Below are 144,179 nucleotides of genomic sequence, written 5' to 3' on the forward strand. Positions count from 1 at the left end.
GCATGTGACAACCATCTCCTGTATTCTTTGTATATCTGGGCTGTGGAGTAAGGTGGGAAGACTGAAGCCTTTTCTAACAAAGAAGAACATCCAAGCCAAAACCTATATCAAGTCTGCCAAAAGTCTGATGGAGAACGTGTTATGGTCTCATGAGACCAAGGTTGAACATAATTCCCAAAGCTATGTTTGGCACAAAGCCAACACTGCGCATCACCAGAAGAGCACCATTCCAGTAGTGAAGGGTATTATTGTATCTTGACGCCACCGGAAGCTAGAGGTTTGACAGGAGGAATGCGTCTCTCATACCTAGCTCCCGATTTGGCTCAAGAAGCTATGGTCCTGGAAGGAGGTAAACTGCATGGGGAAGCTCCGTAGTAAGTCCGTGAGGAGGGCTTGGTGTCTGTTAGCCGCCGCTCAGCTTCAGTGCTGTTACAGCAGCTAAGCGGCTGTCCCCCGGCCTCCCAACTGTCGTCGTCCTTCCGCTGTCTGTGGGCCGATGTTGGCTACCTGCTCTCCTAATGCAGTGTGCGGGGGGCACATGTCAGAAAGTCTCGCCCTCCGCTGCTGCCTCCCTGCTGTACGGCCCAGCGCTGTGTCCTCGCTGATGCCAACCGGGGGGTGGGGGGGAGCACCTTCAGCAGCAAGGGCGGTTCATGGGCCTATGGCCTCCCTCATGCCCACCCCGCCCTAAGCTGTAACACAGAGCGGGGTGCATTATTCTGGGCGGCCGGCGGGGGAGGGGTTTCACCTGTCCTGGATTGCAGTGGAGAGCCTTGTTCTGGCCGCTCGATGGGGAGGGGTTTCACCTGGGCCAATGTGTGCCTCGAGAAGGAATGGAGGTGAAGCCCTCCCTGGATTGCAGCCTCAGCATGAGCTTACTGGGCTGCCAGAACCTGCAGCTCATCCAGCTATGCAGCCAATCAGGTACAGGGGGCGTCACCCCCCTGTCAATCTTGATTCCACCAGTTCTTCCTGGTGGCATCAAGATACCATAATACCGTAGTGAAGATGGTGGAGACAGCATTATACTTTGGGGCTGGTTTTCTGCTGCTGGGGCTTTAGTCAAGGTGGAGGGAAATATGAACAGTTCCAAATATCAGTCCATTTTGGCATAAGATTGTCAGGTCTCTTCTAAAAAGCTGATGTGTACAAACACCAGCCCTGATTGGTGAGGATCTCATGCAGCAGACCCTGGTCAATCTACTATTGATGACCTATCCTAAGGATAGACCATTAGTAGTTTACAACTGGACAACCCCTTTAAAAGTACAGTGCCTATAATAAAGTGCATGTAACACATATATCAATATGGCATTACAAGGCATAGCACTGGTTACCAGTTACCTCTACTGCCATACCAGAAGCCAAGGAATACATTTTGTTCTACACCTAAACTAGGCTATCATACTGCATAACTAAAATTTATCAACATGACCTACCTTAACCCCTTCCCACCACAAAATGTAACCTTACGTCATGTGGATCTCTTCATATCCCGTGGCATCGGAAGCCGGCTGTTATTGATAGCCGGCCTCCCGCTGCAACAGCGGAGGTGCATTGGGACAGCGACCCCCTCTGTTAACACCTTATGCGCCACGATCTATGTAGATCACAGCATGTAAAGGGGTCACAGAGGGAGCGCGCTCCCTCTATGACGTCATCAGGCCCTGCCAGTTTAATTGGGGACGGTCGACGGGTTGCCATGGCAACAGGATGCCAGCTACAGGCGTCCTGCTTTGCCATTGCCTACGATTGCTATAACCAGCTAAAAAAGGCATTGCAGAACAGAAGTCCTGCAATGTATTACGATAGCGATCATAGCTGCTATGGAACACGTCCCCTTCAGAGACCTAAAGCAAAAAAATAGTGTACAAAGAAAAAACATTAAAAAAAATGAAACAAACCTTTTTTGCCCATTTTCCCCTATTTATATGAAAAAAGTTAAAAATTTAAGAAAAACCCCATGCGGTATCATTGTGTACGTAACGACCTGTGATATAATTTGAGCACACTAATTATCCTGCGCAGCAAAAAACGTAAAAAAAGGAGGAAAAATGCTTATTTTAGTCATTTTACCTCCCAAAAAGCTCAATAAAAGCGATCAAAAAAGCCATATGTACCCAAGAATAGTAAAAATAAAAGCTGCAGCTTGTGATGCAAAAAACAAGCTTCGACCATGGAAAAATAAAGTTATGCGGCTTTGAATGCAACTATGCAAAAAGAATTATAATTTCCAAAAGAAAAGGGTTTTTGATGTACAAAAGTGAAAAAAACTATTTTGGTATTTTTGTAATCGATTTTATGCTCTTTGATTGATTCTATTAAAAAAACAATGGCAGAATTGGTGCGTTTTCTCGCCCTGCTCTCAAAAAAATAATAATAAAAGTTTTACAATACATTATATGCACCCAAAAATGGTACCAATAAAAAATATAGTTCACCACGCCAAAAAAGGCAGAAAAATAAAGTTATGGCTCTTGAAAAGTGGAAATAAAAAAAATCTCCAAAAAATCGTTGCATCCTTAAGCCCAAAATAGGCCATGTCCTAAAGGGGTTAATAGCAACCAGCCATACAGTACAATGTCCAAATAATACGAACATGTATGTTGGTCAGGAAGGGTATGGTTTTCCCATTGGTGGAAAGCAGCTAGTGAGGAAACTTCTAAACACATGCACTCTCTTGTGGGAAATTATCTTTATTTATATAGTGTTTAATAATTCAGAAATACAATACACAAAATAAAACATAACATGCAGTATTAGTAGCTTGAACAATAGAGGTGAGGGCCCCGCTTGCAAGAGCTTATAGACTTTAAAGAAATAGGGTGACAGGAGGTTCAAAAGCTTGTTCTGTACAAATGCCCTTATCTACTCTCGGCTTGATTAGTGCAAGATAATACACTAAACTTCCCCTTCGCAATCCATCCTTTATGCAGCAGCCAAGCTTATCTTTTTGTCCAGCTGCTATACTCATGCTTCCTCCCTGTGCCAATCACTGCACTGGCTGCCTGTCAAAATGTATGCAACTGTGAAGATGGAAAAATGCCTCTACAGCGCCACCTATTGGAAGGCAATTGTCTTGCAAGTTGATGTTAGGTCATTGAACAAGCCTTGTAACAATGACTAGGAATATAAGCCTAAACATGTTAAAAAGTTTGCAATTGACTTGCAGGAATGCTGCCTTCCACTAGGTGGCACTGTGCATTGTTCCATCTTCCCATTTACAACATATATGCATGCACACACAAAAACATTCACTACATCCACAGATGCACACACATGCTGTACACATTTGATGTATACATACGCACGTAGTCACTAAATACAGGCATCACATACAAAAGTATGTACGCTGTCACTTAAAGGGGTATTCCAAGACTTTTAAAAATTTTCTCTATTGATGACCAAAAGGCCATCAATAGATGATCGTTGGGGGCCCACCAATCAGCTGATTCCTTGGGTCACTGTCATTGTGGTCAGCACAGTGGCCTAGGTTGATATTGCAGGCCCAGCTCCCACTGAATTCAATGGGAGCTGCACTTGCAATACCAACCCAGGCCACTGTGCTATGGTCAGTGCTTTCTGCTTCAAAAGCCGACAGCAGTGACAGCAGCCCCGCGGGCTGTAAATTCCCACTAATCACAAGAAAAAAGTCCTGGAATATCCTTTTATAAACTTTTTTTCCCATGATCCAATGAGCGGACATGAACGTTCATAAGATCGTCCAGTTATGTGAAGTTGCATCGATCAGCCAATGAACAAGCAAAAGCCGAAATTTTCTTCTTGATTCTTCCCCATATATATGTATACCTGGCAATCATGATTTTTGCTACCATTGCCACTAAATTGTGGTTTCTGCTGTGATTTTACAGAAAATTTTTTTGCCAGATTTTGCAGTAATAAATTGCCATTTGACCTCATCATATGAATGAGTCCTATAAACGAAATATGTATTCTGAACAATTTGTACCCTGTATTTCTAACATTATTGGGGTACAGCCTGCTTTAGAAACCTCGAGCCACCAGTGATAGCCAATGGCTGCACAATCGTACCACCACTATCAGCTACCATGGATGGGCGGGTGATTCAGCCGCTTGCGGTTACCGCTTCAAGTGACCGTACCCATAAAGGTTACAGACAACTTTGGGGGTTGGCAATTTTTTTTCTCTTAAATGCTTGCATTTTGGGCCATCAATCATTTTTTGAAGTAGGGTTTAATTAAACATTTTACACCATTTGTCTGCTGCAGCTTCTACCTGTCATGGCATATAGACACTGCAGTCTAAGTCTCAATAGGATAACCATCAGTGTGGCTGGACTGGCATATAATACTATGTAACACACTTTTTGTCCTTGGCAAGTGAATGTTATTTCCTGATTTCTTATGTCTAAAAAGTTTAGAAAATGGCCATTATACCTTCCAAAGTTTGCTTTTGTGCTCAGGAGAATGAGTTTTATATTTTGCATATCCCCATATACGTAACAAATTATTTTTATAAACAGACAACATCTGCATCAAAAGTAATGTTTATTTATACTTCCAAACAAAGACAATATTTAGAAATGTGTGGTTTTTCTAGATTTACGATTGCACTGCACACCACTTTCCTGAATTAGTCCCCATATGTAGTCTCCCATCATGCTCTTGTTGTACTGTCCTTGGTATCGACGTTCAAAGGCCATAATATCTTGGTGGAAGCGTTCGCCATGCTCCTCGCAGTATTCTCCCATGTTCAGCTTGAAGTGATCCAAGTGAGCATCAAGGATATGGAGTTTTAGAGACATCCTGCAACCCATCTTGCCATAGTTCCTAACTAGGGATGAGCGAGCGTACTCGGAAAAGCACTACTCGCTCGAGTAATGTGCTTTATCCGAGTATCGCTGTGCTCGGGTCTGAAGATTCGGGTGCCGGCACGGAGCGGGGAGCTGCAGGGGAGAGCGGGGAGGAACGGAGGTAAGATCTTTCTCTCCCTCTCTCCCGCCCGCTCTCCCCTGCTCCCCGCTGCGACTCACCTGTCAGCCGCAGCGGCACCCGAATCTTCAGGGACGAGCACAGCGATACTCGGATAAAGCACATTACTCGAGCGAGTAGTGCTTTTCCGAGTACGCTCGCTCATCTCTATTCCTAACCACACTGTCAACCAGTGTCACATAGTTGTGGGCCTTGTGATTCCCAAGGAAACCTTTAACTGCTGCCACAAAGCTGTTCCAAGCTGCATTTTCCTTTCTGGTCTACTTCTTTGGGAATTCAGTGCACTTGATGAGCTTCTTTACCTGTTGTCCAATGAAAACCCCGACCTTTGGCCTCAGAAAGAGGTCTTCTAGGTGTTTGAAGGCTGCTGAGTCAGTGTCGAGAGCTTTGACAAACTGTTTCATAAGCCCCAATTTGATTGGCAGCTCTCTCACTATTCACAGTAATAAGCAGACAGTTTTCAATCAATGACTTGAGTGCGGAGTGAGTGTGGCTAGCCTGCGGTTCAGGAATATCCAGGACTACCTCTGTGTCTGGCTGCTACTAATAAAATGCAAGTTTCTCCCAAACTACTGCACAGATACCTGGACTTTTTAGCCCTTATCTCTTCTCTCTGGCGAGTTCTTTTCAGCTAATTTATGGGAACAACAAAGATAAACTGTTGTGGTCATAAATTATCTGATAAATCGTGCAGGAGAAGAGAGAACAGAAGGAAACTAAACCATCATTCCAGCGTCACTGACAGAAGTATTGAGACCGACAATGAAGTTTACTATATACAGTGATCTGGTATTAGTGTATCTTGACACCACTGGAAGCTAGGGGCTTGACAGGGGGAACGCTTCTCTCACACCCCTAGCTCCCGATTGGCGGAAGATTTTAAGGTCCTAGAAGCACAGTGAGCCTTACTATGTTAGCCATTGCCGGTGTGCTGCACCCGATGTGTCCCTGTCACAGACCCTGCGCTCTGGCTTGTCTTCTGCATCCCCCGCTTGGAGCACAAGGTGATCGCTCAACGTTTGAGTGATCACCTTGCAAAAAGCACACAATTGTCACTCAAAAATCACTCAAAAGATTTTTTTGCGATAATCGTTGTGTCTAAACCAGCCTTTAGGCTGCATTCAGACGAACGTATATCGGCTCGGTTTTCATGCCGAGCCGATATACATTGTCCTCGTGTGCAGGGGGGGGGGGGAGGATGGAAGAGCCAGGAGCAGGAACTGAGCTCCCGCCCCCTCTCTGCCTCCTCTCCGCCCCTCTGCACTATTTGCAATGGGAGAGGCGGGCCGGGGGTGGGGCTAAGTTCCAAGAATTAGCCCCACCCACGCCCCGCCTCTCCCCATTGCAAATAGTGCAGAGGGGCGTAGAGAAGGCAGAGAGGGGGTGGGAGCTCAGTTCCTGCTCCTGGCTCTTCCCCCCCCCCCTGCAGATGAGGACAACGTATATCGGCTCGGCGTGAAAACCGAGCCGATATACGTTCGTCTGAATGCAGCCCCAAGGTGCATTTACACCCAAAGTTGATCGCTCAAAATTTGTCAAAAACTGACAGTTCTGAGCGATTATTTTGCATAGGTACTAATGGGCTAAATCAGTCCTTTATTACTTCATTTGCATGTATTTAGAGAACAGTGGGTGGTCTGTTCTCTAAATACATTGCTATTGTTCTCCAGTGGCACAGCGGCTGTTAAAGAATGCCCGCAGAGATCACAGCGTGTGGTCTGTCTTATCCTATTGTCCTGAGGGACGAGGATATTATGCGGACCTGAAGTCAGGGATAGACGAAAAGTGCACGATGTGCGCACATTTACACTCAAGGATTATCGCTCAAAAGATGGATTTGAGCAATAATCGTTGTGTGTAAAAGGTCCTTTAGAGCTCCTTCAGACGACCGTATTATGTGCGCAACTTTTACACTTGTAATATGTAGTGAAGAGAACCCATTGATTTCAATGGGTTTGTTCACGAGCGCACTTTTTCATACGATATTTAGCAGCATGTCCTATTTTGGTGCGCATTACCCATCACAATAAGGCATTGAAGGGAATGGGCAGCACAAATATGCAGGAAATCTACGTATTTGCGCAGTGAATACATGGGCCCTTCTGCGTATTATACTGCGCGCCCAAATATACACTACAATTGCATGCACAAAATCCCGCAGGAGCTGGCGAAATACACAGGAGTGAGCGATTTTCGGTCACATAAATACACGTATTAATGCGACTGAAATGCACTTACGGCTACGTGAATGCGCCATTAGCCTTTCTTCACATTATCACTGTGGGTTCAATTTTCCTGCTTTGTTATCTGATCAGGAAAATTAAATTCAGTGACGAACAGATCCGCCTCATGACGGAGCCGAGGAGCACCGAACACGCCCCATTGACTATAATGGGATCCGTTTGGTTTCCGTGTGGCATTTTCCAGGATGAAATAATGCGCCATGTTATTATTCTCTCTGGGGTTTTAGTGGAATTTAGCAAATTTAGTGGAAAATCTCCCGGCGCTACCTCTGATGCAGGTGTGAACGAAGCCTTACATGTGCATGAAGCTGAGCGGTCGATACAACTATTCCACAAATCACTGTATTCCTTTGGACCTGCAACTCCCACACTCCAAAATGTCTATATTGGACAGCAGCACAAAGGAAAAGGGGATAGGTAACCCATAGCAACCAGAGTCCCAAGACTTTAGCAGCTGGGATTTGATAGGTTGCTATGACAACCCCTGCCCTTTCCTACCTCTCTCTGGTTCTCTTTTGCGCCTCTCGCCTACAACCCTGGAAGGAAACGCCCTCCTCCAGTGCAAGCTGCAAGTACAAACCGCTGCGGGCAGCCATCTTTGAGACTGGCAATTGGACGGCGGTTTCAAACATGTGAAATCATTCCGTTATATTACTGTAACATACGTATATTACCGGTGAACGGTATTCTATATGTACACGACACCTAAATGTATAAGCACGTGAATTGGGTTTATGTCGCTATACTTTTCCCATACTAAAGATGGCCGCCAGACATCAGCGTGGGGAGCCGCTGCCCACACTCTAGTGTTTTCTGCGACCACCTCCTCCTCCTCGGTTTCTGCGTCACTTCCTCTCTCCAACCGGCGTCTCGAGTGGCAGCGTGTTCTCGCTATTATACGGCCTAAGCATGGTGAGTTGTGCCCGCTGCGGGCTCTCCGGGCTCATACGTGTGCCCGAGATCAGCCGCTGCCTACTCGAGCACGTGGTGGCCGGGCCTGGCAACCGGGCCGTACTAGTATAGTGTGCCCGGTCCCACCCATCACTGACCGTGCCGTCAGATAACGTAGTGATGATCAGGCTGCAGCCCGTAGAAGAGCCTGAATGGCTGATAACAGGGAGTAATAGGTCACTGCACTCTGCAGACATGTTTAGCTGTACACATACCTGCAGAAGACTATGGGGTACATAAGCCCTGCTCACATGGGGGTCTACACTCCATTGGGATTCAGGTCTGTAGCTCACACACTGGGAGGATTAAAATGTCTCAACAAAGGAGTTGCCATGTCAGTTCTTGATGACTAATGTCGGGCTCGCACCAGCGGGTGGGATTCTGCATGCAGGAGACCTGCAGCGGATTCCGGCAGTGAGGCCGACCGGTGATGCAGCACTTGACTGTATTGCGGATGACCGCAGAGGCTTGCAGGCGGTTACGCACAGCACAGGGTTTTTTTGTTTGTATTTCTGTGTCTATCGCTTAGCGATGATTCGGGTAACCGCAGCCTATATGCAATGTTAATTGCGTATGGACTGCAATGGAGGCTGTCCGCATGGATTACGCAGTGAAATAGAGCATGCTGCGCAATTCGTATCAGCGAGTGTGAAGGAAAAATCGAAAATACATGCCTTTCAGTGCCCGAGTCTTACCGTGGAAAGTCTGTGCGGACAGCGATCGTGAAATCTGCAGTTTGAATCCGGTCATGTGACTCAAGTACGGTGGGTGCAGATTTGCGCTATTGAAAGGGGCTAAATCCAGGCCAGAATCCAACGCTCAGAGAACGGTTATTGTCACAGATTATTGTAGAAGACTAGGTTGCAAAAATCTGATTGTGAGTGCAAAATAGGAAATGACCTTAAAGGGGTGTTCCCAAAATGTATTTATCACCTACCTATGGATCAGTGGGGGCACACTGCTAAGAACCCACCAAATCCTGAGAAATGGGGGTCTTGCTTCTCTTGCCACATATAGATTGACAGCGCATGACAGCGTGCGTGAGAGCTTAGGATTGCATTAACACACTGCTCCACACTAGGCCCCCCCCCCCCCCGCAGCGTTTTATGAGCCTGGCCTTACTGCAGCGAGGGGGAGACAGGGCTACAGACCCCTGTTCTCAGGGTAGCAGATAGCTATTCGATTTGCTTTTCGTGTTTTTGAAACCGCACTGAAATCAATGGCGAAAAAACCTAACCTGTTTTCAGTTTCTCTTCTCCAAAAATGGAGCAGAGAGACAGAAACCCTGAACTGACCCTAACGCTGGCGTGACAGCAGCCTAATTCTGACCCTTTCCCAATAAAACTATATATACAATCTGCTCCATAACATATCTGTAGTTTGGACAGCGTTTTCCAGCTGACAGTTTTTTCCCTCTTAAAAACAGCCTAAGGCCCCCTGCACATGGGCGGAAATTCCGCATTAGATAACGCGATCCTAGGCAGACGGCCGCGATTTGTCCGCGTGAAATCACACGCGGAAAACAAATCGCGGCATGCTCTATTTCTGAGCGGGTCTCGCAGAGGCCCGCACAAATGGCAGTGGTGACTGGCCGGCTCTTCTCGGCACATAGCAGAGAATGAAGACGCTGGGAGTGGGTGAGCCGCAGGCCTCTGCAGGGGCACGAGTCCGCATTCTGCTGCCTGCAGACCCAGCCGTCTGCAGGCAGCCTAAAGGAACCTGTCGCCAGGACTGAGCACCACAAACCACGGTTACGGTGCTCGTAAGGCCTGCAGTCCAGGGAGGTATTTCTTATACTTACCTGGCCCCCAATCCGGCGCGGCTTGCTGGCTGCACGCTGTGCATGCACTCCCATAGCAGTCAGTGTAGCCGTACAGCCTACTGGTGGCCCCTTCAGTAAATACATGCCAGCTCTAACGCCATAAACTGTTTTCTAGTTGTTTTTTTTTTAACTCTATGTGCATTAGTTTTCCTGCAATGTTAGTGAAGCTGTGTAGCGCAGCATGATTCCTCAACCAATGACTCTGGCACATATATACTAATGGTTGGTCTTCACCGCTTGCAGGCTTCCCTCTCACTAGCACCGGTGAACATCTTCAAGGCAGGAGCTGATGAAGAAAGAGCCGAAACTGCCCGCCTGGTAAGTGTCATGTTCTACCAATTCATATCCAGAGTGCCTTATGTATGTAGAGATGAGGCTAAAGACCTCTATCAGCACATAGGGCAACATACAGATCCTATTGACTCTGCCCTGAAATCTCTATACTGTAGAAAGGGAAGCTCCCTGTTATTTATGTGCAGATTTGCTGGGTTCCATTTATATGAAAAATATTCATAAGTGACTAAAATGCAGCAAGTAGAATGCACCTCTAGAGTGAAAAGGCATCCCAGCCATTGTGTAGGGCAGTGGCCCCCAACCAGTGCCCTGCGACCCCCTGCTGTGTGGTTGACAATAGGAGCTCTGCGTTATAGTTGAGAAAGACACAGGTCCATCAGATCCAATACTAGACTACTGTGCGAAGCAACAACCTTTGAGGCAGATGTAGATTGCCCCATATTAGAGGGGAAATTCCTTCCTCCAAATATATATCAATTGGAATAAATCCCTGCATCAACAACCCACCTCCAGAACTTGTAATACTATGTTTTTTTTTTGTTTTTTTTTAGAAAGGCACCCAGACCCTTCTTGCATTTGGTCAGTGAATCGGCCATCACAATGCCTTGTAGTGGGAAGTTTCATAGTCTTACTACTCTTACAGTAAAGAATCCCCCTTTATGATGGTTAAACTCTCCTCTAAATGTATAGGATGCCCCTTATCATGGTTATAGGCCAAGGTGTAAAAAGACCAATAGAAGGACTTCTGTACTGTCCATTGATTTATTTGTACACTGTAATTAGATTGCACTTAAGTTGTCACTTTCTTTTCAAATGGAATAAGGGCTCATTCACATCAGCATTCGGGAGTTCGTTTTCCTGCCCCAATCGGGGAGCACCCTCCGGCCGACCGGTTGTGTCTTATGACAGAATCGAACTGACCCCCATTGACTATAATGAGGGTTTATTTGATTTCTGGTCAGCAGTCTAGTATTATGTTGGAATTTATAGGACAAAATAGCACAACCTGCTGCGCTGTTCTGTCCCGTTTTCTATCAGAAATCAGCGATAAAGGTTGTGACTAGAGATGAGCGAACGTACTCGTTTCGAGTAATTACTCGGACGAGTACCGCCATTTTCGAGTACGTCAGTACTCGGATGAAAAGATTCAGGGGGCGCCGGGGGGGAGGGAGAGGCGTGGCGGCGCGGGGGGTAGCAGCGGGGAACAGGGGGGAGCCCTCTCTCTCTCCCTCTCCCCCCCACTCCCCACTGCTAACCCCCGTGCCGCCACGGCACCCCCCGAATTTTTTCGCCCGAGTACGGAAGTACTCGAAAATCGCGGTACTCGGGCGAAAAAGGGGCGTGGCCGAGCACGTTCGCTCATCTCTAGTTGTGACCACAACCTCTGTCGCTGGTGTGAACGAGCTTGAATTCAGTGTTTGATAACCAGCTTGGTAGTGAAATCCACTTATTTCCTCAGTTACTTTGTTCACCCTCCTCTGCCCCTGCTCTACCTCAGCGGTGCCCTCTTCATACACAGGTGCCCTCATGCACTGGCAGTTTACGTTATTGCAGACATATCCTAACCACAAAACAGGGTAAATTACATAGTAGAATACTAGTGTTACATTTTAATTAGCAAATGTTTTCAAATTCACCACTTGTTTTCTCTACATTTATTACATCTTTTCTCTTGTGGCTCCTGACCGTCACTAAAAGTAGGATGAGGGTACTAAGGGAGCCTAGGCTCTCAATCCGTGATGTGTGTACCCCAAGAGGCGTACACTGTGTTCGGGGCTTCATATATGTTGTGCTGCACAATGTATGATCCTTTTAGAATTGTAGTACATTATGGTTTGTACTACTCACAGCCGCGTGCTAGACTGATGGGATCCAGCCACGTGGCTGAGCAGCACCATGGTAGTTTTATATGAAATGTTTGTTTGTTTTAGTCCTCCTTCGTTGGGGCCATTGCAATTGGAGACTTGGTGAAAAGCACCCTGGGACCAAAAGGAATGGTAAGAATTTTTAATCTTTGACTTGCATATGGTGTAATGAGAAGCTGTCATCAGACCAGTCTGATATTTCACCCTTTCTGAAGCGTTAGAAGTTCTGCTTCTACTACTAGGTCAACAAAGTATCGAAAACAATATCTGGAGAGGAGACGAGATGTCCCAAGCTTAGTGAAGTCTGCACTGCGTTATGTTGGCAATATTCAATCTCCTGTGCTTTGCTGGGTATTAGGCCTCATGTCCACGGGCAAATTCGGATTTAAAATCCGCAGCGTTTTTCCTGCACGCGGATCCGCGCTCCATAGGGATGCATTAGACACCCGCAGGTAGTTAAATACCTGCGGATGTCATTTTTCGCTGCAGGCGCGGGTCCCGCGTGCAGGAAAAAATCCGGACTTGCTCCATTTTCGTGCGGGTCTCCCGCAGGCTTCTATTGAGGCCTATGGAAGCCGTCCGGATCCGCGGGAGACCCGCGCCTGAATTAAACTCACCTGCTCCAGGCGATGCAGGTCTTCCTTCCTTCCTTCCGGCCGACCGGAAGATCCGGCTGCGACGGAAGGAAGACACACACTGACCGCTGCGGGTAAGTTTATTCTGATTTTTTTTTTAGCATCATGTCCGCGGGGCAGGAGGGACCTGCTACGGATTCTCCGTGGAGAATCCATAGCGGGCCTCATTTTTCCCCGTGGACATGAGGCCTTAGTGCTGTGCAGATGTGGGCAATTCCAAAATCCCTGCAAATGAAGCTCAAGTCTGCTTGTAAAGCGAGTGATTCATATGAGCAATTGCTATTTATGCCTATTTCTATTATCATTAGTCCAGAGTTTACACAATAAGGGACTTATAGGGAAACCCTGAAAAGTAAGTTAGTTGAGATAAAAGGGGGTGTCCGAGTTATGGTACCTAGGGGGTCCCCTATGGTGTAAAATAACAAAACAGCTGATACTTTGGTTTTGGTCCCCCTGCCTTTTGGCTCTGGTTCCCCTGCTAATGTCATCTTTAGAGGCTACAGTTGGCCTAAGACGTCTATGGACAAGCTGCTTCAGCCAATGATGGTGCTCAGTGTTTAATGCTGAACGCTGTCATGGCTGCTGCGGCAGGTTTATGGCACATCACAGACTGACTGCAGCCTGTAAGCAACTATACAAGCAGGGAAGCAGTGAATATCACCTTTTTTGTAATTTTAAACCATGGAGGCCCCCTTAGGCCTCATGTCAACGGGGAAAAGAAGAATTAAAATCCGCAGCGGATCACCCGCATGCGGATCCGCGTCCCATAGGGATGCATTGACCACCCGCGGGTAGGTAAATACCCGCGGATGGTCAATAAAAGTGAATTTAAAAAATTCTGGAGCATGAAAAAAAATGGACCATGCTCCATTTAGGTGCGGGTCTCCCGCGGGGACGGCTCCCACAGGCTTCTATTGAAGCCTATGGTAGCCGTCCAGGTCCGCAGGAGACCCGCGCTTGAATTAAACTCACCTGGTCCGGGCGAAGCAGATCTTCCTTCCTTCGCGGCAGGATCTTCTTTCTTCGGCCCGGCGGATGTGCCCGGAGCCAGCGTGCCGAGCACATCCGCCGGGCCGAAGAAAGAAGATCCGACCGCGAAGAAGGGAAGACACGCATGGCCCGCAGCAGGTGAGTTTATTCTGATTTTACTGCCTTATGTCCGCGGGGCAGGAGGGACCCGCTACGGATTCTCCATGGAGAATCCGTAGCAGCCCTGATTTTCCCCGTGGACATGAGGCTTTAGTCTGCTCTTTACATAACTTGAACAACCCCGTTTAACTATTTTTTGCATTTTAAAGAGTTGGGGCCTTTTTACACAGAACAATTATTGCTCAGTTAATAGTTGGATTGTGCGAGACTGAATGCTCATTGTTCAGCATAAATATGGCCAACAATTTTACGATGGAACGACAATTCATTCACATCCCTTTCGGCCCCCTGTCCACGGCTGAAGCAGAATATCGCTAGTGATATTCTGTTGCGAAGGGAGGCGCACTGACAGGTCTCCGCGATAAGCCTATCTAATAGATAGGCTCACTGCAGAGAATTTTTTTCGCTGCAGTTTGAATCCTGAGAGCGGAGAATCTCTGATTCTCTGCTCGTGGACATTGGTCTGCCCTTTCCATAGTTCTCCTATGAAGAGCATATCATGCGAGGTCCGCGGGCGATTTATTTAGTGTAAAAGCACTGGAGCAATTATCTTTGGGACAATTGTGAGGTACTTACAGGGGTTTTCCAGGCAGCACTCGCAGGGGTCGGCACGGAAGCCACTGCTCCGACCCCTGTGTAGCAGCCAGCAGTCGTAATTGAAGGCACAGCTCTCATTGTAACTGCAGGCGTGGCTCCTACTGATTTCAGTCACAGCTCCCATTGATTTCAGTGAGCGCCTGCAATTTTGAGTGCCGGCCACTACACGGATTGGAGCAGCGGCTTCCATCCTGACCCCGGTGAATCCTGGCGGGCGCTGCCTGGAAGACCCCTTTAAGCGCTTACCAGTGCCATGTAAAACCACCCTTAGTTGCCATAAGAAATACTTGCGTGTTTGATAGAGAAACTCTTGTCATTTGCTGATCAAGTGTTGTTGCTCGTGTGAACAGGACAAGATCCTCCTAAGTGGTGGCAGAGACAGCAATGTTACTGTAACCAATGATGGTGCAACCATTCTAAAGTCCATTGGAATTGACAATCCTGCTGCCCAAGTATTAGTAGGTAAGTAAGAAACTGTCCGTTTACACAGTGGTAGTCCTTTCATAAATCCGTAATAATGCCTCAACACCTAGACTCAAGTTTGTACTTGACCTAAACTAGATTCCCATATGGATCATTGATAGTTTGTTTGGTTCTGTAGGGGTAATAGGGATGCAAGAAAATGACCTTAAAGACCGTTTATGAATTTGCTGGTGCTAAATTTATTTTCCTCCAATTGTCTGGGTGCTAATATGTCCCAGATTTATATTTGTGCTTTTTTGTCCCTTATGATGTGTAATTTGCATTATTCTTGTATTGTGTTTAAACTTCAGTAAAACGAGTTTAAAAAATAAAAAATTTCCTGTTTGCCTTCCTTTTAGATATGTCCAAAGTCCAGGATGATGAAGTTGGTGATGGAACAACCTCCGTGACAGTGTTGGCTGCGGAGTTGCTTAGAGTAAGATATGTATATTATTTTTAAAACAGAGAGAATATAAGTATTTATTGATCCATTTATAGAGCTTCAGATCAGAATAAGATATATAAAGTAATTTGTTCCTGTCCCCAGTGCGGTGTACAATGTCATTTCATTACTTTCACCTCTTGATGACATGCACATGATCTTTGTGCAGCTCATTCCCATTTAGGTTAATGGCATTAAGATGTAGTACCAGGCACAGCCATTATCCAATGTATAGCACTGTGCTTGGTATGCAAGAAAGAGGTTGCAGTACAGTGGCCCCTTCAAATAGCTTAGGGGTTTGGGGTGTCGGGAGACTACCTCCCACAGACTTACTATTGATAGCCCGCTCCACACAATGCAGATGCTGGCTGTTTCTTACAGCCAAATCCCGCCCGCTGCTGTTAAGCCTTTAATTCACCCAATCGATGTTCAGAGGTCTTGAACAGCTGCTTACGATGAGAATGTGGGGTGCCATTCTGTTGCCATTGCAACCAGCTGCCTTGATTGCCTGTCAGACCAAGGTATAATGTAATACTGTGAAACTAAAAGAATGTAAAGATAAATTTTAAAACCTTTTAGTAGTAATTAAAAAAATAAAAGGTATTAAAAGTAAAAAAAAAAAACTTTCCATATTTTAAAATGGAAAAAAGCATATTCTGTATCGCTTCGTCTATAAAAGTCCAATCTATTTAAATAATACATTTTTTACCCCGCACGGTGAACGTAGTAAAAAAAAAAATGCTGCATTTTTTTTTTGTCTCCAAGAAAAAATGTTATAAAAAGCGATCAAATAGTCATATGTTCTCCAAAATGGTACTAATAGAAACTACAGGACTTACCGGTAAAACAAAAATGAACTCTCGCACAACTGTTGATGGAAAAATACAAAAATGATGGCGGTCAGAAGATGGCAGCAGAAAATGTTGTTTTTTTTCCAAATATATTTTTAAAGTAGTACAGCAAAAAAAAAAGGGCTATATAAACCGTACTGACACACAATAAAGTTATCATGTCCTTGCTACCGTGTACACTGTAGAGACTAGGTCAACAGGGTCACAGTGCAAGTCAAAGCTTGCCACAGTCACGAGTCACAAAAATCAAACCTTGGAGGCATAAGAGCCCTTTGAGTGGCTAATAACATAACTTACACCATATGAATGCAGTAATAATTTTTTTTTTTCCTGCCTATTTCAGGAAGCTGAACTTTTGATTGCCAAGAAGATTCATCCACAGACTATTATTTCTGGTTGGAGACAAGCAACTAATGCTGCCAGGGAAGCACTTTTTAAAACCACGTCGGATCATGGGTGAGTTATCAAATGTATCTAAACACTTATTGTATGTTTACTAAATGTACACATTTACAGGGAAAGCAGGGATGCAGTTTTAAAGCTTTATTTAGGCCCAATGCCCACGGATGGATTATCGTTGTGCAAATCGCGGCCAGACAACCGCCGTGATTTCCGTGGCAATAACCTTCCATAGACATGCCATGTTAAACGATTCTCCCGTGCCCACAAGCGGAAATCGACTGCGAATTCTTTTTTCTTTTTTTCTTTTTGTTTTCCCGCTTGCGAGGGAGAATCACAACAGGTTCTAATTTGTGCGGCAAACCGCATGGGCGGTTTCCATTGCAGTCAATGGAAGCCGTCCGTTTTGCGATACTTCTGCTGTGAGCACAGCGGGAAATAACGTCACCGCCGGCACGTCATACGCTGCACTGCGCATGCTCGCCAACAGAGGCTCTCTCCGTGGATCCGGAGAGGGGAGTATAGGGTCTCTGGGGGGCACTGGCCTCCGGAATCCGAGCGGGCTGTGGGCATGAGGCCTAAGTGACTACCCCAAAAATGATGTAAGTGAGCTGAATACAATAATAAGTACAATATTTACTGTTAACTCTGAAGGGCTATTTTCTGTAAACTATCATGGCTTCCAGTCATATATAACATTAGGGTACTTTTTATTCTATACAAGTATCTTATTTGAGAAGCACGCAAATTTGCCTCCATTTTTCATGTTTAATAGTTTTAAGCATAGCTTTTATCTGCAGTACCCTAATGCTTACCTGCTATTCTCACCACTGACAAGTAGGAACAATCTGATAAAGGCCTCCGGCACACTAGCCGTGAGTACAAGTTGTGCCCAGGAGACTGGTTCAACTCGCATCGGACAGCACACGCCAATCACAGATATTTTGTACATGTGTATATGATCTTTGTATATCTTTTCATATTCTTATTGTGAAAAACTCGCAGGTCAAATGTTGCCTGCACTGTGCAAATTCCACTTTGATACTGTGAAGACCTGCTCATGATTAGACCACAGAGAAACCACATCCCTAGTCTGATCGTGCCATCATCATACGTGCTTCTCACCTTTCCTCTTACTACTTATAGGGGTTTTCCAGGCAGCACCCGCTTTCAGTGCCAGGGTCAGAATGGAAGCCGTTGCTCCAACCCCTGTATAGTGGTTGGCGCTCGTAATTGCAGGCGCAGCTCGCCTTTTAACAGACAGTAGAAGAGGGGCAGATATGGTGTATATATACAACTGATCAGTGTTTTTCCAGTCCTCAGGGACCCCAACAGATCATGTTTTCAGGATATCCTATGGTAAGAACACCTGTGGTAAAGTCTGAGGCACCGACAATAATTACATCACATGTGCAACACAGAGGAAATCCTGAGAATATGACCTGTTGGCGGTCCCTGAGGACTGGAGTTGGAAAACGCTGATTTAGATGCTTTAAAGCATTAAAAAAATATCAGAATGCGTGCAATTAAATGTTCATATAAAGTAACAGACGGTTTGTCTTTTTCAAATGTTTCCACAGTAACGATAAAGAGAAGTTTGAGGCTGATCTCTTGAATATTGCCAGAACAACCTTGTCTTCTAAGCTCCTGACTCACCATAAAGATCATTTTGCAAAACTTGCTGTGGAAGCTGTACTTAGGCTGAAGGGTTCTGGAAATCTGGAAGCTATCCATGTCATTAAGAAGTTAGGAGGCAGTCTAACAGACTCTTACTTGGATGAAGGTATCATATCTGTTTGCCTGAACATGTAGAATATAGTAACATCGATCAATACACTGTCCTTTTTCTTAAAGAGGGCTTCTACTTAAAATACTATTGATGACTTATGCTCAGGCTAGGTCCTCAATAGTTGATCAGTTAGGATCGACGCTCAGGATCTCTGCCAATCGGGTGCCCAGTGTCAGCACCGCAATACTAATTGATTGGAGTGGAAACTGCTTCTCCAACGTCTTTGTAGTGGCCACACTTCGAACTCCAGGCACAGTTCCCATTGATTTTAAAGAGAGCTGCATCAGCCGCTACAGAGGGGTCAGAGCAATACCGTTTTGACCCCTATGTATTGCAGGGCAGAGTGCAGACGCCCAATCAGCTGCTTTCTCTATGGACTGCGGTGGACCACAACTGATCAACTATTCATGACCTATCCAGAGCATAGGTTATCAATAGCATTTTGCCTGGAAATCGCCTCAAGGATATTGCCAATGACCTAGACTTGATTAAATATAATTATTTCTATGGGAAAAACTGATCGTTGGGGATCAACCACTGCGACCTTCCAGTGATCATGAGAACAATGGTCCCCTCTGTAAATGAAGCAGTAGTATGCATGTGAGACCACTTTTTTTTTTTTTTATCTGCCCCCTGTGAGGTTTTAATTTCTGACTAACTATTCAAGTGAACTTCCACTTCTGATTACTACACTGACAGCAGTAGCATCATTTCTTGGTTTTAGATACTACCTGAATGTGATAGTGTTACCTTATTACCCAGTAGTTATATTGGACCAACAGATATTAAAGCACTTTGCAAAAAATATTCTTGTCTTTTTCTGTCCTAAATGTGAGCCATATTTTTTAATAATTTAAAAAAATATACAGCAGATGACTAAAATGTAACATCAATATTTTTCCCACAACCCACCTCCCATCCCCCAAACTAAAGGGGGGGGGGGGAGGAAAAACACACAAACACTTTCTTCAATTTTAGAAAATGTCCTGCTTTTCCCTTCGGAACCGACTTAATATTTTTTTAATGTTCTTTAAAGTCCGGCCAGCATGCCCAGATCTCATTTTGCATAAATCCTATTTTCCCCATCGCCCATAGTCTAAATTCCCTCTTTTCTAAGTGCTGGTGCCCATGGCTGTTAAATCTCTGTACAAAACCAAGCTATAAAAACTGCCATAGAGATACTTGAGCCTTTTGCTGTATCTTCTTATACTTTCAGTTTCATATGGAGGGTTTTTCTCTGTGAGGTTGCATACAGGTTCTGTGCATTGGGCTATGAGTGTGCGGGTTTATGAGAAAACAACCTGAATATATGTTGGCTTTTAGGTTTCTTGTTGGACAAGAAAATTGGAGTAAACCAACCAAAACGTATTGAAAATGCAAAAATACTTATTGCAAATACGGGAATGGACACTGACAAAATTAAGGTTAGTCTTTATATTCTTTATTAATCCTATTCGCCATTTAATTTATGTTCTTGCTCCTAACAAATTCTAAATTATGCAGGTTTTTGGCTCAAGGGTGCGTGTGGACTCTACTGCGAAAGTGGCTGAAATCGAATTGGCAGAGAAAGAGAAGATGAAGGAGAAAGTAGAGCGCATTCTGAAACATGGGATCAACTGTTTTATTAACAGGTAGGGACTTTTTATGATGTGTGTCTAAAAGTGACACAAAAATTAACTGAAGGAGATCTTAAAGGACTTTTCTAAGTTACACAAAAATATGGGTGAATGCAGGAAATCTAAGAAAACCACAAAAAAGAATGTAGTATGAATCCCCTGCCACTTCCAGTGCTTTGGTCCTTCTCATTGGCTTTGTTTAGATAGCTGCAACAGTGAGGTGTTCATATACCTACAGGACTTCTGCAGCCAATCAGTGGTCTTAGGAGTGTTGTGCCATATACTGTCAAGGCCAGTGATTGGCTGTCGTGTGTTTTGCATGGTTATGTCACCACTGCAGCTGTGTATACAAAGCGCCGCATCGGATCAACCCAATGAGTAATATCTTCTGTTTTTTGCAATCCCACATCTTTATAACCCATCTTAAAATGGTTGTCCAAGTCATATAAAGTGCGGCACCACTTGGCTAACAGCATATATCAGGAACTTAAGGGGGTTTTCCATCACGTACGTTTTCTGGCCTACAACTTTTATGGCGATTGGTGCATCCTGGGTGGTGGTCCATAACGCGTTTGCTTTCCAGGTCTCTGATGCTGCTCTTGGTCACAGGATTCTGCATGCCGCAGTACCCTGATCGCATAAGAGGAACTTTTGCCCATCCCCTAAGGACTGCCTTTAAACGTCCCAAGGTCTTTGCTGTGTTCCCAGTGACACAGCTGAAAAAAAAAATAGGATTTCTTTTTTGTTACTCACCGTAAATTCCTTTCCTCGGATGTTTCTTGGGGACTTGGCACCCACCCATTGCTCAGGGTAATCGTCTATTTTCCTGTTCTGTGCTTCCCCCTTCACTTCTTTATTTGTATGCGGTTTTCAGGTTCTATATTGAGTTAGCCTGTGGGCTTTTCCTCTCCCCCTGCTTGTATACAAACTGATTTAGCTGAATGGCTACAGAAGGGTTACAGCTGATGGGAGCAGTCAACTCTTCCTTTACTTTAGTGTCGGCCTCCTCTGTTGCCCCCCCACTTCTGCTCTGCCAATAGTGCACATAGATATAACAGCTGTAAACTCATTATTCTTGACCCCACTTCAAACGGCTGTATCTCTGGTTATATCAAGATTCTTGGTTTTCAAGTTACACCAAAAACATGTTGGTAGCAGTGCTTGAAGTGGAGCTGCAGCTTTGTGAAGTAGAACAAGCTATGTTCATCCAAAGCTGCAATGTCTTTTTCGTGCAGAATGAGCTTCGTTCGGGTTAACTGTAGGGGCAATAATATAGGCTACTGATGAAGAGTAGAAAGTCATTGGAAATTCTCATTACAGACAACCTTCTTTCCAAATAACGACCCTTCCACCCATCGACACATCGGCTTCATCTTTTGGGGCAGTTGGCTATTTAAAATACAATCTTGAGAACAATTAGTTGGTATAGTCGATTTTGTGAGTTTTTGCAACCCTTTCTCTTTTTTTCCTCAGACAACTGATTTATAACTACCCTGAGCAGCTGTTTGCTACCGCTGGAGTAATGGCAATAGAACATGCTGATTTTGTTGGAGTTGAGCGTTTGGCCCTTGTTACAGGTATTTTTCTCCTAGAGTTTACATTCATGTAAGCATAATTATCTCTACATAATTTAATCAATCTAAAGGATAATAACTTTGGTAGAAGTTGGTGGCGTTTTTTTTATCTGTTCCCCTCCTGGGATATAATACATGCACCGTTTGAAAGCGGTCAACAAATTAATTTTCATTTGATCCTTATGCTGTCTGTCCCTCTGAGTTCTAGTAGTGGGTAAAGGTGTGTGATGTCACTCATGATGCAGAAATAACTCCAATCAAATGTAAGGATTGCCACATGAAATTTCCTCTCTCTCCAGGTGGAGAGATCGCATCTACTTTTGATCATCCTGAGTTGGTGAAGCTTGGAAGCTGTAAACTTATTGAAGAAGTAATGATTGGGGAAGATAAGTTGATTCACTTCTCAGGTGTTGCCATGGGTAAGTTATATAAATCCTCCTTTTTTCATGGTGACTTTTGTTTGTGAGTGTTTACATCCTAATTTATAAAGCAGCAAAATGTAAACTTAATGTGACCAAATTCCAGGAATTTTCTAGTGCCCTTCTGGTCTGATTTATATTATATTGGAATATAGCTTTTAAAGGGGTTGTCCAGGTTTAAAATTTGCTCTATCCCCAGTGTAAGGAATGTGTCTCGTCGGTGGGGGTTGACTGCTGGGAGCCCCAGAAATCACAAGGGTCCCGTGTGTCCCACTCTCGTGTAAGAGTGCAGAGGCAGCCGAGCTTGTGTTCTTCCACTCTATTTTAAATTCTATGGATGGACAGAGATGGCTGATTATACAGCGCTTGGCTATCTGCAGCAGTCCCATAGAGATGAATGGTGCATAAGTTCGGCCGTAGCTCCGTTCATACAGGGGGAAACCGGATCCTTGTGATTGGTGGAGGACTTTGGCGTGGGACCCCTTGTCCATCAACGTGGCACCCTTACTGAATCCTTCTGCTTCTACCTCGTCTATGTACACTACACTTGGTTTCACTAATGATCTGGCTTGGTTTTCTTTGACATTCTAGGAGAAGCTTGCACAATTGTTCTTCGTGGTGCAACACAGCAGATTTTGGATGAAGCCGAGAGGTCCCTTCATGATGCACTCTGTGTTTTAGCTCAGACTGTGAAAGACACCAGAACAGTTTATGGAGGAGGTACTGGAATATATTTTTTTTTCTTTCTCCTCTGCATATTCTTCATTTTTCTAAAGTTAACTGTTGTTATCCATACTTTAGGTTGCTCTGAGATGTTGATGGCCAATGCTGTATCCGATTTGGCAAAAAGAACACCGGGGAAAGAGTCTGTGGCAATGGAGTCTTTCGCCAAAGCTCTACAAATGGCAAGTTAAATAAGTGTAGTTAATGGGAGTAGGAATTGTTCTTACCATTTTTGTGCGAAAACATATCTTGCTTCTTGATATCTGGGATAAGAGCGAATGTACATTTGTGAATATACAACATTAATACTATCATTAGTCCCTATACAGATAGCATTTGTTGACGGCACTTCGCCCATTTGCACTTTTAGCAGTTGGACACAAAGATGGTCAGTCCCCCCTGCCTTAGGTATTCATCCCCTGAAAAATGGAACAAACCAGGAGAAAATTAGCCTATATGTTCCCTGCAGGATTCCTACAAGCATCCAATCACCATCTGGACCGCTTTACTTTCATCATATCTTTCATTTCTAACTTTAGCGTGCCTTTAAAACTTCAAGATTGATTACAATTAGCTAAATTCTGTTACCTCAGGTGTAATTTTTCTCATGGAACGATAAAAAAAACTCAGCAATAAGTGTGACCTTGTCAGAGTATATGAATGTGCACGTTGGGCAACTCGTGTCTGTTTAGAGTTACATGAAAGCTTTATACAAGGTTTTAATGTATTGTTCTGATTTAGTTATGAATGTAGTGCTGGGTCTTGTGGCCAAATATATTTATTTATTGTATCTATGTTTATATTAGCTTCCAACCATTATAGCAGACAATGCTGGCTATGACAGTGCTGACCTGGTATCCCAGCTCAGAGCAGCCCACTGCGAAGGAAAGTCAAACTACGGGCTCGGTATGTACTGACATATTGAAACCATATCCCTTATGAAATAATTCAGTGTATCTTTAATGGTCTTAAGAATAAAATTGAAAAAAGAAATGTATGGAGGAAGCCTGATAAGGGCATTTAGATTATGATTTATTGCTTGTTTTTTCTGCTTATCAGATATGCGAAACGGTATTATAGGAGATATGATGGAGTTGGGTATCACTGAGAGCTTCCAGGTGAAGAGACAAGTCCTGCTGAGTGCAGCTGAAGCCGCCGAAGTCATCCTGCGTGTAGACAACATTATTAAAGCTGCACCACGGTAACTTACATGTTATGGTTTTAAAGGAAACCTGTCCCCTAAGCTGCCCTGCCTGCCATCAGCACAGTATAGCGACACATGCTGATTTAAGCAGTCTGTCACACATCCCAATAGGTTTCAAATATGCAGGCTTTCTGGCTGAGGGTCCATTAATTAAAACTCCGTTGCACTGTGTATTCTTTTTTTTTGGCTTGGACTTGAACATTTGTGCAACCTGACCACCCATTTGTTTTTCTTTCATAAAGCGCTTTCACACAGAAGTACTTTGGTTAGTGTTTTGCATCAGTATTTGTAACCCAAACCAAGGAATGGAACTCAAACAGGAAAAATAACACCTAGTTTTGGCTTACAAATACTGATATAAAATACTGACCAAAATATGCAAGTATGAAAGTGGCTTGAGGGTATACTGTGTGTGTGTATATAATATATATCCCAGAAATATACACCACCAGTACAGAAATCCATGTATTTTGTATGTAAATGTCATTCACAGAACACTGATATCACATATGTGCTTTAATGCCTATATAAATTCATTTATAGCTGTCAAGACCACTCAATTCAATTATGGATCAGTGCATAAAGAATTTACATACTATTCTATAATATATTACTATGTAAATATATTTTAGCTGATAACGTTTTATTAAAAGATGGTTTTCCTTAAACACATTCCCACCCACGGTTATCAAAGTTTACATGTATACAATGTACTTTTGTACCAAAACTTCAGTTTTTGTGTACAGATGTACTGTCCCACAATTCAAATTGTCAATCTTGACCTTGTTGGTTCTATGAATTCATATAGCCACCAGGGGGAGCATGTGCTGTCCCTTTGAACATGTATCCAGTTAGTCTTCTGTGAATGTTTAGATATAAAATAGATTTCTGTGCTGGTGGAGTATATTGCAGATTTCTTTTTATTTAGAACAATACAGTGATGCTTTTGGCTTAAGAGTTTAATTTGTTCTGTGACGGAGCTCTTAACCCAAAACACTCTCTTATGTCAAATCAATTTTCCCCATTGAAGTGAATTGAAACACCATTAATCCGTTCCGGACCTCCCAGCAAGAGGGAAATGGTATTCCCCAATACTTTAAACAAAACTAAGCCATAACTACACTACATGTGAAAAAACAAACATTAGTACTCCCCTACCGCTGTCGTTCCGGACCTCGTGCGGGTCTCCGTCGCTGCTGCAACCTGTTGTGTCCCCCTTCACGCCGACAGAGCATTTCTTCCTGGAAGCGGAGCTTGAATTCCCTGCCTCCAGCAAGCTAATGCTCTGATTGGTTAACCCAGCGCTGGCTTTCATTGGCTGACACGGCGCTGGATTAATAAATCACAGCCATTCACGCTCTGTTGGCGTGGAGGACGCAGCAGCCTGTAGCAGCGCCGCAGGCCATCGCAAGGACCGGAACACCAGCAGTAAGGAAGTATTAGCACACTTTGGTGTGGCTCATGAATATTCATACTGTATATTCGCTGTTCTCCCCTCTTTATTACCAGATTCTGATTGACATGTCTCTCCGTATGCACAGTAAGGGTGGTGTCACACGGGACGGAAATCTCGCAGAAATCTCGTGGAATGACTGCACCGAAAAACCGCGGGATCTTCAAAACCCGTGGCCTTTAGCCGTGGGGGTTTTGAAGCTGCCAGCATTTGAGAGGAGAGATGCTGCTGAGGAAATGAAAAAAAAAATTGACATGCCGCGGAATTGAATTTCGTGCTGCATGTCCGTTTCCGTGCGGCTTGGACGTAACTAATTGGCCGCAGCGCGTGGATGAGATTTTTGTAAAATCTCGTCCACTTTGCTGGCTAATGCCGGGATTAGGAGCAATGGGCGGAATTGTCGTGCAATTCCATCTGGTGTGGACCCAGCCTAATATAGAGAGACCTGTCCAAGAAGAAGGGTGCGGTGAGCAGTTTATATATGAATGTCACTATTACTACTGCAGCCACTATGGGGGTCACTATTACTATACTGCCTTACAATTACAATTGGCCTTTTGAAGGCAGCCATAAGGCTGATGTGGCCTTCGATGAGAATGAGTTTGACACCCCTTGAATAAGCAAAATATTAAAGTCCTGAAGTTTACTAGCAAGTGGCATCTGCTAATCGAAAGCAATGTGTTTTGTTGTTGTTTCTTATACAGTATTGTCTTTAAATGTTTCTGATGTCTGATTTGCTTTGTCTTCCTAACTTTGTGTTTCCTAAGTTGACTTCTGTGGGTTTTTTTTCCTCATCCTATAGGAAACGTGTTCCTGATCATCACCCCTGTTAAACATTTCCTCTGACACCAGATTGTGAAGCGGACTGCACTTGGGTGAACCAGGCAGAGGAAGACTTATATGATTGTCATCTTGGCACTTGAGGATTACATCCACTCTGGTGGCTTATTTATTGTCATAAGGCAACTTTTCTTTTTCTTACCTAAAATATGTACTTTCAATATAGAGCACTGAAAAATAAAAACTTTCATGTGAATTCATTGCTTGTTAGGGTGTAATAACTTTACAAAGATAAATAATACAGGCTTTCAGTGTGGCTAAATTTGAAAACGTAACACTTTTTATACCACTGAAGATCACATTGTAACATGACTTTGATACTGTTTTTTTTTTCATTTACATATAACTAAGCAGACCCCAAAGGTTGGGTGCACACTAGCTAGAAGAGTGAGTAGCACCCGAGAGACTCAGGCACAACTCGCACCAGACAGCGTGCACACTAGTCACAAACATTGGCTTGTCCTATTTCTTGTTCGTGGAGCAGACTGGAATAGCACAGGGCATGAGTTTTTTTTTGTCGTCATTGGTCCATATGGGGAAAAAAAAGAATGTGCATATCCTCATAGGCTGTATTAGAGACATGCGCTGTCCGTAGAATTAAACAGCCCCAAAACACGCTTGTGTGCCAGAGGCCTAAAGCAAACAAAATTGATTCATGCCACATCAGCATTGATAGTGTGTGTATTTGGTGCATCGAATAACTCAGACATGTGTAATTCAGAAGTTGCTTATATGAATATTACAGAGACAAGATATGTCAGGAAATAACAGGCACATGGCGCAACTTTCCAAGTGGGAACGTTTAGACAAGGCGTGAAGGATCAAGTCGTCTTTAATTAATTGTAAAAGTAATAAGCCAACATAAAATGCGCTTCAAGGTGGAAAGCCGCCTCTTCATTCAGAAAGGGCTTACAATTAAAAAAGTGTGAATAGGTTAGAGAGGGGAAACAAAACAAAAACCAAATTATGTTACAAAGAAAGTATGTAGGAAACCTTGCTTGGTAGAAAATGCGACTCCCGGAGCTCTGCTTTAGGTGACCACATTCTACCGGAATTATATGAACACACTAAAAACGCGCCCCGAATTCCCCAGGACTGACAGATTACTCCGACCAGACCACGTATTTTCCAAAACCTCATCTTCATATGATAACCTGCCCACCATCACTAGATGTACACCTGACTGGCAGCACCTCCATATAGCTTGTTGAGCCAATCCTACAGCCTCAGGCACCACTATAGGGTTTACATTCTGCAATAGTCCTGAGTCATGGGAATGCCTTCTACAACCTTTTTAACCCTTGTGTGGTACCATGGGATCTAATTGAACCTCCAGCCTTCTTCTTTGCAGTTTTGCTCTTTGAAGCTGATACCATACAAGTGTTAATCCCTTCATGTAATCAAATAAAGCTTTATTCCTTCCTAGTTTGCATATTGTATGTTGAGCTTCCAGCAGTCTGAGGAAGGTGTTTTTGCCTCAAAACCTTTAATTGCTTATATTAATAAAGAGAAGTCAAGTTTTATTCTTTGTTCCGATTCACATTCACTATTGTAATGTTGCCACCATCCCAGCTTTTTGTTTCGTGAACCCTGCACAAATGTGGAAAGAGACATTGAATTTGTCACATACCATTTCTGTTGAACTTGGCTGATCAGAAACTAAAATCCAGAATGCACAGAGTCTAAATCGCTGCTTGACCTACTCGCAGAACTACATTCAATTGTGTGCTCAACTGCTGGGCACTTCATTAAGAATCCATCCTTTTATGTTCGTCACGTGTTCTTTATGCATCTCCTAAATCTATCAGCCTCAGTCTGTAATTGTAATGGTGATCTTGTATTGGGAACATCACATCCAGAGAGTCACATATATAAGGCATGCATCCATTTTTATGGTATCTGACATTGCCACACAGTGTTCACACCACATAAGAAAATGTGTTTAATTGTTCTTTATAGTAGTGTGAACTGTATGAGTTTAGAGCACACATCGCCTGGACTTCTGCAGGACAGGATAGGCATAAATTGGTGGAGTCTAAGGCCACCTACACAGGGACGAGCGCAATATTGGGCCAAGAAACTTGGAACGATATCACACTTATCAATCTGCGTTTTAGCCGCGATTGTGAGGCAATTTTCGTGCAAAAGCCACCTTGCATTGGTGCAATAGCAGAACAGCAGGGTTTCCCATTGATTTCAGTGGGAAACCTTGCATGCACATCATACAGCATACGAGAGCTATGCAATGTCTTTAAGGTACATATACGACGCTTAGTCCTTGGCTTCTATCTCGGCCAATAGCAGAAGTACAGCGCGGGATAAAAGCCTCTGCTCCTGCAATCAAGCAGGTCAGGTCCTCAGCTGTTAGTCATAGCTGATGACCCAGACTAGAAGGGAGAGACTGGTTTTAACTGCTTTTGCCTGCTTTCCTAGCTCAGTAAGCACTATGTACTAAAAAGTGAAAGTATTCCACTACCGTCTTTCCCCCAAAATAAGACACTGTCTTGCATAAATTTTTGGCCTCAAAAAAGGCGGTGTCTTATTATACTTACCTAGCAGATGGCGTTTGGGTCCCTCGTGCTGGTCCCCTGGCACTGCTGCAGGCGCCGTGTCCTGCTGCACGCCAACAGAGTAGTTATTCCTGGTAGCGGGGCTTGAATACTCCACCTCCAGCAAGCTAGTGCTCTGGTTAATCAAGCACCACGTCGGCAAATGAGAGTCGGCGCTCGATTAACCAATCACAGCCACTCATTCTATGAATGCCCCAACTACAGTGGAAAAGTAGGACATTTAAAAAAAAATGTAATGCTCCTTAATGTTAATGTTCTGGTCCTTAAGGGGTTGAATAGATGTAGGTTGATGATTGAACAATTATCTAATGCAGCCATACATGTTGGTTTTTAAAATGGTTTAAACTGGCTATATATTGTCAATGATGCTGAGCCAAAGTACAAATGATTTTCTTTTTTTTTTACTATTTCACTTGATGACTGTCACGTCAGCTAAAACAAACCTACACTTCGATGCAGAGTGATAAAGTAAACTCTCCACTAAATGTCACCAGTCTAACCCAGGAAGAAGTGCAGAGCCATCTTAAAAAAAATTAAAATGGACAAATTGCTGGGTCTAATGGCATACACCTTTTAGGTTTTAAGGGAGTTAAGCAATGTGATATACAGACCCTTATATTTAAGAACTCTACAGTGATGGGGTCTGTTCCATTGGATTGGCCCACAACAAATGTGCTGATATTCAAAAAGGGGTCAAAAAGTGAACCCAGAACTTACAAGCTGGTAAGTCTTACTTTTATTGTGGGTAAAATGTTTGAAAGGTGTCTAAGAGATGCTATCCTGGAGTATTTCAAGGAAAATGGCTGTATAACTCCATATCAGCATGGGTTTATGTGAGATCGATTCTGTCAAACCATCCTGATCCGCTTCTATGAGAAGTTCTAGACTGGACCGGGGAGAGTCATTGGATCTTGTGTATCTGGACTTTTACAAAGTGAGTGATACTGTGTTGCATAAAAGGTTGGTATGTAAAATAAGAATGTTTGGTCTGAAGGAGAATGTGTGTAAGGGGGTAAGTAACTAGCTCAGTGATAGAAAGCAGAGGGTGGTTAGTGGTACATACTCTGCTTGGGTCACTGTTACTAGTGGGGTACACAGATGTCGGTTTTGGTCCCTTTTTACTATATTAATGACCTGGTAGAAGGATTGCACAGTAAATTATCAACAGTTGTAGATGATACAAAACTATGTAAAGAGATGAACACGAGAGAATGCAAGACTGTTGCAAGAGGATCTGGATCAGTTGGCTTGGACAGAAAAGTGGCAGATGAGACTTAACACTGATAAATGTGAGGTTATGTACATGCACAGAGGAAATACAAGTCACCATTACAAACTACATGGGAAACCACTGGGTAACACTGCCATGGAAAAGGACTTGGGGATTTTAGATAACTGTAAGCCTTACTGGAGCAACCAATGTCGGACAGCTTCTGCCAAGGCAAATTGGATCATGGGGTGCATCAAAAGAGGTCTAGGGGCACATGATGAGAACATTGTTCGTTCTCTTTACAAGTAACTGGTCAGACATAGAATACTGTATACCTTTATGGTCACCTTTACTCAAGAAGGACATATCAGAGTTTGAGTCGGTACAAAAGTGAGCAACTAAAGTAATAAATGGAATGGGTGGACTACAATATCCAGAAAGGTTATCAAAATGGGGGTTGATTAGTTTAGAAAAAAAGACTGCTGAGTGGCCCTACAGGAGGGCTAATGACCCTGGCTGGATTTCCACCGCGTTACATTGCAGCTATTAGGTTCTATTGAACCTAATAGCTGAATGTTTACGCTGCGGAATTCTGCAGCGTGAAATAAACCGCGGCATGTCCTATTTGCCGCAGGAATACGTGCGGCCAGCTTCCATTGTAGTCAATAGAAGCCGGCTGTCACGCTATACTTCCTTTATCATTACAGCGGGAGTATCGCATGAATACGCCACCGCGCCATGCGCTGTACTGCGCATCGGCACGTCAGGTGGGATGCGCACAGTGGATCCAGGAGGTGAGTATTGGGTCCTTTGGGTGGCGCCGTGACGGACTCCCCTGCGATATTCCACAGACTGAGTCCATGACGGCCATGGGCATGAGCCCTATTGCAAATACAGGGCAATGATTAGGGATGAGCGAGCATACTCGGAAAAGCACTACTCGCTCGAGTAATGTGCTTTATCCGAGTATCGCAGTGCTCGTCCCTGAAGATTCGGGTGCCGCTGCGGCTGACAGGTGAGTCGCAGGGGAGAGCGGGCGGGAGAGAAGGAGAGAAAGATCTCCCCTCCGTTCCTCCCCGCTCTCCCCTGCAGCTCCCCGCTCCGTGCCGGCACCCGAATCTTCAGGGACGAGCACAGCGATACTCGGATAAAGCAAATTACTCGAGCGAGTAGTGCTTTTCTGAGTATGCTTGCTCATCCCTAGCAATGATGTATTGTAATGGCAGCCAGGACCTAACAAATGCCCCTAAGCTTACATTGTCAAATTCACTTAAAGAGCCACTCTGACAAAAACACATTTTCCATCCCTGCACCCCTCACCTGATTGCCTGTCACACTCTTGGAGGCCACCTATTTATTTATGCCGTCACTTCCATGCAGTGCAGCCGCCTGTCTGCTAATCAGGCACCATCTGCATATGACATTTTTTGGGTTTCACTTCCACATCAATCCCATGATGCATCAGCAAACTATTAACTACAGGCTATATAATTTCTACCTGCTCAGGGGACATCATTACCTTCTATATTCATCTGAATAAACTACAGACCATAAGTATAAGGTCAGGAGGATGATCTGTGATTTCTTCATGTGTTCATCCTCAGCAATTGTGATATGAGCGTTTACCCCCCCCCCCCCCCATCCCCTCTCTAGTTTCTGTGATAAAGTTCATGTAACAGCATCACACAGACTGAGAAATTGACTAGTTTCAGACAGCAAAACCCCAAGTACATATGAGTTGGTCAGAACTGAGATCACATGACCATCTGATAAGAAAGAGGCTAGGAGTTTTAGATGGGAAGGAATAACTAACCAATGTAATAGTAGCTCACATATATGAACCGAGGGAATAGCCACATAATGAATGAAAAAATTGGCAAACAGACCGCCTGTCAGTGTATTACTGACCGACCGTGCGTCTTCAGCATACTGCATTTATTAAAACATTAAAATAAAATACTTTGCCTGAGCTGTTCCAGTTCTCTGGAATGCATTACCCCAGATGATCACAATTTTAAACATGCCCTAAAAACCCACCTCTTTAGGGCAGCCTACCACATTCTTTAATCTAACCCCTCTCCATTTATCCCATTTCTACACTCCCCGAAACCGTGACCAGAGAATTCCCCACACACCCCATACACCCTGATGCTCTTGATATTTCTAGATATGTAGATATTGGCAGGTGATATAAAAGATGGCTGAACCATTGTTCAAACCAAGGACTTTTACCTCTTGTGTCACCCCTATGTCTTCCTGGATTGTAAGACCATGCAAGCAGGGTCTTCACATCTCAAATTGTTTATTTGATATTTTATGTAAAGTCTGATTTTGATGCTTGTTTCACTTTAGCTTCATCTGTGGTTCTCTCCCCTTCCCCCTATATCCACATGCACTTTGCTTTTTAGTGCTTTTATGTATTTATATAGTTTACTTATAATTATAGAACAATACTGACACATTTTTACATTATACTTGATTACTGAGTGTGGTATGTTTGCACTCACATAGGCACTTTATAAAATGTTAATTATTGTCAGTCTGGTGGTCTGATGAATTTACCATTGTTGATATACATGGGGTGGACAAAAATATGGAAACGCCGTACGAAATACATGCCTTAAGTTACATGGGATTATAAATTATATTTCAATAAGACATGTAGAGTATGATTTTAAGTGAAGTTAATATAACAGAGATGCTGCCGGGCAGATATTCGCATCTGCCCAAGCAACAAGTTTCCATTGGTAAGGGTTTTTAGCCACTCAGCTGCTATTAACAGCTGCTTCCCAAAACCACCCAGAGCAGGGCAAGAGGTGAAGTAAACAAAAATTTGTTGGGAAAGTTCTTAGCCAAGCAAGGGACAAAAGGGCAGTTCAATGCTAATGATTAAAAACCCACACATTTCATATGGTGCTTCCATATTTTTGTCCACCCCCTGTATATATAGTGAGGTTTGGTGAGTAAGGCCGCCTGCAGACGAGCGGAAATCCCGCCGCGGGATTTCCCGCGGGATTTCCGCCGCTGAAAGTCTGCATAGGAGTGCATTACAATACGCACTCCTATGCAGACGGCCGCGGTTTGGCCGCGCGAAATCTCGCGCGGCAAACAAACCGCGGCATGTTCTAATTTTCTGCGGGGCACGCACTCACCTGGCCGCCGGCTCCGGTCTGCGCATGCGCCGGCTGCGCGGCAGCCGGCACATCAAAGAGCCGGGGCCGCCAGGCGCGGGTGAGTACGCGCTCGTCCCTGCAGGCTCTGGGGTCGGATCGCGCGGCGAGATTTCTCGCTGCCGGATCCGACCCGCTCGTCTGCAGGCGGCCTTACTCATTTTATCTGTATGTATTGATTCTTCTTTTTAACCTAATGCTTTATTTAGATTAATAAATATATCTATTTCATGTTGATATTTGAATGTATTTAGTATTTATGGGGTCCAGCACTGTTTTTTGTAGATATTGGATGTTCATTAGTTTTGTGCTTGCAGACTTAATATTGTTTGAAGTGGTCTCCTTTATTGGTGTAATTACATACCGAAGACTGTGAAAATTATTTTGCACAAGGTAAATCAACCAATAGGTGGAATAAAGTTAGACAAAGGTGTCTGAAGATATCAAAGTTATCATCCAGCCTGAACCACTGTGATAAATCTCTTGCATTGTGCCTGATTTACGTTTATATTGTCTATTAGACAGGATTAGTAGATCTGCCTCATGGTATTTAAGGCTGGACATTCATTTTAAAGCTGAAAGGGAAAACATTTCAAAATTCTGAAGGTTGTGTTCTGAAATACGACATGTTTAGTGTGATGATTAGATCATCTGCAATATTTTAAAACAGCAAATCATTTAACTGTATAAACATATGCTTGTATCATAATTACATTTGTATAGATGAAACGTTTAATTGCTGAAATAACCTAGGAAAAATGTACAGTTTTTACATTAAAAAGTTATTCTAATTTCAGCAAGTAAAGGTTAGAAGTTATACTATTATCTCATATTTGTCTGGAATTAGCTCTATTTCTGTGTTTTTTTAAATCCACGATTTATTTATAAATACAGGTGAATTAACAATTGTGTAAAATAAAGATCATTTTGATTCAGACTCCATTGACGTCTATGGAGAAAACATCATTTTTTTGAGTATGACATCATAGAATAAATCTGCACCAAAATCCATTTGTGGGTTTTGGTGCAGATTTTAACTGTGGAATTCTCTCTCTTATTGCAATGAACAAAAGCCTCGGTGAAAATCTATCACATGATAGAAAGGGCATGCTGAAGATTTGAAAATCCATGACATAACTATCTACAAAACTACATATTTTTTCCGCTGTGACTGACTGAGATTTGTTAAACCCCAATCCACTTACATTGTTATATACATTCTTGCAGAATTTTAGCGCACATTCTGCAGCCGAAATTCTGCAACAATTTTGCATTGTGTGAACTCCCCTGATAGGGCATGCTGGCAAATAGAAACACCACCAAGCAAATAACTCCATGTACTAATATTAGCTACATACACTATGCGGGACCTTCTGAATGTAGAACAAAAAAGAAGCTTTTGTAAATGAGGCCTAATAAAGAATAGGCGAGAGACAGAATATGCATCTATTTTATTATACTGTGCCCAGTTAGGTATTAAGTGTAACATTATAAGATACAGTTAACAAAATGTTAGCATTTTGAATGATGAAGTCAGTAGCTCAGACACTAAATTCACGCTTATTCTCACAATCAACCAATAATAGCTTTACTTACAAGACAGCACTTGAATTTCCTCAACCGAGTTTATAGTAAATACAGTACATAACGTACTGTTTAATTTAGTCCATATTCATTCCAAGAATTCAGAGTTTTGGAACATATTGCGTAGATACCATTATATCTTTTAATTGCCTTTAATATACTTTTAACTTAATGAAGAAGTGGCCTCTTGTGGATTGTCGCTTTTCATAGCAGGAATCTCATTAGATGCGGCGGGCTCTGTCTCTTTACTCTCTTCAGCTTTTTCTTGCTCCACTTCTACTTCAAACTTCTTCTTGGGTTCTGGGGTCTCTTCAGACCATCTCCCCACTCTGCGAACTCCTTTAGCTACTTTAGGAGCATTTCGACATGGATTATGGTCATAGATAACAAGCTTCAATCCTGTCAAGTGCACCAGACTTGGGAAATATCTTATACCATTCCTGTCAACATCAATAACTTCCACGAAAGGCATTTCTAGTAAAACAGGTGGAAATTCTGTGAGGAGACTTCCTGACATCCAAATGCTGCGCAATTCTTTAAGACTTTTCAGCTCCTTGGGAATATTATGTATTGGATTGCAGCCAACATGAAATGTCTTTAGGAGAGTCAGTTCACAAATAACAACAGGCAAATGTGTTAAATAATTCGATTCAATCCAAAGAGTGTGTAAGTTCTTGAGGCTACTCAGCTCCTGTGGAAGGTCTCTAATATGATTATTTCCAAGGTATAATATTGATAGCTGCTTTAAACTGCACACAACTAGTGGAAGAAGTTTAAAGTTGTTAAAGTCCAGGGCAAGGATCTGGAGGTTCTGTAGTAGTTCAAGCTCTGGAGGAAGGTTGCTTAAGTTGTTGTCACTTAAGTATAACTTGACAAGTTCTGTAAATGCACATACCCTTAGTGGAAACCTCCTCAGCTGCATACTGCTTAAATCAACCATCTTATCAATCGGCATTTCTTCCAAGTCTCCTAGCAGGTATTTTTGGCAGGTGTTAGATGGGATGAAAGCAATAACTCCTCTGATTGTATTACCCATCTTCTATTCATTTACATATGCTTCATGCTCTGAGACTTCTGTTTCTTCTTGGACAATATTTTATGGAGTCTGCCGAGAGTGGCATTTCTGTCGTTCCATTACAATAGATTGTATACATGGCAACTGCGATTAATCTCAAGAGTTACTGATAACTCGAGGAGTGTCTGGTGATGAGAAGAACAGAAGTGGGTTTAGAGAAAATTTCTCCCTTGACTCCAATGTCTGAACAACTATACAAACAGAAAAGTTAAATAACCATATCAAACCTGTAAATGGACTGTTTCTGGCAAAGTCCCATGAAAAAGCACAGGGGAAATGAAACATGATGTGCTATGCACATTGTTATTTATGGAGGTATCTACATCCTGATAGTGGATGTTTAAATGTCTGGTTTTTTAAACTTGGATAAATCTCCAATAAACATTTCAAGTATTAAAACACCAACCAAAGTCCAGATGTAATCTGATGCTGTTTATAGTACCTGTCAAGGTTTAAAAATAAAGTTGATGGCTAATGGGTGGATAATTGAATATGTCTCCATAGAACTGCATTTGCTAATGCACACTGCCTCCTCACATTTCAAGTGCACATTCAAGCACAGGTACTGTACAAAGTTGTGCAGGTATTAACAAATGGAAACATTAGCAACTTCAAATGACCCCTTCATGTCTCACATTTTCCATCTATGATCTATTATAGTTCTGAGATGCCAGTTGTAGGTTACTAACTGGGCTGTTACAAAAAGGAAGTAATCCACCACAGCTGAATAATAATAATAATCTTTATTTGTATAGCGCCAACATATTCCGCAGCGCTTACATAGACAGGGGGGATACAGAAAGACAAAAGTACAAACATTACAGAACCACGGTTACATAGTAATCAATTGATGGAAACAATAGGGGTGAGGGTCCTGCTCCAACGAGCTTACATACTACGAATAGTGGGGTGATACAGAAGGTAAAGGGGCTGGAGATGTGCACTGTATGGCGAGGTGGAGAGTGAGCGATGTTATACACATAGACAATGGTCAGACATTTAGCCGTGTGACGGCAGAAACGGTATCACTGCAGGAGCGGTTTATGATGGCTAACAGGGATTGCAGTCACTAGGGCAGAGAGCATGTTATCAGGCGGAGTACAGAGGGCTTTGTTTTGGGAATGCGGTATGTCTCCCTGAAGAGGTGCGTTTTTAGAGCACGCCTGAAGTTCTGCGAGTCCTGGATTGCCCGGGTAGCCTTTGGTAGTGCGTTCCAGAGGACCGGTGCTGCTCTGGAAAAGTCTTGGAGGCGGGAATGAGAAGTTCAAATTAAAGGGGCGCTCAGTCTGGTTTCGTTAGCAGAGGGATTGAGATGAAGGAGGCGAAATAGGGGGGGGGGGGGCGCTGCGCCATGGAGGGCTTTGTGGATGAAGGTAGTGAGTTAAAATTGAATTCTGTATTTAACGGGCAGCCAGTGCAGTGACCGGCACAGGGCAGAGGCGTCCGAGTAGCGGCTGGACAGGAAGATGAGCCTGGCTGCCGCATTTAGGATGGATTGGAAGGGGTAGAGTCTGGTGCAGGGGAGGCCGATCAGCAACGAGTTGCAATAATCGAGCCGGGAATAGATGAGGGCTACAGTAAGCATTTTTAACATGTCCACAGTGAGAAAAGAGCGGATTCTTGCAATGTTCTTGAGATGCAGCTGACATGTTCGGGCGAGAGATTGGATGTAGGGGGTAAAAGAGAGATCAGAGTCGAATATGACCCCAAGGCAGGGGGCATGTTGTCTAGGAGTTATGGTGGCGCCATACACTGAGATGGAGATGTCAGGATGAGGTCGGTTAGTGGAGGGTGGAAATACCAGTAAGTCGGTTTTAGAGAGGTTTAGTTTTAGATAGAGAGAGGACATGGTGTTAGAGATAGCAGACAGACAGTTGGTGATGTTTTGGAGGAAAGGTGCAGAGATGTCACGGGAAGAGGTGTATAGCTGGGTGTCGTCAGCGTACAGGTGGTATTGGAGGCCAAATCTCCTGATCGTTTGTCCAATAGGGGCTGTGTAGATAGAGAAAAGAAGGGGGCCGAGGACCGAGCCCTGGGGGACCCCAACAGCAAGGGGAAGAGGAGGGGAGGTAGAGCCAGCAAAGGAGACACTGAAAGAGCAGTCAGATAGGTAGGGGGAGAACCAGGAGAGAGCAGTGTTCTTTAGGCCAATGGAGCGTAGCATACTGAGGAGGAGCTGAACTTCATGATGTCACTATGTCTTATGATGAAGTCCTATAGAATTGCCGTGTTGACCCGAAATACCTATCTACAGTGCATAATGTAAAGACTGCATGTCTAATTTGTATTTAGAGCTAAAAGTATATTTTCTACCATTCTAGCTATGGTCATGCTGTATATATGTAAAAAAAACTGGAATATTCCAGGAGAGTTCCATAATCTGCCTGAATTAAAATCATTGGTTTATAATAAATGCCCACAATACATGTGTCAGAGTATGGGATTCAAAACATAAACTATTATATGAGAAAGAGGTTATTTCTATCTATGCAGGTTTAAAGTAGTTGAATTTATGTTCTGCTGTGTGAAATTCCCTTATTTAGTGTAATTGTAAACTTTTAATGCCAATTTTTTGAAACACGAAATTAAAGTTGCAACAAGCTTAATATCTAAGGGAAGTGTAGCTACAGGAGGTAAAGCTCCATTTTTTTTATACAAGGGGATTCAAAAGTCAGGGCCACCCAGAATATCTTCTGAATGAAGAGATACAAGTAGGAAACTTTGGGTAGAACTTTTTTTGGCACTATGGTGGTGCCTGTCAGCCATTTTAGTGGCAACCACAATCTGCTGCCTTGCTCTTGTCTGAGACTAGTGGCTCTCTCAGCTCTGTGAGCCAGGCGTATGTCCTCGTGCAGTTCTAGGCTGCAGGCAGCAGCAAGTAGCGGCAGAATGATTGGTGAGGGGATCCCCTACCATGTTGTTGGGAAGGCGAGGCCGGGCAGGGAGGATACTGGCAGGTCTACTGCTCTACGTAGACATCATTTCAGCCAGCCTATGCTTTTATATGAATAGAAAAACTAGCCTGTTTGTTATATGGGGATATAGGCTGGCTGAGGTATTGCCTATCTTTACATAGCGCCTATAATTGTCCTGTGTAAACATTCATCTATGAGCAACTACCTATTCACTCTGAATGAGGGCAGATGGAAGAGAGCTGCAGAATGCTCCGTCTTCATTCAGTGGGTCATCATTGCTCCTTGGAGGGCACTTTTAAAACGGCACGACTGTCGAGTGCTTATATATTGAACAGCCGTCCCAATGATTGTCACTCCTGTGCTTTCACAGAAGAGCAATGATCGCTCACTGAATGGGTTGACAGTCGCTTTTTTTTTTAAGTTAAGCTAAAAACTAAGTGACTCCAACAAATGAGCGATTCTCGCTCCCTTGCCCTGTCAGGTCCAGTGTTTTCATGGAATGACAATCACCCATAATTCTCTTTTGAGCGATTACTTGGCTGACTATTGGCCCATACAAAAGTACCCTAGGTTGTTAATATTTGCTGTTCCAGGCACAGTCAATACCAGTAATACAAAGCTGTGCTTGGAAAACAATGACAAGTAAACAGGGTTCAGGGGTGGGAGTCAACACCTCACTGATCTGAAATTGATTGCTTATCCTTTTGCATTTGCTGATCACACAGCCAGTGGTAAGCCACAATGAGTTTAGTGTGAAATTCCATTATAATCCCAGAATGTAGAGGTAAACTGAAGGAACCAAAGTTTCCTGCATCAAGTTATGCTACAAGATATGCTACAGTAGCTTTAAAGTAGAAAGCAGCACACAGATGTCAGAAAAAATCTGCCTTTTTAACAAAGTTCCATTTTAAATACAAGACTGATGGGTAAGACATGTGGATAAACAAGTCCCACTTTTGTGTTTCTGACCCTAAATAATAGTAGCTTTAAGGCATTAGAATTACTTAAAGGTTTTGTAGAATTAGAAATGAGTTTCTAGTAGAGATGAGCGAGTATACTCGCTAAGGCACATTACTCGAGCGAGTAGTGCCTTAGCCGAGTATCTTCCCGCTCGTTTCTAAAGATTCGGGGGCCGGCGCCGGTAACAGGTGAGTTGCGGCGGGGAGCAGGGGGGAGAGAGAGATCTCCCCTCCGTTCCTCCCCGCTCTCCTCCGCCGCTCCCCGCCCCCCGCCGGCCCCCGAATCTTTAGAGACGAGCGGGGAGATACTCGGCTAAGGCACTACTCGCTCGAGTAATGTGCCTTAGCGAGTATACTCCCTCATCTCTAGTTCCTAGTATTAAGGCCCCTTTAAACACAGTGATTTTCGCTCAAAATCAACAGCTCAACAGCCAGGCACTCTGAGCGGCGAACAGCCGGATGCAGAAGACAAGCGGGGCCACCCCGCTTGTCTTCTGCATTCCCCGCTTCGAGTGCAAGGTGATCACTCAACATTCAACAACGATCACCTTGCGCTGTAAAAAAGCACACAACGATTATCGCTCAAAAATTGCTCAAAAGATTTTTTGAGTGATAATCGTTGTGTCTAAACCAGGCTTTAGGCTGCATGTGAACAGGCGTGATTCCGCCGTCAATAAGTCGCCTGCGAATCATGCTGTATGAAGCTTTCCATAGCGTTGCTATGGAAAGCGCTGCCGCGGCGTCCACGTACAGAGAATCATAGCAATTCTCCGCATGCTGCGATTTGCCGTGATTCTCCGCAGTGAGCCTATCTGTCAGATAGGCTCAGTGCGGAGAACTGTCAGCTGTCTCCTGCTCCCCGGCGACGGCTCCCGCGGCGGAGATCTGCCGCGGGATATCGCAACCCCCCTAGACAGGCAGCCTTAGGTGGCAAAAATGATAGATCCTCAGGTGGGCGAATCCAGCACGCTTTAAATACTTGTTTCAACATTGTTTTCCTGTGTCTTTTTACAATTTTGCTTATCATTTCTCTGTAGTCTGTTCACTCAGACAATTTACAAATCTTTAACTCAACAAGATTACATTTCCAGAATCCAGACACATGATGCAATGAGATTTAAGATAATCTTATCAACCTCCACAGCTTTTGGTATACAAAACTAATTCACTATCTCAGAAAATTTGACATTAACCTTGAAACACTTCACCTTCCCGGACAGACATTAATATTACACCTTTATTTCTCAAACGTAGGTGTACAATAAGTGCCAATCATCATACATATAAGAGCTCAATACAGTTCTGTTGTAATAAAAGAAATAACATTAATAGCGCTCTGGTGGCACCAGATTTTCACCCAGGGTAATATTCCAGAATTAAAAGTAACTTTGATAGAAAGAAATTCAAGATATGCGGTAACTTATGTGTAGCTTTTTTTTTAAAATGAAACACTAGACAAAAGTATCAACATTTAGCTTTTGGCCAACCCCACAGACCTCTATGCCTCCCCAAAGTTATTACTTTTACCTGAAGACTGCCTTTTCAGAGATTATCTACTGCCTTCTATCAGACCGTAGGAAAAGCCTCTGCTGGCCATGAGTTTTTTATTCTAAAGGGATATATTCTGGTTTCAGAAAATAACACTTATTAAGGCCGCCTGCACACGGGCGGAAATCCCGCGGCGGGATTTCCCGCGGGATTTCCGCCACTGAAAGTTTGCATAGGAGTGCATTACAATACGCACTCCTATGCAGACGGACGCGGTTTGGCCGCGCGAGATCTCGTGCGGCAAACAAACCGCGGCGTGTCCTATTTTTATGCGGGGCACGCACTCACCCGGCCGCCAGCTCCGGTCCGCGCATGTGCCGGCACATGAAAGAGCTGGGGCCGCCAGGCGCGGGTGAGTACGCGCTCGTCCCTGCAGGCTCTCGGGTTGGGTCCCGCGGCAAGAATTCTCGCTGCCGGATCCGACCCGCTCGTCTGCAGGCGGCCTAAAAGTATCAGGAAATATATAAGATTTTCTGTATCAATTCCTCATAGTTCTTAAGATCTCGGTTGCAGACACTTGATAGGAACATTCACTGGATCGGTGGATAATATCTGTCCGGGTCATGTGATGGACACATAGGTGCACAACTCATTGAAGTTACATTAAAGTTATCAGAGGATTGTCTTGCATCTGTGTGTCCATCACATGACCACAGCAGATTATTATCCACTGCATGAAGGTTCCTTTTGAATTAAAGTAATTAATGTTCCTGAAAACCTTGTAGAATTGCTATAGAAACTATAGTGAAAAATTATGTATCTTTTCATTATACTAGAAATAAGCTTTATTTGTAAAACTGTACGGTGTATAAAGTTTTGATATTGTGGATACATCAGTAATGTAAAAATCTTACTTTCATAAAGTGACATAAAACAGCCCCTCACGTGTATATTTATCATATACATGAAACGTACATGAAAAAACAAACATATGCAATTTCAATTCTATTTAGCATATATATAACAAATAACCATATATTTCCATATGTTTATGTCATTTTTGTATTAAAAAAATATATGCTTTTTTTTACTGTAAAGTCTTTCTTTTAAGTAAAGTTTTGAAGTTGAACACTTTTTTCTTTTTTTTATGTATTCCAGAACAAAAAAAGTGTTTATTAACCATATGGAAACATAACATGTAAGGGTACTTTCAACAGGCAGAATTAGCCTGCAATCTATACCACAACATGTGGTAATTGAAAATGGCTTAAATCTGCCTACCATTCGACATCAAAATCCGCAGTTAGCCCTACAGATTTTAGTGCAGAATTCCAAGACAGCAGTTTAAAGGGAATCTCTCTACTACTTTAAGCCCCATAAACTAAGATTATGGGCTGAAAGTAGGTGACCCGTGGAGTCTGGGGCTGTAAGTTTTATACTTACCTCCCCCGTTGTCTCCCCCAGTGTCAGCATTAGAAGCTGCCACTCAATGTATTGAGTGGCGCTGCTAAGTACTGCGCCCATTATAAAATTAGAACGTGAGGACTACTTAGTACGCTGCTTAATGCATTGAGCGGCAGCTTCCAGTGCTGACACCAGGGGAATGACAAGGGAGGTAAGTATAACACTTACATCCACAGACTCCATAGGTCACCTACTTTCAGCCCATAAGCTTAGTTTTTAGGGCTAAAAGATTCACTGTAAGCTGCATATTGCAGTACATCCTAGCAGAATAATTCCATCCATGTGAAAGCACCCTTACATTTCCTTAGGTCTCTTATTGACTGTATTGTAAAAACATGACACAAACATAAGAGAAGTGAAATGTAGTCAAAAGTATACACTTTTGAACTATGTTTGACCAACTTTAGTCTATGGGACTATTGAGCAATACATTTAAATATGTTTTTTTTCTGTGTGGGGTCATGAATAAGTCATATGAGAAAACAATATAGGAATGAATATCTTATATGTGTTCCATAACTAACACACATTGGATAAGTACAGTATATCTCTTCACTGCATAGAACTGTCTATTACACTTAAAAGAACTACAGGTCTGTATGTGGTCTCCATTGTAATATAACGGATTTTTGTGCAAACACCTTATAGTTGCTAGGCTCGCCAAAAATGGCAAACTCTCACATGATATTGGGGAGGCTCTCTAAAAAATTTGATGTAGACATATTTGAGTCCTCAGTTTTCCAGCCCTTCATTTTCTTCACCTCTTTACAATCTTCCCATCCATGATACCTCAGACAGTAGTAATGCCATGTGCCTCACATAGTAATAGTATCCCGTTTTTTGTGTTCCCTATGGGCCCCATACAGTAAGTGCCACTTAGTTGCCCCTACACAGTAATGGTGCTCCTTTATAATCAGGATTATAATGTCCCTCATGTCTTCCTTTAAGTAATAATGCCTCTTCTGGCCCTGTTCAGTAATAATAATGCCCCTTCTGGCCTTAATGCTTGGCCACATCAAATCCTCAAGAGTGAAGTGCTCTTTGCAGCAACGCTCTGCTATGGCTAAAAGAGGAGGAATCCCTAATGGTGGACTATGATTTTGAGAATGTAACTCCAGGCGTTATCTGATTGCAACAACTACTTTAAGTAGTTCAAATATATTATAAGTTTTATTAAAGGCATAATATAAGTTTTAAATTAATCATTGCTTTGTGGTTTTGTTCCAGGACAGAAGATGACGTTTTCTGGAGAACAGTGAAACAACATAATTAATCATTATCAGAAATCAGCAATTGTAAAGGTCAGGATGCCCCTTAAATCATTCCGAATGGCAAGAGTACAAGAACAGACTAAAAGCTGCAGAACTGAGGGAACATATTATGCGGTCAATTAAAGACATAGATAAAAAGATGTACGACCTGCTCTTATCCACTGTGGTATTTCATGGTAATCAAGCCAAGCCATAGATGATTTCCCTCTGATCCAACGTGTGTTACAACTGTTTTCTTCAAGTTGAATGCTAGTCTGATAAGGGGTTTATACAAATAGTACATATGGCCCCATGTATGAAGAATTTTCAATATCATAGAAACATGTTTCTTAGATAGTGGTAAAGTAAGTGATACAAATGTAACCCACATTCCCCACCCTGACACAATATTGTACATATGTGCATTTTACGGCTCACTCACATTAGCCTCAGAGTTCCCATTCTGAACCTCCATAGCTGATTTCAGGACGAAATAAAGTCAATGGGGGCCATTGGGGCTCTTTGGCTCTGTTATAAGATGGAAACATTCGGCTAGAGAAGCTGAATGCTGATGTGAACAAGCCCTAAGATATGTTTATTGCTGTTTTTTGCTGCTCTGCCATGTTTGCACTGGGTGATTATGTAAAACACAGAACCTGTACATAGATCAGCATGTGAAGGAGCTGGCAGACCACTGTCACATCCTGTTCGAGTAGATGACACCAGGAAGAAGGTTTCGTGGATGCCAGCTTGCAGGAGGCGATGATGTCAAACAAGCGGGGATTGTACAAAGATCCCTATAATGACATGATGGTGATTGCTGTGGCACTGAAGTGCTATGTAGGTGCGGGAAGATTTGGGTCTTTAGGTGGTAGTGTTCACATGAATCGTGTGGGAAAATCACCCATGTAAATGCACACGAGCAATGCATTTTCACGTCCCAAGTAAATCAAGTCCCGAGCTTTAGTCGCGTTTCCTCATTCATTCACATGGGTGGCTGCAGCGCATTAGCGAGAATATATACTGCAGCGCGGAAATCCCTCGTTCGGCATAAATCCTCGAAAAGACTTATAATAGTTAAATAGAGCCAGCTGTCTTCCTTTCGCAGCATTGGACACAGCTAAACTTCCTCCCCTACCTTTATTCCAGCTCCCCCTAGAAGCCTATAGGAGCCTCCAGAGCTCAGCAAAAGACAGGGCAATAGGGTAAGACCTATCGTTTTGCAGCAGCATATAAAATCGGGCACTGTTTTCGGGCGGCGTTGTCCAATTATTCCTGGTACAACATTTCCACCTGGCTATAAATTGCTCATAAATCCTCTGAATTTCTTTGAATGCCTAAATAGAGCCACTTGTCATGTTTTAGCATCATTGGACACAGCTAAACTCCCTCCCCCTCCCTTTTCCGTCAGCTTCCATAGAAGTCTATGGGAGCCACCAGCGTATATCGGCCAAAAGACAGGGCAAGACATATCTTTTCTGTCTGCGTATAAAACCATCACAATGTTTTTATGTGGCTAAAAATTGCTCATCTGAATGAATACATTGGAAACCACTGCTTCAGATGGTCGCAATTTTTTTTTATTGTTGCTAAATTAGCCACGTGAAAACACTTGTCTGAATAAATCATAACGCAGAAAGCGGCCATAGAAATTTATGGAAGGTTAATAAAAGCAAAGGGACGGGTGTGACACTGCGTAAAACGCAGGGAAAAGAAGCCAGCTGCCCCTTATTAGGCTTCGAATAGCCACTCTATTCAAAGGAAAGGGAGTATCAAGTGAGCGTGTAAAGTGGCGTTCTGAGTGAAAAAATTACAGTACTATGCGCTGACATGTGCGTATCAGCCTGAGTATTGCCATCTCCAAACCTTGTTCATGTGCAAATATGTTCCATTGTGGCAAGTATATTAGTGTATACGCTCGTCTGTCAAAGCCCTAAGGGCGTATTTACATAAGAGTATATTGGCCGCCGTTTTCACAGGCGGCCGATATTTGCTACCATCTGAGCTGTCTTCCTCCTGCCCTCCCCATCGCCTACTATCTGCCTCTCTCCTCTCAGGCTGTTTGCAATGGGAGGGGAGGGGGCAGAGCCAAGCTTCCACCCCACCCCCTGTCTGCAGCCAGCAATGCCTCGCTGACTCTCTGCCTCTCTCTTCCCATTGCAAACAGCCAGAGGGGAGGAGAGAGGCAGAGAGTAGGCGATGGGGAGGGCAGGATGAAGACAGCCCAGATGGTAGCGTATATCGTCCGCCTGTGAAAACGATGGCCAATATATGCTCTTGTGAATAAGCCCTTATGCTGGAGAAAATGTGTATGGAGAGCAGCATCAAGTAGAAGCTATTTCAGAAAGACATCCTGGAATCTTCAGGGAATCCAAATCCAATTATCATCTTTATTGAGTTAAAAACTCCATCAGCATGAACAACAAAACTTGCGACGTTTCGTCCTATGCAAAGGACTTTGTCAAGCATGCTAGGCGCGTCAAAACATCATTTGTCTGAAAGAACCCATAGCAAACCATAGGTTCTTTTAGATGCGTTTTTTTTGATCCACCTACTTTGCGTCAAAAAGAGCGAGGCCTTAGGGTATTTGCACAGGATATGTCATAAATATATGATAAGTGGAGGTTCCACCGCTAGGATCCTTATTTTATTGGGAGAATGGGGATCCCCTGACCCTATTTATATTTGTGTATTAAACACAATGGGGGCCATATATAAAATAAGTATAAAATAAGGGGTTATCGATCAATATGTGGCCTGAGACATGTGGACTATAATTATTTATAGAGATGGGGCATTCTTTTTAACTGATAGGTAAGAAGTTTTGCATCAGCACCTCCTATTCTCCGAATATTACACAATCACATAGCAGGGTAATGTCCTGCTGTAATTCACTGACCCGAGCACATTGTGACCTTAGGAAATATACAAAAGACAAGGCAAACTTTCAACTGATCAGTGACTAGCAATGGAGCTCGCAATTGTGCTCGTTGTCTGTATTCATGTTACCATAGCCCTGCAAAGGTAAGAACTTCTCAGAAATAACACTAGAGCTGCTGTGGATGTTGTATCCACCCATTCTGTGGAGCATACACAATATTCTGGTAAATTAAGGGTCAGATATTTTAGCAAATTGCTTTATGTGCTGAATATAATGGTCTGTGGTTTCACTGAGTTCTAAGAGTAAATTCATATGTTGCATATTTGCTGCAGAAATTCCTGTGACTGTAAATCTGTTCCATAGATTTCAGTGGGGTTATTTCTGCAGAATGTGCTCAAAAATCTGCAATCCACGTTCAGATGAATGAGACAGTCACAGACTCCCAGAGATTCCTGCAGTAAATGTGCCACGTGTGAATATGCTATACCTGAAATGTTAAGGCTACTGGAAGTAATAAACATAGCATGCTTTAATAATCTCTGTAATGCTAGTATTGTAACCTGAAAAAGCCTCTCCTTGAATAGTCAGAAGAGTGCTCCAGGTTGGTGATTATTCCGATTGCCAGATTGGAGTCAGGAAGGAATTTTTTCCCTTAGATAGGAAAATTGGCTTCTACCTCATTGGGTTTTTTTCTTTCCTTTGGATCAACCTTGGGGGCATAATGGGCTGAACTGGATGGACATATGTCTTTTTTCGGTCTTACATGCGCGTAAATACGCTTATGCCTGTTTGAAGCCGGCCTTAGGCTGTCTCCAGGTGAGCATATTGTAACACATCCCTAATACGAATCCGTAATACGGGCGTATTATTGATGAAATACAACCGAATGTTCTCAGTATTTGATCAGGATTTGCAACCATATTTATTGCCATTGCTTATATATTCTACTGACCAAATACTGATCCGTGAAATAATAAAAATTGGAAGGTAATACCAATGTGGGTGCAAAACCGAGACAAAATAGGTCATACAGAGCTTCTAGAAAACAGCTGTGCACGATGCCGCCATGTGAATAGATACATAGATTTGTATTACGATCTGCAAAACATGGACCAAATACGGAGGTAAAATATACTTGTCTACAAGTGGCTTTAAATCGAGTTTAGAAATGTCATGCGTAATGTAAAAATTGTGTTTAGAAAACATTTGACTGTTGTAATCATTTCTTTCAGAATCCCACTAATGAAAATGCCAACAATCCGTCAGCAGTTACGGCAAAACGATGAGCTGCAAGACTTTTTGTTACTTCACCAATCCACCGTCTTTGCTCAAAAATATGCTCAATGCTTCCCAGATTCTCTCTCATTGGCAGCTGGACCAACATCCGAATATCTGTTTGACTACATGAATGTAAGTATTCATCCTGTTACCACAACAGTAAAGATCCTGGATGGTGACGGGGCGATACACCTATCATACCCTAATGCGGTGTCCTAAGGGGAGCTCAGAAACCTCCCGTGGACCAGAAGACCTATATTGTGGGACACTGGAGACTTAATATTTAGTCATTATTAATATGTATGTGGAGAATATTATTTATTGCATATACCGTGATTAGAAAAGGCGATACTGTGTACTCAAGCATATAGAGTTAGATTGAGCATTCTGTTGGATTTGCATGAAAACCAGCAGAAAAAACATTCCGTGTAAAAGCAGCTCCAGTCTGGCTTTATGCAAACTGGAGCCATAATATAGGTGCGTGCATAAGTGCTAAATGTGTAAATAATTTGCACTGATTTAAATGATCATGTTGTCTTTATATACACACCAGTTTCTTCAAGCAAACAATAGTTCTCCATGAGACTCATGCCCTCACAGCTCTTAGGTTTGTATAACTCTATAGCCCTGAACTCTCTCAATGCACTGCAGTCTGGTAACAGAAAACCAGCTGAATTCTGCATTTAGCCTTAAAATTGATAGTAGCACTTTCAATGCAATGGCTTAAAGGGGTTGTCTGGTTACTAGACAACATCCCCCCGATTAAAATAAGAAAAAGAGCAGTACTTTCTCATCCTATGCCAATAGAGGTACCTTTACTCAAAACTAAAGGTATCTTTACATGTATGGCTTTCACACAGGGGTGGTAGATGGAGGATGGAGGTGGAGCGGATTGGAGATCTATTTTGGACACTTGTCTCTATTCATTGCAAACAGACAGTTGCTCTAAGATTGAGTGATTTCTGTTTACACTGAGCAAGAACTCACTCAGTAGTTGTTCCGTTGCAGCTCACTCAAAGGAAACGACTAGTGACTACTGAGCGACTTGTTCCGGGTCAGGAACTGTGTGTAAATGGGCCAGCAGTCACCCATAATTGCATGTTTGAATGACTATTTTGGCGACTATTAACCTGTGAAAGGTACCATAAGCCATTCAGTCCAGTCTCACAATGGATTTCCTACTGAGACTTATGGTCTTTTTACATGGGTCGAGATGTCACCCCGATGTAATGATCACAAATGCATAGCAACTGATGCCCTTTCATTTCTTATTTTTCATCACCGGAGAACTAGCTTATTTGGACGAACGATTGCTAAGGTGGTTGTTCATCCCCATGGGACGGCTGTATATCTCCTTAATCACATGGGGAGATGTACTGCCAGTCACTGAGCATTTGTATGCTTGCATAAACAAGCTGATCAGCTAACGACCGATTGTTTGCTTGCTTGTTGGCTGATCATTGGTTCCTTTATTATACGGCCTGATTGTCAGGTGAATGAACATTCAGAGGAACGTTTGGGTCTGAGAATTGATTCGTATCTTCGGGGTATACTTCTTATACTTACCGGACTCCTCATTGCTTTGCTGTCACCTTTGTCACCCCTTGGATGTGGATGTAGTGGGGTACGTAGGTCTATTTATTTTATAGACCCTCGCCAGGGACACGCAGCAATATCTTTTAATTGATGATTGAGGGTGGGTATGGCATGGTAGACTAGACTCCTTTATATTATTTCTTGCATTATGCCGGCAGCTGCCTTTTTTGGTTGACACTTTATATCTGACTGATGTGTTTGGACCTAGTGTTTGTGTAGGTTTGTCCATACCCTTTCCACTATCATCTAGCAATCACATTCATATTTGTATTTAAATTGTGTCCCTGTTTTTTGTATTTTTCCATATTTCTCCATGATCAGTTGGCTATAATTATATCAAATTGAACCAGTTTCTGATTATGCACTTTGATTAGACCTTTTTCATGGAGAGGAGCGATATAAACCTATTTATGTGATGTATGCCCATTACTGTCCAATTCTAACGTTGTATGTTTTACATACACTTTTTAAAATGGTTTTAATTTGCGTTTTCTATATAGTGATCTTTTTTCTTTTGGGTTAAATAACAAACTGTACTCTTTAGAGTACATAGTGTGCCAATCTGTTTATGAATGCTTCTTTTTCGTGTTACACCCCTGGAAGTTGGCACTTAGTCTGTGAGCGTTACGCTATTCTTTAGTCAGTGCACACGCACACATACTGTTCTCTATGGGAATATGCATGGCCCAATCTTATTTTATTGTATATCCCAAATATGTTTTTCTTTTCAGATGTAGCACCACTCTTTTCCATGAAGTGTGTCTGATATTGTAGCTCAGCCTCATTCAAGTGATTGGTGATAAGCTGCAATACCAGATACAACCCATGGGTAAAGGCGCATTTACACAGAGCGATGATCGCTCAAAAATCGCTAAAAAGTGATCTTTTGAGCGATACTCATTGCGCCTAAACGCGCGCCCATCATGCACTTTTTGTGCACTGCTAGCTGATTGTTAAATGCAGTCCAACCTAAAAATCATCATTCAGCCTTATCAACAGCTCTCTAGGGAGTGCTGATAGCATTGTTTTTCCCTGGAGAACAAAGGATCTGAGCGCAGATAATAGCCCTCAGGCTATTAACTTCTTTCAGCTAAAAGCTTCATTTGCACACCTAATTGCTCTTTAGGTAGCTGAGTAGTTACTTAATAATTTATGCAAAATGATCATTCAAAGCTGTCACTCAAACTGTCATTTGAGCGATCTTTGAATGATCATCGCTCCGTGTAAATGGGCCTTAAGAATGCTGCAGTTTTTCTATTTTTTTCTAGTCTTAACTAGATTCCCTGATGAAACCAGCTCTCTGGCCAAGCATATCGGGGGGCTATGCTCTTTTAATATTGAGTAACCTCTGAGAGTCACCACTTTATACACTGTAAAGGGATATCTCCGTCTGCAGCAGAGTTTCTGGTGTTCCTCTTTGCATTCATTGTTATGCCTATATGGATTGTTTTGACGTATTGGGAAGCAATGTTCAGGGTACATATTAGTATTTGCTAAGAGTGTCTATATAGTTCTCCTGCTACTGTGCTGTGAGATTTATTACTGACTGTGGAGGGAGCTGTGCTTTTAACAGAGTGCCCTATTGCAATCTTTATATGGATTAATAAAGGATATATTTTAATAGTTAGGGAACCTCTAATATGGACTATTTTTGTCAAAAGGCAAATTATTTATTTTTCTAACTTTAAATCTTGGCATTACCCCTTTAAAAACTCAATATAGCTAATTAGACCAGGACTATGTTTATTTGCTCTCCTCTCTGTTAACCGTTGGCAGTTTTTAATGTATCTGGTTTATACCATAGATGCCTAATAGGTGAGGATCCCACCCAGAGGCGTAACTTGAAGCTCCTGGGCCCCGATGCAAAATTTATAACAGGGCTCCCAACTGTAATGCTTTACTCATAGTACTGGGTTCCCTATATGGAGAAGAGAGGCCTTTGGGCCCCCTAAGGCTCCTGGGCCGGGTGCAACCGCATCCCCTGCATCCTCTATAGTTACACCCCTGATCCCACCTCCAGGACCTCCATCTATTGGGAGGTCGGGGTCATGTGTTATACAGTTCCCCTCCATTTCTGTGTGTGTGAGATTATTTTAACTGAATGGATTTCAAAAGAGAAGATAATATCATAAATGATGACAGCATACATGTATAGTACCATTAGTGTGTCTCCATACCATATTATAATGATTATTCCAGCTTTATCCATATTTGTGGGTTTTTAATGGCTTTCCAAACTGTAATATATTTTCATATTCTCCTTTAAAGAGATACAGAAAAATAACTAGTAGATCTGTAACCTAATACAGGGTGGGAATGCTTGTGTGTCCTCCTTGTGACGCTGGAGGTTGGCATGTCACATTCTATTTTAGAAACTGCTGCAGAATAGATATTGGGAATGTGCCGGAAACAATGTGCTTCAAACTGGAAGAGATAATGCTTTATTTTGGGAATATCTGGTCTGTAACAAGCTATGGAAGGCGGAGGTGTTAGTTAAAAGGTTTGCACAGGATTTTCTTCCCAAAACAGCACCATACCTGTTTACAGGTAATATGTTGTGCTCAGCCTCATGCAGGTGATCTGCAATATCAGAAATGATCCACGGACAAGTGTGGTGTTGCTTCTGGAAGAAAGCAGCCATGTTGTTCAAATCATGTCCAACCCTATTAAAATGTGTCTGAATTGTAAAAAAAAACTTTCTATACATATCCCACAGTATAAATGACTATTAAGCTCCAGTTTTGGAGCCATTTTAAGGGTAGATTGATATATAGGTTTTTGGGGAAAAATGCCACTTTGGGTTTTCGATGCAGCTTTTAGAGCTAATGCTGGAAGAGGATGCAACAGGATGGAAAACTATAAGCGTTTGTTCACATGTTCATTTTGGTCACGTAAAGACGCTGTATATTTATATGGCTGAAAATTGCTTACCCGCTCATGTGGGTTTTTGTGCACGCAAATACAGTGCATATTTGCATATGCAAAAAAGTACGCAGAAGGGCCCATGTATTTGCTGTGCAAATACGTACTGAATATGTAGGTTTCCTGGGTATTCACTGTGTATCTGCGCTGGCCCATTCTCTTATATGGCCTAATGCAGTGCATAATGCGCACTAAAATAGAATATGCCACATATTCTTTCACAAGATCGAACATGGCATGAAAAAATACGCTCATGTTAATGAACCAATGGGCTCTATTCACTGCATGTTACACTGCACAAATCGCTTGCGTGAATGAGTCCTTAATCCTCCCTTTATATTTCCCATTCCTTGTGAATCCACTTCTTGCTTTGGCTGAAAAAAAACGTGCATGAAAAACTTTTTAAAAATACCACTGCGCATAAAACCAACATGCTTATCTTAGGGAACTACATAATTAGTATTTTCATCACTCCACCCCCTAGTGACGTAATCGCAGGTCCTACAACATATATAAAACACAGAGCCTGACTGACAGTAGAACAACAAAGTTAGGGCTCTTGAAAGAGGAGGACAAAAATAACAAAATAAGAATACAACTAAGCCGTTATTATCTCAGACACAATTCAGCAGTCCTGACAGAAGACATCGACCTACTGCCACCACAGAGATCTGGTGGGCTGAAGGACCTGCAGTGACATCACTGCTGTGGAAGGAGCCATTGGGCAGTTTGGTAAAAGAGATCCGGGGGGCTGAAGGACCTGTGGCGACATCACTACTGTGGGAGGAGCTATTGTGCAGTTTGGTAAAAGAGATCTGGTGTGCTAAAGGACCTGCGGTGATGTCACTTCTGTGACAGGAGCCATTGTGCAGTTTGGTAGAAAGTACTGTATACTGGATAAGCCAACAGCAGCAACCAGGACCTGTGATGATGTCACCGTCATGGGATCACCTGTCAAGGTGGAGTCAGGGATACATGACCAGGTGCTGATCACTGTATCCAGGAGTCTGCTGAGCTAGTGATGTATGGAAATCAGCATGGATGTACCACAGCTGTGTGTGTGATGTGTGTGAATCAGGATGCATGTAGTAGAGCTGTATGAGTGATTTGTGGGGATCATAATGGATGTACCATGTAGCACAGCTGTGTGTTGCATTGCCCCACCAGAAACACTGGTACTATAATTTTCTAATAATTACTAGTAAAGTAATAGTGATGACAGATTCTCAATTATTATCCATTAGTGTTTTCCTAGAAAATATTTGTAGTTACTTATAATGATCAGCCATAACATTTCTACTTGCAGGCTCAGTACTTTGGACAGATTAGCCTTGGGACTCCTCCACAGAATTTCACTGTGGTGTTTGACACCGGATCTTCCAACTTCTGGATCCCGTCCTCCTACTGTGTCAGTGAAGCATGCCGTAAGTTCTACAATGTATACAGTAACGTGATGGATAAACAGTTCTTCTGCTCACCCATTGAAACTATAGGTGAACACTGCACTTGAATCTAAATTGCATACATCAAACAGTTAGGCCACCTGCAGACGGTTGGGTCGGATCCGGCTGCGAGAATTCTCGCAGCCGGACCCGACCCGAGCGCCTGCAGAGAGCAGCGTGACACTCACCTGCTCCCACGGCCCCGACTCTTTCATGTTGCGCTTCGGTTGCGCAATTTTTAAAAATGCGTTTTACGATTCATTTTCACAGACCTATACTCCGTGCAAAAAAAACGCTCGTCTGACTGAGCCCTTACAAGGCAGCAGAATATAAAGTGCATATGTTATTATGTATGAACAAGTTACGGGTCAATTAAAGGGATTGTCAAGTTGTAAACTATTGATGGCCTATATACTCAGGATAGGATATCAATAGGAGATCAGTGGAAGTGTGCAAACAGCTGATCCATGAGGGTTCTGGGCAGCAGACCGCCAGCGATTTACTATTGATGGTCTATGATGAAGATAAGCTATCAATAGTTTACAACTGCGCAACCACTTTGAGGAGTAAGGATTTAGGTATCCAAACTTTCAATAAAAACATATGACATGTAAAATTGAAGGGGTTATCCAGAGCTTAAATTGTGATGGCTTTATATCTTAATATTGGTGGGTGCACAACTACTGGGACCACTGCTGATCAGTACAATGAAGGAGCATAAATTATATGTAACCCATAAGGGTGCCACTGAAAAATACAACTCATCCTGCAAGAAACATGCTTTCACAGTGTAGCCGGATCTGACAGATGGACAGAGCTCTAGGGTTAACTTCATGTTTTTGGCCCCAGCCCATGTGACACACCCACTGGTGCATGCTCAGTATTATTCAGTGCTGAACACCAAGAAGTTCACTTCTCCCTTCTGTCTGTGGGCTGATTGGCCAGTTGGGGTAATGGCCATCTCAGCTAGATAGTCAGTAGCTTTCTTTGGAGATTTATACTAGATCCTCTGAGCAAGTTATGTCAGTTATACTAATTTGTATCCTGGTCCTTTGTGGTGAGAAGTGAAGTTGTGATTTTGGTCAGCGTTTTGGGAAGTGTATGTTCAGTGTCAGTTTGTACTGTTATCTTCTTGTTCAGTTCAGCTGCTTTTGTATATGTTCTGTCTAGTGTTTCCCATGTGTTGCTGGATCTCTTCCATTTGGCCATACCTGGTTGTTATCTGTATCACTTATTCCATCTAGGTACATTTAAGGGAAAGCCCCAGGCTCCTGTCATGGGATCGCCTTTTTCAGGGTGAGTGCTCTGTCCTGTAAGTTAGCCAAGTTCAGCCACTTTTAAATCAGAAATAGGCCCCACATCTCCTTGTTCATTGTCCAGGTATGTATCCGATTTCTCTGTCCTGTCTGGTCATTGTGGACTCTGTGACATCATTATCAAACATGACACAGGCCCTCATACAGCTACAAACTGGAAAAATAAGAAAGGTATGACTTTCTGAATTTGGCATGTAAAAATAGGCTACGTCCTTAAATGGTTAAATTGAATGAAATGAGCTGTAGTACTAGACACAACTGACCATATAGACAAGTTGAAGTACCTATATCAGACCCTCCATTGTGCTGATTGGCAAAGGATCTGAAAGTTAGATCCCCACAAAAAAAACAAATCAGCCTATCCTGAGGACAAGTCATCCTTGTTTAAAGGTGTTACCCCATCAAAACTTTTATCACCTATCCAAAGGAACAGCGCAACGCGAAGGCCTTCTAGTGAATGGAGACGTAGTTCACATACATGTCCACTGCTTCATTCACTGTCTATAGGGATAATCAAGTGATAGACTTGGCTATCTCCCTCTGTCCCATAGCAGTGAATGAAGCTATGGTCATGCATGTGCACCACTGCTGTTTTTACTAGGCGGACATGGGGTGCGCTGTTCTTGTGACCCCAAGGAATCAATCATTTATCACCTATGTAAATATATGATAAATGCTTTTGGTGGGATGAGCCTTCTACATCCCGGAGACTCCTTTTAGCTATGCAGGAGATTCACACTGTGGTTATCTGAGCCCTAGAGCATATATGTTCATTAGTACTGAGTTTATGAAAAGAAACCTTTCCCTACAACATACTAATCTGAATATGGCATGTCAATTTAAAATTAGAGCATGTACAATTTTTATAGGACAAATACCCTTTTTACTTAAATACATCAAAACCAAAGTCCTATTAATATGCCATCATTTATTCTCAGATGTGCATGAGAAATTCAAGTCTTTTCTATCTACTTCCTATCAGCACGGTGGAAAATCCTTCTCGATCCATTACGGCACTGGACAGCTTGTTGGTGTAACGGGTAAAGATACACTCCGTGTAAGAGAGTCTTTGTCTTGAGAGCAATACATTTCATGCACACTGTATGTTATCTGCGACACAAACCATTAACACGGGTTTTAATAATCCTGTTAGTTCCATTGTAATACATGGCACTTGTGGTAAAAAAAACAAACATGCATATGGCTAGCCCACACTCAAATGCTTAAGATACATGCTTATGATCACCTATTTGGGTCATTTTCATATCAACCTCTGTTCTATTAGAAAGAAGCACAATTCATTCAGTTAGGGTGAACACCCCCTGGTGATCCGATATCCTTGTTATGCGAGAGTGAGTGAAAACGCATGATAATGAAACCAATGATTTTCAATGGTTTCATTCTCATTTGCGATGCCTTTACTGCAACCTCACATCGCAAAGAACAATCTGCGATATCATATATTGTTTTCAATGAGGGCGATGGCAGCAGCGCTAGCCCCATTTAAAACATAGGGAGAACATTGTGCTCCCTTGACACAGCTGTGACAGCTCTGACAGCTATGGCAGGGGATTCCATCCTCCCTGTGGGGACTGCAGGGAGGAAGGAATCCTCTGCCACAGCTGTGACAGCTGTGGCAGAAGTCCGTGATACTATCCCATTTCTTTCAATAGGGTCAGCACTGCTGCGGCACCATTAAAAGCAGTGGGTTTTCAACGATGATTTTCGGGAAAGGGCTTGAAATATAAACCCTTCCCTGAAAATCATGTGTAGCTGTAAAAAAAAAGTAAATAAAAAAAAGATTAACTTACCTAGAAGGGCCGTCCGGCTCTTCTCTCCGGCTCTGGCAGTCGTCTTCTCGGTTCTGGAGGCCGGGGATTGAAAGACGCTTAGCCAATCAGAGGCAGCACTCAGCTGTCACTCAATGATGACTGGGCACTGTCTCTGATTGGCCACAGTGCTCAGCCAATCAGAGGCAGCGCTTTCTGGAGGAGGGGATCTTTCAATCCCCAGCCTCCAGAACAGAGCAGACACCTCTTCTAGGTGAGATAATCTTTTTTTTTTTACTTTTTTTTTACAGCTACCCATGATTTTCAGAGAAGGGCTTATATTTCAAGCCCTTCCCCGTTAATCATAGTTGAAAACCCACTGCTTTAAGGGGAGCGCAATGTTCTCCCTATGTTTTCAATCGGGCTAGCACTGCTGCCACTGGCCCCATTGAAAACAATTAGCGATGTCTCAGATTCTTCTTTGCGATGTGAAAACTTCGCAAATGAGAATGAAACCATTTAAAATACCGTAATTGATTTTATTATCATGTGTTTTCACCCACTCTTGCATCACAAGAATAACGGATCACCAGTGGGAGCCAGATGGAGTGCTGGGAGGACATAATCTGCACCCTCTCAGCATTACTGGCCAGTACATTACTAATGTTTGTGATCTGCATATGAAGGCCAATGCAGTGGTTTCAGTGATCAGGTTTTTGGGTTAAATATATTTTGCTTTCAAAATTTAAAAAAGAAGAACACTAAAATTTAAGCGGAAAAGAACAGCCATTATGTGATGTTTTTGGTCTTCCCTAGTCACCTTAGATAAGAATACTTACTTACATTCCTAAATTGAATTTTGGGGAAAAAGTGGGTCCTGGCATATTCTCTCTAACCTGCTTGCTTTCAACCTCTAACCAAGATTGCTATAACCAGACCAATTTTATATCAATGATTGTGTTAATCTCCATCTATGATAATTTGTTCTCTGTTCCCATACAGATTAGTAACCTGACAATTGTTGACCAGGACTTTGGCCAGTCAGTAGTGGAACCAGGCAGGACTTTTGTAGTGGCACAGTTTGATGGAGTCTTGGGTCTTGGATACCCTTCACTTGCCGTTGCGAATGCAGTCCCAGTATTTGACCAGATGATGAAGCAACAGCTGGTTGAAAAGCCAATATTTTCCTTCCATTTAAATAAGTAGGTATAAAACTATAATATCCCAAAACACAGTGAACAATGAATTCTGTATTTTTAAATGATCAATTATTTCACAGAGATGAAAGCTATGAACACGGAGGAGTACTTATATTAGGGGGGATAGATGACTCTCTGTACAAAGGACCAATTCATTGGATTCCCCTTACAAATAAGGGGTACTGGCAAATACGACTCGATAGGTAAGTAATTATACTAGTGCTGTTAGCATGAATTTCCCATCCAGAATACACAAAGTGATCTTGACATATTTAAATAACTATTCAAGTGGCTTTTTCAGTGTCAACAAGTGAACAAGGAGTGGTAAAGGTTTATGGCCCCTTTAGTGCCCCCTGTGCTAAAATAAGAAGAGGGGCATTACTTACCTGTTGTTCCTTGCCATTGTGATCCAGCACTGCAGCCCCGCTGTGGTCCTACTGTTTGTTGTGACAGATAATGATCAGAGGCTGCAGTGTCACTTGCCTGAACTCCTGGAATCGTGGCCCTCAGGATGTGGGCTCCGATGCCAGGAGAATGAGTGGTGACGCTATAACCATTGATTGACTGCAGCAGTCACCTGACTTCTGGTGATATCATCTGTCATAGCAAACATTGGGACCACAGCAGGGCTGCAGTGCTGCATCACTGTGGCAGGTAACAGGTAAGTACTGCTCATCTTATTTTAGCACAGGGGTACTAAAGGAGGCATGTTGTCCAATAACCAGACAACCCTTTAAACAAGTTTGGTTGATTTTGATATAAAGACTACAGTTGTACTGACCCATATGGGTAAAAACCTACCTAAACACGCTACAAATGTTTGATCGAATATATCTCTTACTACAGTATTTCCCTTTCTATTACACTTAAGCTTGTATTCACTATATACTTAATGGTCGTTTCTCACCATATCTTTTGTTTTCCCAAAGCATCAAAGTTCATGGGAAAGTAGCATTTTGTCCCAATGGATGTGAGGCTATACTTGATTCAGGCACCTCCCTCATTACTGGACCCAGTGTAGACATAAAACTGTTGCAGGAACTCATTGGAGCTACACCCTCGTCATTTGGAGAGGTAAAAACATTCCATTTTGGAATTGTATTGGGTATTGTTAAGTTACAGTCAGTAAACTAATGTTTTTTATCCCAATTAATGTTTTTGTGAGGTTTATGACAACAATTACATTGGTCCTTATATTCAATACTCATGCTTGCATTGTATTTTATAGTACACAGTAGACTGTAGATATTTATCCAGATATCCAACTGTGACATTTACCCTCGACAACAGAGACTACACCATAACTCCTCATCAGTATGTACTGAAGGTATGTACACTGACAATATTCCATGCGGTAGGCACTAAGTAACACCCAGTATGGCGCCATAATACTTTCTTACTGGTTTCAGGAGTACACAGAGAAGTCACCTCAGTGTTTGACCGGCTTCCAGCCTATGGATTTGAATACAAAATCTGGACCACTATGGATCTTGGGAGATATTTTTATGTCAAAATTTTATAGCATATTTGACCGAGAAAATGACAGAATTGGACTGGCAAAATCCTTCAGAAAGGAAACCTAGACCTCCTAATACAGAAACTACAATATCTACTCTACCAGAAGGAAAACTATCCCATATTCATCTCATCATGTGATCTTCCTGTTATATTTACAGATGGGGAAATGCTATAGTAATAAATCTGTATATTTGCTTATTCCCTGAGTCATGCAATGATGTTTATTTGCATACACTGAAGAATAATTTTAGCAAATGTTTCACATTTGACCTGCACTAGTTTTATAAATCTTCCCCAATTAATCATGCTAAAACTTTCTACATTACCTACATCAGAAGAGTATGGTGAGGCAATTGTTGTATTCCAGATTTTAGATAGGCGAGAGTTATATATAATGAAAACTTACATGTGCAAATAAGGAAGATGGATTATTCCATCTTTCTTATTTGCATAAATTACCCAGAGGAGCATGCAGGGCCTCATAAGTCTGCTCACTCACTTCCTAGGTGTTTTCACATCCCTTCTGGGTGCTCTCCATGGGGAGAGACAATGCCCTCCCTTTCCCCCGACCCACTCACCCCCTAGTTGTCTCCACACACTTTCTGGGTGCTCTCCTTAAAGAGAGATGACACCCCTCTTGACCCTCAAAACTTATATAAGAATGTTGTAAATGCTGAAGATATTCTGTGGTTAAAAGGTCTTGACAGTTTGCATAAAAAGTATAATTATGCACATTCATCTATTTTTTTCCATTACAATCTAAATGTTACTTATATTACTCATTTAAAGGGGTTGTCTCGCGGCAGCAAGTGGGGTTATACACTTCTGTATGGCCATATTAATGCATTAATATACATCGTGCATTAAATATGAGCCATACAGAAGTTATACACTTACCTGCTCCGTTGCTGGCGTCGTCGTCTCCATGGTGCCGTCTAACGCTGTCTTCTCCTTCCATTTAGACGTGCTTGCGCTGTGCGGTCTTCTGCTGTGTTCAATGGAGCTGCTCCGGCGTGCTCGCGCCGCCGAGGTCTTCTGCGCATGCGCAGACCAGCTCTCCGGTGCGAGCACGCCTGAGCGGCTCCATTGAACACAGCAGAAGACCGCACAGCGCAAGCGCGTCTAAATGGAAGGAGAAGACAGCGTTAGACGGCACCATGGAGACGAGGACGCCAGCAACGGAGCAGGTAAGTGTATAACTTCTGTATGGCTCATATTTAATGCACGATGTACATTACAAAGTGCATTAATATGGCCATACAGAAGTGTATAACCCCACTTGCTGCTGCGAGACAACCCCTTTAATGCTAAAAGTACCTGCAGTCTCTGTTCTACAGCCACTGGACCTCACTACAACCATATTTAACTCATCTTGGATAAACCCTTTACATGACTCATTTTATATTTCAGTCTGTAAGGTCATCTCTTTTGACTAGCGTTGGAGTCATTCCCCTGACCAGTCTTAGTCTTTAGTTTGTCTGTGGTGCAGCCAGCATACCAAGTATCAAGTCATAACTACTTTTATGGGCACAAGTAGGAGGACATTATCACTAGATAAAAATAGAAATATTTTAAAATCTAAGTATGCTAACGAGCTGCATATATATTCATTATTCTTTAGGTCTGTCCAGTAATCCAGAATACTTGATAATGCAACACTTATTAGGTCCCATGGATGTAAAGCTTAGTTTTGGACCCAAAGATCTAAATATCTCCGTGCCATTTCTACAACAGTTATTGCTTTTGTATATTCATAATTTTGACACAAAACAGAACACAAGTAATCAGTCATTCACATGTGGAACCTTGTGTATTAGTCAGTGATAAAGTTACGGTCATCTGGTAAAAGTCAGCAGCATCCGGAAACCTGAAATTACATAGTACAGACAATACTACATTCTAATATCTGAAAGTTCTATGCGCACTAATGTAGTTGAACAGTATTTTCCCAAAATGTGTCATCTGTATACTATATGTAGTACCATCAAGTATTAACCATATACTACATAATGGGTAATCTTACAAGTATATTCATATAAAGTTTTGTAATGACAGTTCCAGCAAAATAGTTTGCATAAGGCGGCTCACAAATTCAGATTACAAACAACTGTGATACTACATTATTTACATGATGGATGGAATTGGGATGTTAAAACAGTGAAATATATGAATATTACTATAGCAGGTATCACCGTTATAGTGAGCAGTATGGATTTATTATGGTTATTACGGTAGTGTGATTGTTCTCAGTAAGAGAAACCACGTAATCTTGTAGATATACCTTTTAATGGCTAACAAAAATACATGATGTTACAGCGAGCTTTCTGGTCCTTCTTATCAACTCTTCATCAGGCTAAAATGAAACTGGTTTGGATGGGACACAATTCTGACATACAAATGCAGAAGGGAGGGGGGACACCCCTCTTGATCTAAATGGGTGTGCAGAAGGAGGCCAATCATTGTTTGTTTTTTTCATAAAAATTCAGAAATTGATTGCAGGAATGTTGCCATCCAATAGCTGGTGCTGCAGAGGTAGCATTGTTGCATCTCCTATGTGCAGTTCATTAAGTAGAGATAACAGACATCATAAAACTGTCACCTTCCTCAGCTCAGTAGTCTGATTAAGCATCTATCTCTTTGCTCAGATTGCTGTTATTTTAAGTCTCAAATTTTTGTGCGTGAACATTTATTTAGATCAAGAGGGGTGATTTTACTCTACTGGCTAACATGGTACCAAAACTTTTTTTCATATTACGGTAGTTGCATTTGTATTATATGAATAGATTTTATCTGTAAAGGCAGATTAGAGCACATTAAGATGAAGCACACAATGATTTCAGATGCTATTCTCTATGATGAAAGATACAGTAGGCTTAGGCTGCGTTCACACAGGGCGGATTTGCCGTGGAATCTCGGTGCAGCAAATCCACCTGCGGCTGCTAATCCCGGGATTAGCCAGCCATGTGCATGAGAGTTTTGACAATCTGCTGCGGCAAAGCTGGCATTAGCCGGCGCTGCGGTGCAGATTCCCGGGACGCAGGAAGGCATTTCGGTTTTTTTCCGTTGCGTCTGCGCTCTTCTCTATGGGAGAGCTAGCCACAACAGAAAAGCATGCTGCAGAGCCGCTCCAAAACCTGTGGCTAAGTGCTGCGGGTTTCAAAGCTGCGCTTATCCCGTGGAAATATTGCGTTTTTTTGCTGCGGCAAGAATGCGAGATTTCCATGGTGAAACAGTCCCATGGGAACCCAGCATAAAGATACAAGAGAACTTACCAGTAGACCTCAAACTAAGGGCTTCTTCACATGGGCGTGATTTAGTCCCATTATGTGGAAGTGATAATCACAGCTGCATAACGGGATGAAATGAAACCATTGATTTCAATTGTTATCAGTACGGGTGAGAAAAGATAGGACTTGCTCTATCTATCTAGTATTAACTATGTGCGGGAAAGATAGGGCAGGACATATCTTACCATTGTTGTATTCAAACTAGCACAGAGTTTAAATGACAAGTTTAAAAGTCTTGTTTCACTTATCTCAGTGTTCAAATATCTTGTCAAAAATCCTGCAATATTATATCATGTAGATAATAAAAATGATGTTTTTTGTGATAACTGATATGAATTGTCATACAATTTCACAATGAATTTAAGAATAGGACAATCACAATCTGCTGGACAAATTGCACTGTAGGAAACACAAGCCACATATAAACCATTTTACATTTAGGAGTTTGAATGTTTAGTGCAACCAATACACTCAGGGTCTATTTACATGGCCGTAGGCGTTTCACATGCGCCCGCCAGCACCGTAAAAATGCCTGAATGGCAAAGGGCCCGGCACATATACACTAAGGCCGCAATGCCGTGGGGCCTGGGGAGACATTCCCCCCTTCCCTCCCCTTTTCCGACTCACCTCTTCTCTCCTCTCCTCCGGCCATTTGCAATAGGGGTGGGATGCAGGCGGAGCTAAGCTCCCGCCCCCTCCCTGCAGCCAGCAATACAAGGGGGCTGAGCTTAGCTCTGCCCCATTGCATTGCAAACAGTGGCAAGGGGCAGAGTGGAGAAGAGAAGGGGCGGGGGGTTAGCAGTCACGCTGCTAAACTCCCTCCCACCTCCCTTCTCCGGCAGCTAGCATATGCTCCCATTGGAGTCTATGCAGCTGCCGCCGCCGACATGACAGTGCCCAACAGGCGCTTTCGCGCCACAGAAATACGCCCTTGTACACTGATGCATTGTAAGCCAATGCATCAGAGGGGAAGCGTATATGATCCGGGAGTGAAAACCTGGCTGATATATACCTGTGTGATTAACCCCTTATGCTGAGCTTAGAGGGAACGATTACCATTCAGAAAATCGTTCACATGAGCTAAACTGAATGATGATCTTTAGTTTAAACGCAGCCAACAACTAAACGATGAATGAGAATTGCGCGCTTCTCGTTCGTTATTCAGTTTCAGCCACCATAAAAATGGCTGAACGATTTGTGCACTTATCATGCAGTTTAAACACTGATCGTTCAGCGTTTCACACAGGAATGTGAAATACTGAACAACGACACCTGCCCAAGCGCGGATGAGCTGGTGATAACGTCACCAGCTTGTTGGCTTAGGCAAACAAAAATCATGAGTGTAAAAGGGGCATTATTTAGGCCACTATGAATTGAAATAACTGGCCAAAGCTATTGCATTTAGGTTGTTGCTGGAGATGCGCTAAATGTATTTTTTATCACACAATATCCATGTAGTTATGTTTGAGTGGATTGGCAAAACTGTACTGTAAAAAGTCCACTAGGAGTGTATAAACCCGTTCTACAGGTGGGATTTGTGAGTCGCCCATGCTTAACCCGCTGCCTATGCTCCCTGGGCTCTGTGACTGTCAGCCGCCATCGGTTGTCTATCGGATCCCTTTGCCCTGGCGTCCCCATTGATTTAAAGGAATGCTGTCATCCAATAGGTGATGCTGCAGAGATATTGTTCCATCTTCCTTATTTGCATATATTACCAAGAGGAGCATGCATGGCCTTATAAGTCTCCTCACTCACCTCCTAGATGGTCTCCTTAAGGGGAGGCAATACCTCTCCCAACCCACATCATAGGCCTCTCACTAGCCAAGCCAGAAACCTACTGCACACTGATGAGAGGCAAAAACCCTGAAACAGCTGTCTGTGTATGGATTTCTGGCTTGGTTTTCAATAACCAATCATTGTTTTAAAGACCTGTTTAAAGGGTCTGACATTCATTTGAAGACATTTTGCCATCCAATAGGTGGTGCTGCAGAGGTATTGTTCCATCTTCCTAGCACAGTTGTATTATGGAACATAGCATACAAGTTACAATGCATGCCTTTCGAGAACATAGGCAGAGAAAAGAGGAACAAAGTTATAAAGAATCAGTTTAATATCCAAAATAGGTTTGTGCGTTGTAAAAGCAGCTCCTCACTTTATTAAGGCTTTAGAGTTACCAAATTGTTTTTTGACAACCGTGGTGGTCTACATACTTTCTTTCTTCTCATTGTGAAATTCCACTATATCAGTTTCTTAAGTGTTGATATGTTCTAGCAAATGCAACACTTCTTCAGTTTAACTTAGTAGTGTGCTTGTACCCTGTTTCCCTGAAAATAAGACATACCCTGAAAATAAGACATAGCATGCTTTTCCAGAATTTTTAAGGGATGCAAAATGATTTTTCAGGCTTTTTGAGGATGCTAAAACTATAAGCCCTACTCCAAAATTAAGCCCTACTAACAGTTAATTAGGAACGTCAATTTAAATAGTGTTCTGGCAGCTATACATGTAAAAAAGTTAACCTTTTTGAACAAAAATTATTATAAGACACTGTCTTATTTTCGGGGAAACATGGTAGATGTGCTATGTTCTTCTACAAAAGCTTAATTCGCTAAAGACAAAGAAATCGGGATATTTTGTAATGATGTCTTTGGTGCTTGTACGTTGGTTAGAAAATTTTGTGTTGGGAACACGGTTTCACTCCACCTATGGGAGGACTTCTGCTCTTCTTTAGTAGTCGTTCTTGCTTTTGTTTCTTCTACATTCACTTGTTTCTTTTCTGGAACTTCTTGGTCATTGTCTTTGGAAAGAGGCTCAAGAGGTGGCTGTTCAACGTTTTTCTCTTCATACTGACTGTGGTCTGCATTTTCTACTTCATATATGTAACCAGGTGAACTTGACTGCAGCTTGACATCATTCTGTACTATTTCAGAAGCTTTAGTAACCACAACTTGAGGCACAGGTGAGCTAGGTGTATTGCTATTGTCACCAGAGGCCTGCCTTTCTGATGTGTTTGATCTGCTAGATTCCCGAATAACAGATAGATCTGCCCTAGGTATGCCCAACTTTGCATTTCTATCAGCAGATTCACGTCTTTTAACATGTAATAAGTTGGGTTTTCGAGGAGGTACATCATGGTAACTTCCGATATATGTTGGTTCAACAGGGAAAAACATATTTGATGCATCACTTTCTTGTCGACTGAGTGTAGATCTGTGAGGAGACTCGGGATGTTCATGAACACTTAAAAACCTCTTTACTCTTCTTAAAACAGCAGGTTGTCTTCTATGTTTTTCTTCATCAAGAAGCCAGTCTTCACGTAGAAAAACAGCGTCAGGAAGTCTACAAAAAGCAAAAGGATGGAAGTTATTTACTCCTGCATTTTTGGAGATTTTATTACATATGGCCACTGACATGCATATGCTAAGAAAGCAACAGGAGCAAAAGTACGCATGGACAACCTCTCAATCCCTTTCATATTAGAGCTGCCAAAGTGATCAGTTGTTTGCCACAGGTCCAGCTCCCAAGACCTAAGCAAACAGCTGCAGACAGGTTGACATTTGTAGAATGTAGTACTACATGGCAGCCATTCAGATGTGTTACATGGACATCGAATTTGCATCAGGGCAAGAGCCACTACTTGTTAATGACTCTGCTCTCTAGGTAATAGGCATGTGACCTGAGTGAGGGACCCTCCTTTATGACATCAATAAGCTGTAATAGACCCTATGAATAGAGGATGTTGCTGAAGAGTCAAGACACAAATAGAGGCAAAGAGCTGAAGAAGTAAATAGAGAGGGGTCCCCCAGTCACGACTCTCGTGTATTAGCCAGATAGCTCACTTTAGTGGACCTACCATGTTAATGCATTACATGGATAGCACATTGATTTAAATTAGACCTATGTCATGCTTACATTTCACGTTGGGGGAGCAACAGAGAAAATGAACACCTGTTGCCATGCTTCCCTATAAACTACAGCAGTTCATTGGGAAACCTAGCAGCAAGACAACTTATCATCGGGGGCTACTTTTAACAGAAAGGGGTTGTCCAAAGCAGAAATCTGTACATCAAAATGATAATAAATAATATACATTGCATATCAATAACCAGAGGTGTAATTTGAGGCTCCTGGGCTCCAATCCAAAATGTGTAGCATGCCCCTCATTTACCATTTATAACACTGGCTTAGCTCCACCCCCGTCCTGCCCCCTCCCATTGCAAACAGCCGGAGGGGAGCAGAGAGAAGGAGAGAAGAGGGAGGGAGTTTAGCAGTCAGCTCCCTTCTCTGGCCGCTGTCATTGGCTGGTTTAGGAGCCTATGCAGTGGCCGACGTATTCCGGCCTGAAAGATAGTTCCAGGAGTATCTTTCTGGGCTGGCGTGATAGCGTCCGAAGCTATATTGGCCACTGCACTTTTATTCCATGGGAATACGGCCATGTGATCTGATGCATTGGGATCCAATGCATCAGATCGCAGCATATATCGTCCGGCTGTGAAAACGGCGTCCGATAGACGCTCATGTGAAAGAGCCCTTGCTGTGTACGTAGACCCAATATTGATGTTCAAGTTTGTGTCCCTTTTTGGATAAATTCCATTAAGGTATTGTCCATTCCAGATTTATACCCAGGATCCCATAGCAGCAGTGAATTTTACGACCCTGGCAAGAACTTTCTAAACATTTTTGTGGCTCAAATACAAATTAGGACGAACTAACCTGTAGATTTCTATCTATGCACCAGTTAGTCTCAAAATCATCATCATCTTCACCAAATGGGTTAATGAGTTGCTCAGCCACCTGTATGGAATAGCAAATAAGATGTTTTTTCTTACCTAAAGTTACATTTCTCAGTATGAACTCTACATATTGTGCACCAATTCACATTTTCCCAGATCCATGCACTGCAATTTTATTTGTGGTAAGAAAGCTTTACCTTTAACCATCCTGCATAGAAAAAGAACTGCAGGAGGGTAAACACGGGAATGTAGAGATCCAGATCATGCCCTGCATACGCTTGTTTAGGGTCTAAGAACTGTCGTCCAATTATGCAAGCAACAAAGAATGTATACACCGCTAGTGTTACTACCTGGAAAAGAAACACATCAGTTCATGGTAAATCTTTGCAAATTCTCATAATTTATCTGTCATTATTAAAAACATATACGTACCTGTGTATACACCAGAGGAATTCCAACCCAGTCATAACCAAAGGCCACACCAAGACCTGTAGCGGTTCATCTCCTGAGATGGAAAGTATATTAAGAATCCCCAAGTGAGTGAATACACATTTATACAAATGCATCTAGATGTTCTGAGCAAAAAGAGAGATCACAAGTCCGGAACAAAATACTAAAAGGGGTTCCCCAGGTGTAAATTATTGATGGCCTATCCTTAGATTAAGCCATCAGTAGTAGACCAGCGAGGGTCTGTTGCCTGGAATTGCCATGATGTTCACCAGGCCGGTGTGCTTGTGCACTGAGCCAATTTCTGCATTAGGGTGGCTTCACACGAGCGTGTTTTTGTGCGTACATAGGTGCATACATAAGTGCGCATCCATGTACGTGAAAAAACATGCGTGAATGCAGGTCCTTGCATTGCCTTCAATGGAGCCGCGGCTGCTGCCAGCGGCTCCATTGAGGGCAATCGTCTGCCAGCTCCCCAAAAATGTTTTTCAGGGAAGAGCTTTACATAGTGTAAAAAAAAAATACTTACCTGTCCACTGCTGCAGTGTCCCCGCAGGGATGAAAAACACATCTGTCGCATGCAGATTGAATTCATGAATGGACAGGTAAGTTTATTGTTTTTTTTTTACACTAAAATTGTTGTTTTTTAGGGAAGGGCTTATATTTAAAGCCCTTCCCTGAAAAACAATTATGGGGTGTCGGCAAAACATTGCCTTCAATGGAGCCACCGGCAGCAGCCGCGGCTCCATTGACGACAATGCGTGCATTCCCTATTGTGCACGCATGTCCTATCTTTACAGGCACGCACCTGTAAAACACGGACATGTGAACACACCATAGGGAATGCATTGCTTGTAATAAACGTGTGTTTTTGTGCGCATGTATGCACGCACAAAAACACACTCGTCTGAAGCCACCCTTAATTGGTATTACATGCAAAGTTCCCATTCACTTCGATGGGATCTTGTCCTGTAATAGCAAGTCTGGCCACTGCAGTGGGAATGGTGCTGTTTGCTTCCTACAGAAATCAGCTTAATACAGGTGCACTCTGGTCTGGCAAAAACTGATCAGTGGGGTCCTGGTTAGCAGACCCCTGCTGATCTACTATTGATGCCCTATTCTGAGGAGAAGAGCTATGCCATCAGTTTACAAGTGGACAACCCCATTAATTTTTGTCCTAAGGCCACCTTACAGTAGTATTTTTTTAGCTGTTCAGCGTAACGTTTGAGATGCCGCATTAAACACTGTAGAACACCTCCATTGAATTCAATGGGGCTTCATAGACAAGCATTCGAGTGTTCTAACACCGCAATTTTCTATGTCTGCTCTATTTTAGTACATTTCAGCAATTTTTAATGCGCCTCATCACCTACTGCATTGTGCGATGTGTTTTTAACATTAGAAAGTCCCATTGACAATCGTGTGAAAAAACGCAGTGATATCGCGTAAAAAAACACGCAAGAAAAACGCAAGTGTGCAGGAGCCCTGATGCAGCCTACAATCGCCTTAGCGTAATCATAGAGAGTAGGTAAATGGTGATAACATGCCTGCCTGCACACATGAGCTCTGTAGCTGATCAATGGCTATATTAAGAGTTGGGTGTGTTATCTCTACAGCACCAGAAAGCAAAGACCATCAGGGAGCAGCAGAGAGGCGGCACTGGAACAGTGGGCAAGTTTTTTTCAACATTTTACTTTTTTTTGTATGCACTAAAGTTTAGATTTTCATGATAAATGTGTGACTTAAGCCCCTTTTACACGGAACGACTGTTGGGCAAACAATGCCTGACACCCGTCCCCACATGTATTAGTTCACATGCTGTTGCACAGGAGCAAGTATCGTTGGCTCGCAGCGGGCAGCTGTATGAGATTTCAGCCCTCGCTCTCCCCCGCCCCTCTCCGTTCACTTTAACAGTGGCCGTTCAGTACTGACTGGCTGCTGTTTACACTAAACGATAATCGTTCAGGATTTAATGCAGCTAAAAATTCTGAACGATGATTGTTCAGTGTAAATAGCATCCGTTCAGTACTGAACGGCCACTGTTAAAGTGAATGGAGAGGGGCGGGGGAGAGCGAGGAGTGAAATTTCCTCCAGCCGCCCCGCTGCGAGCCAACAATACTCGCTCCTGTGCAACATCATGGGAGCAAATACATGCGTGGCCGAGTGTCAGGCATCGTTTGCCCAACAGTTGTCCCATGTAAAAGGGGCTTTACTATCAAATGGATTCATTTAATTGGTGTCCCCAGTTAATGCGTGTCAGGAACAGTGGGGGTATACAATAGCAATTGTTTATTGGTGCAAATAACAGTGATGTTGCTTGTCAAAGCAGCCAATCAGATTTTTTATTGTAAGAGAATGTTAGTTAATTAAAATCGGATTGCTTACTGTGGGCGACACCAGTGTTTTTTCAGCTCGACTTGCTTAACATGTCAGGTACATGCAGCATGCAGCACACCCTCAAGGTGCTGTGGGTCATTTCAGCAGTGCCTACCACTTACCTAACACAAAGGTAACTGGGATTTGTTCTGCATATCTGTCACAGTAAAGTGATAGCTTTTCAAAATAACGTTTTTGATCACCTGTAAGAAAAAATGTGCAGCAGAAGTAACAAGATTGTATAACTTCTGAAGTGTGATATTTTAAATCTGCGCTTATTTAGTAAAAGTGATAAGAAAAGCAAACACACGTGGACATAATATTCTTTTTTTACAAAATTAATAGTTGCCTCCCAAGATCAAAGCAAATAACTGCAAATTTCAGTTACAAGAGACAACAATGTTACAAGGAGCCCATACCAAAATCTAGCCTAGTAAATATAATATACATGCACACATACAGAAAAAAGCATCCGGCACACAATAACAAAAGGAAAAGAGCTGCATGCTGTGCCTTGTCTACCAGTAAAATGTCGGACAGCTGAGTGGAAACGAAACGGACCCCATTATAGTCAATGGGGTTCGTTCGATGCTATTTGGTTCTGTCAGAGGATGAATCTGTTCCCCTTTCCTGCTCCTATAATGAGCATTATAGGCTTACTTACACGAGCGTATATCAGCCGGCATTTTCACGGCCAGCCGATATACGCTTCCATCTGAGCAGTCTCCCCCTTCCCTTCCCCTCACTGGCTCTCTGCTTCTCTTCTCCCCTCTGAGTGGTTTGCAATGGAAGTGGGTGGCAATGGGGTGGAGCTAATTTACCACCCCTCCCCGCCCCTTGTCCATAGCTAGCAATGGGAGTGGGCGGGACAGAGCAGAGCTTAGCTCCGCCCGTCCCCTCCCATTGCAAATGCGGGAGTGGAGGCGAGAAGCAGAGAGCCGGTGATGGGAAGTGAAGGGTGGAACTGCTTAGATGGAAGCAAATATGGGCCGGCCGTGAAAACGCCGGTCGATATACACTCGTGTAAATAAACCCTTGGGTCCAATGCACACAGGCGTATTTGCCTTGCAGAATCCGGAGCGGGCGTCCACCACCAGATTCCACAGCAAGTACTGCCAGTAGATATGCTATTGAAAATCACTTTTCTATGTACACGAGCGGAAACCCATTGTGGTTTTCGGCTTGCGGAGGGAAAATGGCAGGATGTTCTATTTTGGCGAGGATTCAGCATGGACAGCTTCCATTGAAGGCAACGGAAGCCGTCTGATCCACGGCCTGTCCGCAGCTTTCACTGTGGACAGGCCACGAGATCCGTGTCATCGCCTAGCGACGCCTCGGGGACATCTGTACTGCGCATGTGCGCCAGCGCTCTGGCCGGCACATCCGCATTATGAATAAAGAACACTGCGGAGAGGTCCGCAGGGTCACCAGCCGGGCATCGGGTCGGATTCTGCTGCGGTGTCCCACATGCGGAATCCGACCTGGCCGTGTGCATTCGGCCTTACTAGTAACATGCGGTGTGATTGTTATCTAAGCCACAATAATAAATAAACACAATTTAACTAAAGTAATAGCACACAAACAATTGTATCATTCATGTCTTTTATTTAGCACATCCACAGAGCAAGGAGACAAATTAAGTGAAGCTCAGTGTTAACACTGAGGATAGGAGATAACTCGCTGATCAGTGAGGGTCTGACAGCTTGGACCGCCACGATCCCATCCATGCATTTGGCTATTGCTGGCAGTCCCACTGAAATGAATGGAGTGGCAGCGCACATGTATGACCACCACTCAGTTTAATCCTGGACATACCAAACACTCTTTCTTGATATTAATGAGACTCCCAGTAGTTGGACCTTCACCAATCAGCTATTCACCAAACTATGGATAGGGGATAACTTGCTGTCATGGGAAAACGCTGTTAATGACTTATCCAAGAGGTAATTGGCCAAAAGTGTTACAATTGAGAAGATTGGAAATATTTAATCAGTACTCTGTTTATTAAATAAAGGGACACACAGTTTAGTTACTGACAAATCTGTTTATCTCAGAAGGCTGGTTAGTCTGAACCATACCTCAATGCAAAAACCTTTCAGAAGACCTCATAAGATATGTCACAGAGATTCATGATGCTGGAAAAGGCTACAAACGCATTGCTAATGACCGGTTTTACAGCAATCCACATTTACACAAATCTACAAATAGAGAAAATTCAGGACTGCTGCTACCCACCCAGTGGGCATTCTGATGAGATTACTCCAAGAGTCCAACAGTGATCCGGCCTGGAATTTATTCAGTTGTGCCCTGAAAGCCAAAGGGTGTTCCCTCCATTGCAGGCCTAGCCATGTGTCCTGTAAGCAGATTGGGGTTACAATGGGTATGTTCCTGAACACAGGACAAACAGAGGTATCCATTTTGGGGTAAAGTCTTCATTTTGTGTTTTTTAAAATGACACAATTGCCAAAAATTGAACTTGTAATCTCTTCCTTCTGCTTTGCTTAGCTTCATTCAAAAACTGTGGGGTCAAAATATGCAGTACACACCTAGATGAATTTGTTAAGGGGTCTAGTTCTCAAAATGGGGCCATTTGTGGGGGTTCTCCAATGTTTTGGCCGCTCAAGGCTCTACAAGTGGGCAGTGGGGCCTAAAACACCTTCAAGCAAAATGTCTGTTCTGAAAGCCACCGGCTGCTCCTTTCGGTTTGGGCCCCGTGGAGCATACAGACATAAGATTAGGGCCACAATGGGCATGTTTATGAACACAGGACAAACAGGGATATCCATTTTGGGGTGCAAATCATCATTTTCATGTGCACTATAGAAATGTCTTTAAAATGGCATATTTGCAAAAATATGACATTTTATGTTTTTCTCCTCTAAATTCCATTAACTCCTGAAAAAAAACTGTGGGGTCACAATACTCATGACACCCCTCAGTGAATATATTTAGATGTGCATTTTCCCACAGATGGGAATATATTTCAGTTGAAATATTGAGGTACTGCAGTTGAAAATGACAATTTTTTCAAAATATTCCTAATTTTGGCACTTTTATTAAATATCCACAAATTCTATTGGTCTATTGGTACCACCTAAATGAAATACAATATGTGGCGAAAAGACAATGTCAGAATTACTTGGGTATGCAAAACCTTTATGGAGTTATTTTATGTTAAAGTGACACGTCAGATTTCCAAAATTTGGCCTGGTCATTAAGGCTCAAACAGACTTGGTCACTAAGGGGTTAAAAATGGTTCCACTATAAATGCTGGGGATTTTCCTTTTACAAGCATTCCTCATACTATATAACTCAGTGCAGTGATTGAGGCTGGGCCCACTATGGAATCCTCTGGAGTTGTGACATCACGATAGAGTTAGATTCTATATCATGACAAGTGCAAATTGTGAGCACAGTTAGTCCAATCCTGAAAGGAAGAGCCACACGCCGATCATCCAGCAGCGGAACTACAGCTAGAAGCAGAGGGACCAACTCTGATCCGCGGGAGGAGGAGCGCTAGAAGTGGGAGAAGCTCATATTCTAGGTAGGGAGATCATCAATTTAGGGAAATTTCCATCTAGTGGCCAATGTGGAGATGACATCTTTCTGACATGCTTTACCACAAATGTCCCATAAGGGGTGATGTAATGCCGCCATCACAATGATTTTTGCTACACGTTTCTGTGACAGTTGTTCTAGCGAGGTTTTCTGTACAGAAATGTCCCACCCCAACGGCCATTCCTAAGAAAATCACAAAGCCAATGCTGTTTATTCATCAATTCCTTTATGGATTCCATTGTCAGCTGCTATTTACCATGAATACTTTGTACTGTGTTCTTGGTACAGAAGGAACGGTGTGATATAGACGGCTGTGTATCTATAGCCTGTTTATCTGTATATATCGATCTCTATAGAATTATTGTATTTTATTTTATTGCTAAAAACTACAGAGAGAATAAATGCTCCCCATTTTTTGGCATAAAATTGTATCACAAAGTTTAGCGCCATACTCTCCCCCCAAAAAGTTACAATTTTCCACCATCTTTACCACTGATAAAAAAGTCAAATCTGCAGCAAACAATTCACATGCTGCAGATGTAGCACTGACATTGTGACGTTTCTGCTGATGATTCTGGATGGAATTTTTCGCCACCATTTGGACTAGATTTTTAAAATCTCATCCGCACGGCTAATACTGGAAATGCTGTAGATTGTCTATGCTGAAAATCCATAGCATTCCTCTTACTATATAACTCAGTGCAGTGATTGAGGCTGGGCCCACTGTGGAATCCTCTGGAGTTGTGACATCACCATAGAGTTAGATTCTATATCATGACAAGTGCAAATTGTAAGCACAGTTAGTCCAACCCTGAAAGGAAGAGCCAGATGCCGATCATCCAGCAGCGGATCTACAGCTAGAAGCAGAGGAACCAACTCCGATCCGCGGGAGAAGGAGCGCTAGAAGTGGGAGAAGCTCATATTCTAGGTAGGGAGATCATCAATTTGGGCAATTCTCCATCTAGTGGCCAATGTGTAGTATGACAGCTTTTTGACATACTTTTCCACAAATGTTACTGTATCATATGTCTGTGTATTAGAGCAAGCTCTTTTGGCCCTTATAAACTCCCCCATAGGAATTGCTTCAATCATGTGCCCCGGGTGTTCACTGGCAGCGTGCAAGATGGTATTTCGAGATGTTGGTTTGCTGTATAAACTTGTCATGATTTCACCTGTCTCACTATTACCCGTTAATACCAAATCCAAAAATGGTACTTCGATTTTTTTCATGTGAGTAAGTGAAATGGAGATTTAACGTGATGTCATTAATGAATCCTATAAACTTTCCCATCTCCACTGTGACTGCACTATCTCCCATGCTATCCTCCCAGATGATGACAATGTCATCTATGTACCGAGCATACCACACCATGTGGCTAAAAAAAGGATTATTATCTGAAAATATAAACATACTCTCCCATCAACTCATTACCAAATTTGCTATTGTCGGGGAGAACCTGGAGCCCATAGGAGCTCCCAAAATCTGCAAATAAAAATTATTGTCAAAGAAAAAAAAATGATGTTTTAATAAAAAATCTACACACCAAATGATAAATTCCTTTAACTGTACTGAATAATTATTGAATTCTTTTAAATTATTTACTGATTCAATCGCCACATGGTGTGGTATGGCCGTAAAAAACCCGGGACCCTGCGTACCAGGGGCTGCAGGGATAGATCCACCCACGAGCTTAACCTCTCACATATACTACTCATTCCCCTAATGTGGCGAAACAATCACACCCCCACCCCCCGGCCATTCTAGCCCAGTGGGAAAACAAAATCCATCAAATTTTCCGCTTCGAGGAGCGCCTGAGCTAGGGGAACGGTAACAGAACTAAATTCTTTAACACCTGGTCACCTTGGATCGAATTTAAAAATCAACCAGATGACCATACCACATCATTTAGACTCCTCCAATCTCCCTCATCCTCTAACATAGTACCTCCAGATACTTCAGGTCTCTCAAACAGTCTTTAGAAAAATGTCGATTACTAATAAATAATAGTCTCCAGACTAGAAACTCTTCAAAATTAGCTTAGATGACGAACCCCTCCCCCACCCTCTTTTCTGCTTCATAGATTATTGTTTTATAGTTACGGTTATGATCCTTAGTTTTTGCAATTGTTGCAGAGTAGTATCCGGCCAGAGTAAAATGTTGTAGTGTATTTAGAGCTGTTGTGTATTATAATTGACAGTTTCTGCTGTGAGACCTGCGTATGTCAATCACAACATTACATAACTTGATTCACGGTTGAACAACCAGTCTTGATGTACAATGCAGAAAAATATATTGTTTAAAATAGGATTGGCGCAAGATAGACGGTTACATATGTATAATCTCTTGATCTACATATAAATATTATTTTACATTAGAGCTAAAAGCTATGGGGGGAATCTATCAATTAAATGCTCCCAGTTTTCCAGGGTAAGGGTGACTACCCACTACAGTTTTTTTACTGAGAAATTCGCAGCATTTTTTTTTCTGCAGGGGTCTATGGGACTTGTAATGTTAAAATCGTGATCGCGCAAAATCGGGATTTCGCGGTAAATAAAAGTTCCATGTGGGGGAAGAAGTGTGAAGGTGCGGTGGAACTTTGTACCAGGGACCAATGGGACATGTGAACAAGCTCTAACCCACTGGACACATGCTACAGAGACCACCAGAGGAAGCAATACTAGGGCTACAAAGCACATAGTATTTAGGGAGGAGACAGGCCCAATGGAAATTAAAGCCACTAGTCTTCAATACTGATTGAGGCTAGGGCCCACTGGAGAATCCACTGAAATTGTGACATGTTTCTATGTGACCACTGGCATAACTATAGGGGATGCAGGGGATGCGGTGACACCCGGGCCCAGAAACATTTAGGCGGTTCATAAGGCCTTTCTTCTCCATATAGCGAGCCCAGTACTATAAATAAAAAAGTATAGTTGGGGCCCTTTTACAGGTTTTGCATTGGGGCCAAGAAGCTTCAAGTTACACTTCTGCATTAAGGGGTTAAGAGAAGCTGGGGGGCCCCAAGATAAGCTTTTGCACCCGGGTCCATAAGCCTTTAGCTACGCCCCTTTGTGTGGCAGTAATTTTCTCAAGCTATTTGATACAAAGAGTCCCCTCTATGCCATGGCCATTCCTAGCTAAATAATTACAAAGCTGATGCTTTCTGTTCATTAGTTTATTAATTTAAATCCATCATCATATGATATTTCTTCTAAAAGCTATATTCTATTAAAGGGGTTTTCCAGGGAGAATGCTATTGATTGGCTGGGGTCCACCATTAAGGACCCCAACTGATCAGCTAATAGTGCACCCACTGACGGTCCTGCAAATACACAGTAGTCAGAGAGGAAGTCTCTGCTCCGACCTATGTGTCGTGGCCGACACTTGCAACTGCAAGTGCAGCTCTCACTGAAATAAATAGGAGCCACGTCTGCAGTTACAAGCGCCAGACTCTTCACAGAGATTGCAGTAAAGGCTTCCGTTGCTTCCGCTCCGACACCCGTGTATTTGCGATGCTGTCAGTGGGAAAACAATCAGCTGATCGGTTGGGGTCCCGAATGACGGACCTCACACGATCAAGTATTTGAGGAAAGGTTATAAATATTATTTGCCCAGTAGACATCTTTAAGTAAGAATGTTACAGTGCAAGAAAGACAATTATGCATCTCTAACCAGATAATCTCCGTATACAGATCTCAATAGAAATATCATATAGAAAAAAAATATGCAGTAAATCTGTCAAAAAAATGAAATGGTTTTCTGACACGAATTCGCAGACTTTGGGACCATATTTGGAGGAAAATTTACAACAATTTATAAAGCTGTCAATTACACTTGCAGACCATAAAATCAAATTATGATGAGACTAAAAAGGGTGCCCTTGTGATGCTGAGGCAGTTTGGACTCCCCTCCTTAAAGACCTAGAGTGATACCAATTTCTCCAAACAGGAGTGGACTCTGTGCGTTAGCACCTCACGGGCGAATTGAATGCATGTTTTTAAGTTTTAAGCAAGGAAACTAAAGTTCAACACTTTTTAGAGAGATATTGGTCCCGTATTGATGATGTAGTGTTTTAGTATGTTAATTGCATTTTTATACGTAGTGAATAAATGACAGTGCAGATGAGAAGTAAAAATAAATACAGGATGGAGACAACCGTCTGCGGCTCCGGCCCGACTGCCCCTTTCCTTTGAGTGGCTGCTCAATGTTTTGGGAAACAGGTGGAGGACATTGTCTCCATTAGAATTGGCCCCCTTGTGATGCTAATGCAGTTTGGTCTCCACTCCCTGAATTCCACTACCTTCCATAGGTCGAGTGTTGAGTTCTACGGATAGTATTCTGTGCATTAGCAGCTCACGGGCGAACTGTATTTATGTTGGTAAGTTGTGCATGAGCAGACCGGTTGATGACGCTTGCATGCTGGACTGTCAAGTTTCTAGACCATCAGGCCCTTTGCTATTTTTGACCTAGTTGATAGGTGATGTTGGTGTGAGAAGTACACCAATTCTGGAGATGGAATGGCCGGCGGAAGGGGTTGGAGGTGCGCCGTTTTTTTTAACACCATGTGTGCATGTACTGAAAGACTGCATACTTGTTGTTAAATACATTTAACTCAGTCTAATGGTCTAGAAAATTGACACGCTCGTAACACCATCAGTACAGGCGCCCTTGTGATGCTGAGGCAGTTTGGAATCCACTCCTTAAAGACCTAGAGTGATACCAATTTCTCCAAACAGGAGTGGACTCTGTGCGTTAGCACCTCACGGGCGAATTGAAGGCATGTTTTTAAGTTTTAAGCAAGGAAACTAAAGTTCAACACTTTTTAGAGAGATATTGGTCCCGTATTGATGATGTAGTGTTTTAGTATGTTAATTGCATTTTTATACATAGTGAATAAATGACAGTGCAGATGAGAAGTAAAAATAAATACAGGATGGAGACAACCGTCTGCGGCTCCGGCCCGACTGCCCCTTTCCTTTGAGTGGCTGCTCAATGTTTTGGGAAACAGGTGGAGGACATTGTCTCCATTAGAATTGGCCCCCTTGTGATGCTAATGCAGTTTGGTCTCCACTCCTTGAATTCCACTACCTTCCATAGGTCGAGTGTTGAGTTCTACGGATAGTATTCTGTGCATTAGCAGCTCACGGGCGAACTGTATTTATGTTGATAAGTTGTGCATGAGCAGACCGGTTGATGACGCTTGCATGCTGGACTGTCAAGTTTCTAGACCATCTGGCCCTTTGCTATTTTTGACCTAGTTGATAGGTGATGTTGGTGTGAGAAGTACACCAATTCTGGAGATGGAATGGCCGGCGGAAGGGGTTGGAGGTGCGCCGTTTTTTTTTTAACACCATGTGTGCATGTACTGAAAGACTGCATACTTGTTGTTAAATACATTTAACTCAGTCTAATGGTCTAGAAAATTGACACGCTCGTAACACCATCAGTACAGGCGCCCTTGTGTTGCTGAGGCAGTTTGGAATCCACTCCTTAAAGACCTAGAGTGATACCAATTTCTCCAAACAGGAGTGGACTCTGTGCGTTAGCACCTCACGGGCGAATTGAATGCATGTTTTTAAGTTTTAAGCAAGGAAACTAAAGTTCAACACTTTTTAGAGAGATATTGGTCCCGTATTGATGATGTAGTGTTTTAGTATGTTAATTGCATTTTTATACGTAGTTAATAAATGACAGTGCAGATGAGAAGTAAAAATAAATACAGGATGGAGACAACCGTCTGCGGCTCCGGCCCGACTGCCCCTTTCCTTTGAGTGGCTGCTCAATGTTTTGGGAAACAGGTGGAGGACATTGTCTCCATTAGAATTGGCCCCCTTGTGATGCTAATGCAGTTTGGTCTCCACTCCCTGAATTCCACTACCTTCCATAGGTCGAGTGTTGAGTTCTACGGATAGTATTCTGTGCATTAGCAGCTTACGGGCGAACTGTATTTATGTTGGTAAGTTGTGCATGAGCAGACCGGTTGATGACGCTTGCATGCTGGACTGTCAAGTTTCTAGACCATCAGGCCCTTTGCTATTTTTGACCTAGTTGATAGGTGATGTTGGTGTGAGAAGTACACCAATTCTGGAGATGGAATGGCCGGCGGAAGGGGTTGGAGGTGCGCCGTTTTTTTTTTAACACCATGTGTGCATGTACTGAAAGACTGCATACTTGTTGTTAAATACATTTAACTCAGTCTAATGGTCTAGAAAATTGACACGCTCGTAACACCATCATTACAGTCGCCCTTGTGTTGCTGAGGCAGTTTGGAATCCACTCCTTAAAGACCTAGAGTGATACCAATTTCTCCAAACAGGAGTGGACTCTGTGCGTTAGCACCTCACGGGCGAATTGAATGCATGTTTTTAAGTTTTAAGCAAGGAAACTAAAGTTCAACACTTTTTAGAGAGATATTGGTCCCGTATTGATGATGTAGTGTTTTAGTATGTTAATTGCATTTTTATACACAGTGAATAAATGACAGTGTAGATGAGAAGTAAAAATAAATACAGGATGGAGACAACCGTCTGCGGCTCCGGCCCGACTGCCCCTTTCCTTTGAGTGGCTGCTCAATGTTTTGGGAAACAGGTGGAGGACATTGTCTCCATTAGAATTGGCCCCCTTGTGATGCTAATGCAGTTTGGTCTCCACTCCCTGAATTCCACTACCTTCCATAGGTCGAGTGTTGAGTTCTACGGATAGTATTCTGTGCATTAGCAGCTCACGGGCGAACTGTATTTATGTTGGTAAGTTGTGCATGAGCAGACCGGTTGATGACGCTTGCATGCTGGACTGTCAAGTTTCTAGACCATCAGGCCCTTTGCTATTTTTGACCTAGTTGATAGGTGATGTTGGTGTGAGAAGTACACCAATTCTGGAGATGGAATGGCCGGCGGAAGGGGTTGGAGGTGCGCCGTTTTTTTTTAACACCATGTGTGCATGTACTGAAAGACTGCATACTTGTTGTTAAATACATTTAACTCAGTCTAATGGTCTAGAAAATTGACACGCTCGTAACACCATCAGTACAGGCGCCCTTGTGTTGCTGAGGCAGTTTGGAATCCACTCCTTAAAGACCTAGAGTGATACCAATTTCTCCAAACAGGAGTGGACTCTGTGCGTTCGCACCTCACGGGCGAATTGAATGCATGTTTTTAAGTTTTAAGCAAGGAAACTAAAGTTCAACACTTTTTAGAGAGATATTGGTCCCGTATTGATGATGTAGTGTTTTAGTATGTTAATTGCATTTTTATACATAGTGAATAAATGACAGTGCAGATGAGAAGTAAAAATAAATACAGGATGGAGACAACCGTCTGCGGCTCCGGCCCGACTGCCCCTTTCCTTTGAGTGGCTGCTCAATGTTTTGGGAAACAGGTGGAGGACATTGTCTCCATTAGAATTGGCCCCCTTGTGATGCTAATGCAGTTTGGTCTCCACTCCCTGAATTCCACTACCTTCCATAGGTCGAGTGTTGAGTTCTACGGATAGTATTCTGTGCATTAGCAGCTCACGGGCGAACTGTACTTATGTTGGTAAGTTGTGCATGAGCAGACCAGGTTGATGACGCTTGCATGCTGGACTGTCAAGTTTCTAGACCATCAGGCCCTTTGCTATTTTTGACCTAGTTGATAGGTGATGTTGGTGTGAGAAGTACACCAATTCTGGAGATGGAATGGCCGGCGGAAGGGGTTGGAGGTGCGCCGTTTTTTTTTAACACCATGTGTGCATGTACTGAAAGACTGCATACTTGTTGTTAAATACATTTAACTCAGTCTAATGGTCTAGAAAATTGACACGCTCGTAACACCATCAGTACAGGCGCCCTTGTGATGCTGAGGCAGTTTGGAATCCACTCCTTAAAGACCTAGAGTGATACCAATTTCTCCAAACAGGAGTGGACTCTGTGCGTTAGCACCTCACGGGCGAATTGAATGCATGTTTTTAAGTTTTAAGCAAGGAAACTAAAGTTCAACACTTTTTAGAGAGATATTGGTCCCGTATTGATGATGTAGTGTTTTAGTATGTTAATTGCATTTTTATACATAGTGAATAAATGACAGTGCAGATGAGAAGTAAAAATAAATACAGGATGGAGACAACCGTCTGCGGCTCCGGCCCGACTGCCCCTTTCCTTTGAGTGGCTGCTCAATGTTTTGGGAAACAGGTGGAGGACATTGTCTCCATTAGAATTGGCCCCCTTGTGATGCTAATGCAGTTTGGTCTCCACTCCTTGAATTCCACTACCTTCCATAGGTCGAGTGTTGAGTTCTACGGATAGTATTCTGTGCATTAGCAGCTCACGGGCGAACTGTATTTATGTTGGTAAGTTGTGCATGAGCAGACCAGGTTGATGACGCTTGCATGCTGGACTGTCAAGTTTCTAGACCATCAGGCCCTTTGCTATTTTTGACCTAGTTGATAGGTGATGTTGGTGTGAGAAGTACACCAATTCTGGAGATGGAATGGCCGGCGGAAGGGGTTGGAGGTGCGCCGTTTTTTTTTAACACCATGTGTGCATGTACTGAAAGACTGCATACTTGTTGTTAAATACATTTAACTCAGTCTAATGGTCTAGAAAATTGACACGCTCGTAACACCATCAGTACAGGCGCCCTTGTGATGCTGAGGCAGTTTGGAATCCACTCCTTAAAGACCTAGAGTGATACCAATTTCTCCAAACAGGAGTGGACTCTGTGCGTTAGCACCTCACGGGCGAACTGTACTTATGTTGGTAAGTTTTGCATGAGCAGACCGGTTGATGACGCTTGCATACTGGACTGTCAAGTTCCTAGACATTCAGGCCCTTTGCTATTTTTGACCTAGTTGATAGGTGATGTTGGTGTGAGAAGTACACCAATTCTGGAGATGGAATGGCCGGCGGAAGGGGTTGGAGGTGCGCCGTTTTTTTTTAACACCATGTGTGCATGTACTGAAAGACTGCATACTTGTTGTTAAATACATTTAACTCAGTCTAATGGTCTAGAAAATTGACACGCTCGTAACACCATCAGTACAGGCGCCCTTGTGTTGCTGAGGCAGTTTGGAATCCACTCCTTAAAGACCTAGAGTGATACCAATTTCTCCAAACAGGAGTGGACTCTGTGCGTTAGCACCTCACGGGCGAATTGAATGCATGTTTTTAAGTTTTAAGCAAGGAAACTAAAGTTCAACACTTTTTAGAGAGATATTGGTCCCGTATTGATGATGTAGTGTTTTAGTATGTTAATTGCATTTTTATACATAGTGAATAAATGACAGTGCAGATGAGAAGTAAAAATAAATACAGGATGGAGACAACCGTCTGCGGCTCCGGCCCGACTGCCCCTTTCCTTTGAGTGGCTGCTCAATGTTTTGGGAAACAGGTGGAGGACATTGTCTCCATTAGAATTGGCCCCCTTGTGATGCTAATGCAGTTTGGTCTCCACTCCCTGAATTCCACTACCTTCCATAGGTCGAGTGTTGAGTTCTACGGATAGTATTCTGTGCATTAGCAGCTCACGGGCGAACTGTATTTATGTTGGTAAGTTGTGCATGAGCAGACCAGGTTGATGACGCTTGCATGCTGGACTGTCAAGTTTCTAGACCATCAGGCCCTTTGCTATTTTTGACCTAGTTGATAGGTGATGTTGGTGTGAGAAGTACACCAATTCTGGAGATGGAATGGCCGGCGGAAGGGGTTGGAGGTGCGCCGTTTTTTTTTAACACCATGTGTGCATGTACTGAAAGACTGCATACTTGTTGTTAAATACATTTAACTCAGTCTAATGGTCTAGAAAATTGACACACTCGTAACACCATCAGTACAGGCGCCCTTGTGATGCTGAGGCAGTTTAGAATCCACTCCTTAAAGACCTAGAGTGATACCAATTTCTCCAAACAGGAGTGGACTCTGTGCGTTAGCACCTCACGGGCGAATTGAATGCATGTTTTTAAGTTTTAAGCAAGGAAACTAAAGTTCAACACTTTTTAGAGAGATATTGGTCCCGTATTGATGATGTAGTGTTTTAGTATGTTAATTGCATTTTTATACGTAGTGAATAAATTACAGTGCAGATGAGAAGTAAAAATAAATACAGGATGGAGACAACCGTCTGCGGCTCCGGCCCGACTGCCCCTTTCCTTTGAGTGGCTGCTCAATGTTTTGGGAAACAGGTGGAGGACATTGTCTCCATTAGAATTGGCCCCCTTGTGATATTAATGCAGTTTGGTCTCCACTCCCTGAATTCCACTACCTTCCATAGGTCGAGTGTTGAGTTCTACGGATAGTATTCTGTGCATTAGCAGCTCACGGGCGAACTGTATTTATGTTGGTAAGTTGTGCATGAGCAGACCGGTTGATGACGCTTGCATGCTGGACTGTCAAGTTTCTAGACCATCAGGCCCTTTGCTATTTTTGACCTAGTTGATAGGTGATGTTGGTGTGAGAAGTACACCAATTCTGGAGATGGAATGGCCGGCGGAAGGGGTTGGAGGTGCGCCGTTTTTTTTTAACACCATGTGTGCATGTACTGAAAGACTGCATACTTGTTGTTAAATACATTTAACTCAGTCTAATGGTCTAGAAAATTGACACGCTCGTAACACCATCAGTACAGGCGCCCTTGTGTTGCTGAGGCAGTTTGGAATCCACTCCTTAAAGACCTAGAGTGATACCAATTTCTCCAAACAGGAGTGGACTCTGTGCGTTAGCACCTCACGGGCGAATTGAATGCATGTTTTTAAGTTTTAAGCAAGGAAACTAAAGTTCAACACTTTTTAGAGAGATATTGGTCCCGTATTGATGATGTAGTGTTTTAGTATGTTAATTGCATTTTTATACATAGTGAATAAATGACAGTGCAGATGAGAAGTAAAAATAAATACAGGATGGAGACAACCGTCTGCGGCTCCGGCCCGACTGCCCCTTTCCTTTGAGTGGCTGCTCAATGTTTTGGGAAACAGGTGGAGGACATTGTCTCCATTAGAATTGGCCCCCTTGTGATGCTAATGCAGTTTGGTCTCCACTCCCTGAATTCCACTACCTTCCATAGGTCGAGTGTTGAGTTCTACGGATAGTATTCTGTGCATTAGCAGCTCACGGGCGAACTGTATTTATGTTGGTAAGTTGTGCATGAGCAGACCAGGTTGATGACGCTTGCATGCTGGACTGTCAAGTTTCTAGACCATCAGGCCCTTTGCTATTTTTGACCTAGTTGATAGGTGATGTTGGTGTGAGAAGTACACCAATTCTGGAGATGGAATGGCCGGCGGAAGGGGTTGGAGGTGCGTCGTTTTTTTTTAACACCATGTGTGCATGTACCGAAAGACTGCATACTTGTTGTTAAATACATTTAACTCAGTCTAATGGTCTAGAAAATTGACACGCTCGTAACACCATCAGTACAGGCGCCCTTGTGATGCTGAGGCAGTTTGGAATCCACTCCTTAAAGACCTAGAGTGATACCAATTTCTCCAAACAGGAGTGGACTCTGTGCGTTAGCACCTCACGGGCGAATTGAATGCATGTTTTTAAGTTTTAAGCAAGGAAACTAAAGTTCAACACTTTTTAGAGAGATATTGGTCCCGTATTGATGATGTAGTGTTTTAGTATGTTAATTGCATTTTTATACATAGTGAATAAATGACAGTGCAGATGAGAAGTAAAAATAAATACAGGATGGAGACAACCGTCTGCGGCTCCGGCCCGACTGCCCCTTTCCTTTGAGTGGCTGCTCAATGTTTTGGGAAACAGGTGGAGGACATTGTCTCCATTAGAATTGGCCCCCTTGTGATGCTAATGCAGTTTGGTCTCCACTCCTTGAATTCCACTACCTTCCATAGGTCGAGTGTTGAGTTCTACGGATAGTATTCTGTGCATTAGCAGCTCACGGGCGAACTGTATTTATGTTGGTAAGTTGTGCATGAGCAGACCGGTTGATGACGCTTGCATGCTGGACTGTCAAGTTTCTAGACCATCTGGCCCTTTGCTATTTTTGACCTAGTTGATAGGTGATGTTGGTGTGAGAAGTACACCAATTCTGGAGATGGAATGGCCGGCGGAAGGGGTTGGAGGTGCGCCGTTTTTTTTTTAACACCATGTGTGCATGTACTGAAAGACTGCATACTTGTTGTTAAATACATTTAACTCAGTCTAATGGTCTAGAAAATTGACACACTCGTAACACCATCAGTACAGGCGCCCTTGTGTTGCTGAGGCAGTTTGGAATCCACTCCTTAAAGACCTAGAGTGATACCAATTTCTCCAAACAGGAGTGGACTCTGTGCGTTAGCACCTCACGGGCGAATTGAATGCATGTTTTTAAGTTTTTAACAAGGAAACTAAAGTTCAACACTTTTTAGAGAGATATTGGTCCCGTATTGATGATGTAGTGTTTTAGTATGTTAATTGCATTTTTATACGTAGTTAATAAATGACAGTGCAGATGAGAAGTAAAAATAAATACAGGATGGAGACAACCGTCTGCGGCTCCGGCCCGACTGCCCCTTTCCTTTGAGTGGCTGCTCAATGTTTTGGGAAACAGGTGGAGGACATTGTCTCCATTAGAATTGGCCCCCTTGTGATGCTAATGCAGTTTGGTCTCCACTCCCTGAATTCCACTACCTTCCATAGGTCGAGTGTTGAGTTCTACGGATAGTATTCTGTGCATTAGCAGCTTACGGGCGAACTGTATTTATGTTGGTAAGTTGTGCATGAGCAGACCGGTTGATGACGCTTGCATGCTGGACTGTCAAGTTTCTAGACCATCAGGCCCTTTGCTATTTTTGACCTAGTTGATAGGTGATGTTGGTGTGAGAAGTACACCAATTCTGGAGATGGAATGGCCGGCGGAAGGGGTTGGAGGTGCGCCGTTTTTTTTAACACCATGTGTGCATGTACTGAAAGACTGCATACTTGTTGTTAAATACATTTAACTCAGTCTAATGGTCTAGAAAATTGACACGCTCGTAACACCATCAGTACAGGCGCCCTTGTGATGCTGAGGCAGTTTGGAATCCACTCCTTAAAGACCTAGAGTGATACCAATTTCTCCAAACAGGAGTGGACTCTGTGCGTTAACACCTCACGGGCGAATTGAATGCATGTGTTTAAGTTTTAAGCAAGGAAACTAAAGTTCAACACTTTTTAGAGAGATATTGGTCCCGTATTGATGATGTAGTGTTTTAGTATGTTAATTGCATTTTTATACATAGTGAATAAATGACAGTGCAGATGAGAAGTAAAAATAAATACAGGATGGAGACAACCGTCTGCGGCTCCGGCCCGACTGCCCCTTTCCTTTGAGTGGCTGCTCAATGTTTTGGGAAACAGGTGGAGGACATTGTCTCCATTAGAATTGGCCCCCTTGTGATGCTAATGCAGTTTGGTCTCCACTCCTTGAATTCCACTACCTTCCATAGGTCGAGTGTTGAGTTCTACGGATAGTATTCTGTGCATTAGCAGCTCACGGGCGAACTGTATTTATGTTGGTAAGTTGTGCATGAGCAGACCGGTTGATGACGCTTGCATGCTGGACTGTCAAGTTTCTAGACCATCTGGCCCTTTGCTATTTTTGACCTAGTTGATAGGTGATGTTGGTGTGAGAAGTACACCAATTCTGGAGATGGAATGGCCGGCGGAAGGGGTTGGAGGTGCGCCTTTTTTTTTAACACCATGTGTGCATGTACTGAAAGACTGCATACTTGTTGTTAAATACATTTAACTCAGTCTAATGGTCTAGAAAATTGACACGCTCGTAACACCATCAGTACAGGCGCCCTTGTGATGCTGAGGCAGTTTGGAATCCACTCCTTAAAGACCTAGAGTGATACCAATTTCTCCAAACAGGAGTGGACTCTGTGCGTTAACACCTCACGGGCGAATTGAATGCATGTTTTTAAGTTTTAAGCAAGGAAACTAAAGTTCAACACTTTTTAGAGAGATATTGGTCCCGTATTGATGATGTAGTGTTTTAGTATGTTAATTGCATTTTTATACATAGTGAATAAATGACAGTGCAGATGAGAAGTAAAAATAAATACAGGATGGAGACAACCGTCTGCGGCTCCGGCCCGACTGCCCCTTTCCTTTGAGTGGCTGCTCAATGTTTTGGGAAACAGGTGGAGGACATTGTCTCCATTAGAATTGGCCCCCTTGTGATGCTAATGCAGTTTGGTCTCCACTCCTTGAATTCCACTACCTTCCATAGGTCGAGTGTTGAGTTCTACGGATAGTATTCTGTGCATTAGCAGCTCACGGGCGAACTGTATTTATGTTGGTAAGTTGTGCATGAGCAGACCGGTTGATGACGCTTGCATGCTGGACTGTCAAGTTTCTAGACCATCTGGCCCTTTGCTATTTTTGACCTAGTTGATAGGTGATGTTGGTGTGAGAAGTACACCAATTCTGGAGATGGAATGGCCGGCGGAAGGGGTTGGAGGTGCGCCGTTTTTTTTTTAACACCATGTGTGCATGTACTGAAAGACTGCATACTTGTTGTTAAATACATTTAACTCAGTCTAATGGTCTAGAAAATTGACACACTCGTAACACCATCAGTACAGGCGCCCTTGTGTTGCTGAGGCAGTTTGGAATCCACTCCTTAAAGACCTAGAGTGATACCAATTTCTCCAAACAGGAGTGGACTCTGTGCGTTAGCACCTCACGGGCGAATTGAATGCATGTTTTTAAGTTTTAAGCAAGGAAACTAAAGTTCAACACTTTTTAGAGAGATATTGGTCCCGTATTGATGATGTAGTGTTTTAGTATGTTAATTGCATTTTTATACACAGTGAATAAATGACAGTGTAGATGAGAAGTAAAAATAAATACAGGATGGAGACAACCGTCTGCGGCTCCGGCCCGACTGCCCCTTTCCTTTGAGTGGCTGCTCAATGTTTTGGGAAACAGGTGGAGGACATTGTCTCCATTAGAATTGGCCCCCTTGTGATGCTAATGCAGTTTGGTCTCCACTCCCTGAATTCCACTACCTTCCATAGGTCGAGTGTTGAGTTCTACGGATAGTATTCTGTGCATTAGCAGCTCACGGGCGAACTGTATTTATGTTGGTAAGTTGTGCATGAGCAGACCGGTTGATGACGCTTGCATGCTGGACTGTCAAGTTTCTAGACCATCAGGCCCTTTGCTATTTTTGACCTAGTTGATAGGTGATGTTGGTGTGAGAAGTACACCAATTCTGGAGATGGAATGGCCGGCGGAAGGGGTTGGAGGTGCGCCGTTTTTTTTTAACACCATGTGTGCATGTACTGAAAGACTGCATACTTGTTGTTAAATACATTTAACTCAGTCTAATGGTCTAGAAAATTGACACGCTCGTAACACCATCAGTACAGGCGCCCTTGTGTTGCTGAGGCAGTTTGGACTCCACTCCTTAAAGACCTAGAGTGATACCAATTTCTCCAAACAGGAGTGGACTCTGTGCGTTAGCACCTCACGGGCGAATTGAATGCATGTTTTTAAGTTTTAAGCAAGGAAACTAAAGTTCAACACTTTTTAGAGAGATATTGGTCCCGTATTGATGATGTAGTGTTTTAGTATGTTAATTGCATTTTTATACATAGTGAATAAATGACAGTGCAGATGAGAAGTAAAAATAAATACAGGATGGAGACAACCGTCTGCGGCTCCGGCCCGACTGCCCCTTTCCTTTGAGTGGCTGCTCAATGTTTTGGGAAACAGGTGGAGGACATTGTCTCCATTAGAATTGGCCCCCTTGTGATGCTAATGCAGTTTGGTCTCCACTCCTTGAATTCCACTACCTTCCATAGGTCGAGTGTTGAGTTCTACGGATAGTATTCTGTGCATTAGCAGCTCACGGGCGAACTGTATTTATGTTGGTAAGTTGTGCATGAGCAGACCGGTTGATGACGCTTGCATGCTGGACTGTCAAGTTTCTAGACCATCTGGCCCTTTGCTATTTTTGACCTAGTTGATAGGTGATGTTGGTGTGAGAAGTACACCAATTCTGGAGATGGAATGGCCGGCGGAAGGGGTTGGAGGTGCGCCGTTTTTTTTTTAACACCATGTGTGCATGTACTGAAAGACTGCATACTTGTTGTTAAATACATTTAACTCAGTCTAATGGTCTAGAAAATTGACACACTCGTAACACCATCAGTACAGGCGCCCTTGTGTTGCTGAGGCAGTTTGGAATCCACTCCTTAAAGACCTAGAGTGATACCAATTTCTCCAAACAGGAGTGGACTCTGTGCGTTAGCACCTCACGGGCGAATTGAATGCATGTTTTTAAGTTTTAAGCAAGGAAACTAAAGTTCAACACTTTTTAGAGAGATATTGGTCCCGTATTGATGATGTAGTGTTTTAGTATGTTAATTGCATTTTTATACGTAGTTAATAAATGACAGTGCAGATGAGAAGTAAAAATAAATACAGGATGGAGACAACCGTCTGCGGCTCCGGCCCGACTGCCCCTTTCCTTTGAGTGGCTGCTCAATGTTTTGGGAAACAGGTGGAGGACATTGTCTCCATTAGAATTGGCCCCCTTGTGATGCTAATGCAGTTTGGTCTCCACTCCCTGAATTCCACTACCTTCCATAGGTCGAGTGTTGAGTTCTACGGATAGTATTCTGTGCATTAGCAGCTTACGGGCGAACTGTATTTATGTTGGTAAGTTGTGCATGAGCAGACCGGTTGATGACGCTTGCATGCTGGACTGTCAAGTTTCTAGACCATCAGGCCCTTTGCTATTTTTGACCTAGTTGATAGGTGATGTTGGTGTGAGAAGTACACCAATTCTGGAGATGGAATGGCCGGCGGAAGGGGTTGGAGGTGCGCCGTTTTTTTTTTAACACCATGTGTGCATGTACTGAAAGACTGCATACTTGTTGTTAAATACATTTAACTCAGTCTAATGGTCTAGAAAATTGACACGCTCGTAACACCATCATTACAGTCGCCCTTGTGTTGCTGAGGCAGTTTGGAATCCACTCCTTAAAGACCTAGAGTGATACCAATTTCTCCAAACAGGAGTGGACTCTGTGCGTTAGCACCTCACGGGCGAATTGAATGCATGTTTTTAAGTTTTAAGCAAGGAAACTAAAGTTCAACACTTTTTAGAGAGATATTGGTCCCGTATTGATGATGTAGTGTTTTAGTATGTTAATTGCATTTTTATACATAGTGAATAAATGACAGTGCAGATGAGAAGTAAAAATAAATACAGGATGGAGACAACCGTCTGCGGCTCCGGCCCGACTGCCCCTTTCCTTTGAGTGGCTGCTCAATGTTTTGGGAAACAGGTGGAGGACATTGTCTCCATTAGAATTGGCCCCCTTGTGATGCTAATGCAGTTTGGTCTCCACTCCTTGAATTCCACTACCTTCCATAGGTCGAGTGTTGAGTTCTACGGATAGTATTCTGTGCATTAGCAGCTCACGGGCGAACTGTATTTATGTTGGTAAGTTGTGCATGAGCAGACCGGTTGATGACGCTTGCATGCTGGACTGTCAAGTTTCTAGACCATCTGGCCCTTTGCTATTTTTGACCTAGTTGATAGGTGATGTTGGTGTGAGAAGTACACCAATTCTGGAGATGGAATGGCCGGCGGAAGGGGTTGGAGGTGCGCCGTTTTTTTTTTAACACCATGTGTGCATGTACTGAAAGACTGCATACTTGTTGTTAAATACATTTAACTCAGTCTAATGGTCTAGAAAATTGACACACTCGTAACACCATCAGTACAGGCGCCCTTGTGTTGCTGAGGCAGTTTGGAATCCACTCCTTAAAGACCTAGAGTGATACCAATTTCTCCAAACAGGAGTGGACTCTGTGCGTTAGCACCTCACGGGCGAATTGAATGCATGTTTTTAAGTTTTAAGCAAGGAAACTAAAGTTCAACACTTTTTAGAGAGATATTGGTCCCGTATTGATGATGTAGTGTTTTAGTATGTTAATTGCATTTTTATACGTAGTTAATAAATGACAGTGCAGATGAGAAGTAAAAATAAATACAGGATGGAGACAACCGTCTGCGGCTCCGGCCCGACTGCCCCTTTCCTTTGAGTGGCTGCTCAATGTTTTGGGAAACAGGTGGAGGACATTGTCTCCATTAGAATTGGCCCCCTTGTGATGCTAATGCAGTTTGGTCTCCACTCCCTGAATTCCACTACCTTCCATAGGTCGAGTGTTGAGTTCTACGGATAGTATTCTGTGCATTAGCAGCTTACGGGCGAACTGTATTTATGTTGGTAAGTTGTGCATGAGCAGACCGGTTGATGACGCTTGCATGCTGGACTGTCAAGTTTCTAGACCATCAGGCCCTTTGCTATTTTTGACCTAGTTGATAGGTGATGTTGGTGTGAGAAGTACACCAATTCTGGAGATGGAATGGCCGGCGGAAGGGGTTGGAGGTGCGCCGTTTTTTTTTAACACCATGTGTGCATGTACTGAAAGACTGCATACTTGTTGTTAAATACATTTAAGTCAGTCTAATGGTCTAGAAAATTGACACGCTCGTAACACCATCAGTACAGGCGCCCTTGTGATGCTGAGGCAGTTTGGAATCCACTCCTTAAAGACCTAGAGTGATACCAATTTCTCCAAACAGGAGTGGACTCTGTGCGTTAGCACCTCACGGGCGAATTGAATGCATGTTTTTAAGTTTTAAGCAAGGAAACTAAAGTTCAACACTTTTTAGAGAGATATTGGTCCCGTATTGATGATGTAGTGTTTTAGTATGTTAATTGCATTTTTATACACAGTGAATAAATGACAGTGTAGATGAGAAGTAAAAATAAATACAGGATGGAGACAACCGTCTGCGGCTCCGGCCCGACTGCCCCTTTCCTTTGAGTGGCTGCTCAATGTTTTGGGAAACAGGTGGAGGACATTGTCTCCATTAGAATTGGCCCCCTTGTGATGCTAATGCAGTTTGGTCTCCACTCCTTGAATTCCACTACCTTCCATAGGTCGAGTGTTGAGTTCTACGGATAGTATTCTGTGCATTAGCAGCTCACGGGCGAACTGTATTTATGTTGGTAAGTTGTGCATGAGCAGACCGGTTGATGACGCTTGCATGCTGGACTGTCAAGTTTCTAGACCATCAGGCCCTTTGCTATTTTTGACCTAGTTGATAGGTGATGTTGGTGTGAGAAGTACACCAATTCTGGAGATGGAATGGCCGGCGGAAGGGGTTGGAGGTGCGCCGTTTTTTTTTAACACCATGTGTGCATGTACTGAAAGACTGCATACTTGTTGTTAAATACATTTAACTCAGTCTAATGGTCTAGAAAATTGACACGCTCGTAACACCATCAGTACAGGCGCCCTTGTGATGCTGAGGCAGTTTGGAATCCACTCCTTAAAGACCTAGAGTGATACCAATTTCTCCAAACAGGAGTGGACTCTGTGCGTTAGCACCTCACGGGCGAATTGAATGCATGTTTTTAAGTTTTAAGCAAGGAAACTAAAGTTCAACACTTTTTAGAGAGATATTGGTCCCGTATTGATGATGTAGTGTTTTAGTATGTTAATTGCATTTTTATACACAGTGAATAAATGACAGTGTAGATGAGAAGTAAAAATAAATACAGGATGGAGACAACCGTCTGCGGCTCCGGCCCGACTGCCCCTTTCCTTTGAGTGGCTGCTCAATGTTTTGGGAAACAGGTGGAGGACATTGTCTCCATTAGAATTGGCCCCCTTGTGATGCTAATGCAGTTTGGTCTCCACTCCCTGAATTCCACTACCTTCCATAGGTCGAGTGTTGAGTTCTACGGATAGTATTCTGTGCATTAGCAGCTCACGGGCGAACTGTATTTATGTTGGTAAGTTGTGCATGAGCAGACCGGTTGATGACGCTTGCATGCTGGACTGTCAAGTTTCTAGACCATCAGGCCCTTTGCTATTTTTGACCTAGTTGATAGGTGATGTTGGTGTGAGAAGTACACCAATTCTGGAGATGGAATGGCCGGCGGAAGGGGTTGGAGGTACGCCGTTTTTTTTTAACACCATGTGTGCATGTACTGAAAGACTGCATACTTGTTGTTAAATACATTTAACTCAGTCTAATGGTCTAGAAAATTGACACGCTCGTAACACCATCAGTACAGGCGCCCTTGTGTTGCTGAGGCAGTTTGGAATCCACTCCTTAAAGACCTAGAGTGATACCAATTTCTCCAAACAGGAGTGGACTCTGTGCGTTAGCACCTCACGGGCGAATTGAATGCATGTTTTTAAGTTTTAAGCAAGGAAACTAAAGTTCAACACTTTTTAGAGAGATATTGGTCCCGTATTGATGATGTAGTGTTTTAGTATGTTAATTGCATTTTTATACATAGTGAATAAATGACAGTGCAGATGAGAAGTAAAAATAAATACAGGATGGAGACAACCGTCTGCGGCTCCGGCCCGACTGCCCCTTTCCTTTGAGTGGCTGCTCAATGTTTTGGGAAACAGGTGGAGGACATTGTCTCCATTAGAATTGGCCCCCTTGTGATGCTAATGCAGTTTGGTCTCCACTCCTTGAATTCCACTACCTTCCATAGGTCGAGTGTTGAGTTCTACGGATAGTATTCTGTGCATTAGCAGCTCACGGGCGAACTGTACTTATGTTGGTAAGTTTTGCATGAGCAGACCGGTTGATGACGCTTGCATACTGGACTGTCAAGTTCCTAGACATTCAGGCCCTTTGCTATTTTTGACCTAGTTGATAGGTGATGTTGGTGTGAGAAGTACACCAATTCTGGAGATGGAATGGCCGGCGGAAGGGGTTGGAGGTGCGCCGTTTTTTTTTTAACACCATGTGTGCATGTACTGAAAGACTGCATACTTGTTGTTAAATACATTTAACTCAGTCTAATGGTCTAGAAAATTGACATGCTTGTAACACCATCAGCATGGGCGCCTTTGTAATGCTGAGGCAGTTTGGACTCCACTCCTTAAAGACCTAGAGTGATACCAATTTCTCCAAACAGGAGTGGACTCTGTGCGTTAGCACCTCACGGGCGAATTGAATGCATGTTTTTAAGTTTTAAGCAAGGAAACTAAAGTTCAACACTTTTTAGAGAGATATTGGTCCCGTATTGATGATGTAGTGTTTTAGTATGTTAATTGCATTTTTATACATAGTGAATAAATGACAGTGCAGATGAGAAGTAAAAATAAATACAGGATGGAGACAACCGTCTGCGGCTCCGGCCCGACTGCCCCTTTCCTTTGAGTGGCTGCTCAATGTTTTGGGAAACAGGTGGAGGACATTGTCTCCATTAGAATTGGCCCCCTTGTGATGCTAATGCAGTTTGGTCTCCACTCCTTGAATTCCACTACCTTCCATAGGTCGAGTGTTGAGTTCTACGGATAGTATTCTGTGCATTAGCAGCTCACGGGCGAACTGTATTTATGTTGGTAAGTTGTGCATGAGCAGACCGGTTGATGACGCTTGCATGCTGGACTGTCAAGTTTCTAGACCATCTGGCCCTTTGCTATTTTTGACCTAGTTGATAGGTGATGTTGGTGTGAGAAGTACACCAATTCTGGAGATGGAATGGCCGGCGGAAGGGGTTGGAGGTGCGCCGTTTTTTTTTTAACACCATGTGTGCATGTACTGAAAGACTGCATACTTGTTGTTAAATACATTTAACTCAGTCTAATGGTCTAGAAAATTGACACACTCGTAACACCATCAGTACAGGCGCCCTTGTGTTGCTGAGGCAGTTTGGAATCCACTCCTTAAAGACCTAGAGTGATACCAATTTCTCCAAACAGGAGTGGACTCTGTGCGTTAGCACCTCACGGGCGAATTGAATGCATGTTTTTAAGTTTTAAGCAAGGAAACTAAAGTTCAACACTTTTTAGAGAGATATTGGTCCCGTATTGATGATGTAGTGTTTTAGTATGTTAATTGCATTTTTATACGTAGTTAATAAATGACAGTGCAGATGAGAAGTAAAAATAAATACAGGATGGAGACAACCGTCTGCGGCTCCGGCCCGACTGCCCCTTTCCTTTGAGTGGCTGCTCAATGTTTTGGGAAACAGGTGGAGGACATTGTCTCCATTAGAATTGGCCCCCTTGTGATGCTAATGCAGTTTGGTCTCCACTCCCTGAATTCCACTACCTTCCATAGGTCGAGTGTTGAGTTCTACGGATAGTATTCTGTGCATTAGCAGCTTACGGGCGAACTGTATTTATGTTGGTAAGTTGTGCATGAGCAGACCGGTTGATGACGCTTGCATGCTGGACTGTCAAGTTTCTAGACCATCAGGCCCTTTGCTATTTTTGACCTAGTTGATAGGTGATGTTGGTGTGAGAAGTACACCAATTCTGGAGATGGAATGGCCGGCGGAAGGGGTTGGAGGTGCGCCGTTTTTTTTTTAACACCATGTGTGCATGTACTGAAAGACTGCATACTTGTTGTTAAATACATTTAACTCAGTCTAATGGTCTAGAAAATTGACACGCTCGTAACACCATCATTACAGTCGCCCTTGTGTTGCTGAGGCAGTTTGGAATCCACTCCTTAAAGACCTAGAGTGATACCAATTTCTCCAAACAGGAGTGGACTCTGTGCGTTAGCACCTCACGGGCGAATTGAATGCATGTTTTTAAGTTTTAAGCAAGGAAACTAAAGTTCAACACTTTTTAGAGAGATATTGGTCCCGTATTGATGATGTAGTGTTTTAGTATGTTAATTGCATTTTTATACATAGTGAATAAATGACAGTGCAGATGAGAAGTAAAAATAAATACAGGATGGAGACAACCGTCTGCGGCTCCGGCCCGACTGCCCCTTTCCTTTGAGTGGCTGCTCAATGTTTTGGGAAACAGGTGGAGGACATTGTCTCCATTAGAATTGGCCCCCTTGTGATGCTAATGCAGTTTGGTCTCCACTCCTTGAATTCCACTACCTTCCATAGGTCGAGTGTTGAGTTCTACGGATAGTATTCTGTGCATTAGCAGCTCACGGGCGAACTGTATTTATGTTGGTAAGTTGTGCATGAGCAGACCGGTTGATGACGCTTGCATGCTGGACTGTCAAGTTTCTAGACCATCTGGCCCTTTGCTATTTTTGACCTAGTTGATAGGTGATGTTGGTGTGAGAAGTACACCAATTCTGGAGATGGAATGGCCGGCGGAAGGGGTTGGAGGTGCGCCGTTTTTTTTTTAACACCATGTGTGCATGTACTGAAAGACTGCATACTTGTTGTTAAATACATTTAACTCAGTCTAATGGTCTAGAAAATTGACACACTCGTAACACCATCAGTACAGGCGCCCTTGTGTTGCTGAGGCAGTTTGGAATCCACTCCTTAAAGACCTAGAGTGATACCAATTTCTCCAAACAGGAGTGGACTCTGTGCGTTAGCACCTCACGGGCGAATTGAATGCATGTTTTTAAGTTTTAAGCAAGGAAACTAAAGTTCAACACTTTTTAGAGAGATATTGGTCCCGTATTGATGATGTAGTGTTTTAGTATGTTAATTGCATTTTTATACGTAGTTAATAAATGACAGTGCAGATGAGAAGTAAAAATAAATACAGGATGGAGACAACCGTCTGCGGCTCCGGCCCGACTGCCCCTTTCCTTTGAGTGGCTGCTCAATGTTTTGGGAAACAGGTGGAGGACATTGTCTCCATTAGAATTGGCCCCCTTGTGATGCTAATGCAGTTTGGTCTCCACTCCCTGAATTCCACTACCTTCCATAGGTCGAGTGTTGAGTTCTACGGATAGTATTCTGTGCATTAGCAGCTTACGGGCGAACTGTATTTATGTTGGTAAGTTGTGCATGAGCAGACCGGTTGATGACGCTTGCATGCTGGACTGTCAAGTTTCTAGACCATCAGGCCCTTTGCTATTTTTGACCTAGTTGATAGGTGATGTTGGTGTGAGAAGTACACCAATTCTGGAGATGGAATGGCCGGCGGAAGGGGTTGGAGGTGCGCCGTTTTTTTTTAACACCATGTGTGCATGTACTGAAAGACTGCATACTTGTTGTTAAATACATTTAAGTCAGTCTAATGGTCTAGAAAATTGACACGCTCGTAACACCATCAGTACAGGCGCCCTTGTGATGCTGAGGCAGTTTGGAATCCACTCCTTAAAGACCTAGAGTGATACCAATTTCTCCAAACAGGAGTGGACTCTGTGCGTTAGCACCTCACGGGCGAATTGAATGCATGTTTTTAAGTTTTAAGCAAGGAAACTAAAGTTCAACACTTTTTAGAGAGATATTGGTCCCGTATTGATGATGTAGTGTTTTAGTATGTTAATTGCATTTTTATACACAGTGAATAAATGACAGTGTAGATGAGAAGTAAAAATAAATACAGGATGGAGACAACCGTCTGCGGCTCCGGCCCGACTGCCCCTTTCCTTTGAGTGGCTGCTCAATGTTTTGGGAAACAGGTGGAGGACATTGTCTCCATTAGAATTGGCCCCCTTGTGATGCTAATGCAGTTTGGTCTCCACTCCTTGAATTCCACTACCTTCCATAGGTCGAGTGTTGAGTTCTACGGATAGTATTCTGTGCATTAGCAGCTCACGGGCGAACTGTATTTATGTTGGTAAGTTGTGCATGAGCAGACCGGTTGATGACGCTTGCATGCTGGACTGTCAAGTTTCTAGACCATCAGGCCCTTTGCTATTTTTGACCTAGTTGATAGGTGATGTTGGTGTGAGAAGTACACCAATTCTGGAGATGGAATGGCCGGCGGAAGGGGTTGGAGGTGCGCCGTTTTTTTTTAACACCATGTGTGCATGTACTGAAAGACTGCATACTTGTTGTTAAATACATTTAACTCAGTCTAATGGTCTAGAAAATTGACACGCTCGTAACACCATCAGTACAGGCGCCCTTGTGATGCTGAGGCAGTTTGGAATCCACTCCTTAAAGACCTAGAGTGATACCAATTTCTCCAAACAGGAGTGGACTCTGTGCGTTAGCACCTCACGGGCGAATTGAATGCATGTTTTTAAGTTTTAAGCAAGGAAACTAAAGTTCAACACTTTTTAGAGAGATATTGGTCCCGTATTGATGATGTAGTGTTTTAGTATGTTAATTGCATTTTTATACACAGTGAATAAATGACAGTGTAGATGAGAAGTAAAAATAAATACAGGATGGAGACAACCGTCTGCGGCTCCGGCCCGACTGCCCCTTTCCTTTGAGTGGCTGCTCAATGTTTTGGGAAACAGGTGGAGGACATTGTCTCCATTAGAATTGGCCCCCTTGTGATGCTAATGCAGTTTGGTCTCCACTCCCTGAATTCCACTACCTTCCATAGGTCGAGTGTTGAGTTCTACGGATAGTATTCTGTGCATTAGCAGCTCACGGGCGAACTGTATTTATGTTGGTAAGTTGTGCATGAGCAGACCGGTTGATGACGCTTGCATGCTGGACTGTCAAGTTTCTAGACCATCAGGCCCTTTGCTATTTTTGACCTAGTTGATAGGTGATGTTGGTGTGAGAAGTACACCAATTCTGGAGATGGAATGGCCGGCGGAAGGGGTTGGAGGTACGCCGTTTTTTTTTAACACCATGTGTGCATGTACTGAAAGACTGCATACTTGTTGTTAAATACATTTAACTCAGTCTAATGGTCTAGAAAATTGACACGCTCGTAACACCATCAGTACAGGCGCCCTTGTGTTGCTGAGGCAGTTTGGAATCCACTCCTTAAAGACCTAGAGTGATACCAATTTCTCCAAACAGGAGTGGACTCTGTGCGTTAGCACCTCACGGGCGAATTGAATGCATGTTTTTAAGTTTTAAGCAAGGAAACTAAAGTTCAACACTTTTTAGAGAGATATTGGTCCCGTATTGATGATGTAGTGTTTTAGTATGTTAATTGCATTTTTATACATAGTGAATAAATGACAGTGCAGATGAGAAGTAAAAATAAATACAGGATGGAGACAACCGTCTGCGGCTCCGGCCCGACTGCCCCTTTCCTTTGAGTGGCTGCTCAATGTTTTGGGAAACAGGTGGAGGACATTGTCTCCATTAGAATTGGCCCCCTTGTGATGCTAATGCAGTTTGGTCTCCACTCCTTGAATTCCACTACCTTCCATAGGTCGAGTGTTGAGTTCTACGGATAGTATTCTGTGCATTAGCAGCTCACGGGCGAACTGTATTTATGTTGGTAAGTTGTGCATGAGCAGACCGGTTGATGACGCTTGCATGCTGGACTGTCAAGTTTCTAGACCATCTGGCCCTTTGCTATTTTTGACCTAGTTGATAGGTGATGTTGGTGTGAGAAGTACACCAATTCTGGAGATGGAATGGCCGGCGGAAGGGGTTGGAGGTGCGCCGTTTTTTTTTTAACACCATGTGTGCATGTACTGAAAGACTGCATACTTGTTGTTAAATACATTTAACTCAGTCTAATGGTCTAGAAAATTGACACACTCGTAACACCATCAGTACAGGCGCCCTTGTGTTGCTGAGGCAGTTTGGAATCCACTCCTTAAAGACCTAGAGTGATACCAATTTCTCCAAACAGGAGTGGACTCTGTGCGTTAGCACCTCACGGGCGAATTGAATGCATGTTTTTAAGTTTTAAGCAAGGAAACTAAAGTTCAACACTTTTTAGAGAGATATTGGTCCCGTATTGATGATGTAGTGTTTTAGTATGTTAATTGCATTTTTATACGTAGTTAATAAATGACAGTGCAGATGAGAAGTAAAAATAAATACAGGATGGAGACAACCGTCTGCGGCTCCGGCCCGACTGCCCCTTTCCTTTGAGTGGCTGCTCAATGTTTTGGGAAACAGGTGGAGGACATTGTCTCCATTAGAATTGGCCCCCTTGTGATGCTAATGCAGTTTGGTCTCCACTCCCTGAATTCCACTACCTTCCATAGGTCGAGTGTTGAGTTCTACGGATAGTATTCTGTGCATTAGCAGCTTACGGGCGAACTGTATTTATGTTGGTAAGTTGTGCATGAGCAGACCGGTTGATGACGCTTGCATGCTGGACTGTCAAGTTTGTAGACCATCAGGCCCTTTGCTATTTTTGACCTAGTTGATAGGTGATGTTGGTGTGAGAAGTACACCAATTCTGGAGATGGAATGGCCGGCGGAAGGGGTTGGAGGTGCGCCGTTTTTTTTTTAACACCATGTGTGCATGTACTGAAAGACTGCATACTTGTTGTTAAATACATTTAACTCAGTCTAATGGTCTAGAAAATTGACACGCTCGTAACACCATCATTACAGTCGCCCTTGTGTTGCTGAGGCAGTTTGGAATCCACTCCTTAAAGACCTAGAGTGATACCAATTTCTCCAAACAGGAGTGGACTCTGTGCGTTAGCACCTCACGGGCGAATTGAATGCATGTTTTTAAGTTTTAAGCAAGGAAACTAAAGTTCAACACTTTTTAGAGAGATATTGGTCCCGTATTGATGATGTAGTGTTTTAGTATGTTAATTGCATTTTTATACACAGTGAATAAATGACAGTGCAGATGAGAAGTAAAAATAAATACAGGATGGAGACAACCGTCTGCGGCTCCGGCCCGACTGCCCCTTTCCTTTGAGTGGCTGCTCAATGTTTTGGGAAACAGGTGGAGGACATTGTCTCCATTAGAATTGACCCCCTTGTGATGCTAATGCAGTTTGGTCTCCACTCCTTGAATTCCACTACCTTCCATAGGTCGAGTGTTGAGTTCTACGGATAGTATTCTGTGCATTAGCACCTCACGGGCGTACTGTATTTATGTTAGTAAGTTTTGCATGAGCAGACCGGTTGATGACGCTTGCATGCTGGACTGTCAAGTTTCTAGACCATCAGGCCCTTTGCTATTTTTGACCTAGTTGATAGGTGATGTTGGTGTGAGAAGTACACCAATTCTGGAGATGGAATGGCCGGCGGAAGGGGTTGGAGGTGCGCCGTTTTTTTTTAACACCATGTGTGCATGTACTGAAAGACTGCATACTTGTTGTTAAATACATTTAAGTCAGTCTAATGGTCTAGAAAATTGACACGCTCGTAACACCATCAGTACAGGCGCCCTTGTGATGCTGAGGCAGTTTGGAATCCACTCCTTAAAGACCTAGAGTGATACCAATTTCTCCAAACAGGAGTGGACTCTGTGCGTTAGCACCTCACGGGCGAATTGAATGCATGTTTTTAAGTTTTAAGCAAGGAAACTAAAGTTCAACACTTTTAGAGAGATATTGGTCCCGTATTGATGATGTAGTGTTTTAGTATGTTAATTGCATTTTTATACACAGTGAATAAATGACAGTGTAGATGAGAAGTAAAAATAAATACAGGATGGAGACAACCGTCTGCGGCTCCGGCCCGACTGCCCCTTTCCTTTGAGTGGCTGCTCAATGTTTTGGGAAACAGGTGGAGGACATTGTCTCCATTAGAATTGGCCCCCTTGTGATGCTAATGCAGTTTGGTCTCCACTCCTTGAATTCCACTACCTTCCATAGGTCGAGTGTTGAGTTCTACGGATAGTATTCTGTGCATTAGCAGCTCACGGGCGAACTGTATTTATGTTGGTAAGTTGTGCATGAGCAGACTGGTTGATGACGCTTGCATGCTGGACTGTCAAGTTTCTAGACCATCAGGCCCTTTGCTATTTTTGACCTAGTTGATAGGTGATGTTATTGTGAGAAGTACACCAATTCTGGAGATGGAATGGCCGGCGGAAGGGGTTGGAGGTGCGCCGTTTTTTTTTAACACCATGTGTGCATGTACTGAAAGACTGCATACTTGTTGTTAAATACATTTAACTCAGTCTAATGGTCTAGAAAATTGACACGCTCGTAACACCATCAGTACAGGCGCCCTTGTGATGCTGAGGCAGTTTGGAATCCACTCCTTAAAGACCTAGAGTGATACCAATTTCTCCAAACAGGAGTGGACTCTGTGCGTTAGCACCTCACGGGCGAATTGAATGCATGTTTTTAAGTTTTAAGCAAGGAAACTAAAGTTCAACACTTTTTAGAGAGATATTGGTCCCGTATTGATGATGTAGTGTTTTAGTATGTTAATTGCATTTTTATACACAGTGAATAAATGACAGTGTAGATGAGAAGTAAAAATAAATACAGGATGGAGACAACCGTCTGCGGCTCCGGCCCGACTGCCCCTTTCCTTTGAGTGGCTGCTCAATGTTTTGGGAAACAGGTGGAGGACATTGTCTCCATTAGAATTGGCCCCCTTGTGATGCTAATGCAGTTTGGTCTCCACTCCCTGAATTCCACTACCTTCCATAGGTCGAGTGTTGAGTTCTACGGATAGTATTCTGTGCATTAGCAGCTCACGGGCGAACTGTATTTATGTTGGTAAGTTGTGCATGAGCAGACCGGTTGATGACGCTTGCATGCTGGACTGTCAAGTTTCTAGACCATCAGGCCCTTTGCTATTTTTGACCTAGTTGATAGGTGATGTTGGTGTGAGAAGTACACCAATTCTGGAGATGGAATGGCCGGCGGAAGGGGTTGGAGGTACGCCGTTTTTTTTTAACACCATGTGTGCATGTACTGAAAGACTGCATACTTGTTGTTAAATACATTTAACTCAGTCTAATGGTCTAGAAAATTGACACGCTCGTAACACCATCAGTACAGGCGCCCTTGTGTTGCTGAGGCAGTTTGGAATCCACTCCTTAAAGACCTAGAGTGATACCAATTTCTCCAAACAGGAGTGGACTCTGTGCGTTAGCACCTCACGGGCGAATTGAATGCATGTTTTTAAGTTTTAAGCAAGGAAACTAAAGTTCAACACTTTTTAGAGAGATATTGGTCCCGTATTGATGATGTAGTGTTTTAGTATGTTAATTGCATTTTTATACATAGTGAATAAATGACAGTGCAGATGAGAAGTAAAAATAAATACAGGATGGAGACAACCGTCTGCGGCTCCGGCCCGACTGCCCCTTTCCTTTGAGTGGCTGCTCAATGTTTTGGGAAACAGGTGGAGGACATTGTCTCCATTAGAATTGGCCCCCTTGTGATGCTAATGCAGTTTGGTCTCCACTCCTTGAATTCCACTACCTTCCATAGGTCGAGTGTTGAGTTCTACGGATAGTATTCTGTGCATTAGCAGCTCACGGGCGAACTGTATTTATGTTGGTAAGTTGTGCATGAGCAGACCGGTTGATGACGCTTGCATGCTGGACTGTCAAGTTTCTAGACCATCTGGCCCTTTGCTATTTTTGACCTAGTTGATAGGTGATGTTGGTGTGAGAAGTACACCAATTCTGGAGATGGAATGGCCGGCGGAAGGGGTTGGAGGTGCGCCGTTTTTTTTTTAACACCATGTGTGCATGTACTGAAAGACTGCATACTTGTTGTTAAATACATTTAACTCAGTCTAATGGTCTAGAAAATTGACACACTCGTAACACCATCAGTACAGGCGCCCTTGTGTTGCTGAGGCAGTTTGGAATCCACTCCTTAAAGACCTAGAGTGATACCAATTTCTCCAAACAGGAGTGGACTCTGTGCGTTAGCACCTCACGGGCGAATTGAATGCATGTTTTTAAGTTTTAAGCAAGGAAACTAAAGTTCAACACTTTTTAGAGAGATATTGGTCCCGTATTGATGATGTAGTGTTTTAGTATGTTAATTGCATTTTTATACGTAGTTAATAAATGACAGTGCAGATGAGAAGTAAAAATAAATACAGGATGGAGACAACCGTCTGCGGCTCCGGCCCGACTGCCCCTTTCCTTTGAGTGGCTGCTCAATGTTTTGGGAAACAGGTGGAGGACATTGTCTCCATTAGAATTGGCCCCCTTGTGATGCTAATGCAGTTTGGTCTCCACTCCCTGAATTCCACTACCTTCCATAGGTCGAGTGTTGAGTTCTACGGATAGTATTCTGTGCATTAGCAGCTTACGGGCGAACTGTATTTATGTTGGTAAGTTGTGCATGAGCAGACCGGTTGATGACGCTTGCATGCTGGACTGTCAAGTTTGTAGACCATCAGGCCCTTTGCTATTTTTGACCTAGTTGATAGGTGATGTTGGTGTGAGAAGTACACCAATTCTGGAGATGGAATGGCCGGCGGAAGGGGTTGGAGGTGCGCCGTTTTTTTTTTAACACCATGTGTGCATGTACTGAAAGACTGCATACTTGTTGTTAAATACATTTAACTCAGTCTAATGGTCTAGAAAATTGACACGCTCGTAACACCATCATTACAGTCGCCCTTGTGTTGCTGAGGCAGTTTGGAATCCACTCCTTAAAGACCTAGAGTGATACCAATTTCTCCAAACAGGAGTGGACTCTGTGCGTTAGCACCTCACGGGCGAATTGAATGCATGTTTTTAAGTTTTAAGCAAGGAAACTAAAGTTCAACACTTTTTAGAGAGATATTGGTCCCGTATTGATGATGTAGTGTTTTAGTATGTTAATTGCATTTTTATACACAGTGAATAAATGACAGTGCAGATGAGAAGTAAAAATAAATACAGGATGGAGACAACCGTCTGCGGCTCCGGCCCGACTGCCCCTTTCCTTTGAGTGGCTGCTCAATGTTTTGGGAAACAGGTGGAGGACATTGTCTCCATTAGAATTGACCCCCTTGTGATGCTAATGCAGTTTGGTCTCCACTCCTTGAATTCCACTACCTTCCATAGGTCGAGTGTTGAGTTCTACGGATAGTATTCTGTGCATTAGCACCTCACGGGCGTACTGTATTTATGTTAGTAAGTTTTGCATGAGCAGACCGGTTGATGACGCTTGCATGCTGGACTGTCAAGTTTCTAGACCATCAGGCCCTTTGCTATTTTTGACCTAGTTGATAGGTGATGTTGGTGTGAGAAGTACACCAATTCTGGAGATGGAATGGCCGGCGGAAGGGGTTGGAGGTGCGCCGTTTTTTTTTAACACCATGTGTGCATGTACTGAAAGACTGCATACTTGTTGTTAAATACATTTAAGTCAGTCTAATGGTCTAGAAAATTGACACGCTCGTAACACCATCAGTACAGGCGCCCTTGTGATGCTGAGGCAGTTTGGAATCCACTCCTTAAAGACCTAGAGTGATACCAATTTCTCCAAACAGGAGTGGACTCTGTGCGTTAGCACCTCACGGGCGAATTGAATGCATGTTTTTAAGTTTTAAGCAAGGAAACTAAAGTTCAACACTTTTAGAGAGATATTGGTCCCGTATTGATGATGTAGTGTTTTAGTATGTTAATTGCATTTTTATACACAGTGAATAAATGACAGTGTAGATGAGAAGTAAAAATAAATACAGGATGGAGACAACCGTCTGCGGCTCCGGCCCGACTGCCCCTTTCCTTTGAGTGGCTGCTCAATGTTTTGGGAAACAGGTGGAGGACATTGTCTCCATTAGAATTGGCCCCCTTGTGATGCTAATGCAGTTTGGTCTCCACTCCTTGAATTCCACTACCTTCCATAGGTCGAGTGTTGAGTTCTACGGATAGTATTCTGTGCATTAGCAGCTCACGGGCGAACTGTATTTATGTTGGTAAGTTGTGCATGAGCAGACTGGTTGATGACGCTTGCATGCTGGACTGTCAAGTTTCTAGACCATCAGGCCCTTTGCTATTTTTGACCTAGTTGATAGGTGATGTTGGTGTGAGAAGTACACCAATTCTGGAGATGGAATGGCCGGCGGAAGGGGTTGGAGGTGCGCCGTTTTTTTTTAACACCATGTGTGCATGTACTGAAAGACTGCATACTTGTTGTTAAATACATTTAACTCAGTCTAATGGTCTAGAAAATTGACACGCTCGTAACACCATCAGTACAGGCGCCCTTGTGATGCTGAGGCAGTTTGGAATCCACTCCTTAAAGACCTAGAGTGATACCAATTTCTCCAAACAGGAGTGGACTCTGTGCGTTAGCACCTCACGGGCGAATTGAATGCATGTTTTTAAGTTTTAAGCAAGGAAACTAAAGTTCAACACTTTTTAGAGAGATATTGGTCCCGTATTGATGATGTAGTGTTTTAGTATGTTAATTGCATTTTTATACACAGTGAATAAATGACAGTGTAGATGAGAAGTAAAAATAAATACAGGATGGAGACAACCGTCTGCGGCTCCGGCCCGACTGCCCCTTTCCTTTGAGTGGCTGCTCAATGTTTTGGGAAACAGGTGGAGGACATTGTCTCCATTAGAATTGGCCCCCTTGTGATGCTAATGCAGTTTGGTCTCCACTCCTTGAATTCCACTACCTTCCATAGGTCGAGTGTTGAGTTCTACGGATAGTATTCTGTGCATTAGCAGCTCACGGGCGAACTGTATTTATGTTGGTAAGTTGTGCATGAGCAGACCGGTTGATGACGCTTGCATGCTGGACTGTCAAGTTTCTAGACCATCAGGCCCTTTGCTATTTTTGACCTAGTTGATAGGTGATGTTGGTGTGAGAAGTACACCAATTCTGGAGATGGAATGGCCGGCGGAAGGGGTTGGAGGTGCGCCGTTTTTTTTTAACACCATGTGTGCATGTACTGAAAGACTGCATACTTGTTGTTAAATACATTTAACTCAGTCTAATGGTCTAGAAAATTGACACGCTCGTAACACCATCAGTACAGGCGCCCTTGTGATGCTGAGGCAGTTTGGAATCCACTCCTTAAAGACCTAGAGTGATACCAATTTCTCCAAACAGGAGTGGACTCTGTGCGTTAGCACCTCACGGGCGAATTGAATGCATGTTTTTAAGTTTTAAGCAAGGAAACTAAAGTTCAACACTTTTTAGAGAGATATTGGTCCCGTATTGATGATGTAGTGTTTTAGTATGTTAATTGCATTTTTATACACAGTGAATAAATGACAGTGTAGATGAGAAGTAAAAATAAATACAGGATGGAGACAACCGTCTGCGGCTCCGGCCCGACTGCCCCTTTCCTTTGAGTGGCTGCTCAATGTTTTGGGAAACAGGTGGAGGACATTGTCTCCATTAGAATTGGCCCCCTTGTGATGCTAATGCAGTTTGGTCTCCACTCCCTGAATTCCACTACCTTCCATAGGTCGAGTGTTGAGTTCTACGGATAGTATTCTGTGCATTAGCAGCTCACGGGCGAACTGTATTTATGTTGGTAAGTTGTGCATGAGCAGACCGGTTGATGACGCTGGCATGCTGGACTGTCAAGTTTCTAGACCATCAGGCCCTTTGCTATTTTTGACCTAGTTGATAGGTGATGTTGGTGTGAGAAGTACACCAATTCTGGAGATGGAATGGCCGGCGGAAGGGGTTGGAGGTACGCCGTTTTTTTTTAACACCATGTGTGCATGTACTGAAAGACTGCATACTTGTTGTTAAATACATTTAACTCAGTCTAATGGTCTAGAAAATTGACACGCTCGTAACACCATCAGTACAGGCGCCCTTGTGTTGCTGAGGCAGTTTGGAATCCACTCCTTAAAGACCTAGAGTGATACCAATTTCTCCAAACAGGAGTGGACTCTGTGCGTTAGCACCTCACGGGCGAATTGAATGCATGTTTTTAAGTTTTAAGCAAGGAAACTAAAGTTCAACACTTTTTAGAGAGATATTGGTCCCGTATTGATGATGTAGTGTTTTAGTATGTTAATTGCATTTTTATACATAGTGAATAAATGACAGTGCAGATGAGAAGTAAAAATAAATACAGGATGGAGACAACCGTCTGCGGCTCCGGCCCGACTGCCCCTTTCCTTTGAGTGGCTGCTCAATGTTTTGGGAAACAGGTGGAGGACATTGTCTCCATTAGAATTGGCCCCCTTGTGATGCTAATGCAGTTTGGTCTCCACTCCTTGAATTCCACTACCTTCCATAGGTCGAGTGTTGAGTTCTACGGATAGTATTCTGTGCATTAGCAGCTCACGGGCGAACTGTATTTATGTTGGTAAGTTGTGCATGAGCAGACCGGTTGATGACGCTTGCATGCTGGACTGTCAAGTTTCTAGACCATCTGGCCCTTTGCTATTTTTGACCTAGTTGATAGGTGATGTTGGTGTGAGAAGTACACCAATTCTGGAGATGGAATGGCCGGCGGAAGGGGTTGGAGGTGCGCCGTTTTTTTTTTAACACCATGTGTGCATGTACTGAAAGACTGCATACTTGTTGTTAAATACATTTAACTCAGTCTAATGGTCTAGAAAATTGACACACTCGTAACACCATCAGTACAGGCGCCCTTGTGTTGCTGAGGCAGTTTGGAATCCACTCCTTAAAGACCTAGAGTGATACCAATTTCTCCAAACAGGAGTGGACTCTGTGCGTTAGCACCTCACGGGCGAATTGAATGCATGTTTTTAAGTTTTAAGCAAGGAAACTAAAGTTCAACACTTTTTAGAGAGATATTGGTCCCGTATTGATGATGTAGTGTTTTAGTATGTTAATTGCATTTTTATACGTAGTTAATAAATGACAGTGCAGATGAGAAGTAAAAATAAATACAGGATGGAGACAACCGTCTGCGGCTCCGGCCCGACTGCCCCTTTCCTTTGAGTGGCTGCTCAATGTTTTGGGAAACAGGTGGAGGACATTGTCTCCATTAGAATTGGCCCCCTTGTGATGCTAATGCAGTTTGGTCTCCACTCCCTGAATTCCACTACCTTCCATAGGTCGAGTGTTGAGTTCTACGGATAGTATTCTGTGCATTAGCAGCTTACGGGCGAACTGTATTTATGTTGGTAAGTTGTGCATGAGCAGACCGGTTGATGACGCTTGCATGCTGGACTGTCAAGTTTCTAGACCATCAGGCCCTTTGCTATTTTTGACCTAGTTGATAGGTGATGTTGGTGTGAGAAGTACACCAATTCTGGAGATGGAATGGCCGGCGGAAGGGGTTGGAGGTGCGCCGTTTTTTTTTTAACACCATGTGTGCATGTACTGAAAGACTGCATACTTGTTGTTAAATACATTTAACTCAGTCTAATGGTCTAGAAAATTGACACGCTCGTAACACCATCATTACAGTCGCCCTTGTGTTGCTGAGGCAGTTTGGAATCCACTCCTTAAAGACCTAGAGTGATACCAATTTCTCCAAACAGGAGTGGACTCTGTGCGTTAGCACCTCACGGGCGAATTGAATGCATGTTTTTAAGTTTTAAGCAAGGAAACTAAAGTTCAACACTTTTTAGAGAGATATTGGTCCCGTATTGATGATGTAGTGTTTTAGTATGTTAATTGCATTTTTATACACAGTGAATAAATGACAGTGCAGATGAGAAGTAAAAATAAATACAGGATGGAGACAACCGTCTGCGGCTCCGGCCCGACTGCCCCTTTCCTTTGAGTGGCTGCTCAATGTTTTGGGAAACAGGTGGAGGACATTGTCTCCATTAGAATTGACCCCCTTGTGATGCTAATGCAGTTTGGTCTCCACTCCTTGAATTCCACTACCTTCCATAGGTCGAGTGTTGAGTTCTACGGATAGTATTCTGTGCATTAGCACCTCACGGGCGTACTGTATTTATGTTAGTAAGTTTTGCATGAGCAGACCGGTTGATGACGCTTGCATGCTGGACTGTCAAGTTTCTAGACCATCAGGCCCTTTGCTATTTTTGACCTAGTTGATAGGTGATGTTGGTGTGAGAAGTACACCAATTCTGGAGATGGAATGGCCGGCGGAAGGGGTTGGAGGTGCGCCGTTTTTTTTTAACACCATGTGTGCATGTACTGAAAGACTGCATACTTGTTGTTAAATACATTTAAGTCAGTCTAATGGTCTAGAAAATTGACACGCTCGTAACACCATCAGTACAGGCGCCCTTGTGATGCTGAGGCAGTTTGGAATCCACTCCTTAAAGACCTAGAGTGATACCAATTTCTCCAAACAGGAGTGGACTCTGTGCGTTAGCACCTCACGGGCGAATTGAATGCATGTTTTTAAGTTTTAAGCAAGGAAACTAAAGTTCAACACTTTTAGAGAGATATTGGTCCCGTATTGATGATGTAGTGTTTTAGTATGTTAATTGCATTTTTATACACAGTGAATAAATGACAGTGTAGATGAGAAGTAAAAATAAATACAGGATGGAGACAACCGTCTGCGGCTCCGGCCCGACTGCCCCTTTCCTTTGAGTGGCTGCTCAATGTTTTGGGAAACAGGTGGAGGACATTGTCTCCATTAGAATTGGCCCCCTTGTGATGCTAATGCAGTTTGGTCTCCACTCCTTGAATTCCACTACCTTCCATAGGTCGAGTGTTGAGTTCTACGGATAGTATTCTGTGCATTAGCAGCTCACGGGCGAACTGTATTTATGTTGGTAAGTTGTGCATGAGCAGACTGGTTGATGACGCTTGCATGCTGGACTGTCAAGTTTCTAGACCATCAGGCCCTTTGCTATTTTTGACCTAGTTGATAGGTGATGTTGGTGTGAGAAGTACACCAATTCTGGAGATGGAATGGCCGGCGGAAGGGGTTGGAGGTGCGCCGTTTTTTTTTAACACCATGTGTGCATGTACTGAAAGACTGCATACTTGTTGTTAAATACATTTAACTCAGTCTAATGGTCTAGAAAATTGACACGCTCGTAACACCATCAGTACAGGCGCCCTTGTGATGCTGAGGCAGTTTGGAATCCACTCCTTAAAGACCTAGAGTGATACCAATTTCTCCAAACAGGAGTGGACTCTGTGCGTTAGCACCTCACGGGCGAATTGAATGCATGTTTTTAAGTTTTAAGCAAGGAAACTAAAGTTCAACACTTTTTAGAGAGATATTGGTCCCGTATTGATGATGTAGTGTTTTAGTATGTTAATTGCATTTTTATACACAGTGAATAAATGACAGTGTAGATGAGAAGTAAAAATAAATACAGGATGGAGACAACCGTCTGCGGCTCCGGCCCGACTGCCCCTTTCCTTTGAGTGGCTGCTCAATGTTTTGGGAAACAGGTGGAGGACATTGTCTCCATTAGAATTGGCCCCCTTGTGATGCTAATGCAGTTTGGTCTCCACTCCTTGAATTCCACTACCTTCCATAGGTCGAGTGTTGAGTTCTACGGATAGTATTCTGTGCATTAGCAGCTCACGGGCGAACTGTATTTATGTTGGTAAGTTGTGCATGAGCAGACCGGTTGATGACGCTTGCATGCTGGACTGTCAAGTTTCTAGACCATCAGGCCCTTTGCTATTTTTGACCTAGTTGATAGGTGATGTTGGTGTGAGAAGTACACCAATTCTGGAGATGGAATGGCCGGCGGAAGGGGTTGGAGGTGCGCCGTTTTTTTTTAACACCATGTGTGCATGTACTGAAAGACTGCATACTTGTTGTTAAATACATTTAACTCAGTCTAATGGTCTAGAAAATTGACACGCTCGTAACACCATCAGTACAGGCGCCCTTGTGATGCTGAGGCAGTTTGGAATCCACTCCTTAAAGACCTAGAGTGATACCAATTTCTCCAAACAGGAGTGGACTCTGTGCGTTAGCACCTCACGGGCGAATTGAATGCATGTTTTTAAGTTTTAAGCAAGGAAACTAAAGTTCAACACTTTTTAGAGAGATATTGGTCCCGTATTGATGATGTAGTGTTTTAGTATGTTAATTGCATTTTTATACACAGTGAATAAATGACAGTGTAGATGAGAAGTAAAAATAAATACAGGATGGAGACAACCGTCTGCGGCTCCGGCCCGACTGCCCCTTTCCTTTGAGTGGCTGCTCAATGTTTTGGGAAACAGGTGGAGGACATTGTCTCCATTAGAATTGGCCCCCTTGTGATGCTAATGCAGTTTGGTCTCCACTCCCTGAATTCCACTACCTTCCATAGGTCGAGTGTTGAGTTCTACGGATAGTATTCTGTGCATTAGCAGCTCACGGGCGAACTGTATTTATGTTGGTAAGTTGTGCATGAGCAGACCGGTTGATGACGCTTGCATGCTGGACTGTCAAGTTTCTAGACCATCAGGCCCTTTGCTATTTTTGACCTAGTTGATAGGTGATGTTGGTGTGAGAAGTACACCAATTCTGGAGATGGAATGGCCGGCGGAAGGGGTTGGAGGTACGCCGTTTTTTTTTAACACCATGTGTGCATGTACTGAAAGACTGCATACTTGTTGTTAAATACATTTAACTCAGTCTAATGGTCTAGAAAATTGACACGCTCGTAACACCATCAGTACAGGCGCCCTTGTGTTGCTGAGGCAGTTTGGAATCCACTCCTTAAAGACCTAGAGTGATACCAATTTCTCCAAACAGGAGTGGACTCTGTGCGTTAGCACCTCACGGGCGAATTGAATGCATGTTTTTAAGTTTTAAGCAAGGAAACTAAAGTTCAACACTTTTTAGAGAGATATTGGTCCCGTATTGATGATGTAGTGTTTTAGTATGTTAATTGCATTTTTATACACAGTGAATAAATGACAGTGTAGATGAGAAGTAAAAATAAATACAGGATGGAGACAACCGTCTGCGGCTCCGGCCCGACTGCCCCTTTCCTTTGAGTGGCTGCTCAATGTTTTGGGAAACAGGTGGAGGACATTGTCTCCATTAGAATTGGCCCCCTTGTGATGCTAATGCAGTTTGGTCTCCACTCCCTGAATTCCACTACCTTCCATAGGTCGAGTGTTGAGTTCTACGGATAGTATTCTGTGCATTAGCAGCTCACGGGCGAACTGTATTTATGTTGGTAAGTTGTGCATGAGCAGACCGGTTGATGACGCTTGCATGCTGGACTGTCAAGTTTCTAGACCATCAGGCCCTTTGCTATTTTTGACCTAGTTGATAGGTGATGTTGGTGTGAGAAGTACACCAATTCTGGAGATGGAATGGCCGGCGGAAGGGGTTGGAGGTACGCCGTTTTTTTTTAACACCATGTGTGCATGTACTGAAAGACTGCATACTTGTTGTTAAATACATTTAACTCAGTCTAATGGTCTAGAAAATTGACACGCTCGTAACACCATCAGTACAGGCGCCCTTGTGTTGCTGAGGCAGTTTGGAATCCACTCCTTAAAGACCTAGAGTGATACCAATTTCTCCAAACAGGAGTGGACTCTGTGCGTTAGCACCTCACGGGCGAATTGAATGCATGTTTTTAAGTTTTAAGCAAGGAAACTAAAGTTCAACACTTTTTAGAGAGATATTGGTCCCGTATTGATGATGTAGTGTTTTAGTATGTTAATTGCATTTTTATACACAGTGAATAAATGACAGTGTAGATGAGAAGTAAAAATAAATACAGGATGGAGACAACCGTCTGCGGCTCCGGCCCGACTGCCCCTTTCCTTTGAGTGGCTGCTCAATGTTTTGGGAAACAGGTGGAGGACATTGTCTCCATTAGAATTGGCCCCCTTGTGATGCTAATGCAGTTTGGTCTCCACTCCCTGAATTCCACTACCTTCCATAGGTCGAGTGTTGAGTTCTACGGATAGTATTCTGTGCATTAGCAGCTCACGGGCGAACTGTATTTATGTTGGTAAGTTGTGCATGAGCAGACCGGTTGATGACGCTTGCATGCTGGACTGTCAAGTTTCTAGACCATCAGGCCCTTTGCTATTTTTGACCTAGTTGATAGGTGATGTTGGTGTGAGAAGTACACCAATTCTGGAGATGGAATGGCCGGCGGAAGGGGTTGGAGGTACGCCGTTTTTTTTTAACACCATGTGTGCATGTACTGAAAGACTGCATACTTGTTGTTAAATACATTTAACTCAGTCTAATGGTCTAGAAAATTGACACGCTCGTAACACCATCAGTACAGGCGCCCTTGTGTTGCTGAGGCAGTTTGGAATCCACTCCTTAAAGACCTAGAGTGATACCAATTTCTCCAAACAGGAGTGGACTCTGTGCGTTAGCACCTCACGGGCGAATTGAATGCATGTTTTTAAGTTTTAAGCAAGGAAACTAAAGTTCAACACTTTTTAGAGAGATATTGGTCCCGTATTGATGATGTAGTGTTTTAGTATGTTAATTGCATTTTTATACACAGTGAATAAATGACAGTGTAGATGAGAAGTAAAAATAAATACAGGATGGAGACAACCGTCTGCGGCTCCGGCCCGACTGCCCCTTTCCTTTGAGTGGCTGCTCAATGTTTTGGGAAACAGGTGGAGGACATTGTCTCCATTAGAATTGGCCCCCTTGTGATGCTAATGCAGTTTGGTCTCCACTCCCTGAATTCCACTACCTTCCATAGGTCGAGTGTTGAGTTCTACGGATAGTATTCTGTGCATTAGCAGCTCACGGGCGAACTGTATTTATGTTGGTAAGTTGTGCATGAGCAGACCGGTTGATGACGCTTGCATGCTGGACTGTCAAGTTTCTAGACCATCAGGCCCTTTGCTATTTTTGACCTAGTTGATAGGTGATGTTGGTGTGAGAAGTACACCAATTCTGGAGATGGAATGGCCGGCGGAAGGGGTTGGAGGTGCGCCGTTTTTTTTTAACACCATGTGTGCATGTACTGAAAGACTGCATACTTGTTGTTAAATACATTTAACTCAGTCTAATGGTCTAGAAAATTGACACGCTCGTAACACCATCAGTACAGGCGCCCTTGTGTTGCTGAGGCAGTTTGGAATCCACTCCTTAAAGACCTAGAGTGATACCAATTTCTCCAAACAGGAGTGGACTCTGTGCGTTAGCACCTCACGGGCGAATTGAATGCATGTTTTTAAGTTTTAAGCAAGGAAACTAAAGTTCAACACTTTTTAGAGAGATATTGGTCCCGTATTGATGATGTAGTGTTTTAGTATGTTAATTGCATTTTTATACATAGTGAATAAATGACAGTGCAGATGAGAAGTAAAAATAAATACAGGATAGAGACAACCGTCTGCGGCTCCGGCCCGACTGCCCCTTTCCTTTGAGTGGCTGCTCAATGTTTTGGGAAACAGGTGGAGGACATTGTCTCCATTAGAATTGGCCCCCTTGTGATGCTAATGCAGTTTGGTCTCCACTCCCTGAATTCCACTACCTTCCATAGGTCGAGTGTTGAGTTCTACGGATAGTATTCTGTGCATTAGCAGCTCACGGGCGAACTGTATTTATGTTGGTAAGTTGTGCATGAGCAGACCAGGTTGATGACGCTTGCATGCTGGACTGTCAAGTTTCTAGACCATCAGGCCCTTTGCTATTTTTGACCTAGTTGATAGGTGATGTTGGTGTGAGAAGTACACCAATTCTGGAGATGGAATGGCCGGCGGAAGGGGTTGGAGGTGCGCCGTTTTTTTTTAACACCATGTGTGCATGTACTGAAAGACTGCATACTTGTTGTTAAATACATTTAACTCAGTCTAATGGTCTAGAAAATTGACACGCTCGTAACACCATCAGTACAGGCGCCCTTGTGATGCTGAGGCAGTTTGGAATCCACTCCTTAAAGACCTAGAGTGATACCAATTTCTCCAAACAGGAGTGGACTCTGTGCGTTAGCACCTCACGGGCGAATTGAATGCATGTTTTTAAGTTTTAAGCAAGGAAACTAAAGTTCAACACTTTTTAGAGAGATATTGGTCCCGTATTGATGATGTAGTGTTTTAGTATGTTAATTGCATTTTTATACACAGTGAATAAATGACAGTGTAGATGAGAAGTAAAAATAAATACAGGATGGAGACAACCGTCTGCGGCTCCGGCCCGACTGCCCCTTTCCTTTGAGTGGCTGCTCAATGTTTTGGGAAACAGGTGGAGGACATTGTCTCCATTAGAATTGGCCCCCTTGTGATGCTAATGCAGTTTGGTCTCCACTCCTTGAATTCCACTACCTTCCATAGGTCGAGTGTTGAGTTCTACGGATAGTATTCTGTGCATTAGCAGCTCACGGGCGAACTGTATTTATGTTGGTAAGTTGTGCATGAGCAGACCGGTTGATGACGCTTGCATGCTGGACTGTCAAGTTTCTAGACCATCAGGCCCTTTGCTATTTTTGACCTAGTTGATAGGTGATGTTGGTGTGAGAAGTACACCAATTCTGGAGATGGAATGGCCGGCGGAAGGGGTTGGAGGTGCGCCGTTTTTTTTTAACACCATGTGTGCATGTACTGAAAGACTGCATACTTGTTGTTAAATACATTTAACTCAGTCTAATGGTCTAGAAAATTGACACGCTCGTAACACCATCAGTACAGGCGCCCTTGTGATGCTGAGGCAGTTTGGAATCCACTCCTTAAAGACCTAGAGTGATACCAATTTCTCCAAACAGGAGTGGACTCTGTGCGTTAGCACCTCACGGGCGAATTGAATGCATGTTTTTAAGTTTTAAGCAAGGAAACTAAAGTTCAACACTTTTTAGAGAGATATTGGTCCCGTATTGATGATGTAGTGTTTTAGTATGTTAATTGCATTTTTATACACAGTGAATAAATGACAGTGTAGATGAGAAGTAAAAATAAATACAGGATGGAGACAACCGTCTGCGGCTCCGGCCCGACTGCCCCTTTCCTTTGAGTGGCTGCTCAATGTTTTGGGAAACAGGTGGAGGACATTGTCTCCATTAGAATTGGCCCCCTTGTGATGCTAATGCAGTTTGGTCTCCACTCCCTGAATTCCACTACCTTCCATAGGTCGAGTGTTGAGTTCTACGGATAGTATTCTGTGCATTAGCAGCTCACGGGCGAACTGTATTTATGTTGGTAAGTTGTGCATGAGCAGACCGGTTGATGACGCTTGCATGCTGGACTGTCAAGTTTCTAGACCATCAGGCCCTTTGCTATTTTTGACCTAGTTGATAGGTGATGTTGGTGTGAGAAGTACACCAATTCTGGAGATGGAATGGCCGGCGGAAGGGGTTGGAGGTACGCCGTTTTTTTTTAACACCATGTGTGCATGTACTGAAAGACTGCATACTTGTTGTTAAATACATTTAACTCAGTCTAATGGTCTAGAAAATTGACACGCTCGTAACACCATCAGTACAGGCGCCCTTGTGTTGCTGAGGCAGTTTGGAATCCACTCCTTAAAGACCTAGAGTGATACCAATTTCTCCAAACAGGAGTGGACTCTGTGCGTTAGCACCTCACGGGCGAATTGAATGCATGTTTTTAAGTTTTAAGCAAGGAAACTAAAGTTCAACACTTTTTAGAGAGATATTGGTCCCGTATTGATGATGTAGTGTTTTAGTATGTTAATTGCATTTTTATACACAGTGAATAAATGACAGTGTAGATGAGAAGTAAAAATAAATACAGGATGGAGACAACCGTCTGCGGCTCCGGCCCGACTGCCCCTTTCCTTTGAGTGGCTGCTCAATGTTTTGGGAAACAGGTGGAGGACATTGTCTCCATTAGAATTGGCCCCCTTGTGATGCTAATGCAGTTTGGTCTCCACTCCCTGAATTCCACTACCTTCCATAGGTCGAGTGTTGAGTTCTACGGATAGTATTCTGTGCATTAGCAGCTCACGGGCGAACTGTATTTATGTTGGTAAGTTGTGCATGAGCAGACCGGTTGATGACGCTTGCATGCTGGACTGTCAAGTTTCTAGACCATCAGGCCCTTTGCTATTTTTGACCTAGTTGATAGGTGATGTTGGTGTGAGAAGTACACCAATTCTGGAGATGGAATGGCCGGCGGAAGGGGTTGGAGGTACGCCGTTTTTTTTTAACACCATGTGTGCATGTACTGAAAGACTGCATACTTGTTGTTAAATACATTTAACTCAGTCTAATGGTCTAGAAAATTGACACGCTCGTAACACCATCAGTACAGGCGCCCTTGTGTTGCTGAGGCAGTTTGGAATCCACTCCTTAAAGACCTAGAGTGATACCAATTTCTCCAAACAGGAGTGGACTCTGTGCGTTAGCACCTCACGGGCGAATTGAATGCATGTTTTTAAGTTTTAAGCAAGGAAACTAAAGTTCAACACTTTTTAGAGAGATATTGGTCCCGTATTGATGATGTAGTGTTTTAGTATGTTAATTGCATTTTTATACACAGTGAATAAATGACAGTGTAGATGAGAAGTAAAAATAAATACAGGATGGAGACAACCGTCTGCGGCTCCGGCCCGACTGCCCCTTTCCTTTGAGTGGCTGCTCAATGTTTTGGGAAACAGGTGGAGGACATTGTCTCCATTAGAATTGGCCCCCTTGTGATGCTAATGCAGTTTGGTCTCCACTCCCTGAATTCCACTACCTTCCATAGGTCGAGTGTTGAGTTCTACGGATAGTATTCTGTGCATTAGCAGCTCACGGGCGAACTGTATTTATGTTGGTAAGTTGTGCATGAGCAGACCGGTTGATGACGCTTGCATGCTGGACTGTCAAGTTTCTAGACCATCAGGCCCTTTGCTATTTTTGACCTAGTTGATAGGTGATGTTGGTGTGAGAAGTACACCAATTCTGGAGATGGAATGGCCGGCGGAAGGGGTTGGAGGTACGCCGTTTTTTTTTAACACCATGTGTGCATGTACTGAAAGACTGCATACTTGTTGTTAAATACATTTAACTCAGTCTAATGGTCTAGAAAATTGACACGCTCGTAACACCATCAGTACAGGCGCCCTTGTGTTGCTGAGGCAGTTTGGAATCCACTCCTTAAAGACCTAGAGTGATACCAATTTCTCCAAACAGGAGTGGACTCTGTGCGTTAGCACCTCACGGGCGAATTGAATGCATGTTTTTAAGTTTTAAGCAAGGAAACTAAAGTTCAACACTTTTTAGAGAGATATTGGTCCCGTATTGATGATGTAGTGTTTTAGTATGTTAATTGCATTTTTATACACAGTGAATAAATGACAGTGTAGATGAGAAGTAAAAATAAATACAGGATGGAGACAACCGTCTGCGGCTCCGGCCCGACTGCCCCTTTCCTTTGAGTGGCTGCTCAATGTTTTGGGAAACAGGTGGAGGACATTGTCTCCATTAGAATTGGCCCCCTTGTGATGCTAATGCAGTTTGGTCTCCACTCCCTGAATTCCACTACCTTCCATAGGTCGAGTGTTGAGTTCTACGGATAGTATTCTGTGCATTAGCAGCTCACGGGCGAACTGTATTTATGTTGGTAAGTTGTGCATGAGCAGACCGGTTGATGACGCTTGCATGCTGGACTGTCAAGTTTCTAGACCATCAGGCCCTTTGCTATTTTTGACCTAGTTGATAGGTGATGTTGGTGTGAGAAGTACACCAATTCTGGAGATGGAATGGCCGGCGGAAGGGGTTGGAGGTACGCCGTTTTTTTTTAACACCATGTGTGCATGTACTGAAAGACTGCATACTTGTTGTTAAATACATTTAACTCAGTCTAATGGTCTAGAAAATTGACACGCTCGTAACACCATCAGTACAGGCGCCCTTGTGTTGCTGAGGCAGTTTGGAATCCACTCCTTAAAGACCTAGAGTGATACCAATTTCTCCAAACAGGAGTGGACTCTGTGCGTTAGCACCTCACGGGCGAATTGAATGCATGTTTTTAAGTTTTAAGCAAGGAAACTAAAGTTCAACACTTTTTAGAGAGATATTGGTCCCGTATTGATGATGTAGTGTTTTAGTATGTTAATTGCATTTTTATACATAGTGAATAAATGACAGTGCAGATGAGAAGTAAAAATAAATACAGGATGGAGACAACCGTCTGCGGCTCCGGCCCGACTGCCCCTTTCCTTTGAGTGGCTGCTCAATGTTTTGGGAAACAGGTGGAGGACATTGTCTCCATTAGAATTGGCCCCCTTGTGATGCTAATGCAGTTTGGTCTCCACTCCCTGAATTCCACTACCTTCCATAGGTCGAGTGTTGAGTTCTACGGATAGTATTCTGTGCATTAGCAGCTCACGGGCGAACTGTACTTATGTTGGTAAGTTGTGCATGAGCAGACCAGGTTGATGACGCTTGCATGCTGGACTGTCAAGTTTCTAGACCATCAGGCCCTTTGCTATTTTTGACCTAGTTGATAGGTGATGTTGGTGTGAGAAGTACACCAATTCTGGAGATGGAATGGCCGGCGGAAGGGGTTGGAGGTGCGCCGTTTTTTTTTAACACCATGTGTGCATGTACTGAAAGACTGCATACTTGTTGTTAAATACATTTAACTCAGTCTAATGGTCTAGAAAATTGACACGCTCATAACACCATCAGTACAGGCGCCCTTGTGTTGCTGAGGCAGTTTGGAATCCACTCCTTAAAGACCTAGAGTGATACCAATTTCTCCAAACAGGAGTGGACTCTGTGCGTTAGCACCTCACGGGCGAATTGAATGCATGTTTTTAAGTTTTAAGCAAGGAAACTAAAGTTCAACACTTTTTAGAGAGATATTGGTCCCGTATTGATGATGTAGTGTTTTAGTATGTTAATTGCATTTTTATACATAGTGAATAAATGACAGTGCAGATGAGAAGTAAAAATAAATACAGGATAGAGACAACCGTCTGCGGCTCCGGCCCGACTGCCCCTTTCCTTTGAGTGGCTGCTCAATGTTTTGGGAAACAGGTGGAGGACATTGTCTCCATTAGAATTGGCCCCCTTGTGATGCTAATGCAGTTTGGTCTCCACTCCCTGAATTCCACTACCTTCCATAGGTCGAGTGTTGAGTTCTACGGATAGTATTCTGTGCATTAGCAGCTCACGGGCGAACTGTATTTATGTTGGTAAGTTGTGCATGAGCAGACCAGGTTGATGACGCTTGCATGCTGGACTGTCAAGTTTCTAGACCATCAGGCCCTTTGCTATTTTTGACCTAGTTGATAGGTGATGTTGGTGTGAGAAGTACACCAATTCTGGAGATGGAATGGCCGGCGGAAGGGGTTGGAGGTGCGCCGTTTTTTTTTAACACCATGTGTGCATGTACTGAAAGACTGCATACTTGTTGTTAAATACATTTAACTCAGTCTAATGGTCTAGAAAATTGACACGCTCGTAACACCATCAGTACAGGCGCCCTTGTGATGCTGAGGCAGTTTGGAATCCACTCCTTAAAGACCTAGAGTGATACCAATTTCTCCAAACAGGAGTGGACTCTGTGCGTTAGCACCTCACGGGCGAATTGAATGCATGTTTTTAAGTTTTAAGCAAGGAAACTAAAGTTCAACACTTTTTAGAGAGATATTGGTCCCGTATTGATGATGTAGTGTTTTAGTATGTTAATTGCATTTTTATACATAGTGAATAAATGACAGTGCAGATAAGAAGTAAAAATAAATACAGGATGGAGACAACCGTCTGCGGCTCCGGCCCGACTGCCCCTTTCCTTTGAGTGGCTGCTCAATGTTTTGGGAAACAGGTGGAGGACATTGTCTCCATTAGAATTGGCCCCCTTGTGATGCTAATGCAGTTTGGTCTCCACTCCTTGAATTCCACTACCTTCCATAGGTCGAGTGTTGAGTTCTACGGATAGTATTCTGTGCATTAGCACCTCACGGGCGTACTGTATTTATGTTAGTAAGTTTTGCATGAGCAGACCGGTTGATGACGCTTGCATGCTGGACTGTCAAGTTTCTAGACCATCAGGCCCTTTGCTATTTTTGACCTAGTTGATAGGTGATGTTGGTGTGAGAAGTACACCAATTCTGGAGATGGAATGGCCGGCGGAAGGGGTTGGAGGTGCGCCGTTTTTTTTTAACACCATGTGTGCATGTACTGAAAGACTGCATACTTGTTGTTAAATAAATTTAAGTCAGTCTAATGGTCTAGAAAATTGACACGCTCGTAACACCATCAGTACAGGCGCCCTTGTAATGCTGAGGCAGTTTGGACTCCACTCCTTAAAGACCTAGAGTGATACCAATTTCTCCAAACAGGAGTGGACTCTGTGCGTTAGCACCTCACGGGCGAATTGAATGCATGTTTTTAAGTTTTAAGCAAGGAAACTAAAGTTCAACACTTTTTAGAGAGATATTGGTCCCGTATTGATGATGTAGTGTTTTAGTATGTTAATTGCATTTTTATACGTAGTGAATAAATGACAGTGCAGATGAGAAGTAAAAATAAATACAGGATGGAGACAACCGTCTGCGGCTCCGGCCCGACTGCCCCTTTCCTTTGAGTGGCTGCTCAATGTTTTGGGAAACAGGTGGAGGACATTGTCTCCATTAGAATTGGCCCCCTTGTGATGCTAATGCAGTTTGGTCTCCACTCCCTGAATTCCACTACCTTCCATAGGTCGAGTGTTGAGTTCTACGGATAGTATTCTGTGCATTAGCAGCTCACGGGCGAACTGTATTTATGTTGGTAAGTTGTGCATGAGCAGACCGGTTGATGACGCTTGCATGCTGGACTGTCAAGTTTCTAGACCATCAGGCCCTTTGCTATTTTTGACCTAGTTGATAGGTGATGTTGGTGTGAGAAGTACACCAATTCTGGAGATGGAATGGCCGGCGGAAGGGGTTGGAGGTACGCCGTTTTTTTTTAACACCATGTGTGCATGTACTGAAAGACTGCATACTTGTTGTTAAATACATTTAACTCAGTCTAATGGTCTAGAAAATTGACACGCTCGTAACACCATCAGTACAGGCACCCTTGTGTTGCTGAGGCAGTTTGGAATCCACTCCTTAAAGACCTAGAGTGATACCAATTTTTTCCAAACAGGAGTGGACTCTGTGCGTTAGCACCTCACGGGCGAATTGAATGCATGTTTTTAAGTTTTAAGCAAGGAAACTAAAGTTCAACACTTTTTAGAGAGATATTGGTCCCGTATTGATGATGTAGTGTTTTAGTATGTTAATTGCATTTTTATACATAGTGAATAAATGACAGTGCAGATGAGAAGTAAAAATAAATACAGGATGGAGACAACCGTCTGCGGCTCCGGCCCGACTGCCGCTTTCCTTTGAGTGGCTGCTCAATGTTTTGGGAAACAGGTGGAGGACATTGTCTCCATTAGAATTGGCCCCCTTGTGATGCTAATGCAGTTTGGTCTCCACTCCCTGAATTCCACTACCTTCCATAGGTCGAGTGTTGAGTTCTACGGATAGTATTCTGTGCATTAGCAGCTCACGGGCGAACTGTATTTATGTTGGTAAGTTGTGCATGAGCAGACCAGGTTGATGACGCTTGCATGCTGGACTGTCAAGTTTCTAGACCATCAGGCCCTTTGCTATTTTTGACCTAGTTGATAGGTGATGTTGGTGTGAGAAGTACACCAATTCTGGAGGTGGAATGGCCGGCGGAAGGGGTTGGAGGTGCGCCGTTTTTTTTTAACACCATGTGTGCATGTACTGAAAGACTGCATACTTGTTGTTAAATACATTTAACTCAGTCTAATGGTCTAGAAAATTGACACGCTCGTAACACCATCAGTACAGGCGCCCTTGTGATGCTGAGGCAGTTTGGAATCCACTCCTTAAAGACCTAGAGTGATACCAATTTCTCCAAACAGGAGTGGACTCTGTGCGTTAGCACCTCACGGGCGAATTGAATGCATGTTTTTAAGTTTTAAGCAAGGAAACTAAAGTTCAACACTTTTTAGAGAGATATTGGTCCCGTATTGATGATGTAGTGTTTTAGTATGTTAATTGCATTTTTATACATAGTGAATAAATGACAGTGCAGATAAGAAGTAAAAATAAATACAGGATGGAGACAACCGTCTGCGGCTCCGGCCCGACTGCCCCTTTCCTTTGAGTGGCTGCTCAATGTTTTGGGAAACAGGTGGAGGACATTGTCTCCATTAGAATTGGCCCCCTTGTGATGCTAATGCAGTTTGGTCTCCACTCCTTGAATTCCACTACCTTCCATAGGTCGAGTGTTGAGTTCTACGGATAGTATTCTGTGCATTAGCACCTCACGGGCGTACTGTATTTATGTTAGTAAGTTTTGCATGAGCAGACCGGTTGATGACGCTTGCATGCTGGACTGTCAAGTTTCTAGACCATCAGGCCCTTTGCTATTTTTGACCTAGTTGATAGGTGATGTTGGTGTGAGAAGTACACCAATTCTGGAGATGGAATGGCCGGCGGAAGGGGTTGGAGGTGCGCCGTTTTTTTTTAACACCATGTGTGCATGTACTGAAAGACTGCATACTTGTTGTTAAATAAATTTAAGTCAGTCTAATGGTCTAGAAAATTGACACGCTCGTAACACCATCAGTACAGGCGCCCTTGTAATGCTGAGGCAGTTTGGACTCCACTCCTTAAAGACCTAGAGTGATACCAATTTCTCCAAACAGGAGTGGACTCTGTGCGTTAGCACCTCACGGGCGAATTGAATGCATGTTTTTAAGTTTTAAGCAAGGAAACTAAAGTTCAACACTTTTTAGAGAGATATTGGTCCCGTATTGATGATGTAGTGTTTTAGTATGTTAATTGCATTTTTATACGTAGTTAATAAATGACAGTGCAGATGAGAAGTAAAAATAAATACAGGATGGAGACAACCGTCTGCGGCTCCGGCCCGACTGCCCCTTTCCTTTGAGTGGCTGCTCAATGTTTTGGGAAACAGGTGGAGGACATTGTCTCCATTAGAATTGGCCCCCTTGTGATGCTAATGCAGTTTGGTCTCCACTCCCTGAATTCCACTACCTTCCATAGGTCGAGTGTTGAGTTCTACGGATAGTATTCTGTGCATTAGCAGCTTACGGGCGAACTGTATTTATGTTGGTAAGTTGTGCATGAGCAGACCGGTTGATGACGCTTGCATGCTGGACTGTCAAGTTTCTAGACCATCAGGCCCTTTGCTATTTTTGACCTAGTTGATAGGTGATGTTGGTGTGAGAAGTACACCAATTCTGGAGATGGAATGGCCGGCGGAAGGGGTTGGAGGTGCGCCGTTTTTTTTTTAACACCATGTGTGCATGTACTGAAAGACTGCATACTTGTTGTTAAATACATTTAACTCAGTCTAATGGTCTAGAAAATTGACACGCTCGTAACGCCATCATTACAGTCGCCCTTGTGTTGCTGAGGCAGTTTGGAATCCACTCCTTAAAGACCTAGAGTGATACCAATTTCTCCAAACAGGAGTGGACTCTGTGCGTTAGCACCTCACGGGCGAATTGAATGCATGTTTTTAAGTTTTAAGCAAGGAAACTAAAGTTCAACACTTTTTAGAGAGATATTGGTCCCGTATTGATGATGTAGTGTTTTAGTATGTTAATTGCATTTTTATACACAGTGAATAAATGACAGTGTAGATGAGAAGTAAAAATAAATACAGGATGGAGACAACCGTCTGCGGCTCCGGCCCGACTGCCCCTTTCCTTTGAGTGGCTGCTCAATGTTTTGGGAAACAGGTGGAGGACATTGTCTCCATTAGAATTGGCCCCCTTGTGATGCTAATGCAGTTTGGTCTCCACTCCCTGAATTCCACTACCTTCCATAGGTCGAGTGTTGAGTTCTACGGATAGTATTCTGTGCATTAGCAGCTCACGGGCGAACTGTATTTATGTTGGTAAGTTGTGCATGAGCAGACCGGTTGATGACGCTTGCATGCTGGACTGTCAAGTTTCTAGACCATCAGGCCCTTTGCTATTTTTGACCTAGTTGATAGGTGATGTTGGTGTGAGAAGTACACCAATTCTGGAGATGGAATGGCCGGCGGAAGGGGTTGGAGGTGCGCCGTTTTTTTTTTAACACCATATGTGCATGTACTGAAAGACTGCATACTTGTTGTTAAATACATTTAACTCAGTCTAATGGTCTAGAAAATTGACACGCTCGTAACACCATCATTACAGTCGCCCTTGTGTTGCTGAGGCAGTTTGGAATCCACTCCTTAAAGACCTAGAGTGATACCAATTTCTCCAAACAGGAGTGGACTCTGTGCGTTAGCACCTCACGGGCGAATTGAATGCATGTTTTTAAGTTTTAAGCAAGGAAACTAAAGTTCAACACTTTTTAGAGAGATATTGGTCCCGTATTGATGATGTAGTGTTTTAGTATGTTAATTGCATTTTTATACACAGTGAATAAATGACAGTGTAGATGAGAAGTAAAAATAAATACAGGATGGAGACAACCGTCTGCGGCTCCGGCCCGACTGCCCCTTTCCTTTGAGTGGCTGCTCAATGTTTTGGGAAACAGGTGGAGGACATTGTCTCCATTAGAATTGGCCCCCTTGTGATGCTAATGCAGTTTGGTCTCCACTCCCTGAATTCCACTACCTTCCATAGGTCGAGTGTTGAGTTCTACGGATAGTATTCTGTGCATTAGCAGCTCACGGGCGAACTGTATTTATGTTGGTAAGTTGTGCATGAGCAGACCGGTTGATGACGCTTGCATGCTGGACTGTCAAGTTTCTAGACCATCAGGCCCTTTGCTATTTTTGACCTAGTTGATAGGTGATGTTGGTGTGAGAAGTACACCAATTCTGGAGATGGAATGGCCGGCGGAAGGGGTTGGAGGTGCGCCGTTTTTTTTTAACACCATGTGTGCATGTACTGAAAGACTGCATACTTGTTGTTAAATACATTTAACTCAGTCTAATGGTCTAGAAAATTGACACGCTCGTAACACCATCAGTACAGGCGCCCTTGTGTTGCTGAGGCAGTTTGGAATCCACTCCTTAAAGACCTAGAGTGATACCAATTTCTCCAAACAGGAGTGGACTCTGTGCGTTAGCACCTCACGGGCGAATTGAATGCATGTTTTTAAGTTTTAAGCAAGGAAACTAAAGTTCAACACTTTTTAGAGAGATATTGGTCCCGTATTGATGATGTAGTGTTTTAGTATGTTAATTGCATTTTTATACACAGTGAATAAATGACAGTGTAGATGAGAAGTAAAAATAAATACAGGATGGAGACAACCGTCTGCGGCTCCGGCCCGACTGCCCCTTTCCTTTGAGTGGCTGCTCAATGTTTTGGGAAACAGGTGGAGGACATTGTCTCCATTAGAATTGGCCCCCTTGTGATGCTAATGCAGTTTGGTCTCCACTCCCTGAATTCCACTACCTTCCATAGGTCGAGTGTTGAGTTCTACGGATAGTATTCTGTGCATTAGCAGCTCACGGGCGAACTGTATTTATGTTGGTAAGTTGTGCATGAGCAGACCGGTTGATGACGCTTGCATGCTGGACTGTCAAGTTTCTAGACCATCAGGCCCTTTGCTATTTTTGACCTAGTTGATAGGTGATGTTGGTGTGAGAAGTACACCAATTCTGGAGATGGAATGGCCGGCGGAAGGGGTTGGAGGTGCGCCGTTTTTTTTTTAACACCATGTGTGCATGTACTGAAAGACTGCATACTTGTTGTTAAATACATTTAACTCAGTCTAATGGTCTAGAAAATTGACACGCTCGTAACACCATCATTACAGTCGCCCTTGTGTTGCTGAGGCAGTTTGGAATCCACTCCTTAAAGACCTAGAGTGATACCAATTTCTCCAAACAGGAGTGGACTCTGTGCGTTAGCACCTCACGGGCGAATTGAATGCATGTTTTTAAGTTTTAAGCAAGGAAACTAAAGTTCAACACTTTTTAGAGAGATATTGGTCCCGTATTGATGATGTAGTGTTTTAGTATGTTAATTGCATTTTTATACACAGTGAATAAATGACAGTGTAGATGAGAAGTAAAAATAAATACAGGATGGAGACAACCGTCTGCGGCTCCGGCCCGACTGCCCCTTTCCTTTGAGTGGCTGCTCAATGTTTTGGGAAACAGGTGGAGGACATTGTCTCCATTAGAATTGGCCCCCTTGTGATGCTAATGCAGTTTGGTCTCCACTCCTTGAATTCCACTACCTTCCATAGGTCGAGTGTTGAGTTCTACGGATAGTATTCTGTGCATTAGCAGCTCACGGGCGAACTGTATTTATGTTGGTAAGTTGTGCATGAGCAGACCAGGTTGATGACGCTTGCATGCTGGACTGTCAAGTTTCTAGACCATCAGGCCCTTTGCTATTTTTGACCTAGTTGATAGGTGATGTTGGTGTGAGAAGTACACCAATTCTGGAGATGGAATGGCCGGCGGAAGGGGTTGGAGGTGCGCCGTTTTTTTTTAACACCATGTGTGCATGTACTGAAAGACTGCATACTTGTTGTTAAATACATTTAACTCAGTCTAATGGTCTAGAAAATTGACACGCTCGTAACACCATCAGTACAGGCGCCCTTGTGATGCTGAGGCAGTTTGGAATCCACTCCTTAAAGACCTAGAGTGATACCAATTTCTCCAAACAGGAGTGGACTCTGTGCGTTAGCACCTCACGGGCGAATTGAATGCATGTTTTTAAGTTTTAAGCAAGGAAACTAAAGTTCAACACTTTTTAGAGAGATATTGGTCCCGTATTGATGATGTAGTGTTTTAGTATGTTAATTGCATTTTTATACATAGTGAATAAATGACAGTGCAGATAAGAAGTAAAAATAAATACAGGATGGAGACAACCGTCTGCGGCTCCGGCCCGACTGCCCCTTTCCTTTGAGTGGCTGCTCAATGTTTTGGGAAACAGGTGGAGGACATTGTCTCCATTAGAATTGGCCCCCTTGTGATGCTAATGCAGTTTGGTCTCCACTCCCTGAATTCCACTACCTTCCATAGGTCGAGTGTTGAGTTCTACGGATAGTATTCTGTGCATTAGCAGCTCACGGGCGAACTGTATTTATGTTGGTAAGTTGTGCATGAGCAGACCGGTTGATGACGCTTGCATGCTGGACTGTCAAGTTTCTAGACCATCAGGCCCTTTGCTATTTTTGACCTAGTTGATAGGTGATGTTGGTGTGAGAAGTACACCAATTCTGGAGATGGAATGGCCGGCGGAAGGGGTTGGAGGTGCGCCGTTTTTTTTTAACACCATGTGTGCATGTACTGAAAGACTGCATACTTGTTGTTAAATACATTTAACTCAGTCTAATGGTCTAGAAAATTGACACGCTCGTAACACCATCAGTACAGGCGCCCTTGTGATGCTGAGGCAGTTTGGAATCCACTCCTTAAAGACCTAGAGTGATACCAATTTCTCCAAACAGGAGTGGACTCTGTGCGTTAGCACCTCACGGGCGAATTGAATGCATGTTTTTAAGTTTTAAGCAAGGAAACTAAAGTTCAACACTTTTTAGAGAGATATTGGTCCCGTATTGATGATGTAGTGTTTTAGTATGTTAATTGCATTTTTATACGTAGTTAATAAATGACAGTGCAGATGAGAAGTAAAAATAAATACAGGATGGAGACAACCGTCTGCGGCTCCGGCCCGACTGCCCCTTTCCTTTGAGTGGCTGCTCAATGTTTTGGGAAACAGGTGGAGGACATTGTCTCCATTAGAATTGGCCCCCTTGTGATGCTAATGCAGTTTGGTCTCCACTCCCTGAATTCCACTACCTTCCATAGGTCGAGTGTTGAGTTCTACGGATAGTATTCTGTGCATTAGCAGCTTACGGGCGAACTGTATTTATGTTGGTAAGTTGTGCATGAGCAGACCGGTTGATGACGCTTGCATGCTGGACTGTCAAGTTTCTAGACCATCAGGCCCTTTGCTATTTTTGACCTAGTTGATAGGTGATGTTGGTGTGAGAAGTACACCAATTCTGGAGATGGAATGGCCGGCGGAAGGGGTTGGAGGTGCGCCGTTTTTTTTTTAACACCATGTGTGCATGTACTGAAAGACTGCATACTTGTTGTTAAATACATTTAACTCAGTCTAATGGTCTAGAAAATTGACACGCTCGTAACACCATCATTACAGTCGCCCTTGTGTTGCTGAGGCAGTTTGGAATCCACTCCTTAAAGACCTAGAGTGATACCAATTTCTCCAAACAGGAGTGGACTCTGTGCGTTAGCACCTCACGGGCGAATTGAATGCATGTTTTTAAGTTTTAAGCAAGGAAACTAAAGTTCAACACTTTTTAGAGAGATATTGGTCCCGTATTGATGATGTAGTGTTTTAGTATGTTAATTGCATTTTTATACACAGTGAATAAATGACAGTGCAGATGAGAAGTAAAAATAAATACAGGATGGAGACAACCGTCTGCGGCTCCGGCCCGACTGCCCCTTTCCTTTGAGTGGCTGCTCAATGTTTTGGGAAACAGGTGGAGGACATTGTCTCCATTAGAATTGACCCCCTTGTGATGCTAATGCAGTTTGGTCTCCACTCCTTGAATTCCACTACCTTCCATAGGTCGAGTGTTGAGTTCTACGGATAGTATTCTGTGCATTAGCACCTCACGGGCGTACTGTATTTATGTTAGTAAGTTTTGCATGAGCAGACCGGTTGATGACGCTTGCATGCTGGACTGTCAAGTTTCTAGACCATCAGGCCCTTTGCTATTTTTGACCTAGTTGATAGGTGATGTTGGTGTGAGAAGTACACCAATTCTGGAGATGGAATGGCCGGCGGAAGGGGTTGGAGGTGCGCCGTTTTTTTTTAACACCATGTGTGCATGTACTGAAAGACTGCATACTTGTTGTTAAATACATTTAAGTCAGTCTAATGGTCTAGAAAATTGACACGCTCGTAACACCATCAGTACAGGCGCCCTTGTGATGCTGAGGCAGTTTGGAATCCACTCCTTAAAGACCTAGAGTGATACCAATTTCTCCAAACAGGAGTGGACTCTGTGCGTTAGCACCTCACGGGCGAATTGAATGCATGTTTTTAAGTTTTAAGCAAGGAAACTAAAGTTCAACACTTTTAGAGAGATATTGGTCCCGTATTGATGATGTAGTGTTTTAGTATGTTAATTGCATTTTTATACACAGTGAATAAATGACAGTGTAGATGAGAAGTAAAAATAAATACAGGATGGAGACAACCGTCTGCGGCTCCGGCCCGACTGCCCCTTTCCTTTGAGTGGCTGCTCAATGTTTTGGGAAACAGGTGGAGGACATTGTCTCCATTAGAATTGGCCCCCTTGTGATGCTAATGCAGTTTGGTCTCCACTCCTTGAATTCCACTACCTTCCATAGGTCGAGTGTTGAGTTCTACGGATAGTATTCTGTGCATTAGCAGCTCACGGGCGAACTGTATTTATGTTGGTAAGTTGTGCATGAGCAGACTGGTTGATGACGCTTGCATGCTGGACTGTCAAGTTTCTAGACCATCAGGCCCTTTGCTATTTTTGACCTAGTTGATAGGTGATGTTGGTGTGAGAAGTACACCAATTCTGGAGATGGAATGGCCGGCGGAAGGGGTTGGAGGTGCGCCGTTTTTTTTTAACACCATGTGTGCATGTACTGAAAGACTGCATACTTGTTGTTAAATACATTTAACTCAGTCTAATGGTCTAGAAAATTGACACGCTCGTAACACCATCAGTACAGGCGCCCTTGTGATGCTGAGGCAGTTTGGAATCCACTCCTTAAAGACCTAGAGTGATACCAATTTCTCCAAACAGGAGTGGACTCTGTGCGTTAGCACCTCACGGGCGAATTGAATGCATGTTTTTAAGTTTTAAGCAAGGAAACTAAAGTTCAACACTTTTTAGAGAGATATTGGTCCCGTATTGATGATGTAGTGTTTTAGTATGTTAATTGCATTTTTATACACAGTGAATAAATGACAGTGTAGATGAGAAGTAAAAATAAATACAGGATGGAGACAACCGTCTGCGGCTCCGGCCCGACTGCCCCTTTCCTTTGAGTGGCTGCTCAATGTTTTGGGAAACAGGTGGAGGACATTGTCTCCATTAGAATTGGCCCCCTTGTGATGCTAATGCAGTTTGGTCTCCACTCCTTGAATTCCACTACCTTCCATAGGTCGAGTGTTGAGTTCTACGGATAGTATTCTGTGCATTAGCAGCTCACGGGCGAACTGTATTTATGTTGGTAAGTTGTGCATGAGCAGACCGGTTGATGACGCTTGCATGCTGGACTGTCAAGTTTCTAGACCATCAGGCCCTTTGCTATTTTTGACCTAGTTGATAGGTGATGTTGGTGTGAGAAGTACACCAATTCTGGAGATGGAATGGCCGGCGGAAGGGGTTGGAGGTGCGCCGTTTTTTTTTAACACCATGTGTGCATGTACTGAAAGACTGCATACTTGTTGTTAAATACATTTAACTCAGTCTAATGGTCTAGAAAATTGACACGCTCGTAACACCATCAGTACAGGCGCCCTTGTGATGCTGAGGCAGTTTGGAATCCACTCCTTAAAGACCTAGAGTGATACCAATTTCTCCAAACAGGAGTGGACTCTGTGCGTTAGCACCTCACGGGCGAATTGAATGCATGTTTTTAAGTTTTAAGCAAGGAAACTAAAGTTCAACACTTTTTAGAGAGATATTGGTCCCGTATTGATGATGTAGTGTTTTAGTATGTTAATTGCATTTTTATACACAGTGAATAAATGACAGTGTAGATGAGAAGTAAAAATAAATACAGGATGGAGACAACCGTCTGCGGCTCCGGCCCGACTGCCCCTTTCCTTTGAGTGGCTGCTCAATGTTTTGGGAAACAGGTGGAGGACATTGTCTCCATTAGAATTGGCCCCCTTGTGATGCTAATGCAGTTTGGTCTCCACTCCCTGAATTCCACTACCTTCCATAGGTCGAGTGTTGAGTTCTACGGATAGTATTCTGTGCATTAGCAGCTCACGGGCGAACTGTATTTATGTTGGTAAGTTGTGCATGAGCAGACCGGTTGATGACGCTGGCATGCTGGACTGTCAAGTTTCTAGACCATCAGGCCCTTTGCTATTTTTGACCTAGTTGATAGGTGATGTTGGTGTGAGAAGTACACCAATTCTGGAGATGGAATGGCCGGCGGAAGGGGTTGGAGGTACGCCGTTTTTTTTTAACACCATGTGTGCATGTACTGAAAGACTGCATACTTGTTGTTAAATACATTTAACTCAGTCTAATGGTCTAGAAAATTGACACGCTCGTAACACCATCAGTACAGGCGCCCTTGTGTTGCTGAGGCAGTTTGGAATCCACTCCTTAAAGACCTAGAGTGATACCAATTTCTCCAAACAGGAGTGGACTCTGTGCGTTAGCACCTCACGGGCGAATTGAATGCATGTTTTTAAGTTTTAAGCAAGGAAACTAAAGTTCAACACTTTTTAGAGAGATATTGGTCCCGTATTGATGATGTAGTGTTTTAGTATGTTAATTGCATTTTTATACATAGTGAATAAATGACAGTGCAGATGAGAAGTAAAAATAAATACAGGATGGAGACAACCGTCTGCGGCTCCGGCCCGACTGCCCCTTTCCTTTGAGTGGCTGCTCAATGTTTTGGGAAACAGGTGGAGGACATTGTCTCCATTAGAATTGGCCCCCTTGTGATGCTAATGCAGTTTGGTCTCCACTCCTTGAATTCCACTACCTTCCATAGGTCGAGTGTTGAGTTCTACGGATAGTATTCTGTGCATTAGCAGCTCACGGGCGAACTGTATTTATGTTGGTAAGTTGTGCATGAGCAGACCGGTTGATGACGCTTGCATGCTGGACTGTCAAGTTTCTAGACCATCTGGCCCTTTGCTATTTTTGACCTAGTTGATAGGTGATGTTGGTGTGAGAAGTACACCAATTCTGGAGATGGAATGGCCGGCGGAAGGGGTTGGAGGTGCGCCGTTTTTTTTTTAACACCATGTGTGCATGTACTGAAAGACTGCATACTTGTTGTTAAATACATTTAACTCAGTCTAATGGTCTAGAAAATTGACACACTCGTAACACCATCAGTACAGGCGCCCTTGTGTTGCTGAGGCAGTTTGGAATCCACTCCTTAAAGACCTAGAGTGATACCAATTTCTCCAAACAGGAGTGGACTCTGTGCGTTAGCACCTCACGGGCGAATTGAATGCATGTTTTTAAGTTTTAAGCAAGGAAACTAAAGTTCAACACTTTTTAGAGAGATATTGGTCCCGTATTGATGATGTAGTGTTTTAGTATGTTAATTGCATTTTTATACGTAGTTAATAAATGACAGTGCAGATGAGAAGTAAAAATAAATACAGGATGGAGACAACCGTCTGCGGCTCCGGCCCGACTGCCCCTTTCCTTTGAGTGGCTGCTCAATGTTTTGGGAAACAGGTGGAGGACATTGTCTCCATTAGAATTGGCCCCCTTGTGATGCTAATGCAGTTTGGTCTCCACTCCCTGAATTCCACTACCTTCCATAGGTCGAGTGTTGAGTTCTACGGATAGTATTCTGTGCATTAGCAGCTCACGGGCGAACTGTATTTATGTTGGTAAGTTGTGCATGAGCAGACTGGTTGATGACGCTTGCATGCTGGACTGTCAAGTTTCTAGACCATCAGGCCCTTTGCTATTTTTGACCTAGTTGATAGGTGATGTTGGTGTGAGAAGTACACCAATTCTGGAGATGGAATGGCCGGCGGAAGGGGTTGGAGGTGCGCCGTTTTTTTTTAACACCATGTGTGCATGTACTGAAAGACTGCATACTTGTTGTTAAATACATTTAACTCAGTCTAATGGTCTAGAAAATTGACACGCTCGTAACACCATCAGTACAGGCGCCCTTGTGATGCTGAGGCAGTTTGGAATCCACTCCTTAAAGACCTAGAGTGATACCAATTTCTCCAAACAGGAGTGGACTCTGTGCGTTAGCACCTCACGGGCGAATTGAATGCATGTTTTTAAGTTTTAAGCAAGGAAACTAAAGTTCAACACTTTTTAGAGAGATATTGGTCCCGTATTGATGATGTAGTGTTTTAGTATGTTAATTGCATTTTTATACACAGTGAATAAATGACAGTGTAGATGAGAAGTAAAAATAAATACAGGATGGAGACAACCGTCTGCGGCTCCGGCCCGACTGCCCCTTTCCTTTGAGTGGCTGCTCAATGTTTTGGGAAACAGGTGGAGGACATTGTCTCCATTAGAATTGGCCCCCTTGTGATGCTAATGCAGTTTGGTCTCCACTCCTTGAATTCCACTACCTTCCATAGGTCGAGTGTTGAGTTCTACGGATAGTATTCTGTGCATTAGCAGCTCACGGGCGAACTGTATTTATGTTGGTAAGTTGTGCATGAGCAGACCGGTTGATGACGCTTGCATGCTGGACTGTCAAGTTTCTAGACCATCAGGCCCTTTGCTATTTTTGACCTAGTTGATAGGTGATGTTGGTGTGAGAAGTACACCAATTCTGGAGATGGAATGGCCGGCGGAAGGGGTTGGAGGTGCGCCGTTTTTTTTTAACACCATGTGTGCATGTACTGAAAGACTGCATACTTGTTGTTAAATACATTTAACTCAGTCTAATGGTCTAGAAAATTGACACGCTCGTAACACCATCAGTACAGGCGCCCTTGTGATGCTGAGGCAGTTTGGAATCCACTCCTTAAAGACCTAGAGTGATACCAATTTCTCCAAACAGGAGTGGACTCTGTGCGTTAGCACCTCACGGGCGAATTGAATGCATGTTTTTAAGTTTTAAGCAAGGAAACTAAAGTTCAACACTTTTTAGAGAGATATTGGTCCCGTATTGATGATGTAGTGTTTTAGTATGTTAATTGCATTTTTATACACAGTGAATAAATGACAGTGTAGATGAGAAGTAAAAATAAATACAGGATGGAGACAACCGTCTGCGGCTCCGGCCCGACTGCCCCTTTCCTTTGAGTGGCTGCTCAATGTTTTGGGAAACAGGTGGAGGACATTGTCTCCATTAGAATTGGCCCCCTTGTGATGCTAATGCAGTTTGGTCTCCACTCCCTGAATTCCACTACCTTCCATAGGTCGAGTGTTGAGTTCTACGGATAGTATTCTGTGCATTAGCAGCTCACGGGCGAACTGTATTTATGTTGGTAAGTTGTGCATGAGCAGACCGGTTGATGACGCTGGCATGCTGGACTGTCAAGTTTCTAGACCATCAGGCCCTTTGCTATTTTTGACCTAGTTGATAGGTGATGTTGGTGTGAGAAGTACACCAATTCTGGAGATGGAATGGCCGGCGGAAGGGGTTGGAGGTACGCCGTTTTTTTTTAACACCATGTGTGCATGTACTGAAAGACTGCATACTTGTTGTTAAATACATTTAACTCAGTCTAATGGTCTAGAAAATTGACACGCTCGTAACACCATCAGTACAGGCGCCCTTGTGTTGCTGAGGCAGTTTGGAATCCACTCCTTAAAGACCTAGAGTGATACCAATTTCTCCAAACAGGAGTGGACTCTGTGCGTTAGCACCTCACGGGCGAATTGAATGCATGTTTTTAAGTTTTAAGCAAGGAAACTAAAGTTCAACACTTTTTAGAGAGATATTGGTCCCGTATTGATGATGTAGTGTTTTAGTATGTTAATTGCATTTTTATACATAGTGAATAAATGACAGTGCAGATGAGAAGTAAAAATAAATACAGGATGGAGACAACCGTCTGCGGCTCCGGCCCGACTGCCCCTTTCCTTTGAGTGGCTGCTCAATGTTTTGGGAAACAGGTGGAGGACATTGTCTCCATTAGAATTGGCCCCCTTGTGATGCTAATGCAGTTTGGTCTCCACTCCTTGAATTCCACTACCTTCCATAGGTCGAGTGTTGAGTTCTACGGATAGTATTCTGTGCATTAGCAGCTCACGGGCGAACTGTATTTATGTTGGTAAGTTGTGCATGAGCAGACCGGTTGATGACGCTTGCATGCTGGACTGTCAAGTTTCTAGACCATCTGGCCCTTTGCTATTTTTGACCTAGTTGATAGGTGATGTTGGTGTGAGAAGTACACCAATTCTGGAGATGGAATGGCCGGCGGAAGGGGTTGGAGGTGCGCCGTTTTTTTTTTAACACCATGTGTGCATGTACTGAAAGACTGCATACTTGTTGTTAAATACATTTAACTCAGTCTAATGGTCTAGAAAATTGACACACTCGTAACACCATCAGTACAGGCGCCCTTGTGTTGCTGAGGCAGTTTGGAATCCACTCCTTAAAGACCTAGAGTGATACCAATTTCTCCAAACAGGAGTGGACTCTGTGCGTTAGCACCTCACGGGCGAATTGAATGCATGTTTTTAAGTTTTAAGCAAGGAAACTAAAGTTCAACACTTTTTAGAGAGATATTGGTCCCGTATTGATGATGTAGTGTTTTAGTATGTTAATTGCATTTTTATACGTAGTTAATAAATGACAGTGCAGATGAGAAGTAAAAATAAATACAGGATGGAGACAACCGTCTGCGGCTCCGGCCCGACTGCCCCTTTCCTTTGAGTGGCTGCTCAATGTTTTGGGAAACAGGTGGAGGACATTGTCTCCATTAGAATTGGCCCCCTTGTGATGCTAATGCAGTTTGGTCTCCACTCCCTGAATTCCACTACCTTCCATAGGTCGAGTGTTGAGTTCTACGGATAGTATTCTGTGCATTAGCAGCTTACGGGCGAACTGTATTTATGTTGGTAAGTTGTGCATGAGCAGACCGGTTGATGACGCTTGCATGCTGGACTGTCAAGTTTCTAGACCATCAGGCCCTTTGCTATTTTTGACCTAGTTGATAGGTGATGTTGGTGTGAGAAGTACACCAATTCTGGAGATGGAATGGCCGGCGGAAGGGGTTGGAGGTGCGCCGTTTTTTTTTTAACACCATGTGTGCATGTACTGAAAGACTGCATACTTGTTGTTAAATACATTTAACTCAGTCTAATGGTCTAGAAAATTGACACGCTCGTAACACCATCATTACAGTCGCCCTTGTGTTGCTGAGGCAGTTTGGAATCCACTCCTTAAAGACCTAGAGTGATACCAATTTCTCCAAACAGGAGTGGACTCTGTGCGTTAGCACCTCACGGGCGAATTGAATGCATGTTTTTAAGTTTTAAGCAAGGAAACTAAAGTTCAACACTTTTTAGAGAGATATTGGTCCCGTATTGATGATGTAGTGTTTTAGTATGTTAATTGCATTTTTATACACAGTGAATAAATGACAGTGCAGATGAGAAGTAAAAATAAATACAGGATGGAGACAACCGTCTGCGGCTCCGGCCCGACTGCCCCTTTCCTTTGAGTGGCTGCTCAATGTTTTGGGAAACAGGTGGAGGACATTGTCTCCATTAGAATTGACCCCCTTGTGATGCTAATGCAGTTTGGTCTCCACTCCTTGAATTCCACTACCTTCCATAGGTCGAGTGTTGAGTTCTACGGATAGTATTCTGTGCATTAGCACCTCACGGGCGTACTGTATTTATGTTAGTAAGTTTTGCATGAGCAGACCGGTTGATGACGCTTGCATGCTGGACTGTCAAGTTTCTAGACCATCAGGCCCTTTGCTATTTTTGACCTAGTTGATAGGTGATGTTGGTGTGAGAAGTACACCAATTCTGGAGATGGAATGGCCGGCGGAAGGGGTTGGAGGTGCGCCGTTTTTTTTTAACACCATGTGTGCATGTACTGAAAGACTGCATACTTGTTGTTAAATACATTTAACTCAGTCTAATGGTCTAGAAAATTGACACGCTCGTAACACCATCAGTACAGGCGCCCTTGTGTTGCTGAGGCAGTTTGGAATCCACTCCTTAAAGACCTAGAGTGATACCAATTTCTCCAAACAGGAGTGGACTCTGTGCGTTAGCACCTCACGGGCGAATTGAATGCATGTTTTTAAGTTTTAAGCAAGGAAACTAAAGTTCAACACTTTTAGAGAGATATTGGTCCCGTATTGATGATGTAGTGTTTTAGTATGTTAATTGCATTTTTATACACAGTGAATAAATGACAGTGTAGATGAGAAGAAAAAATAAATACAGGATGGAGACAACCGTCTGCGGCTCCGGCCCGACTGCCCCTTTCCTTTGAGTGGCTGCTCAATGTTTTGGGAAACAGGTGGAGGACATTGTCTCCATTAGAATTGGCCCCCTTGTGATGCTAATGCAGTTTGGTCTCCACTCCTTGAATTCCACTACCTTCCATAGGTCGAGTGTTGAGTTCTACGGATAGTATTCTGTGCATTAGCAGCTCACGGGCGAACTGTATTTATGTTGGTAAGTTGTGCATGAGCAGACTGGTTGATGACGCTTGCATGCTGGACTGTCAAGTTTCTAGACCATCAGGCCCTTTGCTATTTTTGACCTAGTTGATAGGTGATGTTGGTGTGAGAAGTACACCAATTCTGGAGATGGAATGGCCGGCGGAAGGGGTTGGAGGTGCGCCGTTTTTTTTTAACACCATGTGTGCATGTACTGAAAGACTGCATACTTGTTGTTAAATACATTTAACTCAGTCTAATGGTCTAGAAAATTGACACGCTCGTAACACCATCAGTACAGGCGCCCTTGTGATGCTGAGGCAGTTTGGAATCCACTCCTTAAAGACCTAGAGTGATACCAATTTCTCCAAACAGGAGTGGACTCTGTGCGTTAGCACCTCACGGGCGAATTGAATGCATGTTTTTAAGTTTTAAGCAAGGAAACTAAAGTTCAACACTTTTTAGAGAGATATTGGTCCCGTATTGATGATGTAGTGTTTTAGTATGTTAATTGCATTTTTATACACAGTGAATAAATGACAGTGTAGATGAGAAGTAAAAATAAATACAGGATGGAGACAACCGTCTGCGGCTCCGGCCCGACTGCCCCTTTCCTTTGAGTGGCTGCTCAATGTTTTGGGAAACAGGTGGAGGACATTGTCTCCATTAGAATTGGCCCCCTTGTGATGCTAATGCAGTTTGGTCTCCACTCCCTGAATTCCACTACCTTCCATAGGTCGAGTGTTGAGTTCTACGGATAGTATTCTGTGCATTAGCAGCTCACGGGCGAACTGTATTTATGTTGGTAAGTTGTGCATGAGCAGACCGGTTGATGACGCTTGCATGCTGGACTGTCAAGTTTCTAGACCATCAGGCCCTTTGCTATTTTTGACCTAGTTGATAGGTGATGTTGGTGTGAGAAGTACACCAATTCTGGAGATGGAATGGCCGGCGGAAGGGGTTGGAGGTACGCCGTTTTTTTTTAACACCATGTGTGCATGTACTGAAAGACTGCATACTTGTTGTTAAATACATTTAACTCAGTCTAATGGTCTAGAAAATTGACACGCTCGTAACACCATCAGTACAGGCGCCCTTGTGTTGCTGAGGCAGTTTGGAATCCACTCCTTAAAGACCTAGAGTGATACCAATTTCTCCAAACAGGAGTGGACTCTGTGCGTTAGCACCTCACGGGCGAATTGAATGCATGTTTTTAAGTTTTAAGCAAGGAAACTAAAGTTCAACACTTTTTAGAGAGATATTGGTCCCGTATTGATGATGTAGTGTTTTAGTATGTTAATTGCATTTTTATACACAGTGAATAAATGACAGTGTAGATGAGAAGTAAAAATAAATACAGGATGGAGACAACCGTCTGCGGCTCCGGCCCGACTGCCCCTTTCCTTTGAGTGGCTGCTCAATGTTTTGGGAAACAGGTGGAGGACATTGTCTCCATTAGAATTGGCCCCCTTGTGATGCTAATGCAGTTTGGTCTCCACTCCCTGAATTCCACTACCTTCCATAGGTCGAGTGTTGAGTTCTACGGATAGTATTCTGTGCATTAGCAGCTCACGGGCGAACTGTATTTATGTTGGTAAGTTGTGCATGAGCAGACCGGTTGATGACGCTTGCATGCTGGACTGTCAAGTTTCTAGACCATCAGGCCCTTTGCTATTTTTGACCTAGTTGATAGGTGATGTTGGTGTGAGAAGTACACCAATTCTGGAGATGGAATGGCCGGCGGAAGGGGTTGGAGGTACGCCGTTTTTTTTTAACACCATGTGTGCATGTACTGAAAGACTGCATACTTGTTGTTAAATACATTTAACTCAGTCTAATGGTCTAGAAAATTGACACGCTCGTAACACCATCAGTACAGGCGCCCTTGTGTTGCTGAGGCAGTTTGGAATCCACTCCTTAAAGACCTAGAGTGATACCAATTTCTCCAAACAGGAGTGGACTCTGTGCGTTAGCACCTCACGGGCGAATTGAATGCATGTTTTTAAGTTTTAAGCAAGGAAACTAAAGTTCAACACTTTTTAGAGAGATATTGGTCCCGTATTGATGATGTAGTGTTTTAGTATGTTAATTGCATTTTTATACATAGTGAATAAATGACAGTGCAGATGAGAAGTAAAAATAAATACAGGATGGAGACAACCGTCTGCGGCTCCGGCCCGACTGCCCCTTTCCTTTGAGTGGCTGCTCAATGTTTTGGGAAACAGGTGGAGGACATTGTCTCCATTAGAATTGGCCCCCTTGTGATGCTAATGCAGTTTGGTCTCCACTCCCTGAATTCCACTACCTTCCATAGGTCGAGTGTTGAGTTCTACGGATAGTATTCTGTGCATTAGCAGCTCACGGGCGAACTGTACTTATGTTGGTAAGTTGTGCATGAGCAGACCAGGTTGATGACGCTTGCATGCTGGACTGTCAAGTTTCTAGACCATCAGGCCCTTTGCTATTTTTGACCTAGTTGATAGGTGATGTTGGTGTGAGAAGTACACCAATTCTGGAGATGGAATGGCCGGCGGAAGGGGTTGGAGGTGCGCCGTTTTTTTTTAACACCATGTGTGCATGTACTGAAAGACTGCATACTTGTTGTTAAATACATTTAACTCAGTCTAATGGTCTAGAAAATTGACACGCTCGTAACACCATCAGTACAGGCGCCCTTGTGTTGCTGAGGCAGTTTGGAATCCACTCCTTAAAGACCTAGAGTGATACCAATTTCTCCAAACAGGAGTGGACTCTGTGCGTTAGCACCTCACGGGCGAATTGAATGCATGTTTTTAAGTTTTAAGCAAGGAAACTAAAGTTCAACACTTTTTAGAGAGATATTGGTCCCGTATTGATGATGTAGTGTTTTAGTATGTTAATTGCATTTTTATACATAGTGAATAAATGACAGTGCAGATGAGAAGTAAAAATAAATACAGGATAGAGACAACCGTCTGCGGCTCCGGCCCGACTGCCCCTTTCCTTTGAGTGGCTGCTCAATGTTTTGGGAAACAGGTGGAGGACATTGTCTCCATTAGAATTGGCCCCCTTGTGATGCTAATGCAGTTTGGTCTCCACTCCCTGAATTCCACTACCTTCCATAGGTCGAGTGTTGAGTTCTACGGATAGTATTCTGTGCATTAGCAGCTCACGGGCGAACTGTATTTATGTTGGTAAGTTGTGCATGAGCAGACCAGGTTGATGACGCTTGCATGCTGGACTGTCAAGTTTCTAGACCATCAGGCCCTTTGCTATTTTTGACCTAGTTGATAGGTGATGTTGGTGTGAGAAGTACACCAATTCTGGAGATGGAATGGCCGGCGGAAGGGGTTGGAGGTGCGCCGTTTTTTTTTAACACCATGTGTGCATGTACTGAAAGACTGCATACTTGTTGTTAAATACATTTAACTCAGTCTAATGGTCTAGAAAATTGACACGCTCGTAACACCATCAGTACAGGCGCCCTTGTGATGCTGAGGCAGTTTGGAATCCACTCCTTAAAGACCTAGAGTGATACCAATTTCTCCAAACAGGAGTGGACTCTGTGCGTTAGCACCTCACGGGCGAATTGAATGCATGTTTTTAAGTTTTAAGCAAGGAAACTAAAGTTCAACACTTTTTAGAGAGATATTGGTCCCGTATTGATGATGTAGTGTTTTAGTATGTTAATTGCATTTTTATACATAGTGAATAAATGACAGTGCAGATAAGAAGTAAAAATAAATACAGGATGGAGACAACCGTCTGCGGCTCCGGCCCGACTGCCCCTTTCCTTTGAGTGGCTGCTCAATGTTTTGGGAAACAGGTGGAGGACATTGTCTCCATTAGAATTGGCCCCCTTGTGATGCTAATGCAGTTTGGTCTCCACTCCTTGAATTCCACTACCTTCCATAGGTCGAGTGTTGAGTTCTACGGATAGTATTCTGTGCATTAGCACCTCACGGGCGTACTGTATTTATGTTAGTAAGTTTTGCATGAGCAGACCGGTTGATGACGCTTGCATGCTGGACTGTCAAGTTTCTAGACCATCAGGCCCTTTGCTATTTTTGACCTAGTTGATAGGTGATGTTGGTGTGAGAAGTACACCAATTCTGGAGATGGAATGGCCGGCGGAAGGGGTTGGAGGTGCGCCGTTTTTTTTTAACACCATGTGTGCATGTACTGAAAGACTGCATACTTGTTGTTAAATAAATTTAAGTCAGTCTAATGGTCTAGAAAATTGACACGCTCGTAACACCATCAGTACAGGCGCCCTTGTAATGCTGAGGCAGTTTGGACTCCACTCCTTAAAGACCTAGAGTGATACCAATTTCTCCAAACA

At 43.2% G+C, this 144,179-nt stretch overlaps 3 protein-coding genes and 1 pseudogene across 3 annotated transcripts; 2 read left to right on the top strand and 2 right to left on the bottom strand.

Moving 5' to 3' along the window:
• The first annotated feature begins 7,986 nt into the window (after positions 1 to 7,986).
• Positions 7,987 to 26,501, top strand: CCT2 (chaperonin containing TCP1 subunit 2). The gene is made up of 16 exons (XM_066591626.1): positions 7,987 to 8,128; positions 10,233 to 10,307; positions 12,215 to 12,280; positions 14,880 to 14,991; positions 15,351 to 15,427; positions 16,628 to 16,740; positions 18,264 to 18,466; positions 19,796 to 19,896; positions 19,976 to 20,103; positions 21,562 to 21,665; positions 21,962 to 22,081; positions 22,673 to 22,801; positions 22,883 to 22,986; positions 23,611 to 23,710; positions 23,864 to 24,005; positions 26,264 to 26,501. Exons 1-16 carry the CDS (start codon positions 8,126 to 8,128, stop codon positions 26,292 to 26,294), a joined length of 1,608 nt encoding a protein of 535 aa, XP_066447723.1. The 5' UTR covers positions 7,987 to 8,125; the 3' UTR covers positions 26,295 to 26,501.
• An 8,497-nt stretch (positions 26,502 to 34,998) lies between these two features.
• LRRC10 (leucine rich repeat containing 10) lies at positions 34,999 to 35,871 on the bottom strand. The gene has a single exon (XM_066589301.1). It carries the CDS (start codon positions 35,869 to 35,871, stop codon positions 34,999 to 35,001), a length of 873 nt encoding a protein of 290 aa, XP_066445398.1.
• An 11,083-nt stretch (positions 35,872 to 46,954) lies between these two features.
• On the top strand, positions 46,955 to 59,972 carry LOC136610032 (cathepsin E-A-like). The gene is made up of 9 exons (XM_066589302.1): positions 46,955 to 47,010; positions 48,100 to 48,277; positions 53,970 to 54,087; positions 56,360 to 56,478; positions 58,193 to 58,392; positions 58,470 to 58,592; positions 59,319 to 59,463; positions 59,618 to 59,716; positions 59,799 to 59,972. Exons 1-9 carry the CDS (start codon positions 46,955 to 46,957, stop codon positions 59,970 to 59,972), a joined length of 1,212 nt encoding a protein of 403 aa, XP_066445399.1.
• Positions 59,973 to 65,270: 5,298 nt separating this feature from the next.
• On the bottom strand, positions 65,271 to 66,607 carry LOC136610033 (bestrophin-3-like; annotated as a pseudogene).
• Positions 66,608 to 144,179: the final 77,572 nt, after the last annotated feature.

This window comes from Eleutherodactylus coqui, chromosome 2 (assembly GCF_035609145.1).
Source record: "Eleutherodactylus coqui strain aEleCoq1 chromosome 2, aEleCoq1.hap1, whole genome shotgun sequence".
NCBI classification, from domain to species: Eukaryota; Metazoa; Chordata; class Amphibia; order Anura; family Eleutherodactylidae; genus Eleutherodactylus; species Eleutherodactylus coqui.

What these genes read in the sequence shown, in the direction of transcription:
- LRRC10 (XM_066589301.1), bottom strand. Translation starts at nt 35,871, where the DNA reads ATGGGTAATACAATCAGAGGAGTTATTGCTTTCATCCCATCTAACACC.
- CCT2 (XM_066591626.1), top strand. An exon ending in CCCTGGGACCAAAAGGAATG is followed by an intron (nt 12,281 to 14,879) that starts GTAAGAATTTTT and finishes TCGTGTGAACAG; the next exon opens with GACAAGATCCTCCTAAGTGG. An exon ending in CTTCTCAGGTGTTGCCATGG is followed by an intron (nt 22,082 to 22,672) that starts GTAAGTTATATA and finishes TTGACATTCTAG; the next exon opens with GAGAAGCTTGCACAATTGTT.
- LOC136610032 (XM_066589302.1), top strand. Translation starts at nt 46,955, where the DNA reads ATGGAGCTCGCAATTGTGCTCGTTGTCTGTATTCATGTTACCATAGCC. An exon ending in GTTACCATAGCCCTGCAAAG is followed by an intron (nt 47,011 to 48,099) that starts GTAAGAACTTCT and finishes CATTTCTTTCAG; the next exon opens with AATCCCACTAATGAAAATGC. An exon ending in TGGCAAATACGACTCGATAG is followed by an intron (nt 58,593 to 59,318) that starts GTAAGTAATTAT and finishes GTTTTCCCAAAG; the next exon opens with CATCAAAGTTCATGGGAAAG.